The sequence below is a fragment of the Bidens hawaiensis genome, unplaced genomic scaffold (genome assembly GCF_021521415.1).
Source record: "Bidens hawaiensis isolate Kalapana, Puna unplaced genomic scaffold, B.hawaiensis_p1.1 tig00022287_1, whole genome shotgun sequence".
Lineage (NCBI taxonomy): Eukaryota > Viridiplantae > Streptophyta > Magnoliopsida > Asterales > Asteraceae > Bidens > Bidens hawaiensis.
Genome location: NW_027493456.1, coordinates 168,834 through 274,000, shown reverse-complemented (window position 1 = coordinate 274,000; position 105,167 = coordinate 168,834). Strand labels below are relative to the sequence as shown.

Below are 105,167 nucleotides of genomic sequence, written 5' to 3'. Positions count from 1 at the left end.
TGTTTTTCAAAATGGCTGGAATCAATTTGTGGAAGACAATGGTTTGATATTTGGAGATGTTTTGGTTTTTGCTCCCGTTAACGAAAATGAATGGACATTCGTTTACGTTAAAGATACTCCAGATATAAATGACATGGTTCTTCAGTTGTTGTTCTTTATCCCACTCTTAAATATCTTGTAAGTAACGGTGTTGTTTTTTTTAATAAATAGTGAACAATATGTTTTGTTAAATAAAATGTGGATAATAAAATTAGTTTAATCTATTTCGTTTTATTTATAATTTATTGTAGCCATTGAGAGATGATCAGATACAAAAACACTTTAGTTTAGAGCCTGGAAAGTATGACGAGATCATTGCTCAGTCTGCAGATGGAATGTTATGGAATTTAACTATCCAATGCGTCAAACTAACTACTCCGAGATTTGCTTTCGCTGGTATGTGAAAAGACATGTCCGCTCATTGTAAACTGGTTGTCAATGATTATTTGGTGTTTCAACGTCTTCAAGGTACGTGGACATTTAGAATGTATGTTTTTGATAGCCTTGGTATTGAACGTGTCAATTTCAATGATGAGTTTGTATACAACGGTCCGACGAATCATCCGGAGTACGGTTATGTTCCAATGGTGATAGACATTGAAAGTGATGATGAAAATGAACAACAACTACTACTGGAAGGTAGTTATTTACATTTTCTTTTATCTTATAATTTTTATTACAGTTTAAATTAGTAATACATTGATAACTTATATTTATAGGAGTTGATGTTGGTGTGGAAGATGATGATGAGCCGGTTTTGGATATTATTGTTCCTCATGTTCTAGAAGAAAACATTTTGGAGGTGGTTGTACGGAAAAGGCTTGTAAGTAAACTCATATTATACATGAATATTAATGTAATGTTATGGATTGTTTAGTAACATAACTTTGTAATTATATTTTTGTTTGTAGCGTTTGCCGGTTGAGTTTGCACGGAATAATAACTTGGATGTTGAAACGGATTTGATGTTAATAAATCCAAATGGTGTTGATGTCGAGACTGAAATTGCTATTGAACTCAATGGTTATAATGAGAGGTATCGCGTTAGACATTGGCTGGATTTTGTTCGCTCAAATGGTCTTCAGATTGGAAGTTTAGCTGTTTTCGAGTACAACGCCGCTACTCATTCGTTGATACTCACTCATGTTGGTTGTTAATTATGATGGGTTGTTTTTGATGTTTAAACTTGAACTCTTAGTCCGTCACTTTTCTACTAGGGTGTATATTTTATGTTTATCCGTATGCTTTTGTAACCAAATAACTTATTTAGGTTTGTTTATGTATGGTTTGTATTATGACTTTATGAAATCTTATTATTATTATTATTTTTTTATACAAATACTTATAACTTATATAATCACAAATAGTAACAAAATAATATCAAGAATATCAGAAAAGATTGTCACATATTAACATCATAAATTTGTTTATTTTGGTCCATATATATTTTTAATTATGATCATATTACCCTACTAAAATAAACTTTCCTTAATATCTAACTTACCTTATTGTTTCCTTGAGAATTAATATAAATTATATTATTTTTTATATATAAATCATTCTAATCTAGAACAATCAAACAAAGGCCAGCCATTTTCTTTTGGATTATTGTTATACCTTTCTTCCTCAAAAAAAAAAAGTTAAGTATCGGTTGTTCAAACAGTTTAGGTAAAATTTTTTTCATTGATTTTGAGTTCGATGATTGTTTGTCACAATGTATGTTTAACAAATATTTTCTGTAAATTTCTGGTTATTTCACAAATACATATTTTCCCGGTTTGGTTTTTACATTTTAATCTTGATTAAAACATTAATCAAAATCCGTATATATATATATATACTTTATTCCGGTATTTCTAAATGATAATGAGTTTCATTTAGAGTCATGTTATCTAATGGTGTTTGGAGTGTTTAATCTATAATACTCCATGTTTCTATCGTAGGGTTCGTTCAAGTCAGCTTACGTCACGTGTAAGGTTTGTCTGCTATATTTTTTTTCAACATGTCCACATCCAAAAATAAAAGAAAAAAGGAAGCGTCTTCATCTTCTCAAAATAAGCTAACTAACGTTGGTATGTTATAAAATATAAGTTTATTATACCCACTTAAATAATGTTATATTGTTTATATTTTGTTTAAATAACCAATAATGTGATTTTTGTAATTTATAATATCTTTATAATGTAGTACAAAGTCAACGATTACCATTGTCTTCCATTTCCAATAATGCAACTTTCATGGATTATCAACAAACACCCATTCTTAATCTACCGAATGTACAAAACAACGGTTAGTATATAAAAAAATTTTACACAAAAAATATACTATATACTTTGCTTAAATATTGATATTATTATCTTTCTAATTTCAAGACCCTCAAACATGTTCACCATTTGTGAATCATGCGGCTTCCAAAAGGAAATAAAGACGATTAATTTTAGATGCTAAAAGAACTGCTTCAGTTGACAGTAAGAAAAGTGGTGTATAGAAGAACTCCTATGGTATTTTGTGTTTTGGTTATTTGTTTCTTAAAATTAAGAACTTATATATGGTTTATATTTATTTTTAAGTAACCAATAATGGTAATTTATTAATTTTTATTATATATCAATTTAGACCAAAGTCAACATTCACCATTGTCTACCATTTCCAATAATACCAATTACATGTGTTATCAAGCAACACCGATTGTCACGCTACCATATCATTTAAACGGAAATCAGTTTTCAAATTACAACGCCAACCAAATCCCGAGCATGTAAAGTTTAATACATTATTATTTTATAGTAAAACATTTTTGAAAATGAAAACTAAATTTTACTGTATTTAATTCAGGTGGTTCTAATAGACCGATTTTATGTTCAGAAAACAATATTCACCGTTTATCTTCTCTTGCAAATTCTAATCCGCATACAACACATTCCTCCCTAAATTCTTGTGTCCATGGTATGTTAATAAATTTTTGTTCACTATATATTTTGGTTATCAATTATTCTTTCTCATGTTTATGTTTAATATGTAAAATGATACAGTTAATCGGATCTTCGACACTTTGCGAAATATTACCAAGTCAACACAAGTAACGCGTTTACAATCTAATAAGGAGAACGTGTCTCCATCAACAACTTCAAATGTAGTAAACAACGGTAAGTATTTAAATGTATTTCACATAACTACATATACTCTTTAAATTAATTCATCGGTTTTTAAACACTTGCTTAGTCTTAAATATTGATATTGTTACCTTTAATTTCAAGATCCTGAAACATGTACAACATTTGTGATCTCTGATGCTTCCAAAAGGAAAGAAAGAAGATCAATTTTAGATGTCAAAAGAACTGCTTCAATTCACATGAACAAAAGTGGTCTACAAAATACCTCTTCAGGTATATTCTTTTTTCGTTATAAATATTATTATCATTTTTTTTAGTTTTTTTTAAATAAATGAAAAACTTACATGTTAATGGTTGTCTAATTTTTTGAAATGTATATTTGTTGGAATAATTTTTACTACCTTTATAATTACTTTTATTGATTTAATTATTACCAGGTCGTATATTTGGAAGTAATGTTCACGAAGGATCAAACGCGTCTTGTGTTGTTGATGATATTCCTTAGTCATCTAGGACCGTTCGTAGAAGGTCAAGAAAAAGAACTCCTATAGTATCTATACCTATGGCTGATTTAAGTGAACATGCAACATTTGTTGGTTATCAAAATGTTTTAGATGTTTATAAAGGAATATCATCAGGTATAGTATATATTTCCTATTTTTATTTCAATCAATTATTATGTGTTTATCTACACGAAGTAACTACATATCATGATATATTATTGTGTAGAATATCTTGATCATGGAAATCAATCCGTTATGTGTCCAAGTTGCAATGCATTGTTGTGGAAAGCTGAAGTTAACAGACCAAGCAGTACTAATGAAGAAGGAGCTTTTTCCCTTTGATGTTATAATGGAAAAGTCGAACTTCCCGATCTTAAACAACCAGATGAAAGTTATCATCAATTATTTCGTGGTGAAACCGCCATCAGCAAGTACTTCTTGAAAAACATTAAGACGTTTCAATTCGATGTTTTCGTTTACGTCTATGGGAGGAAAGATTGACCATTCCATAAATAGAGGCAATGCGCCTTATACGTTTCGACTTAGCGGTGAAAACTATCATTGTTTAGGAAGTCTTTTACCGTTAGATGGACGTAAAGCACAGTTTTCTCAACTTTACATTTATGACACGGAAAACGAGATTTCAAATCGTCAACGTGTATTTGGGTAAATACCTTAACGATATTCTTCTACTTTATTTATCATAATTTTGTTTTAGTTTAATTTTTATTGTATTTAATCAAACTATAATTTTTTTTATTGGCAGTGAAAATAATTCAAAGGTCGATGACCAAGAAAAACATATTATTAATTATTTGAAGACAATGTTAGATTCAAATAATCATTTGGTTCAAGCTTATCGAATGGTACGAGATTGTTTTGAAGAAAACCCACAACTAGATTTGAAGTTGCGTATTATTGGAACAAGACAGCATGATGCCAGACAATATAACTTACCATCCAGTTCTGAAGTTGCTGCTTTAATCGTTTGCGATATTGGTGACGCTGTTGACAACCGAGATATAATTGTTACAAAGAAGTCTGGTTCGTTAAAGCGTATCAGTGAACTTCATCCATCTTATACACCTCTTCAATACCCGTTATTTCATCCTTTTGGTGAGGATGGTTATCAGGTAAATATACTTCATAAGAATGTTTCGTCTTCATCAACCGCAGCACGCAAGAAGGTTACAATGCGTGAGTTTTTTGCTTATCGTATTCAAGATAGGCCAAATACGTTTTCAACCATGTTAAATGGTAGGCGTTTGTTTCAGCAAATTTTAGTTGATAAATATACGATGATTGAGGCTCAAAGATTACATTTTATACGAGGTAAACAACATGAACTTAGGTGCGATACTTACCAAAGTTTACGAGGTATGCAAGCTGTTGGAAATACTAATGTTTCAACGGCTGGTCAACGTGTTATTCTACCATCTTCATTTACTAGCGGTGTAAGATATATGATGCAAAATTATCTAGACGCTATGTGTCTTTGTAGATGGTTCGGGTATCCCGATTTTTTCATAACCATAACATGTAATCCCAATTGGCCAGAAGTTAAAAGATTTCTTAAGGATACAAAGTTAAACTTGGAAGATAGACCTGATAGATTATGTTGGCTTTTCAATGTCAAGCTTGATGCAATGATTAAATTGATGAAGGATAAGTCTTTGTTTGGAATTGTTCAAGCAGGTAATTTTATTTAATTCTATGAATATACAATTATAATAGAAGACCTACTTGTATGTTATAAATGTTAATAATATTTATATGTTGTTGAATATTAACTTTTATTATCTTTATTGCAGTTGTTTACACGATAGAGTTTCAAAAAAGGGGTCTACTGCATGCCCATATTTGCATATTTTTGCATCCGGGTAGCAAGATTCATAATCCAAAAGATGTAGATAAATTTATTTCTGCTGAGATACCAAACAAAGACACTGATCCAGACCTATACAAGCTTGTATCTGATCATATGATTCACGGTCCATGTGGTGATGCTAACCCGAAGTGCACCTGCATGGTAAACAAAAGATGCTTCAAAAATTTTCCTAAAATTTTTAATGATGAAACAGTTGTTGATTCAAACGGTTTTTTGGTATACAAAAGAAGATATAACGGTCAATATGTTGTTAAGTCAGATATAATGATGGATAATAGAACTGTCGTTCCATACAACAAGACTCTATTAAAGAAATTTCAAGCACATGTTAACGTTGAGTGGTGCAATCAAGATGGATCTATAAAGTATTTGTTTAAATACATTAATAAGGGTCCAGACCGAGCAACAATTTCGCTTGTACAAAATAAAAATGGTGATAACCAAGATCCTAATTTAGATGAAATCAAAGCGTTTTATGATTGCAGATATGTGTCTGCATGCGAGGCTGCATGGAGGATATTCGGATTTGACGTGCATTATAGGTTTCCGTCTGTTATGAGGCTTGCTTTTCATTTTGGTGAACAGCAGGTAATATATGGTGCTAACGAAGATATTGAAGATATTTTAAACAAAACAACCAATGCTTCTTCCATGTTTATCGGTTGGTTTGAGTGTAATAAGAAGTATGACCTTGCAAAGACTCTCACATATGCTGAGTTTCCAACAAAGTATGTTTGGAAAAAACAATGTCGTAAATGGGAACCTCGGCAGAGGGGTTTTGCAATCGGTAGAGTTCATGCTGTTCCAGCCGCATTCTACGAAGCTTACTATCTAAGAATATTATTAAATAAGGTTAAAGGGCCTAAATGTTTTGAAGATATTCGAACAGTTGATGGAGTTGTGTGTGAAACTTTTCGAGATGCATGTTACAAAAGAGGTCTTTTAGATGATGATAAGGAATACATAGAAGCAATTGAAGAAACAAGTCACACTTCTACCGGATATTATTTAAGGAATTTATTTGCTACAATGTTGATTACTTATAGTTTATCTAGACCTCATTTTGTTTGGGAAAGTACTTGGCAACTTTTAGTTGATGGTATTCTATACAAACAACAAAAAGATCAAAACAACCCTGGTAAGATTTATGTATATTTTAATCTTTTCAATTATTCCAGTAATCTAACATCAATTAATTTTTATATTATATTAAGTTTATTTGCTTATTAATTTTATTTCAGGTTTGATTCTTAAAGAAGAGCAGCTAAAAAACTTAGCACACCTGGAAATTGAAATTTTTTTAATTTGCAACAACTCAAGTCTTAGAAAACATCAACAAATGTCTTTTCCGGATACAGAAACAGTTTCAAGAGCAACTAATCCGTTGATGGTGGAAGAGCTTTCATATGATACAGAGACCATGAATAACGAATTTAATCATCTATTTGATTCGTTAACTGATGAACAGAGAGGGGTTTATAATGAAATAATGAACGCTTTGGTGGATAAAAAAGGTGGCGTGTTTTTTGTGTATGGTTACGGTGGTACTGGAAAAACTTATTTATGGAAGACATTATCTGCATCTATAAGGGCAAAGGGAGACGTTGTGTTGAATGTTGCTTCAAGCGGGATTGCTTCTTTGCTGTTGGAGGGTGGAAGAACAGCACATTCGAGATTTTTGATACCCATTAATTTGACCGAAGATTCCATCTGTCCGGTAATACTACAAAATACTTTTTGTTACTTTTAATATTATTAGTTTTTTTATATATCGTTGTATTTGTTATTCGAATATAAATTCACTTTAAAAAGGTTACGCCATGTATTTATTTTTTTCTTTTTTCTTATAATTAGGTTAAAGGAAATACCGACGTCTATGAGTTATTGAGACAGACAAGCTTGATAATTTGGGATGAAGCACCAATGATTCATAAGCATGATTTTGAAGCTTTAGACAGAACTTTAAACGATGTTATGAATGGTGATTCTGCAAATATTTCCGAAGCACTTTTTGGAGGTAAGGTTGTTGTTTTTGGTGGTGATTTTCGTCAAATTTTGCCTGTTGTAACTAACGGTACCAGAAGTGAATGTGTCAATGCTTGCATCAATTCTTCTTATATCTGGTCTAAGTGTAAGGTTCTTAAACTAACTAAGAACATGAGGCTTACAGTTGGATGTCGATCTTCAGACGTTGAAAACATCAAAGAGTTTGCGGACTGGCTTTTAGACATAGGTCAAGGAACACTCGGTGGTCGAAATGACGGAGAGTCGGTTATTGATATTCCAAATGATCTGTTGATATTGAAACTCAGTTGATCCCATTGGTGATTTAATAAGGTTTGTATATCCTGATATATTAGATAGATTCAACGGACTTACTTACTTTCAGGACCGCGCACTGCTTGCACCTTTGAATGAGGTGGTTCAAGAAATTAATGAACATATGTTAGCCCTCTTTCCTGGTGACGAAGTCCAGTATTTAAGTTCCGACAGTTTGGCTGAATCTGAAGACGTTTCCGACGCTGTTGATCCACAATTGTATTCCCCTGATTTGTTAAATGGTTTAAAGATGTCAGGAATGCCTAATCATAGGTTGGTTCTTAAAGTTGGTGTTCCCATCATGCTATTAAGGAATATTAATCATAAAAAGGGTCTATGCAATGGAACACGCCTTCAAGTTGTTAGTCTCGGTAGGCGTGTAATTGAAGCAAAAGTTGTCTCTGGTACGAATATCGGATATCGCACTCTAATTAGTCGAGTAAGTCTTACACCAACTGATAAGAAACTTCCGTTCAAATTAAAAAGAAGACAGTTTCCTATATCCGTATGTTTTGCCATGACAATCAACAAGAGTCAAGGTCAATCATTGTCAAGAGTTGGATTGTATCTTAAGGATCCAGTATTTTCTCACGATCAGCTTTATGTTGCTTTGTCACGAGTGAAGACTAGAGATGGTATTAAGTTAGTGATACTCGACAAATAATCAAAGCTTATAAATAAAACAACAAATATTGTTTACAAGGAGATTTTTGCAAACATAGAATGTTAATTGTTTAAATTTCATATGTAATTCAATTTGGAATCTCATAATAAATGTAATGGTTATAATGTAATTTATTTTGTTTTACACTTTACAACATTTGTACTTAACTTGTTTTGTTTAATATTTTTTTGGTATCCTATATTTAATTTTTTTACTTAATTATAAATAATTTTTTATTTTTAATATTATAAACAAATTTTCTGGATATAAACCTGTTTTTTTTAAATTCGTTTTATAAGTTACCTTTTTAATATTTACTTTTTAATGTAAAATATTTAAGATATTTATCATACTATTTAATTAAATATTATTAACTATAGGCTAACTATACATTATAATAACTAGATAGATTTCATCATTAATTTTCTTGGAACAATAAAACCGTCACTTCTTATATCAATTTTCTTTTTTTTTCCATTTTAATCCTCTTCATCTTCTTCTTCTTTAACAATACTAAGTTTCTCAACATACCTAAACTCCAATAATGGCAACGATTATGAACTGGAGGTTTTGTAAACTATTCTGTAAGTATCAATTTGTATTTAGCAATTTAGCAACGTTAGAAAAAGATAATATTGAATCAGTCATGTTGTTCGATAATCAGTTTAAACATCAGATACATCAGATCGGTCTTAGGAAGAATTTGCCATGTGAAGAAGAAACAAATTTGATAAATGTTTTACATAATTTCTTTCATGATCTTTATCAAGAGGTTTTACCTTATGAACATGTAAGGGAGTGGTTCTTTTACCCTTATCAAAACAAGGTTGTTATCTGGTTTGAGAATGAAGAGTATAAGAATTTTAAGCCGAAACAACTATTGTCGTGTGATGATTTGGTGATGTTGAGGGAGTTTGACGTGTTAAAGTTAGCAAATGCAAGAAAAGTACTTGCGCATCTTGAGCTGGAAGCTGAGGTTAGTTCGAAGGTCAAATGGTTAGAAGAATGTTCTAATTATGAGAGTGATTATGAAGATTTTCCCGACAATTTTGAGTCTGATGACGAACATTAAGGTAAAATATAACTCTTTACGTATTGTTGTTATATTTAATACAAGTAGTAGATGTTATAGACCTTTTTACACTATCAAAGTTATTATGATTGTTATTCCGAAAGTTTGTTGTCCGATTAGGAAGTAAAAGGTAATATATTAATACTTTACATTACATATTGTTCATAGATTTAATAAAAGAATGATATTGACAACAATTTTTTAGACTTAGTAACAATCCTTAGATGTTATTAATTATTAAACATGTTGTTATGTTAAATTAATTTTAATGAATTTTTGTATTGTTTTTGTAAATTTTCAGGTGTTTAGGAATTTGAAGTTTGTGTTGGTATAAGTTTTGAAAATGTTGCTGATGTTTTAATATCAAGAACCTGTTTAGTTGTTTTGTTAATGTCTTTTGTTGGTACGGTTTAATTTAAGTTATTGTAAATTTTAAGTTTGAATCTATAGATAATGTAATTTGATAATAGTTTTGTAACAAACCAGCAACAACTATTATCTTAATTTGACCGTATGTTTAAATTTATTATTTGTAGTGACATGTTCTTTCACGCGGGTCTATACCCTAGTTAGAACTATAAAAACTAAGGGGATGTTTGAGATTTCTTTTTTATTTTTTTTTCTTAACTTATTAAAAAATTAAAAAAAAATATAAGATTGCTTATGTATAAGTAAAAAAGTTTCATATAACGAATCTCAAATACCTTATCACCTGTTAGCATCAACTAAAAACCCCTAGTTGATAAAAACCAAAAAGGCTGCGTAGATTTGATTTGATTTGCGTCTGGTTGGTTAATCGATTCGAAGCCATGGGATTGATAAACAAAGCTGGAGATTTGACATTCAAAGCCTTCACGTTGGGTTTAGGCGTGGCCACTATATATCTCGGCGCCACGTTTTCCGTCAACGTTTACCGCGGTCTCGCCTGGCACAACGCTCAATCGGTAATATAATATTATATTAACCAAACCCTAACTCTTGCTGATTTACTTTCCGTCAATTCTGAATCTAGTTTGCTAGGGTTTAGCACATAAGTTGAAGAATTGAGACATATAGGATATTGATATTGCTAATATTTGGGTCTATGGTTCAGCTTGCTCAATAGATTAATACAAATTGCCCTTTTTCTTACGTTGAGTTCACAGCATGGTTTAGCTGAATATGTTAATTGATATAGGAACAGAGTTTTGCTGTCCAAAGTATTTGATTTCGTCTTAATGTCGAGTTCACAGAATGGTTTCGCTGAACTTGTTCTTTTTTGTTTATTTTTTGTTATTTTGACCCAAATAGCTACAATGAATCACGAGTACTCAAAGGCTTAATGCTATAATAGTAGGATTAGCTGCAACTTTTTATGTCTTTGCTACACCTTTTTATGGTTTATCGGGCTTATCGGTATGCGATCTGTCGACGTGACTCGTGCCGTGGTATAATATTTGTTAGAACAATAGGTGTTTGATTCTAGTCCAACCCGGTTTTTAAAAGGATATATAACTATAAAAGACACTTTTGAGGGAACGTTTCTCCCTTCGTTATTAACATGTGAGTGAAGTTCATAGGTTAGTAAGTTTTAATGAAGGCATAGAAGCTAGATAGTGCTAAGCAACATTCATATTCTGCTCAACATTTGCAATTAAATTCTCTATTTAGGTTATTCATCATGCCTCATTGAGTCATTGATACATGTGAGTCGTGTGCAAGAGACAGAGAGACTTTTAAACTTCTTTAGCTGTAAAATGCTTGATTATGATCTAGTTGAAAACCAATTTTCTGTATGCCTTTTCATACCAACAACATATGGTTCTCTAGCATACAGCTTGTGAAAGTTTAGAAATTATTTATCCCCAATCAGATGTATTTCAATTTATTCCATTTGTTAATGATGTTGTGTCTTCTTTTGTTGATTGGTGCTAGGGGTGTGGTGTACACATGATGGTTCGGTTTTAAGCCTCCACCGAAACCAAAATTTTTCGTTAATTTGTTATAGGTATATATGAAGTATAGATCGATTATTTTCGTTTAAATTGGTGTTTAGTCTTTACAGGAATTTAGTTTGAACCGGTCGGTTATGGATTCGTTTAAATTATGTGTGCACCGGGTGGCTCGGCTCTGCTTTGAGCCTCCACTCAAATCGAAATTTTCGGTTATGGGCATATATAACCAATAGTTTTTTTGTTTAGATCGGTTTTTATATGAATTTAGTTCGGTTATAGATTGGTGCCTAACATAGTTTAAATTTTTAAACTTCACAAAAACACTTAAAAGTAATGAATAGAGCTTAAAATTTTTGGAACTAAAACTCAAGTTTGTTCTTTATTTTGAAGTTTAGCAATTTAAGTTAGTTTCGGTAACTAATGCTTAACTGAACTGAATTTATACAAAAAACAATTACCCGAAACTGATCGTTTATATAAATCCATCAACGAAAATTTCAGTTTTTATGGAGGCTCAAGACCGAACCGAACCCCCTTGTACACGCCCCTAAGTCTATTTACGAGTCATCCGATGACTTTTATATATGCACTCACGTTAGAAAGTCTTTGAGATTATGTTACAGTAGCTTTACTGTTGGTTCCGTTATGGTCCTGTCCATGTTCAGTTCAGTGCATTAGCTTTCTTTGTTTTTTTTCCTTCTTTTTAAGTTATCCACGTGAATTATTTATACATAGTTCTTCAACTTCTATTTAGTTTATAAGTTTCACTTGTCTTTATTCTGCAGAAATCGGAGCATGATGGGGCTCCTGATCAGAAGTGATGCTTCAGTTATATTGTCTCTACGGTTAAGTCATTAAACTTGAAGCATCCCTCTTAAATTCTGCCTCATTCAGATTCAGAAACACCAAGTTTACACACTCATATGTTATTTTCTTGTTTATTGAGACTTGTTCTAGGTGTTGATCTATAATAGTTTGTGTTGTGTTGACATTTAGGTGTTTTGAACAGTACAAATATTAAAGCAGATGAAGTTTTAATAATAATTTGAATTTGAATTTGTTGTTCGTCATCTTGGGTGCTTTTTTGTCTAGTCAAACTGTCAAACCGGTGGTATATATGTTAACTTGTTCAGTACTAACTCAAAGCAGTGGTAACTCTCTAATGAAGTTTCCACTGATGCAGTTATAACGCATTACCCTTTGACGAAAGGTTGCGCTGTTTCAACTTAACGGTTATGATTGTTCCCTACCTATAAAAGGAGGGATATTTGATAGTTTGAAACACACGAACTAGAACTACGTTTTTCACTGAGAATTCATTTTTGTTCTTTACTTTAAATTTGTCTTATTCGATTACAAAATACTTCAAATCTGAAAGTAACTCACACACGATTTAAAAAACTATCCTGGAGACCTTGACGTTTTAAAAATACTATAATTACACTGAAGATGTGTTTGTAAACTATAAAGACTTCACAAGCGCAGCAACTGTAGATCAGAGTCTGCAGTTTTGTACCTTCTGCAATAGTGATAGGTTGTAACTTGAGGAGTTATTTGATCAAATGAATACAATCAAAAACTAATACAACATTCTCTTGTGCCACATGTGCAAAACATACAATGGTATAATGGTACTTAAAAATTCAAGATTCCTACTTCTAAAACAACTTTAAAAATCACCTTCTGAATCACTAGAACTATCAGGCTTAAAATACAACTGCATGTTTTGAACCATTAACGGGCCTCTCGTGGACGGTGACACGGGACCCACACTCTTCACATTCTTCTTCTGCGCCTTCCTACTAAGATCCACACACACTTGATCCACCATGTCAAGAAAATCTTTAACAACACCAAATATCTCAAGTTTGAAAGATCCAATCTGGTAAAAATCAGTAGTCTTTTTAACAAGCTGCATAACCCTTGTTTGTTCTTCCCTCACAACCTTTAGCTCATCTTCACATTCTTCTAAAAACTCCTTCATTTCCTTCACAAACCCGTCTCGTGACTCTCGTCCACCGGCCCCACATTGTGTAACGAGCTCCCGAATCTCATTAACACGCGCAGTCAGGTTCGGACTAATATTAATCAAACTATCGTAATCTAATACCGCGGATTTCTTCAGGTTTGAGAAGTCTCTACTTATTCCTCCAAGAACAGGTAAACCGAATATTAAATATTGTTTATCTTTCTCTTCTTTTGTTATCATTGTATCATAATCTTGATTATTAATATTATTCACACGACGTTTACCTTCAGCTCGAACCACTTGTTCCACAACAAAATGAAGTAAAGTCGTCTTTCCATCACTGCTTTTAACATAAGATAGTTTCCTAAGAGCACTAAGATTAAACCCTTTAGCGTCACCTCTTGCGGTTCCAGCGTTCATTCGATTACCCGCCTTTAGAATAGCTTCTAGAAGCTTCCGGAATATCCCGGGCGCTCTTAACTCTTTGCATCCTGATTCAATGGTTTGTAATGACTCTTTCAGATGCAGTATTTCCGGGTCATAGTTTGATCTAAACAACATTGCGTTGATCCGGGTGAATGCTGTCGGGATGGCTTTAAGTATGTGATACAGGAAAGATTCAGCGTCCGGGAGCTTGGTCGGGTTCCCGTTAAATTGGAGGATTCTAGAAGCTTCTTCTACAGTTGGTGATATTTTTGTTAGTTTTTCAAGAATGTCTCCATTTAATCCTCTACCTTCTGATATAGCTTCAATGATCTCTTTGCGGGACGTTGCTAGCGATTTCAGTACGATTGCTATGTTTTGTGATTTTCGTGGGTCAAAAAGTGAAATATGAACATTTGGAGTTGAAGTTGAGGCGGGTGATAAGTATTTTGCTTCTTTTGTTTTTGTCTTTGTGGCGTTGTAACCGAACAAGGTTTCTATAAGCTCATCATCAAACCTGGCATCATAAATTTAATAATAACAAAAATGAGAATTCAACGGCTGTTATGACCCCACGATCTATGAATGTAGTTTATAAGGCAATGTGTACTGGGCGATATTTCAAGGCGACAAGTGCCGATTTTGTGGTGGAGCACCCCCCCCCCCCCTCAAGGCGATAAATGGGGCTACCGGAGGGGAGTGTTTTTTGTCGCCTGATCAATGTGTGTGTATATTATTATTATTATTATAATAGTATGTGAGTGCGATATATATATATATATATATATATATATATATATATATATGTATGTATATATATATCGGGCTACAACACCACTACACCTCTAAAACAAAAACCCACTCTTTGCTGACTGGGCGCCACATGGCGCAAAACGCCACATTTTGTAGCCTCTCCGCTACACATAGCCTAAAAGGCTTAGTTTGCTACCAAAGCTCGGTTGCCTTCTGTTTCGATGTAAAAAGTTGTTACATTGAAAAAGAAGACGAACTGTTTGTTCAAAATATTAAAACTTTTATTACCTCAAAGAGCCATCTACAATTTCGTTCCACACGACGGAATGATCTGCATCAGTATTCACTTTATCCCAGTGAAATGGCTTCATCTTTTTCGGGATTTCATTATAACCTTTTGAGCGTTCCTCGTGTTCTTTGTTTTCATCAAGTGCCCTTAGTTTTGGCGCAGTAGGTGGTTTCATTGATGAACTAATGCTTCCTGAATGAAGCGGTGGAGGCGGCACTGCAGGGTTCCTTCTTGGGAACACTGGCGGTGGTGGTACTTTATCAGCTATCTTTTTAGGAAATGCTGGTGCCGGTGGTGGTGGTGGTGGTGGCGGTGGTGGAGTTGGAGTAGATGGCTTCTGCAACGATCGTGGTGGTGGCGGCGGTGGTGGTGATTGCACTTTTAATGTAACTACTGGTGGTGGTGGTGGTTGTGGTGGCGGCTCATGAATACTGCTATCAACTCTTTTTTCATGTTCTTCCATTGAGTTCCATACACAAGTTCTTATCTGTCCGCCTTCAAGCTTCCGCAAATAAAGAACTTCTAAACCATTTTCTTCAACCAAAACTCCTTTCAAAGTGCCGCCTCGTTGCCTCAGTTCTCGGGTATTCATGATCGAATCTTCTCGTCCAATCTTCAAGCCGAAATCAATCCGTCTCTTTTTTGCCATAACATACCTGTAGAAAAAATAAAAACATATTCCAGAAAGTATTAACATCGTTAAAGCGGTTATAACTATCACCTCAATCGTTGAGTGAGCCATTTAAGCTTTTGTGTTGTTGCAAACAAAAACGGATGATGTTTTTTTCTTGATCAAAGTGATGAACTGATAATAGGCCTGCACATGATTGTTTCTTGTAACTTATGACAAAATTGTTTTTATCTTCTAATTAAAAAATAATTAGTAAGCTGAATATTGACATATGCCAATGGTTGTATATGTTGTCTGTTATAATAATATTGTTTTAGTTGGCTGTTTGCATAAGCTTGGCCTGCAGCCTATTGGGTACATCACCGTTGTTGTCACCATTGTTGTCACCGAATTTATTATACAAACAATGTGTTTGTGTGTTTTTGTCATAGACGGTATGATCGATAATGTAAGATGATTACAATAAGCGTTGTAGATTAACTCGGTTCAAGCTTTGTGTAGCTAACAAGGAAGAATATTTATGTGGTAAGTTCAAAAACAAACACATTTCCTTTTTGAAACTCCCACTATCCAATGCTTACTATACGAAAACGAAACTACATCATCGCCGCTAATTATTAAATCACATATGGTCTGTCTCTTAGGGTATGTTTGGAATTGAGTTTGAAAACAATAAATGACTTGTTAGCTTTTTCAAAAAGACATTTTGAAAAACCAGAATTTGAGACTTTTCAAAAACAATTTTTTAACCATTTCAAAAAGCTAAAATACATTTTTAACTTATTGGCTTTTTAAAAAGCCAGTAAGTTAATAAGTTGTTTTCAAACTCAATCCCATACTGGGGCCTCCGGGCCTGGCGTCATCATTATGCTCATTATGCTTTAGTTTTCTTACTTTTCTTTGTAGTGTTTAAGGTTTTTACCATACCACCCTCAAGGGATAGTAAAGACGGATTTTCCACAAACATGTCATAATTTTTAAAATATATAACTTTTAATTCTTTAAAACTCTATATTTTATACACTAGTTATACAACTTATCAGTATTATATTATTACAAAAACAATTATAGTTGTACAAACTTTATGATATTCTCATTTTTATTAAATAAAAAAACTTCAAAACTTTGCTATAGAACTTACTCCTTTCACTAACCAATCAACATGTGCTACTTCAGTTCAACTTAAATACACTAAAAAAAAATCAACTAATGTTGTGATTTTCTATTTAACAACGTTGTACCCAGGCCCAACGTTTCGACTACATTCCCGTCATTTCACTTGCTTGGTCATTATAATTTGTTGATATTACCACATGGTAAACCGAGAAGTTTTATCAAACATGCCTCAACTCTCAAGCCTTTAAATTGTGATGAAGACTCATACAGTCCGGATAGTCCATACAACACTTCTTTCAGTGACGGGTCTAGAAATTTTAGACTGTGGATGTCAAAAAAGGTTGACCTTGAATGGGTCAAGTCAAACGAGAACGAATCAAACCAAAACTAGTCGGGTTAAAAATATCTATATTAAATAAACTACGTGTAGAATTGTAAGCAACAAATTTCATTAAACTTAATAATAAAATACATATTACTAATGACCTATGCGTGATTTCATCTTTTGAAAACGATTAGAGACACTTGCAAATGTTTCTTTTTCAACAACTACGAGTTACAAAATGTTCCATCTTTCATATTTTCATGCAGTATCAACATAGATACTTGAGATGTAAAACGAAGGCACTTGTTCGTATCTCACTCACTTATAAGTTGCAAATTGCTAATTCCAATTTATGAAGTGGTTAGACAATTAACCAATATGGGTTTAATTGTTATTTTATAAAACAAAAATAAACTTGGTTTGAAAAGTTGGGCTCAAAAAGTTGGTTTCGGGGCACTTGGGTCTTTAGGCTTAATATATTAGAAGTTAATAAAGGAAACTATAAATTTAAGAGGGTGCCTATATCCTCCGTAGCCAAAGTGCCAAACACTAGACCGTCCATGACTTCTTTGTATCTTCAAAAGCTTCCGACACCCTTTTCTTCTTCGTCTTATTACTATTATTCGTATATTTTGTTTTTGTAACATGTATATCATATATGGATGTTCTGTCAATGAGATGGTGGTTGTGTGTAAGGAGAGATTTGGTGTTCTATTTGATCCTGGTTTAATTCATGTTCCCATCATTTAGTTTGGCGACACCGAGTGATGATGGGAGACTAGGCAATTAGATTGTTTTCACTAGCTAGATCCTTAAACTTAGTGAGTTTAACCTCATTGCATTGTCGTGCGTTCGGCGCAAGCGTTCATGGGCGTTGACCTTAAGTGAGGGTTTTCTCCAGATCGAAAGACGAGTGTATCCGAATATAATCAGTAACTCATTCGAGGATCGTTGCCTTTAAAAAAATATATATATTATATATGAATTTTCCTACTTCCTATGTATGTATCATGTACGACTTAGTCAAAGTTAATTAATTTTCTGATTTGGTCAAGCCTGTTGTATGGTCTTGAAAATTATTAACAAGTCCCAGTGTGGATGTTTGTTGACTTTACAAAGATTTTGGACTTTTGACTACATGTTAAATAATCCCACCTTAATTTCTCTTAAACTTCCAAAAGAGCTGGCCCCTCAAGAAAGATTACGGTGGGTCCTTCTTGATTTCTTTTGTTTTTCCAAGCTTAGGATTCTGTCAAATCTTTATGACTATTAAATCAATTAATATTATTTTGTTCATAAAATATACTTTTTTGATTTGGTGTATGATTTCATTGAGTATTAAAAGAGAAAGTTAGGGAAGATAATGGGTATCATTAAAAATACTTTCAATTTATCAAATACAAATTGCAAATCCAAATCCAAATCCAAATTATACTATGTCAGGAAATGGCATCATTCAATAAAAATTATATTATCTTATCTTGATAAATTATAAGCAAAGTTATAAGTAAAGTGATATTTCATATTTTTGTTTAGGGTGCTGTTAAACGTACCTCCTTTATATCATTTTTACTAAATATACACCCCCTTAACTTATTATAGCTTTCATGAGTTGCTTCCTTAGCTATAAATATACTTAACAAGTTTGGAACTTACTCTTTATATATCAGTCAAACAAGTTAGTGATTAATATTATATGAACTATTATAAACATAAACAAATTTGATTTATACAACTACATCATTGACTAATACATTACACTACTTGTATCGGTGATTGATTTAATGAACACGCTATAAACAAATTTGATTTTATGCAACTACATCATTGAGTCATTGACTAATACATTACAACTTGTATTAGTGCTTGATATTATAAACCAACTCCAACTAGAATATAATTATTTATATAAAAATTGATTTTATGATATGATAGGTTTTTCAACCCATTAACCAAATATCTCATACAAGTTTAATAGTATGCTTTCTTAACACTCTTAAAATTGTTTTTAAGTAGGAATTATATTGTATATATACTCCCTTAATATTGTGATAGAATTATAGAAATTTGATTCTCTATGACACACAACATGATATTGTAGAACAAATAAAGTAAAATACACTTTACAAAAAGAAATTGTCACAAGATGTAATTTCATTAAACAACGTTTGGTATATTCATCAACAACATGAGAGTTATGTGTGACAATCACACAAAACATACAACACCCCATATTGTTTCCTAGTCTCAAAATTGTTGGGACAACATGTTACATGTACAATAATTAAACTACAAAAAAACCTAAATCTCAAATCCTTGCTAGTGTTAGTTAAAAAAGTACAATCTTCAACAATAATTTAGCAAAGCTTGGGTGGAGGTGAAGCAGGCGGAGACACGGCCACATTTTTATGACACGAAAGTGACGATGGCAACACTGGCACTCGATCATCGTTCCTCTTCCTCTTCCTTAACTCGGATTGTTTTTCTGTGTTTTCGGTTTTCAAAATCGTATCTTTCAATCGTCTAACATCCGATAGCTTTACTGGCTTCAATAGATAATCTTCAGCTCCTTCTTCCAAACATCTATCATCAACAAATTCAAAACAAAATCAATTCAATATTTTTTTTAGCTTGTTTTGTGACTATATGTCTATATGATGTATGAATATTAATCGTACCGGTCGATACGTTTTAGGATGTTCTCAGAAGACATGATAACTACTGGAATCTCCTTCAATGTTGAAGAATTCTGTCAAATTATTAACATTTTGATAGACTTAAACCTTTCCGAGGACATGGTTGAGGATAGGAATTCATGGAGAAGTAGAATTAGAGTTAAGGATTTTTAGGGAGAAAGGAATTCCTTAGGGCTTCTATTTACCTTTTATGGTCACATATATAGTATTAGTATTAGTATTATTATTAGTATTATTCTTCCCATATATATAATATTAGTATATTCTTTCCATATATTATTATTATTATTATTATTGTTATTATTATTATTATTTTCATTACTATTATTATTACTATTACTGTTGAACTTTGACTTCCTTTATACTGCTTCATACATATGTACTTTAGAGCTGAGGGTCTCTCTGGAAGCCACCTCTTTATCCCTTTGGATAGAGGTACGGTGTGCCTACATCCCACCCTCCCCAGACCCTACCTATAGCTTTGCTGTTGGTGGGACTTCACTGGGTATGATTGATTGATTGATTGATCATATATAAAATGAAAGGATCCAATTACAATAAAGAGGTGGATAAGCGGGCAACAAGCTGCGCCACCCCCCCCCCCCCCTTCGTCAGGTAGTGGATTGCATAATCCACACATGAGGTTAACAATAATACAAACGATCTAAGTAATGCAACCTTCATTCGATCTAAAAGAATTGCAAAAACACTATAACACACACGACACAATAGGGGTGCAAGCGAGCCGAGTCAAGCCCATTTAAATTACACAGAGCTCGAGCTCGGCTCGTTTCGATCTCTATTTCTAAAGCTTGATCTCGGGTCGTGAATGGCTTTTCAAGCTCGAGCATGGCTCTATTGAGCCTTTTCACGAGCGGCTCGGTCGTTTTCACCCCTACGGCACACACATAGCAAGATGACAGACTTGAAGAGCTATATAGTTACAAGATAAACCTTACATACGCCTCAAACCGATGCTTCTGCATTCTATGAAACAAGAAAATAAAAAAGTGTTCGGACATGCTTCAAACTAATTATGCAAAATTGATTCTAATACTATTATCTAACTTTTATGCTCAAAATAAGCTCCGGATGATCTAATCCAGAGTTGCTGCAAGCAAGCAAGCTGGTCCACTACACTAGATGCTAAATTAAACAAAACAATCATACAATTTTCACAACAATCTACCTTCAAAATCACTTAAAAATTCATAAACAGAAGAGTAAAGTAACCAAATTAGCATCGATCCAGTGTTATCAGTCCGTCATGAAGATAATTAACAAATACAGATCTTATACAAATGATCTTCGAATACAGACCTAATTATCAACTTAACATAACAAATTGAATCTCTCACATTAAAGTCGGTTAATCATCGGTTAGTCACAACTGATGATGCAAAATTGTTTCTAATGTCATTATCTAACTTTTACACTCAAAATAAGCTCTGGATGATCTAATCCAGAATTCCAGACTGACTGACCGACCGCAAAAAAAAACGATTCATTACAATAGATGTCAGATTACAATCATTACATAATACAATTATCTGATTTTCACAATAATCTACCTTCAAAATTCATAAACAGAAGAGTAAGCTACGCAAATTAACATCGATCCAGATAACAGTGTTATCGATAATAAACTAGAGACGTAATTAATATAATAATTATCAACAACTTAACCTAACAAACTGAATCTGTTACACAAAATATCAAAACTTAGGGGGTGGGGTGGGGTGGGGTGGGGTGGGGGGGTCTATGAAAAATTATCGTTTACCGTAATCACGAAGCAGACTAGCTTCCTCTTCCGTGTTATCAAACCACATTGTGATTTGAGTTCTTGCATTCCATTCATACTATTAATCATTCATATAAAGTTAAAAAAACATTTTTTTTAAACTATTTATTGAATATTAAATAAAAGACAGAATTACAGAAATTGTCCTTTATATTTATCCCAAATTTCACTGGTGGCCCTTTATCTTCTAAGTTGATGTTTATTGTCCTTTATGTTTCAAGATCTTACAACGTTTGTCCTTTAGGCCTAATCCCGTTAAAAATCTTCGTTAAGTTGTGTCACGTGGGGGTATAACCGTAATTTTTTTTTTGTTATATAAGTTATTGAACCATCGGGGTTAGATTGGGTTTAAAATGGGGGAAATGTGAAGGGGGTCTGAAATTACGGTTATACCCCCATGTGAGCAGCACGTGACACAACTTAACGAAGATTTTTAACGAGGTTAGGCCTAAAGGACAAACGCTGTAAGATTCTGAAAGGTAAAGGACCACGAGTGACATTTGAGGTAAACATAAATGACAATTCCCGTAATTCTGTCTAAATAAAATGCTAATTAAAAAACCAACTTACTTGTTTCTGTTGTTCTTTGTTAACAGCAAGTTGTTTCGAACTCTCTAACCACTGTCCTAATAAGAACCCTTCATGGGAAGCTAACAATGTGTCCATGTCATCCACAAGGTCAAGAAATTTCTCGCTAAGGCGAGCCACACCATAACTATCACGCGACTCGTATGCTTCAACGATATCTACAAACAGATCATTTGCATACTTTGCTAATGCTTGTCTTGTTAAGTCAACAAGGTCATACCGAGAGGTGTTGCTACTAGATAACTCTTTACCGCCTTCGATAAAAAGTTGTAATGCGCGTATAACTTCTGATGTTGAGTACCATAAATGTGGTTTATCAAAAGATTCTTCTTCGTCATTTAAGGATTTACTCTTTGAAACGGTATTTGTAATATAAACGGTTGGATCAACGTCTGGAAATGCAACTATTACATCCCTGTTTTTGTCCTGCAAAGTTTTATAAAAATTAAAAAATGCAACTCTATATTATAATTAAAAATTAAAGATTACTTACATAGGCGCCATCAGTGCAGTTATAAACCGTGTGATATATAATATGTTCCAGGCCTCTCGCAGTGACGGAACAAATTTTCCATATCGTCTGGTTGGATACGAATCAACCCATTTCTGAAATATATATATAATATAATTAATAACGAGCAGTAGAATTATATATATATATATATATCAATGTTGTAAAAGTAGGATTACAAGGCCGAGTACTCCCCGAGTACTCGCTACAAGGTATGTCACCGAGGCGAGTTTCTGTAAATCCGCCTAGTTACTAAGAATCGGTCAAATGTGGTCAACCTCAGCCAGAATCACATCTTATCGGTGAACTTGGACCGATTTTGACTCAAAAAAAATTAAAACATAATTGTTATTTCAATAATATTAAAGAACAAATATCATTTTATTAATTAATGATTAGTATTTTTTAGAATATTTTATATTTAAAAATGTATTTCTTTTATTTATATTGATATTCACCTATTTTGTTATTAATATTAGTAAACTTATGATATTTGACATATATATAATAACCAAATATTAATTTTCTTTATATTTACCATGTCCGAGTACTCTCGGATTACTCACCGAGTACTCCGAGTACTCCCTCCAAGGGGGTCGGCCGCCTAGGGACCGCCTAGCGACTTTTGCAACATTGATATATATATATATATATATATATATATATATATATAAGGATCCTAAGAGAACCCTTTGGAAATTGAGAACTTTGAGAACCATTTTGAGCCACAAAAAAAACCTCTAAAAAAATATTTTAAAAAGTTATAAAACAAAAAAAAAACAAACATTTTAAAAAAGTAAAAAAACCAAAATTCTTATATTTCATTCTGGTTTCATAAAAAAAATCGTATTATACACATGTGTATAATTTCATTTAATCTCTAGTTACGTAACATACACATATGTACATTATCATTTACCTTAAAAGTACATATGTGTATAAAACAACACGTATGTACATAATATACATAAGTGTATAATTTAGCTAAACCGAGACATTTTTTTATGAAACCGGGATGATAAATAAAAATTTTGATTTATTTACTTTTTTCATTTTTGCGTTTTTTATGTTTTATGATTTTTTTTTTAATTTTTGGGTTTTTTGTGGTCTAAAATGGTTCTCAAAGTTCTCATTTCAAAATAGTTCTCACATGATCCTGATCCTATATATATATATATATATAATTACGTTTATGATTTATGGTACCATGACATCGATTTTGTTGTGCTGAAATGCCATTTCTGACATGAGATCGTAGACCACAGGATTCTGTTCGATACCTTCCATTGACATTCCAACACCAACCTACAAGAAAACAGCATTAAAGTAAAAACATGTTTTAAATTAATTACAGAAAATTATATATATTTTTTTACCATTGTTGAGTTGTTGCTAATACGGGCTTCAACGGGTCCAGATCCTACAGAATCTAAATAACCATACATCTCAACATTTCCTGCAAAATTATGCAGCATGCACCTGCGCAGACACAGCTAGTTAATTATTAGAATTAATACGGTTTCAATCCCTGCGGTTTGACCCAAATAATCCCTTTAGTTCATTAGTTCTAATTTGACTTTTTTAGTCCAATAGTTTCATTTTTGTATCAATAAAAATCCAGCCCACTAGCAGTACCCAAATTTTCTGTTAACTTTTTGTTAAAAGACAAAAATACCCTTGGATTACTGTTTGACTTAGTCAAAATAGTAAAATCACTGGGATCCACTTAAAAATTAAATAATTAGAATTAAATGTGGCTTCAGTTCCTGTGGTTTGACCCAAGTTATTAATATGCAAAGAATCTACATGCTGCTTATTTGTTAATAATAAAAAAGAAGAAAGTAACTTTCCAGATGTAAGGGACACCGTAGAACTGATTTGAAGTAGTCCAAATAGGGTTGACTTCAGCAAAAAGGTCAAGAACAATCATTTTGCCAATAGGAACAGCATGTAGAAGTGCCTGAAATAAGTTATTTCACATCAGATATTTGATAATTTTAATGATCCCCCTTAAACTAAATTAATCATTAAAATCTTCTTCAGTGTTAGTACCTGCATCTGCGTAGGCCTCCAGTATGGATCATATGCAAATAGCCATCCCTGCACACACAATATTAATAAATAAATAAAAAATGGGAAATTCATTTAACAAGTAAAAAGATATTCCACCTGACGAATAATTCATTTTTTTTGTTTACCTGCATTAACCAAGCAGCATCATTATCACCACTTTGAATTGCATTAAAAATTGCAGCAGCCAGCGAAGAAATGTACTCAGGATCATCTGTTGGTGGCGTGTTCTCATCAAATGTATCACTATAAAAAGTTAAAAATTGTAAAACACCATCTAAAATTGGTAAGGAATAATAAATAGTAAATAAGTGTTTAGAAGTTTTACCAGTTGTAAATGTGGCTACTCCGTCCATACTCTGAATAACAATAAGTATATCCATTATTACAATTTACAAAACCGAGCACAAGCATTAAAAGACTATTATTTTATTTTATTAGTTTATACAAAGATTGTAAGAGACCATACCTTTCACTTGTTCCTGTATAAATGATTTCCCAATCTCAATGAATAAAGGATCGGTTGCATCAAGAAGATATGTACAACACCATCTAGGGTTGCTGTCAACTGTAAACCTATGAGGAATATCATAATAACAATTTCCTTAGTAAATATTTAAAGATATACATTTAACATTTTATCGACCACAAACGCGATTTAAAAAGCACTTACCAATTTCCTAAACGTGTTATCTTTGCTGATGGATATACATTTTTCAAAGCAGCAGGTACATTTCCTGAGAAAGCTGGTAGGACTGCAATAATACACAAACTTATTTATCTTTGTTATTCCATTAAATAATGTGCTATTAAAAATGTATGATATAATCATACAAACGATATAGTACCTGGAGTCATTCCGAGCTCATACATTCTAGCAAGAATTTTCTTCTGCATTGCAAGTTGTTGATCAAGCCAACTTTGTGGCAGTGGGCCACCCCATCTGCAACCTTTATATAATACTTAGTTACTTACATACCAAATTAAACTAAACCAATCAAACGTGATAATCATGAAGCGCAAAGCTCACCCGTGCAAGTTGGCCATGCGAGACCACGCAAGAAACGCAGGACCGCCAAAGAAATCATTCAAGTCTGTACTGCTTATATTAAATTTCTGCAAAAATATAAGATGATAATAATAATAATAATAATAATAATAATAATAATAATAATAAAAGTGGGAATAATAAGAGTGAAAAACATAATTACCTGAAATACTTTTTGCCAAATAGCTTCTTGACCAGTAAATGCTAAAGGCATATTAATACCTTGAAGAGCCATCCAGTCAATCTCCTTTTCCCATCTTTCCCAGTCCCACCAGGCAAATGTATCTTTAACAAATATAACCATATAAAAAAAATATTTTAAATATTTAGGTGAAAAAAGATATATGAGCTTACAACTAGATGTAACAGCATTCTGGTAGTAATTCCAAGGAACGGGCCTTCGTATTAGAAGCCCGTCATCTTTCATACGAGGAAGAGACCCTGCTTTAGGCACCGAAGACAGTTGTGAACCACCGGTTTTATCCCATGATATATGGGCCCCGCATAAGTTTTTCAAGTACCAATGAAGACCGGACAATAATTCCACTCCCGTCACACCACTTATTCTGTTTAGGATTGCACATTAAGGAGCAGTTTAAAATAAAAATCATAACGAGTTTTATAAAATAAATTGACAAAACTTTGAAGTTTATTATCAAAGTTGCTAATGGTAAAATGAAACGTTAGTGATGAAAGAAGAATCATACATAATTTCAGGGCCACCTGGCAAGTTTGAAGAAGGATGGTTGCTTATTATAAAACAGGATACTCCACCGCATTGCTCCTACAAACAAGAACGCAACAGTGTGTAAGTTTGAATGACATCAGATACAATTATACAAAAATAGGCAGTTCTACAGGCGCTAAAGTAATTAATTTGATCAGATGAATGAGTGCAACAAGTGCTAGTTTGTGCATAATGTATATGATGATATGAGACATATGATAATTCTAAAGGCACTAAAGGAATTACTTTAGGCAAACAGTTAGTATGTTAACATATTTCAACCGAAACATTCTGTTAGAAATAGCAATTTATCTAAGTATCAGAAACTCATGACTGAATCAACCACCTCAAATCATGTTCTTTATAATGAATAGGTTCAAATCATTATAAGTATTAAACTTGTAATTACATTAGTTAAGATAAACGAGAAAAACCAACAGTAATAGAATACGTGTTACTAGAAGTAGTATATTCTTAGCTAGTCTATAAGAAGTTTTTACTTTTTAGCATCAAGGACCAATGCACTTAGCTCTGTTTTCAAACAACCAAGATACTTGTGAATAGCCAATATACATGTACAGATTGTTCGAAACATAGATTTAAATAAATGTAGCCCCTATATTTATCAACTTAAATGTGAAAGAGGTATTATGTAATCATTTGTTAGCACATGTTGACTTACTTAGACTAGTGGAAAGTTATAAGTCTGTGTTATTCGCATTGTAAACAAGCTGAGCCCGAACTTGACTAAGCTAGAGCCTGACTTGTTTATATATAATTTTAATTATTTTTGTATACTTTGAGAAAACCCTTAAACGAGCCTAAGCTCGGCTTGACCTCATGTAGTACCTACCTTAAACGAGCCAAAGCTTGGCTCAAGCTCGCGTCTTCCCCAATGCTCGGCTATGCAGCGTGAAATTCAGTGGCGAAGCTTGGACTAAGACACCGGGGGGGGGGGGGGGGGGGGGGGCCGGACTCAAAATGTACTTAAAAAAATTATAAGCGCTGGGTCCGGGCTCAAATTTTCGGCCGAAAACGGCTTAATTTACACCAAGTATAACAAATTTCGGGTGAAAAACGGGTAAATTTACACTACCGCGCAAAAAAAGGGGGTACAGGCTTAGATTTTCGGTCAAAAACGACTTAATTTACACTACGTATAACAAATTTCGGATGAAAAACGGGTAAATTTACACTACCGCGCAAAAAAATGGGGTCCGGGCCTAAATTTTCGGTCGAAAACGGCTTAATTTACACTAAGTATAACAAATTTCGGATGAAAAGCAGGTAAATTTACACTAATACGCGAAAAAACAGGCCCGGGCCCCTCCGGGCCCTCACTATACTTCGCCGGTGGTGAAATTAATACATAGAAGTCCAAAAGAGGTCCAACTTAAAAATATACAAGACTAAGGCTCGAGCTCAATAACTAAACAAGCATTATTTTGAGGCTCGGCTCATTTGCTACTACTAGTTATTCGAAGTTTAAATTATTTAAAATTTTAAATATAAGCAATTAAAATATAAAGTCCACAAAAGATATAGGGAAAATCAAATATCATAATAATCCTAATTCAGTAAAAAATAAAAAAAATAAAATTACAAATACAGAGAGTCAACGAAATTGAAATTAAATTAATTTGTTACTTACCTTAGTGATGATGTTAAATTCGAAACTAGACGAATGCGAAGGCATAAACCGATCAAGCACACCTTTAGCAGCGGAAACTTGTACGGACGACGGAGCTCGTTCTCGATCCTGAACCTCAATAAGACTAGACACGTACTCAACTCCAACGGTCAACGAGTGAGTCACCGTACTACAGAGTACGATAATAACGATGGTAAATACACGTGCATAGTGAACAGTAGCAGTCATAACAGACGCCATTGAATTGAATTGAAGCTTTGTTTAAGTGCGTGTGTATATTAAAACTAGTAAAAGAAGCCATAATCGATTCCAAAGGTTGTGCGAGTGAAGACAAAATATGCAGGCCGGTAAGTGATAAATGATAGTAACGTTTAACTAACAAGATGCTCTTTTTTAATATGCCTTCAGTTTTTTTATTTTGAGGTTCGGGTTTCTATGTTAAACCAGAGGTGAGCAGAAAACTGAATCAATTGAACCGAAACCGAATTAATCGAAAATGTCAAATCGAACCGAAGCACTAACCGACGGTTAATTTTGTTTTTTTGAAAAACCGAATTTTCGGTTTCGGTTCGGTTTTTCATTTTTAAAAAACCGAAAAAAACCGAACCGATTAATGGTGATGAAGATTATGAAGACTGGGATTAAACTTTGAAGATGAACAAGATGATGAATGAATATTAGAACTAAACTTTTTAGTGTTTTTTGGTTAAGAATTTTGTTAAATTTTAAACTCTATTATTCTAGCAACTTTGTATACGTATGGTTCCATGTGACATGCGTCTAATTTGTTTTTTGTGTTCAATATATTTGTGGTAACTCTAATACACTCTTACAAGCTTAAAATTATCATCTTCATTTTTTTAAATTTTTTTGCAATGTCTACACATAATTGAAATAAACCGACTAACCGAACCGAAAATAACCAAAAACCGAAACCGAACGGTTTGTATATTCAAAAACCGATGACTTCTGTTTCGGTTTTGCCTAAAAACCGAACCGAACCGTGTACAAACCTATGTTAAACTGTGAGCTAAATCCTTAGTGACGTTATTTTATTATTGAAAATGAAAACTGAATCATCACTAACAGGCTGATTTCACGGTTTATACGTATCTAATTATTTGATGTATTTATGTTAAGTAATCCGACATTCGAATAATCGAGTATAAGTAAATCAAATTAGATAAATAATTGAAAATAAACCCTTGTACAACTAATTTGTTAAGTGCTCAATTATTTGGAGTTTAGACATGTACATCTCATTTAATATATTAGAGTGGCCTGCTGTTTTAAAAGAACACAAACCATAAAAGTATTAGAAACATTATTATAGTATCAATAAGACGATAACTCTAAAAACACCTATTTTGGTAAACAATTCATGCACACCTTTTCAAACATAAGCAACTTTCGAAATGTTGACCGGTAAATGATATTGAAAATCAAGGTCAAAACATTAATATATAATATAAATAATCACAATAAAATATTTATAAATAAAATAAAATATGTTCAAACTATATGGTTTAAGACATTTGAAGCCGTAGACCAAACTGTTCGTCACGGTTTGAAACTTTAAAAGTTGACTGTCCAAAAGTTAATGAAATAATAACAAAAAAGCTAGGGGTGGCAATTGTGACCCATGGGTTGAATCAAAATGTATATGATGGGTCAGAACGGGTCAAATTTAAAAAAAATGATTGAACAGGTCAATACGAGTTGACATTTCTCTCTTTTTTTATGGAACGAGAAAAACAGAGAAAACTTTTTAGTATTTTTACTTTTTAAGTTTTTTATTTATATTTTAAGTTATAATTTTTTAATTTTTTGGTGAGGGGTTTTTAACCCATTTCAAAACCCCTAACCAAAAAAATCAAATAAAATAATTAAAAAATTATAACTCGAAATATAAATAAAAAACTTAAAAAGTAAAAATACTAAAAAGTTCCCTCCGCTTTTCTCGTTCCATAAAAAACCCCCCCGATAAATGTCAACCCATTTTGACATGTTTCAATCATTTTCTTTTTTTAGTTTGACCCATCATATACATACATTTCATACAACACATTCAACCCATGGGTCACAATTGCCACCCCTAAAAAAAGCCAACCGTGAAACTAAACCGATTCAGAAGGCCCACTAAAATGATCAAACCGAGCACTATATATAGGCAAAGGAAGCGTTGCTGACGTGCTACTGGGCTAGCAGCAACACTTAAGAGTGTCGCAAATAATCTGGGCGACACTAGAAGTGTTGCAGCAACAACAATATTCTTCATTAGTTTGGGACACTAGGAAGTGTCGCAATTCTTCTAGCGTCGCTGGGTGTCAGCACCAAAACTACCACAGCTGCAATTAAGTCTTATTCAGATGTAAGGTTATGAGCTGATAAACTAGAGCTTTTATTATATATGTGTCTATTAGATGTTTGATAAAAGTAGTTGAAAGTGAATGTAGTAAGGCTTGCAATAGTGCAAGCTTGATTGCAAATCAGTTTAAATCGTTGTAATATCAATTGGTTCGATAAACAAGATCTAAAGGTGAGAATATGAAGAAAAACAAACATGATTCGATGAAGATATTTAAACCCAAAGATACAATCGGTTTAGTCCCTACTGATTTATTACAACACGAAAATCAATTGAACGCAACCCTAACAATCAGAATTCAAAGGCCCACTAAAATGATCAAACGGGGCACTATAAACAGAGAAAGCAAGTGTCGAAAATAATCCGGGCGGCACAAGAAGTATTGTAGCAACAACCAAAATTCTTCATTAGTCTGGGACACTAAGAAGTGTCGCTGGGAGTGTCCCTATCAACACCAAAAATGGCCCGACCTTTGTTACTACTGATTACAACAACCTATATGATCGTACGTTAGGTTTTCTCAAAATCTTGTAATCTTCAATGGCGTTGATCATGTACACATAGAATTCCCACAAACCAACAATTCTCAAACTTCGGAAATGAAGCGCCAATGGTATGAGAATGTTTTGAAACATGCCTTGCTAGTGTAGCGCGTATGTGTTTTTAAGGTAGTCAAGTTGGTGACTTGGTGCATGATCATGACTTTACCAGGCAGGGGTGGCTCGTGAGACAGCGAAAACAAGTTAGGGCTTTAGGCCCACACTCAGTTAAGGCCTCCAAATCCAAAAATAAAAAAAACATTATATATAGATATATTATAATGAGTATACTAAACTCGAATTAATGTATTGGTGTGGTGGTATTCTTAGTTGTTACTCCATACTAAATATAGGTTATGTATTCAAAACTTGTATTAATCAATTTTTTTTTCTTAACAATTGTTATGAAAATGCCTCAAAATCTTGTTTCAATTTAGGCCTCACATTCGTTGAGCCGGCCCTGTTACCAGGTGACCTTAAAGTATGTATTCGGATGAAACAGGGGCTGCCAATACTACGCGTGATTTCAAATTGAAACATAGTCCTAATCCACGGAAACTGTTTTTTCTAGGCATTCTGCAGATATAGGATTCTTTATGTGGGTCAAACATATATAGTCCAGTTCTGATGTTATTTTACTTTCTATTAGCAATCTTAATATTTTCTGTTTATTGTTATTGCTGGTGTTAGTTTAATTCATGTGGATACTGATTTATAATATCATTATATTTCTAGCACCATAATAAACTCTTTATAACCCATGCAAGGAATCTAGAAACAAAATAATGTCACTAAATCTATTAACAAACCAAAATAAACAAGAAGGCCTTGGAGTATATTTTTATATGGGTACCTTCTTCCGCATGCATACATCAAGTTTTCGATCACTGTGAGAGTTTCAGAATCCGCCTCTGATTTCACTTGTTCTGCTCTCTTTTTAATTTCCTAATATCTAATTTCGTCACATGAAACCCCGGTATCTAACAGTTCAAGGCTTTCGTCACACGTACACATGCTAGCTAAGCTAGTTGAATGATAACTAATATCCACAACTCTGGATAGCTCATTTGTCCCAAGATTATACGTTAAGATCCCGTTAGAGTGAGCAATGTATAGTAACTCATCAACCGGGGACATTTGTAAGACTGCTATTGATGTTTCAAATGGATTTATAACCGGCTTATACGCAAGAGACCAAGAAGTAGCAGTCCTCACCCAAATCCAACTCTGACCGTCATGGTCAGAAGATATCACAGCTAGACAACCTTTGATGATTGTCACTGATTGGTTTCCCAAGTTGGTTCTGGTAACTCAATCTTTGAAAAAACCTCAGAGCTCAAATCGAATGCCATTATATAATAACGGCATACATCAAGTGCTTCAGCAACAGGTACACCGCTTACAGCCCAATGCAACAATCCGTTAAAAAGACACGGTGGTAACTTCTCCTTATCATCATCAAACTTATAAAGAGTAGGAGGGGGAGCAATGTCACGCCAAGTGCGTGTCTTCACAGTGTAAACAGACGCCATTAAGTTCACCGCCCTCAAAACCTTGTAATCTTCCGAGGTTGGGTCGAAACCAAACCCTGTTACAGATGTATACAAATGCGCAAAACGATTACCCCCCTCTTCATGTCTAGGTATCCTTACTTGGCGCTCGATTGAAGGGTTCCATAGATAAATACCATCATATCCAATATCATAAACACACAGAATTCCATTGCATGATCCGACAATGTGGGACCGTCTGAATGGAAACTCGATTGGTATGCCGATATTTGGAAACTGGCGTTGTGAATATACCGTACAGGTATTTGTTTTAAAGCGTCCAAGTTGGTGTATCATCATGACTTGTTTAGGTGATTGAAGAGTATGGAGTTTGATGAAACTGGAGCTACCGACACGAGCAAATAAAGACACAGAAACTGACCGAAATCGAACAAGTGATTTTGATGGTAGCCTTGAGAAGATTTCAAGGATCAGTTCTTCTCACACATCGGTCGACATTCTCTAGTTCTGCAATTTTAAACCTAAATGGCTAAACAACATAGAGAAATGATAGTAATTTAAAGATCGTCTGCACAATCATCAAGCGTCCCACTTGAAACACCTAATTGTGCCCCAGAACTAAAGAGCAGCAAAATTAAACATCTTTTTATTCGATTTTGCGGGCGGCAACCCAAGTTGAATGACACCAAAGTTTCATTGGTGAATGATGATCAATCTATAAAAACAACCATAGGCCGCCCTAAAATTAAGTTCAAATATTTCCTTGTTCCAGAAAATTATAAATGAAACAATTTGTCTATAAACAGATAATTGACTACTGAATACTGATAGTGTCCCCCAAAATAGAAAAGACTTTGTATTATATTATTTGGGTTGTTTTAATGTTTCCTTGGTGGCACATTACAAGATCGTCTGCACAAGCACTAAGGTAGCGTTTAATATGCATGAATAAGAGGCGGAATAGAATTGACCATTATGAGATAATGAAAAAAAGGTGTTTGGTTGGTCAATAGAATGGAATCATTAGTTACCATATCCATTTCATTTCAGTGAAAACAGGAGCAAAGACATTCTGAACATACCATTCCCTAATATCCAAATACGATTATGATTTGGAATAACATACAGTTTTAACTTCAATAAATGGTAAATTAGTAACCTGAACATGTAAATCAACCAAATAATTAACTTTATATAAGTTAGTTTCAATGTTAAACATTAAAAAAAATACAAATTTGATTATAATAACACCGATCAACAGTTACTTGGCAGGCGTGATCATGATGCTTGGCATATCAGTAACCTTTCCTTTGTCTCTGATCATCATGATAGGTCTCTCAAAATTGAAACCTGCATATTTTCAAGATTATCAACATCAAAATAAACAAAAATTGTGAACAAAACTCATATGTAACTCACTAAATGATCAAATCAGCCATATCAATAAGCAAAAAAGTAACCAATTTTCTAGAATCCTATTTCAAACACAATTTTTAGCATAATTTAAAAAATAAACAAAAATCACGCATGCATACCTGTCGTTTATTTTGCTCAACCCACGCTATTCGGTCTCGAAATGCTAATTGTTGGTGATTTAAGAAATATAACGCCATAGAGAAAACTGATCATTGATTGCAAAGTATTGATTGCAATTGAAGGTTAACAAACAATCGTCCCTAGGGCTTAAATTGAAAAAACTGCTAATTAATTGCACATATTTATTATTGAACGCCGACAGTGAATGACTACCGAAGCAATAAACGATCAAAGGGATGGGGTCGCCGGCTTGTGAAGGCACAATAAATGTTTCGAGGTCTTATATGGGATTTGAAAGGTTGCCTATATGTATTATGGATAGAGATACTGTACGCTAATGCCTTAACGTACGCTAGATACGCGAGACGCTCAAAGGCAAAAAAAAAAGGCAAAAGTACTAAACGCTCAACCAAACCCTAAAACGCTCAAAAACGGTTTTCGTAAAAAAAAGTGAAAATTTTGATCGATTAACCATCCAAAACTGTTTTTTCGGTGAACCAATGATTACTTGGATATGTATTGACGATTCTGAGATGTTTGGATTTGATTTCATGGATCGATTTCGTGAAAAAATGGATTCGCGTACCTATTGTACGTTAAGGTATTATTGTATTGGATCTTTTCCCTATGTATTATAATGTAATATTGATATAGATATAACGAATTAAAGTATTAAACAATAAATAAAAAGTCTATAATATATATAAACAAAAACTCAAAAATCCTACGTGTCGCGATGTGGTCGTTCCCCCCTTTTTTGGAAGCCATCAGATTGCTTGATTTTTAAATGGGGGTTTCTCATGCATTTGACCCGAATTCACGAGTATAGATCTTACCAAATCCAGATATTCCCTAAACGGGTTATAACATCCCATTAAATTATAAACCAATCTCACCAAATTATTGATGTGAATATCCTATAAAATAGGGATATACTAAAAATTATTATATGTTTTTTTAATAGATATTATTTATAATTAAGAAACAATTTTATAGTAAAAAAAATAAGCGGGTCTTGGATCTCACCAAACCCATATAACTTTTAATCCGGGTTATAACATTTTAGTTATTTGTGAAACCCTTTTATCATCAAACTCTAAGTATATTATTAATTTTCTTATAATAAATAAAATTAAACTCCAAAAAAGTATATAAATATATTATAAACGAATAATGTAAAACAGCCCCTGTAATACGGGGGAAAAAACTAGTTATATAATATTATAAAAGTTATTCTTGATTATCGGGCATTCAATTGTGATTATAGATGTGTAAAAGAAAAACTTTAAAACAACTTAAACTAGATTTTAACTGTGCTTTTGAAAGTGGGCCTCCAAGTTTATCTTTAAAAGGCCCATACTAATTTATAAATATTACTAGGTCATTGTCTTTCTCCATCTTCAATTGTTGGGTCGAAACCGAACACTGATACCCCACAATGGCACTAATCATGTATGGTTACTTTGTGTCTACTTGAAGAGTTGCATAGATGAAGATCACTGATTCCATAAACACATAGAATTCCAATACAAGAACCAACAAATCTGAAACTTCGGAAATGAAGCTCCAATGGTATGACAATATTTGGAAACTGACCTTACTAATGTAACGCATATGTGTTATTTTAAAGGTATGCAAGTTGGTGTATGATCATGACTTTACCAGGTGACCGAAAAGTAAGGATTAAGATGAAACTGGGGCTGCCAATAAACACGATTTTAAATTTGAAACATAGTCCTAAACCACGAAAAATGTTTTCTTGGTAATCTATAGATATCTATCGATTCTTTATGTGGGTCTAACATAGTCTAATTCTGATCTTATTTTACTTTTCATTGGCAATCTTAATGTTTTTATTATTGTTATTGTTGGTGTTAGTTTAATTCATGTGGGTTGTATATTAACTAAATTATACGGCTATCAACAAAATCAATTTAGTCCTTAAACAATGATGAATTCTTAATAAATAATAATCAATGATAATTTCATACGTATGAGCAACCATGCAAGGAATCTAGAAACAAAATAATTAATGTCACACAATTATCTTTTAACAAACCATAATAGACAATAAGGCCTTAAGAGTTTTTTTTATAGGGATATTGGTTTTTAATACCCTCAACTTTCATCCGTTGGTTAATACCACTCCCAACTTTCGATTTTTTATCCACCACTCTCAACTTTCATCACATTTGTTTTTGTCACTTCCTCACTAACCGAAGACTAACGACGTTAGTTTTTTTTGCTTATGTGTCGTTTTTCAATGGCGTGGCACGACTATGTGGCGGATTTTAAAAAACTTGTGGGCCCATCCATAATCTCATCTTCCTTTTTCACACCTAACGAGCATCATCCACAAGCCATCTCTACCACTACCACCATACAATAACCAGCTACCTACAACTAATCAATTTCAAATCAAATAATTATAACATTGAGTGGAATTCTCACTTGAAGTTGAATTAGTTCTTCAAATTCGAGCACCCATCACCATTAACATCAAACCTCCTATCATTGTCATACAGCCGTTCATGGTGGTCGATCCGTCGTTGATTTCACAAAATACATCACAAACGCCCCTCTAAATTCCTTCTCCTCACCTTCCTTCGTCATCTTCTCAAAATACCCAACCCTAACACTCCATCTTCGTCTGCATCCGATGGCCTCAAACAACCATCTCTCCACCGTAAGGACGCATGAAACCTACCACCAACCACCGTCACCATTTTCTCCAATTAAGGATTTTTGCCGGAGAAGAAGCAGAACCAATTGGAAATCGTTAGAGTTTAGGGTTTCATAAATTGATGATGATTGTTATATGGTGAAGAAGAATGAGAGGATTTATTGCTTGATTTGGGGGATTTGTGATGGAGAGATTGGGTAATTTAGGGTTTACACCCTGCAAATGTTGCAAATGTTGCTCAACTGATGTTTGATTATGATAAAAACATAACCCTGCTAAAATAAGTGATTTCCAAGTAAGCATGCCATGTCAATTAAAAAAAGCCAAGTTAGCATCATCACTAACGTCGTTAGTCTTCAGTTAGTGAGAGAGTGACAAAAACAAATATGGTGAAAGTTCGGAGTGGTGAGTAACAAATCGAAAGTTGGGAGTGATATTAACCAACGGATGAAAGTTGAGAGTATTAAAATCCAATATCCCTTTTTTATATGGGTACTCTCTTCTTCATGCCTACATCCAGTATTTCCCATTAAATATTCGTTGTGCTCGTCCTAGCAAAAATTCCGGTATCCGCCTCTGATTTCATTTGTTCTGCTCACTTTATATGTCCCTAACATTCTCCGCCACATAAAATCCCCTGGAATTTTACAATTCAAGGCTTTCCTCACACGTACACATCCAAACTAATCTAGTTGAATATTCACTAAAGTCCACAACTCTGGATATCTCATTTGTCCCAAGATTATAAGCAAAAATCCCGTTATCTTGAGCGATGTATAGTAGTTCATCATTGGGTGTAACATGTAAGGCTGCGACTGGTGTTTCAAACACCGGCTTATACGCAAGAGACCAAGAAGTAGCAGTCCTCACCCAAATACACCTCTGGCCATGATGGTCATCTGAAGTAATCACAGCTAAACAACCTTTCATGATTGTCACTAGAAGTATTTCTGGTTCTAGTAACTCAATCTTTGAAAAAACTTCAGAGCTCAAATCGAATGTCAATATATAATAATGATAATTATCATCGCATTCATCTAGTTCATTCCTCCATACAGCCCAATGCAACACTCCGCTAAATAGACACGGTTGTAACTCCTCGTCAAACTCAAAAGGAGTAGCAGGAGGAGCAATCTCACGCCAAGTGTCTGTCTTCACCGTGTAAACAAATGAACTTGCTTTGGATATCCTCAAAATCTTGTAATCTTCCGAGATTGGGTTGAAACCAAACCCTGATACTCCCATAGACAACAATCGCTTACAATAACCATTCAGAATTTCAAGTATTGTTACATGGCGCCTTATTGAAGGGTTCCATAGATAAATTTTATCATATCCATTAATCATTATAAACACATAGCAGTCCATTGCATGAACCGACAATGCAGTAACCTCTGAATGGAAAGTCGATAGGTATGCTGATATTTGGAAACTGGCGTTGTGAATATAACGTACAGATTTCAAAGCGTCCTAGTTTGTATATCACCATGACTATTTTAGGAGATTGAAGAGTATGGAGTTTGATGAAACTGGAGCTACCTATACGAGCACATAATGACTTGGAAACTGACCGAAATCGGAGAACCGATTTTGATGGTAGCCTTGAGAAGATTTCAACGATCAGATCTTCACGCACATTCGTCGACATTAATTCTTTACTTCTGCCTGCAATTTAAAACCTAAACGACAGATAGTTTAAATTGTGGCTGTTCAAAAAGCTCGAGGCTCGAAGCTCGGGCTCGTGGCTCGCTCGATAAAAGCTCGAATAAAACTAGCTAAAAATTCTTCATTTGAAACATTCTGAGTTGAGTTGGCTCATTTTTGTAATCAAGCTCGGCTCGACCTAGGCTCGGCTCGATCATGGCTCGGCTCGTTGGCTCGATTTAAATCTCGTTTAGCTTCAAAATCAAGCTAGAGCCTTAACTGAGATGCCTCGTTTAATTTCAAGCCCGAGCTCGAAACCACCCTGGCTCGACTCGGGCTCGACTCGTGAACAGCCCTAGTTTAAATATTGATCCTTTCTGTGGGCCTAACATGCTAACATAGCCCAATTATAAGTTTATTTTAGTTTGAATAAGCTATAACTTTTGTTATGTTTGTATCAAAATTTCAAACGTGCGTTCTATGTCATTTACCTTTGAGGCTTTAATATTGACAAGATTTTCACTTCATGTTTTCAAATGTTACGCGTTTTGTCATTTGACCTTAACATACTTAATTAATCATGTTTAAAATGTTATTTTTCATATTAAATGATGCTCGAATATCACTTAACCCGACGTCGGAATTTTTGGTTTAGGTATGATCGCATAAGTAATACTAAGTTCTTGTTGTAACATGTATAACTAAGAGCTACTTAGGTGGTTAGTCGAATTAGATACTCATTTTCTTTAATATATCATACAACAATAACCTTACCCAGTAAATTTCACAAACAACAACGCTATAGACAAGGCTCGAGGATAGTGATACTACTTTCACGTGGACGCATGACTCCAAACAATAAACATACATGTAGCAACAAAAAGAAAAAAAAACAAATGGTGTAAGAGTGACATAGTCAAAATACAAACACATACAATATCATTGAACACATACATCACTTTAGGGCCAATATTCTATATTAGTTTTAGAACTGTGTATGTCTTTATATTTGCTTAGAGTCGGTGTAATACGTACCTTAGTACGTTTATTTTGTAAGGACAAATTGTAAGAGTTGGAGAAATGGGGACCATATATAAGATCACTTTACCCATTTCTCCAACCAACCTTTCACAATTCAAAACACTTCCAAGTAAATAAAGAGAGTTTCTCTCACCAATCACTCTCTCCAACTTCACCTATCTTTCTTTTTCCTACAAAACTAAGATCCGAGATCCAATTGTTGTTAGTGATTTCCGCTAGCTAACAACACGGATTGATCCTAGTAAAGTTGTTAGATCCATCCACAGAGGACCTACAAGTGGTATCAGAGCTTTCGGCTCAACTTTGTGGTTTTCGGATTGAACTTTTCGGGTTTTGATATTAGTTTTTGGTAGATTTGAGGTTGTTTTTGGTGTTGCTCGCTACTTTTGGAGCGCTATATACATCCTAGAAATACCCGAAAATCTTCATATATAAGTTTATGATGTTCTTGGTTTTTGTGTCCGGGTTCAGATCCGAACTAAAAACTCAGATCTAGGCCAATCTATTATTTTAATCAATTTCATTTAAAAAAGAAAATAAAAAAAAATTCAAAAGTAATCGATTACATTGTAATCGAATCAAAATTTTAAATATTATTTTAGTTTATTATTATTTTAGTCAATTTTATTTTAAAAAAAAATCAAAAGTAATCTATTACAAATTGTAATCGAATCAAAATTTTAAATATTATTTTATTTTAATATTATTTTAGTTTCAATGTTGATATTTTCTTATTTCGCCATTTAATGTTGTTAAATGACACTACTAGAAAACCGTAATGTTTCCTACGAAAATTTCTACACATTTCATACAAGCGTTATTTCCTACACACTTCCAACGAAATTCCTACGACAAAAGAGAACCCATAATTTGCAACATAATTGTGACAAGATAGCAACAAAAAGAATTGTGTTGGAAATGCGTAGCAAATGTTCCAACACATTTCCAACAAAAAGATAGTTAGACTCTTTTGTTTTAACATTTTCGTGAGAGATGTGTAACAAAAAACAAACCAAATCTATCTATTCTAATAAAGTAAAATAATTGTAGACACGTGTCAGTTTGTGGTTACTTCTCACAGTTTTTTCCCTCCAAAACTAATATATGACATAAATCAATAATTATTCACTTTTCTTTTACAAAACTTCATATATATTATATACAATTAAATTATTTACTATTCTTTAAACTCTATTTATATTATATCTATACACGTTTATACAAATAAATATTTACATATTATACTAATTTACATTGTTATAATATATTTCACAACATACTTTGGTGAAATCTAAAAATCAACAACAAATCATGTTTATTAAATATTAAAAACAATATAATTTTAAATGTTATTAACATATTATACTATGTATATTGTTGATGATTGTAAATTTAAAAAAAAAACACTTATATTCTTTCAGTTTACAAAGTAATTTTTCTAATCATTAAATTATAGATATATGCTTAAAAGTTGATTCATTTTTTAGAACTAACCCCATTTATTTATTGGTTTTTTTTTACATTGTCATATAAATTTATAAATTATAAATATATGATTTAAATCTATCTATTTATTTTTTCTTTTAATTTAGTAAACTAGACATATATGTATTAAATTGTAAGGAATAGTATATACAAATCACTTTCAAATATAATAAAGTTAATCATATTTAGTTTCTTGGACTTTTTTTTACCAAGTATTGCTTAAGGTTTTTTGTGAAACTTAAATTTGTTTTTTACATGTTAAAAGTTAATAAATAGATCTTTCGGTACAAATTAACTACATTTGACTCAAATTTGTTACGCGTAAAAAAGAGGTGATCTGAATATTTTTTAAATTTTGAGGTGCAAATAGATTTACGTCAAACTTGTTACGGGTTCAAAGTTTTGACTTGAAATGTAAAACAAATTAAAGTTAAAATTTTATATGTGACAAAGTTTCGACTTTATTTTTAATGGCATATTTGAAAATAGTCAAAAGATTTGGGATTTGCAACTTAAGTATTTTTCAAACTACTATTAAAATTTAAGAAAAAATGACAACTACTTCTGACATGCCGCCTCCATGCCTATAAATACTTATAACTTTTATCAAATTAGAAACATTTGTGTCAGCATTGACTTTTTCTTGAATAGTGATCAAAATATTGTATGTGGAGCATGTCGTAAAAAATTATGCTCAAGTAAAACAAAACATTCACAAAATTGAACGGGTTGACATGTTATTTTTTTTGTCAATTGGCAAAGTTGAGAAGCCTCTCAAATGTATCAAAAAAAAATTCATAATGTAGGTTAAAACTATTATTATATGAGAAGTATTCTCCGAAATTAATTCATAACCAAATTTTTTTCAATTATACATACATGATATTGAGAATAATTTTTCAATAGACGGAGTGTTTTTATGTATGTTTTTGCATGTGCGTAATTTTTTTATTAAGTTCAATTTTATTCTTTTAAAAAAAATATTTTATGATATAAATAAAATCAATTTATTTAGACATCCCATGGTATAATGATAAAAGCATAGATGTAATACATTTTTTTATATACATTATGTATTGTTTTTTTTTGTAACTTGATTATTTAGACATCTCGTGTGTTACACGGGCTCTAAAACTAGTTAGTGTATAATAATTTCGTCACAAATGCGTACGAAATGTTCAAACGCAATTCTTATGATGTTTTTTTATATATGCATGTTTTAATTTTTTAAAGAAGTTATTGTAGAAAAACTCATGATTTTTTTTGTAAGTTTTTGTAATATTTTTCGTCATATATGTGTAGGAAAAATTAACAAAAAAAACAAATAATATTTTTTTTTGTTGGAACTGCGTTGGAAACTTGAAAAAATAATTAAATATATGTTTATAATAATTATTAAATATGTCGAGCATGAGTTATGCAATGGTGGTGGAAGAAGATCAAATGGTCTTTGTACGTCGCGAGTATGGGATCGTGAGCGCTGCCATAGTCCATTGTAAGTGAAGCCCGCGTGTTTGTGTTAAAACTCTAAGGTGCGGTAGAGCCGTAACCAGTTTGAAGTCTCATAACTAGGGGAATGTCAGTGTCACCAAGTTATTCCTGACGAATATTAGACTCGTGTAATAAGTTTACATTTATGTCGTTTCGACGTACGTTTTTATCGTTTATTTTGTATTGGTCCAAGGCCAAGCCCATTGGACCATTATATGAAAAAGTAGAGCCTAGGGGTCACATCAACCCCTAACAACTCTTGGCACTCTCGAAGGTAATTTCCAATATTCTACTCGTTTTTGCTCGTTCTACCAAACCGACCCGATCGAGATTCGAGTGATGTCATTGCATTATGTGTTATTGTCTAATAATTTGATATTTATTTGCTAATTTGATCTTAAATTGTTAGTTTGATACTTCTACGAGCAGAATTTAATTATGGGCTTAAAAATTAAAGGTATCGTAGGGAAGACTGAGCCACCACAAAATCGTGGATACTTAGAATTAAGGTTAAGGATTATTAAGGGATGATACTTTTGGGTCATAGCTTTGTCTCAAAGACTAAGATTCCCCTACTTAGTAGGTGGACTTTGCACGTATGTTGTTTTCATGTAGTTACTTATATATATGTATAATGTATTCTATGATATTATGTCTTACACGATATTATATGTATCTGTATTTTTTACTATGTCACTTTTCCATCATTTTTTATTGGTACATCTATATATGTTTTTTGTTTGGAGTAGAGGTTCTCTTTGAAAGTAGTCTCTTTATCTCTATGTATAGAGCTAAGGTTTGTTTACATCTCATCCTCATTGAACCTTGTCAATAACTTTGGCAATTTGTTAGATTTACTATGTACGGTTGTTGTATAGAAAAGAAAAATGAGTAACTGAATCGACTAAGCACCTAAGTTATTATTTCTAAACAATCATTTAACAATGTTTTACCTTTACCCATTAGTTACCTCCAAAACCTTTTTGTAACTCCTAGTTATACATCTTGCATGCAACAAGAAGTTAGTATTGATCTTACCTGAATCAAAAATTAAGACATGGGTTAACAGATATTCGAGCACCATATAGTGTGGAAAATTAGTATGTCAAATATGATTAATTGGGATACAGCTAAAAGAGAAAACATGTAACATTTAAAAACAATAGGTACAAATCTCATCAAATGTAAAGGCCAATGACAAAATTTGATACAAAGATAAATGATTAAGTTGTAATTTATTCAAACTAGAATAAAATTATAATTGGCTATGTTACCATGTAAGGCCCACAGAAAGAATCTGTATTTAAACTAGAAAACCTAGGAAAACCAAACCCATTGTTGTCTGTCGTTTAGGTTTCAAATTGCTTAACTAAAGAATGTCGACCAATATGCATGAAGATCTGATCGTTGAAATCTTCTCCAGACTACCATCAAAATCACTTGTCCGATTTCGGTCAGTTTCCAAATCATTATGTGCTCGTATTGGTAACCCCAGTTTCATCAAACTTCATACTCTTCAATCTCCTAAAAAAGTCATGATGATACACGAACTTGGACGCTCTGATAAAAAAACCTGTACGTTATATTCACAACGGCAGTTTCCAAATATCGGCATACCAATCCAGTTTCCGATCGAACGTCGAGGTTGCCGCATTGTTGGTTCATGCAATGGACTTGTATGTATTTATGATTTCGGTGATATTTGTCTATGGAACCCTTCAATCAGGTGCCAAATAAAAATACGTGAATAGCGGGATGATGGTTGCCGTGCGCGTTTGTTGTCTGCACATGTATCGGGGTTTGGCTTCGATCCAATCTCGTAAGATTACAAGATTTTGAGGATATCCGAAGCAAGTTCATTTGTTTACACCGTGAAGACAGACACTTGGCGTCAGATTGCTCCCCCTCCTACTCATTTTATTTTTGTGAAGGAGTTACAACGGTCATACCGTATGTATCGTTATGATCAGGGGAATTTACCACGGTCTCCACCATGTCTTTTTAACGGAGCGTTGCATTGGGCTGTAAGTATGGGTATTGACCTTGATGAATGCAATGATGATGATTATTATTATTATTATTATTATTATTATCATTATTATATAATGACATTTGATCTGAGCTCTGAAGTGTTTTCAAAGATTGAGTTACCACAACCAACTTGGGAAACACATCTAGTGACAATCATCAAAGGTTGTTTGGCTGTGATAACTTCAGACGACCATCATGGCCAAAGATATTATGGCCAGAATCATCATGGCCAGAGTTGTATTTGGGTGAGGACTGCTACTTCTTGGACTCTTGCGTATAAGCAAGTATTTGAAACACCAATCGCGGCCTTACAAATTACACCCAATGATGAATTACTATACATCGCTCAAGCTAACGGGGTTTTTTCTTATAATCTTGGGACAAATGAGATATCCAGAGTTGTGGACTTTAGTGAATATTCAACTAGATTACGTTGGATGTGTACGTGTGAAGAAAGCCTTGAATTGTTAGATACTGGGATTTTATGTGGAGGAGAACATTAGGAACATAAAAGTGAGCAGAACAAATGAAATCGGATGCAGATACTGGAATTTTTGCGAGGATGGGCACAAAGAATTTTCACTGTGAAATTATAGGATGTAGGCATGAGGAAGAGAGTGCCCATATAAAAAAAACTCCAAGGCCTTCTTGTTTATTTTGGTTTGTTAAATAGATTTAAGTGTCATTATTTTGTTTCTAGATTTTCCTTGCAGGTTGCTCATAGTATGAAATTATTATATATTATAAAGAATTCATCATTGTTTAAGGACTATAATGATTTTATTGATCACTGTATAGTCTTGTCAAAATATAACCTACATGATTTAAACTAACACCGATATTAACAATAAAATAAAAATATTAAGATTGCTAATGAAAAGTAAAATGACATCAGAACTGGACTATGTTAGACCCACACAATGACACAAAGAATCTCTATCAATAGAATACCTTGAAAAACATTTTCCGTGGTTTAGGACTATGTTTCAATTTTAAAATCACGCGTATAGGTTTTTATGGTTTCATCCGAATCCATACTTTTCGGTCACCTGGTAAAGTCATGACCATACACCAACTTGCATACCTTAAATACACATATGTGTTACATTAGGAAGTCCAGTTTCCAAACACCATCGTACCATTTGAGCTTGCTTTATGAAATTTCAGAATTGTTGGTTCTTGTAAAGGAGTTCTATGTGTTTATGGAATCGGTGATCCTCATCTATGTAACTCTTCAACTAGGCGCAAAGTAACCATACATGATCAGTGTCATTGTGGTATATGAGGCCGGGTTCGGTTTCGACCCAATCATTGAAGATTACAAGATTTTGAGGATATCTAAATCAGCAAGCCACTCTAATGTATTAAATGAGATGTACATCAGTACATGTTTAAACTCTAAATAAATTGAGCATCTTAACAAATTAGTTAGAACAAGGGTTTATTTTGAATGATAAATCTGATTTGATGTATTTATACTCTAATCATTTGAATGCTGGGTTACTTTATACAACTCTTTTCATGTGTTATGCGCAACCTTTTCATTCTATAATAAAATGCAAACAAGCCTAAACCGTGAAATCAAACCGTTAGTGACAATTCGATTTTTATTTTCCACGGTTTGATTTAGCTTCCAATGATAAAAATAATTGTTACTAAGAGCATCTACAACAAAGGGGTTTCCCCCATCTACCTGGCAACATGACAGGCAAGCATACAGGGTGCGGCTCCGAGAAGACGCAAATTTTTTTTTGCCAAAAGTGAAATTTTTTTTGGGCCTTAAGTAAAATGAACATTTTGTTTGGTTTAAACAATTTAATTTTAAGTGGGCTTATTTGGTTATGATGTTATTTAAAAAATATTTGTATAAAAAAAAACTTGAAAATAACTTAAATAAGACTTGAAGCCACAACCTCTTAGTTAGATGTGATACCTCTTTACCACTAGACTAAACTAGTAGTTATGTAATTACATTGAAACATTGATTATAAGAGAAAATTTTCTTTTCCTTGACTTTCTTTTCTTAAATTAAATGAACTCGGGAACACAATTGTTTACTTCTGCCAGCAATTTAAAACCTAAACGACAGATAGTTTAAATATATATAGATTCTTTCTGTGGGCTTAACATGCTAACATAGCCCAATTATAATTTTATTTTAGTTTGAATAAGTTATAACTTTTGTTATGTTTGTATCAAAATTTCAAACGTATGTTCTATGTCATTTACCTTTGAGGCTTTGATATTACAAGATTTGCACTTCATGTTTTCAAATGTTACGCGTTTTGTCATTTGACCTTAACATACTTAATTAATCATGTTTAAAATGTTATTTTTCCATATTAAATGATGCTCAAATATCACTTAACCCGACGTCGGAATTTTCGGGTTTAGGTATGATCGCATAAGTAATACTAAGTTCTTGTTGTAACATGTATAACTAAGAGCTACATAGGTGGTTAGTCGAATTAGATACTCATTTTCTTTAATATATCATACGTACAACAATAACCTTACCTAGTAAATTCCACAAACAACAATAACCAACCGGCCATCGACCACCTTTGAATAATCTAATTACATCCCCACCACCACCATAACTTAGCCGCTACTTCTTTCATCGACGCCAGGTGATATATCCTTTCTAAACCAGTGGGTATCATGAGTCTAGACCATTAAGCTTATTTTGAAACTAAAGTCCATAGGGGAAAAGGATGATAAGGTTTAAAGATGATTAAAACCACCTGGATGATAAGGTTTAAAGATGACTAAAACCGCTTAAAACTTTATGAATACTGTCACAAACATTTTTCGTGTTGGGCCAACACTCAACACAACAATCAATCATCCTACTTGGACCACCTAATTGTGCTCCAAGGGCCAAGAAGTGTCATTAGTCGACGATGATCAATCTATAAAAACCATCATATGCTGCCCTAAAAGTAAATTGAAATTTTTCCTTTTTCCAGAAAATTATTAATGAAACAATCTGTCTATAAACAGGTAATTGGCTGCTGAATACTGATAGTGTTTCCCATAATAGAAAAGACTTTGTATTATATTATTTTGGGTTATTTTAATGTTTCCTTGGTGGCACGTTACAAGATCATATCTGTACAAGCACTAAAAGAATAAGTTATCATAACAGAGTTAGGTATAATTACCAAAGTTTAAGTTTATGGTGACACTTTTAATCTGGAAAACATATCAAATTTATATTCTTGAATGCTTTATATGGTTGTCATAAAGGCAAGGTTCCCATATTGTAAACGAACAATATAGTTTTTCACATAGTAGCAGTCATAGTTGGGTAACAGTCTGTTAAATATATATTAATATTAGAGTTTAAATATGCTTAGTCCACGGTCCCGAGTTAGGCTTTTCTAGGTTGGTTTCCTATATATTGAGGGTTCCCCTCCATTATAATTACAAGATTTAGTTAAAAATGTAGTCTATTAAAATAAGTCAAAATAGGGTCTGTTGAAAACGGATTGGATCGGATTGGGTAGTGTGATGTCCAAAGCTTTTCGAGTAATAATCTAATTTTATGAATAAATGCGAATTGTAGTGTCTTACATGTTACAGTTATGAAAAATTGTTGACCTGTTTGGCCCGTTTCCTTTTAAGCTATATATTGACTTAGCCCATTGACCAAGTCAGGGAAAATTTCGTATAGATCATGTAACTCCTAAGATAAAAGTGAAACAAATAAATGAATACCAGGTTGCGACTTTTTTATCTTTTAATATCCACAACTTTACTTTCTATAAACTAGGAGAGTAAACAAGCCAAGTCGCTCGTGAGCTACTCACTAAAAGCTCGCATCGAACCAAGCTTAAACGAGCTTGAGCCTATAGCTTAATTAGTAAACGAGCCCAGGCAAAATTGTAAACTGATTAGGTTGAGTTAAGACCGCCAGAAGAAAACATATCATCTAGTAAACCGAAATTGTAATCCCAGTAACGCATAACCTGCCTGCACAATCACCACCTCCACCAGGCAGAAGCTACTGTTGCCGCCACTAGGATATATGAACAAATGTCTGTGGGCATCATGTGTCTAAATCATCAAGGCTACTTTGAAATTAAAGTCGGTAGGGGAAAAGAGATTAATAAAGATTAAAGATTATCAGCAACGCCCTACAACTCCTGATAGACCCGTATTATGGTCATCAGTCATCACAAACCCTCTTCTTTGCTTTCTAGTGTCGGGTCAATACATTAATCAAGCATCCTACTTGGGCCACCTAAATCTTCCCCAACAAATGAAAAACACCACAAAATCATTAAAGGCTGTGATAGTGTTTCTTTATGAAAACAAAATCACCAAACACATAATGTGTGCATGTGCACTTAGTATAAGCCTGCAAATCTTTCAAAGTGCTTAACCTAAAAATGCACAAAAAGAAGACTACAAAGACTACAAATGCATGCACATGTGATCATATTATATAGAGCGTATAAAAGCACTAATTATTTTCCACTAGTTTATGAAAGAAACAATTAGTCTATAAATATGATTATAAATATTATTACTAAACACAGAATTATAAATATTATTACTATATACTGATAGTGCTGACCATAATTACAAAGTAATTGTATTTTATGGTTTATATTAGCGCTTCCTTGGTGGCGCATTTTAGGAACATTACAAAAGGGGTGTACAAGCATTAGGGTACAAGCCAGCAGAATAATAAAAAAAAAGGTAATGGGATATAATAAGAGAGTTAGGTATAAAGTATAAACACCAGGTTTTAAGCTATAGTGTTGCTTTTAATATGGAAAAAAATCTGATTTCAATTTTTGCATATCTTATAGGGTTGGCATAAAGTTTAGTTCCCATACTGTAAATTAGAAAGTTTTAAGTTGAATAAAAAGAAAAAGTATACCAGTAGGGCCAATGAATAACTCTAACAAAGCATGTATGGCAAGGTTCTTATCAGTACTTCATGTACGATCGGTGGTTTATAATAGAGTCAACCGTAAACAGGAACCTAAAGGGATATAAATTTAACCGGATAAACCTCCCACTAATCTTAAACTCCATAGTGACCCATTGATGTTACATATGTCAACAGTCAACACAATAATCAAACATCCTACTCAGACCACCGAGTTGTGTCCCAAAAAAAACAGCACAAAACAAGCATCCTTTTTCTTCGATTTTGCTCACCCCAGTTGAGCTGCGCCATAGTGTCATTGGTGAATGATGATCATTCTATGAATACCACCATAGGCTGCCCTAAAAGTAAATTGAAACCTGGCCCAGATCTTTTTTCTTCCAGAAAAATATAAATGAAACAATATGTGTGTAAACAGGTAATTGGCTGCTAAAGTACTGATGGCGCTTCCCATAATAGAAAAGACACTGTATTATATTATTTGGTTGATCTTAATGTTTTCTTGGTGGCACATTACAAGAACATCTTTGTACATGCACTATAAGAATCAAGAAAAGGTGATACGTTATCATAGCATAGTTAGGTATAAACACCAAAGTTTAGTTTTTGGTGATGCTTTTAATCTGGAAAACATATGAGATTTAAAATACTTAAATGTGTCTAAGGGTTGGCATAAAGACAAGGTTCCCCTAAGTAAACTTATTGAAAACACAGTAGCAGCCATAGTGGAATAACATGTCAAAGTAGAGTCGGTTGGAAAAGGGTTTGGTCGAACTGGGTGGTGCGATGTCCATTAGTCCATAACTTTTGAACTTTTTATAAGAAATAAGAAGTGTTATATATGAATTATTCAAATTCACTAATGGTCTAATTTTATGAATAAAAATATATTGTAGTGTCTTACGCCTTACAATTATGAAAACTTGTCGACCCATTTGGCCCGTGTCCTTTTAAGCCAATTGTTTTGATTTAACCTATTGACCTGGCGGGGAAATTTCATGATCGATCAAGTAGCTCGTATGATAATAATGAAAAAAATAAATGAACACGAGGTTGCAACTTTTTATCTTTTTTTATTCATACCTTCACTTTCTATAAACTAGGGTAGTTAACGATCCAAGTCGCTCGTGAGTCATGAGCCCCTTGTGGTCGGCTCGCTAAAAGCTCGGATCGAACCAAGCCTAAACAAGGTGCAGCCTATTAATAAGCTAACTTAAGAAGCGAGCCTGAACAAGCCAATTGATTACATAACTTTTATTTAATATATTAACAATATATTGACATAATATTAATTATTTATGTATAAAATTAATATAACAATACCTCAATAATATGCATTGTAGACATCAAAAATTATAATTATAAATATATACAAAAAACTTATATTAACTTATATAAATAAAAATAATAATAAGTGAGCCGAGCTCGATCTTGAAAAGTTGCTCACAAGCTCGAGCTCTAGATAAAAACCTTAATCAAACCAAAGTCGAGCACGCACTCTCGTATTTTAAACGAATAAACGATCATTAACACCCCTACTGTAAACCACGGGTATTACTATACTTCTACAGATGTTAAGTTCAACTCACTTATTGGTAAATTGAGTGAGTTGAGTTATACTGCCAGGAAAAAATATACCATCAGTAACCTGCCTGTACAACCACCACTACCATCACCTCCACCAGACGGCAGCTACTGTTGCTGTCACGTAGATGTATTCTGTCTAGACCAGTGGTCGTACATATCATGTGTCTAAAACACCAAGGCTACTTAGAAATAAAAGTCGATTCCCTACAACTACTGATAGGCCATATTATGGCCATCGCAAACTCTCTTCTTTGCTTTCTAGTGTCAGGTCTATACAATAATCAAGCATCCTACATGGACCACCTAAATCTTGCCCAACAAATGAAAAACACTACAAAATCATTAAAGGCCTATTAGTGTTTCTTTACAAAAAAGGAACCACAAAACACATAATATGGGCATGTGCACTTAGTGCAATATGCTAGATAGGCCGGCAAATACCCTAAGTACTTTACCCAAAACATGCACATGTAAGCATAATCGCATATTATATATAGCGTCTAAAAGCAATAAATATCTTCCACTAGTTTATGAAAGATACAATTAGTCTATAAATATGATTATGAAGGTCTAATCACAGAATTATTAAATATAATTACTAAATATTGATGGTGCTGACCATAATTAAAAAGTAATTGTACTTTTTGGCTTATTTTAGTGGTTCCTTGGTGGCGCATTTTGGGAACATTACAAAATGTGTGTACGAGCATAAGGGTTCAAGCCAGCAGATACAAAGTTGCATATAACATTGGTCCAACATAAAATAAAGAAAATTATAAGAGAGTTAGGTATAAAGTATAATAACCAGGTTTTAGGCTATAGTGTTGCTTTAATATGGAAACAAATCTGATTTCTACTCCTTGCATATCTTATAGGGTTGGCATAAAGGTAAAGTTCCAATATTGTAAACTAGATAACTTTAAGTTGAACAGAAAGAAAAAGTATCTCATTACGGCCAATGAATAAACTCAACAAAACATGTACGACAGGGTTCCTATCGGTACTTCATGTACCGTCATAGTTACAGACTTCCTTATAACTTAAATAATTGGAGAGAAAAAAATCATTAATGTTGCTTTAAGTGCAAACAGCAGTACAAATATCTGCCAGTTGCAAAAGAATAGGTCAAATTGGCAGTTTATAATAGGGTCAACCATAAACAGAAACCTAAAGGGATATAAATTTAAGTGGATAATCCTCCCACTAATCTTAAAGTCCATACTGGCCCATTGATGTCACATGTATTAAAAATTCAGGTTGATCTTTTTGCATTAAATAATTTTGAACCTGGAAACACTTTTTGCCAAATAAATACTTCATCTCCATAATCTCCTATAAACTCGCAAGGCACCAAACTCGTTTTCAAACTTCTTTCTACCGTTCACTTTACACTAAAAGAAAAAAGATGTCACGCCTTCAAATCTCTAACTCACAAGATGAATCACAATCTCAATATTCTCATCACTGCATCTTAACCATCAAACACAAGAACTCCTACATCTCATCTCTTGTCATTGGTGGAAAGTTGCTATACACAGGTTCTTCCAACAAAGAAATACAGATATTGAAGCGTGATAATTTAAGGTATGAATTTGATCATGAAGATGCGAATAATAATAATAACATGATGATCACAGGAAAGGGTGCAGTAAAGTCACTAGTAGTTTCTGCTGAAAAAATATACAGTGCCCATCAAGACCACAAAATCCGTGTTTGGAAGGTTGATGAAACCGATGAACAACAAAAGAAGTTAACACAATTAGCCACACTCCCAACATTTAGCGATCGGGCCCTTACGATGCTAGTAGCAAAGAATCATGTACAAGTGACGCGACACAAGAAGTCCACATGGGTTCATCATAATGATACTGTATCAGCACTAGCAGTGTCCAGGGACGGTTTGGTCCTATACTCGGTTTCATGGGACAGAACACTAAAGATTTGGAGTACAACCGACTTCAAATGCCTAGAGTCAGTAGCTAACGCACACGATGATGCAATAAATGCAGTAGCATTATCAAGTAAAGGTGATGTTTATACTGGATCGACCGACAAGAAAATCAAGATTTGGAGAAAATTAAAATCACCAAAAGGTGAGAAACACTCTTTAATTACTACATTACAGAAACACAAATCTGGGATTAATGCATTGGCACTAAGCACCGATGAGAATGTTTTGTACTCTGGTGCGAGTGATAGGCTGATTATGGTTTGGGAAAAATGTGATGATGATGATGATGACGACGACATGGTGGTTGTGTGTACTCTTAAGGGGCATGTTAAGTCTATATTGTGTTTGAGTGTTGTATCAGATTTGTTGTGTAGTGGTTCTGCTGATGAAACCATAAGAATTTGGAGAGGGGTTGAGAAATGCTACTTTTGCTGGGCAGTTTTGGAAGGTCACACAGGTCCGGTTAAGTGCTTGACTTCAGAAACAGATCACAGCCGTTTATCTGATACATCAGCTTCTTATCTTATCTACAGTGGTGGTCTGGATTCTGACATCAAGGTTTGGCAGATTTTGATCCCTCTATGATAAAGGGATTCATTATTTTGTGATTACTAGTGTATTGTATGACATTATATTGTGAGTCATTTGTTTGCTTGGTTTTCATTCACTTTATCATGTTTAAGGAATAAGGTTTACGATAACTGTTCTAGAAACACTTCATTACAATGGTAAAATGAATATAATAAAAACATATACCAATACTATTTAAAAACAATAACTAAAAAAAAGAGCAACTAGGATCAATGAGCATTTCGTTTATATCTACAGCGGTGACTTTGCTGGTGTACCTGGATCACGGGGATATTTCTTGGGGGTCGGGCCATCTTTCAAACATATGATTGCAGTTCTTTGTCCATATGGGCTGTGTGAATTTACTGGAAAAAAACAGTAGATGAATGGTTGTCACATAATACCAAATTACATTTATGCATAACAAATTTAGAACGGACCTTTCGGTAAAAGTTTGTCAGATTTTGAATTAAGAATTGCTACCTCAATTTGTTAAAAATAGTTACCAATAAATATTATGGAAAAAAGATTGAAGCTTTTAATATAATGAAATTAACTTAGAATGGGAATGCAGCTTTTTTTTATGATGAGACTGTAATTTATTTAGGTCACCATGAATCAGATTACTAAATTACTTCACAAAAGGAGGTATACTTTACTTAGCTCATCAACACCCTTTGTGATAAATGTAAAAGAAACACAGGTTTTTCAGATTAATGTTACATACACCTAGATAAGAATACAAAAGCTGGATTGGAATTGAGATGCAAATACCATAGCATGTTTGTAACAAGGAGGCCCCCATCACTCGAATTGCTTTATCAGCTCTTGTTACTTCTTCCTGTCATTATTAACCAACTAAAATATTAGAAACTATTTAGAACTTACAAGAGAACGAAACTTAAACAAATACAAAATGAAAAAAAATGACCATGTACTTCTTTATCACAACTAAACTGAGTAACTGACAACTATCATGCCAATAAAATATAGAACATATTTTAGAAGTTTAGCTTTCCATTAGCAGTATGCCTAATAAACACGATTAAAACAGCTTTTAGCTTTGTGAAGCCTTCCCTATGCTTACCAGCTAACCATTTACAAGGAACCATTATAATAAATCCATAAAATAAAAAAAAACTTTGGTGTGGGACACAAATACGTTATTACCCAAAACTTGTCACTTAGAGCTTTAACTCTACTTATGGTAAAGCGACATGCTACAACATGCACTGAACTTTCAACTGACTTAAAATAAAGCATTCTATTATAGAAAATCCAATCATCACCCTGATCCAGACTAAAGGTATCATTCTAACAAGTTACTAATCACTTTTAATCATAAATATAACATTAAACAGATATTGTGGAGGTTTGCATCATCCACCATAAAGCAAAAAAAAAGATTGTTTGCTGAAGTGTAACAGTCAATAACATATACGAGCAGAAATACATATACATTAGCTGCTCAAATAACTTGAATTTCAAATAAGATGTACCTCAGGAGAATGACCTTTCGCTGCAACAAACAAGCCACCAACACGAACAAGAGGAAGACAGTACTCAGCTGGTTTACAAGAACAAAATAATAGTTCAAACTGAGGCACAAAAACCAGATCATAGAACCACATGAAACATTTGTAGACCGTCTATTATGTGGTGCACTTGTACGTACCTAATATCCTCATTTCTGCAACAGCTCTCGCTACTGAAACATCAAACACTTCTCTGAATTCTAGATTTTGCCCCACGTCCTGCCCTAAAACAACACTTAGAATATTATGCATTTTTGTGTTTATCCTAGCATGTATATTTTCTAACCAAACATAAGACTAAAGTACTAACTCTTTGAAGATAGTACAAATACTTTAAATTAAACCAAAAAATGCTTGATTAATTTACAGAAGGCATACCTCAGCTCTTCCTCTAATAACCTTAACATTGGATAATCCAATCAAGCCAACCACATGCTCTAGGAAAACACATCGCTTATTTAACGACTCCAATAGTGTCAGATTCCAATCTACAGAAGCAATGTTGTAAGCCAAATTACTTTGCAGGTATCAAAGAAAAACAAGCCAAAACAACATCTCTGTGACTTAGACTGTAACCGAACCGAACGTTCAGTGAACTATTCATGAATTGTTCAATGGGTAGTTCGTTTATATCTGTTTGTTTAATAAATGAACGAACATAAACAAGAAATTTCGTTCGATTAACTAAATGAGCGAACACGAAAAGGTGCCATGTCTGTTCAATTCTGTTCATGAACATTCAATGATGTGTTCATTTACGTTCGTTTATGTTGTTTATATTTGTTCATTAAAAGCTTTTAATGGCTTTTCTAGACTTTATCATATAAATTTAAGCAAAAATATAAACTATAAAACATATATATATATATATATATATATCACAATTACATATGAACACGAATGTCAAAAACTATATACGCAAACTTGGTAGCCGGACCAAACAGTGACGCCGGCCATTCTCGGTTAACCAAATGAAATAAAACATATCTTGTGTTCATAAACCGTTCACGAACAAGTTCATATCCTTAATGAACAAACACAAACACAAAATTCCATTCGATCAGCCGTTCACGAACCGTTCACTCGTCCGATAAAAGCTTAACGAGCGAACACAAACAAGGCCTATTTATATTCTATAGCAACAGTTAGAATCAATCACACATTCAATAATATACAAAACATATTATCCACTTTACCAGGACAAGCAATGGCTAATACCAATCCAGGAAGTCCGGCGCCACTTCCGACGTCTACAACATTAAGTTTTTCAATCCGAGACTCACTAATCAGTACATACGAGCTTCGAATAGGCGGTATAATTGCTAGCGAGTCCTCAATATGCCTATCCATAACCTCATTCGCATCTCTAACCGCAGTGAGATTCATTTTCTACATATCATAACTCAAAACTAATCAAATCATTATAAAACCTAACCTAAACCTAAATCTAATTGCATAAGTTGAGCGTAAATAAGAATAATAATAAGAACAAGAAGAATATATACCTGATTCCAGTCAAGGAGAGTGTCAATGTATAGGTGGACTTGTTGCTTTTGAATAGGATTTAGGGTTTCGAAGTGAGAGGCATTGAGAATTGAAGCTTGTGTGGTTGTGGATCTTCTGGTTGGTTTAAGAGTTGTGGTGCACTCCAAGTGTTTGATGAAAGTCCCCAGAGAATATGAGACTGGCAAATTGAAGAGTCTGGTACGGTACAGAAGCATTTTGGCGCCGTGAGTTGGTTCTGTTTACCGGCTATTATCTATTTTGAGACATGCTTTTAAACGCAGCACGTTATTTTCTAGATGTTACAAGTGCAAAAACTGGTTTATGATCGGTTTCGGTTATGATTGAAACCGGTTTTTTATCATGTTACGATCAGTTTTGGTTCGGGTTTTGCTTGGTTAAATGGTTTGGAACCGGTTTTAAGTGGAGAGAATTATAAACTTGTTCTGAACCTATAGTTTCAATCGGTTCATTTTTCATATAATCGGTTTCAAACTAGTCTAGTTTTGATTCGATTTTCGGGTCAGTTCGGTTAACCAGTTCTTTTACCCCATCTTCCCGGCACTGTCCGTCGGCCCACCAATCACCAGCCACCTCCTCAGCTGTTGTCAAAACCCATAACTAACATATGGTATTGTTTATTTTATATCATCATCATTGTACTCAGTGAATCCTATCAATAGCAAAGCTATGGTAGGGTATGAGAAGGGTAGATGTAGGCAGTCTTACCTCTACCCCATAGGAATAGAGAGGCTGGTTCCAGTGAGACTCCCGGCTCGATAGTAGTTTTGCATCAAGCCTTGGACATAAGACACATAACACTCAACCATTGAGACATCGGCTGATTGGTGCATGTGCCCTTGTCTTTCGGCAATCAACACCACCACATGATATATGATTAACATTCCGCCACTTTTAACGTTATTTTTACTAAATTAGTAAAATAACGTCAAAATTAGTGCAATTTCTCTGTTGTCCACCCGATGGCCCACACATGTATACATTATATGCGTGCACCGCAAGTAGGGTATTATTGTTTTATTTTAGTAATGGGATATACACTAATTGGGCAACTTTTATTAAATAGTTTGGTTGTCTATATGATGATAAGTGGAAAAGGTTTAAGGCATCACAAAAGCGACAAAAAATGATGTGGAACATGCTTTTGTTGTCTTGAAGTTCGTTGGGTTGTAATATGAGTGTCTGTATGGGCATTGCATTCTTCAAAAGTTAGAAATATTATGTACACTTCATTATATACATGATGTGATTTTAAAAGACGAAGATGCATCAATGTCTCTATTACAAAATTGATCTTGCAACCGATGAAGAAGTAATGATAATATTTTTATGGAATTGTGTGTCCGCAACAATGGCATACATTGAACGAATTTAAATACGCTTGAGCATAGTTCAAATGGTATGGATGCATCATTATAATCGCATAAGTTATTATGTGTCAAACATAGACACAAAGTTATGATTTTAGATACATTGTTTTAATCAGTTTATATACATTTTTTTAGTCGTTTTGACTAACAATTTACTTGTTTAGAGTAACATTAATAGTCTCATATGTCATTCATATGGACCTAAGCACCTTGATCATTGTGATGTTATATGTATTATTGTTGTTCGTTAGAAGCATTTGTTTCTCACATAGTACAACAATATTTAATTAAACACAAGTGGTTTAAATAAGGGATGTGATCCTTATACACCACCCCTACATGTCTATACGGCTCGTATAGGCCAATACGGCCGTATAGGATACAAATGACTGATAATAGGACAAAAAGAACAGCTTTTTGCAGCCTATACGACCGTATAGGCATTAAATGTCTCGTATTGCTCTCTGACAAACCATTAAACCTATACGGTCGTATAGGGCAATACGACCGTATAGAAAACATTTTCAGAAACATTCAGACTGCCTTAATCGCTGCTGGAAAACGACTATACGAGCCGTATAGTGCTATACGACCCGTATAGACAGATTTTCAATTCTCTAAGCTTAATGTATGTGGATCAGATGTTAAAAAAACCTCATATTTTTATTATATGTAAGCTACAAATATGCCTAGAATATTAAAAAACCTTAAAAAAAATTTAGAAAATTTAATAATAAACAAGTTGGGCCAACCAGCCACCCCGTTAAGATAAACGAGCTAGATACGACCCGTATAAATAACATATTTTAGATATATGGTCATCATTTTTTATTTTTTTTTTTGAAAGTGTCTATACAACTGTATAGGCCTATACGACCCGTATAAGGCTATACGAGGCACTACAAACGATGGCCGGCAACATCAGACACAAACTGACACGATTCAGGTGCTATACGACCGTATAGCCCTATACGAGCCGTATAGGTAAAAAATGGTGTGAAAGGATCATTGGTGGTGTGGGAGAATCCCTTGCCTTAAAAAAAGAGTCTTTAAATAAAACCTGCAACATGGTTTAAGCCTTTTAAAAACGACTACATGAAGTTACCACTTCTAGCAAAGAAAGCAATTTTAAAACTTAAGTTTATTTTTATCTGGCAACAAATGCTAGGATAAATAATTTAAAATAACTATTTATTTGTAAGTCATAACTACAGAACTTAATTTATCATAATTAAATACCATGATTAGAAGGATTTTTAAGTTCACTGAGATTATTAAAAATAGAGATGTTACAATTTGCGTGTGATCTTTTATATCATTCCAATCATTTTTTACTTCCTATTATTAATTAAATTATATAAATACCATACTCTTTTAATAATTAAAAAAAAATTGAGTTATGGTGTATCAATGCTTTTAAATAAAGAGAATATTTGGGCCACCAATATAATGGCATAGCATATGAAAAAGATCGAAGAGAGGATGATGTTACCCCCCAATAAGACAAACGTGATGAAGTTTCATTTGATGTGTTCTTACTTTTTCTCACTTAATCTCACTTTTCCACTAGGCATTGGGATGTAGGATGGGTCATTGGTGAGATGTGTAAAGTCTTATGAAAAAACCGTTACATCATATTATATGGATTTCAACCACAATTACCCAATTCATAATTTCACAAATCATTGTAGTCTTAGATTTGTTTTCATTTGGTATTCAAGATTTTATGAAACCTTTTAACTAAATGTTGAAGTTGGTATAGCAATCGATCCCCTATGATCAAACTTATAAGTTACATTTACTTGTATCCAAGTCAGTCTTACGAATAACATATCAGATTCATATAAAACTATCAGTTTGGTCTTTTGAAATTTAAAACTATCAGCAGGGACGTCTCTACGTTCTTGAAGGTCTAAAGCGAACTAAAATGTTGGGTCATTTCTCAAAAACCAAATATAAATCCTCTTCCTTTACCCGGGCTTGAGACCGACACTAATAAACTAATAAGTTTATAGTTGGTGATGAGGGATCGATTAGTGGAAAGGAGGCTTTTTTTCTTTTCAATCTGGTGGCCCAATAGCTCCATAAAACCAAATACAAGCCGAACTGCTTGATTATGAAAGCTCATATTATATTAAACCTGTTTTGGCTGGGAGCCCTAACAAGTTGGGGGCCTAAAGCTCTTCTTTGTTTTTAATGGCCCATAGACCGCCCCCGACTATCAGTTTAGTCTTTTAAATTTAAATTTAAATTAAGGTGGATACTTGTATTCATTTTAGTCATTTATATATTGTTGAATTGTTTAAGTCGTTTATAATTTATACTACCCGGTTACATCATGTCAACCCATCTTTACTTGGAAACATGTTATAATCTTTTACATAAAAAGGTTTTATGCATCACATTCTAGTTATATGATTTTACGTATGTTTTAGGTTTGAAGTCCTTAACATAAATATGAGTCATGCATGTTTAAGTTTATCTTTTTATATTTCTACCAACACAATCGTAACATGAGCATAAAATTCCGTTCCTTTCGTATGATGCTGCCAAGTTGGCTACATCTTGTGGGCTGACACGATTTTCTAACAAACAAAAATTTTAAAAAGAATTACAAATTTGTTAAAATGAAGAGGTCAAAAAGAAATTTAAAAATGGCAAATGGCCAGGTATAAACTAAGAAGGACTATTAAAAAAGGAGACAATAGAATTGGAAAGGAAAAAATTGAATTGTACAAGTCCATGCTTGGTGGTGTAGCATGCAATGGCACATTGGCACTAAGTGTGACATAAAGTGAAAAGAACCCCCGAACATTTGTTTTTGTTTTTTAAGCTTTGGGTCTTGTTTCATTTACCCAAAACATGTCTTTGAATCTCTCAAAAGACTTACTTTGAATTACAATGAAAGTTGCAACACCATCTCAAAAGGCCATTTCAATCCAAGAGAATATGAAACAAAAGTGTCAAATTACTTTGATATAAAAAAGTATCCTTATTATCAAACACATTGTAAACACGCTCATATCTATGAATGTTAAATATAATTAGTGTTTGAACAAAAAGTATCCTTATAATATACATGTACTTACCACTTACAATATTTATTTTATGAAACCTCAACAAAAAGTGAGTAAACTAAGACGAGGAATATTTTGTTGCATGTTTACTAATATTTGCCACTTTTCATTTAATTTTCAGTCTAAAGCGTTTTCCTTTCAAAAACGTCAACAGTCACCTGACACATAAGGTACACAATTTAAGTGTTTGGTTGATAGATGTGAAGATGAAGAAGTGTATAATACATTCTAAGAAGTAATTTTGAGATTTATGAATATACACTATAACAAGCATTATTATTTTTTTTGCCATTTAGCATGTAAGTCACGAGTTTCTAACCTTGTTAATACCTATATTAGTGTTTGATTGACGATTACAAGTTTTTAAAATGTTGTTTCCAACAATCGTCTCAGGAATGTTTGAGCGTAAGGGGAAGGTTGTAAACCATAAATCTTAAACCTAAAATAAAATATCTAAAATAATAAATGATTGTTTATGAATATGAAAGAATTTTTTGAAAGAGCAAACATGCTTGTAAGCTTTGCCTGTCTGTAAACTGACCAATGTTCTAAAGATTCCTTTGTGTGTTTGTTTTTAATTTATCAAATAAAGTGGGTGTTTGTTTATGTCTAAATAGGCAAATATTCTTTGATCTTCTTTAGCAAACCCCAATAAAGCTCACAACTTACAACCACAGATTAAACAAATTGTCTTCTCTACATATACAGTCCATAAACAGCCTTTTTTCTGTTACCTAAAATAGAATAATTATAATGCTTCTTTTTAATATAATAATTATTACACTATCATAACCATTTGGAAGTCCTAATTTTAATAGGAATCATTCAAAATGTACATTTAAGGTATCATTGTAATTCATCATTATGCATGTAAAACCTACAAACATTTTGTGCCTTTTTTTACATGATGTTCTGATTTTATGATTTCTTGAGTTTTTTGTTCAAAGATTTCGCTGAGTACCGGCTCAAAGCTATATATAAACGATGATTATTTTTCTTTTAACACGTTGCTGTAAACGATGAGTGTATTAGTGTGTTGATGTTGCTATCACATTTGTGTAATATGTTGTTAATAGTTAGATTCTTGTTGAATAATGTTTGCACTCGACCATAAAACTAAGTTCTAGTTTTGATCTTGTTAATGGTATTTAAATCTGCTTATTGTGATGAACTATTAAATATTTCCTTTGTTCAACCTACACGGGTTTATGACTAGTTTTTATAATAAATGAAAGTTTTATTAGGACTTCCGCGCACTATGGATAATAATGTGGTTCGGAATGTATATGTATTTATTTTTTTTTAAATTAACATCCAATAATTAATAAAACATCTTATAAACTTATTAAATTAGTCATTCACCTAATAATCTGAGCCTTTACTTACTTTGATGCATATGTTTGTTAATCAGAACGCACTTGATTAATTTTTACCCTACTTTAGGATGTTGTATTCCTTTAGTCATATACAAATATTATGTTACAAAAGTTGATATTTATCTACACATACAATTACAAATATATATATATATATATAGACATACAAGAGAGTATGAGCATCAAACATTAGATCTTCAGTCATGATTTCAAACAACAATCTTCATGACTTCCTCCTCCACCCCTCTTCTCCATCTTCCGTCACGAATACAATCAATCTCCACCACCACCATCACCACCGTAATCATTACCCCTTCGATCTAACTTTCCTTATCACCACCAAGAAACAAATGAACATCATCCTCAAACATGAAGCTCAACGTCTTCAAAGCTAACACGAGTACACGACGTATGTTTTCTTTATGGAGGAAATAAGCCGCTCGGTCCGATTCATGTTTGTTAGATCAAGCATCAAGCTTTTATAAGCTTTAAGCTTCATTTCATTCATGATTTATAGGTTTTAGTTCTAGGGTTTTTATGTGTTTGTGATGTATGTGTGTGTGTGTATGTGTGTTGTTAATTTCTTCATGATGAACCTTAAAGTTCTTTATGTTTTGCTTCTTAATCTTGTGTTCCAAGTGTGTTAACATGTAAACGAAGAAGAACATGTTGTTAAGACTGTTGTGTTTCTATATATATTAAAGTTACATTATCGTCTCATGAGTGCTAGTTTTGTACTTTTGTTGTCAAGAATGTTTGTTAGTACTTGTTCTTGGATATTAATTTTTTAATTCTATGAATAATTGAATTGGTCGTTTCTAGTTTCTAGTGTAGTATAACATTCTTTGCATCGTCTTGTTAATTGTCCCAGACAAACAAATAAACATTATATCATTAGATAATATATTGAATAAACAATTTTTTGTTAGATTTTCCTTTTCATATGTTTGTAAGAACTAAGAATCCAACAGCATTTAGTTCATTCTATAAATTATATTAGTGCCCTTGTGTTTATTATTATATTTATTTTATAATATGAATAAAGTTAAATGAGCTAAACTAAATTAAATAAAAACCAACCAGATTTACATTAAAATATAAATAAATTAACTATCATACATCAGCTATGAGAAAATACATATTTTTAGGGGGACAAGAGTTCAAATCTCATATAATGTAACATTTAGCCGTTGAAAAAATGGTTTAGTGGGCCAAGGAAACATCGGTAGTTTTGTGAAACCAAATTTAGAAAGAGTTTTAGACTTTTAGTAATCACATCTAAATATCCACCAACGAAGAAGATGGCCCAATTTCTACTTTAAAATGGCCTATTGGGTTCTCGTGTCGGACTATCGGCTTAATATATGGCTTGAGTATTTGAAACATTTCTTTATTAAAAATCGAATAGGTAACTTTTAACAATGATATCTTATATATCATTTACCTTCCCATAGAACTTCTATATATGCTGATCACCTTTGGCTTCGATAACACCAACACTGGTTAAAACCACACACCCTTATGTGACTATAGGAGATTGCAACTAACATGAGTACGAAAGTATTTACAGATTAGTAAAGATAATTGTGTTGTCTCCAACAAGTCTATTGATCATAAAATCATTAATAGAATTCATCTATGAGTTCAACAATTGCTATGTAGTTTCTTGACATAAGCGGAGTTAAAGACGTTTTAGATTATCGCTTATAGAACAATTGACAATAACGGTGTTAATATGATGAGAAATCATGTTAGAGGTTTTTTCATCTCTCGTACTAGATTGCTAAATAACCGTATTATGAATTCGAACAATCTTTTCCTAAACTAGTCTCAATAAAATCTATGTTTAACACACACAAGTTTGTTTTAGCGTAAAAACATGATGCTTTAGTTTGTAGTGACTAGTGAGTACCATTGTATCAATGATGCATGTCGGGTTTGGCAATGAACCAACTTGTCTTTCTTCAGCTGCATGTACACATTCTTTGCTTCAGAGTTATTTTCCATATCCACATTTAAGAATCCTTAATAGCCTCGGTTCTTTAATAGCACTTCTTTGATTGTAAACTTGATCGATATTAGTAAACGAGGAATGGACTTTTGAGATGTCATGAAACGTAGTATTCAAGTTGTAAAGTAATACAACTTTTTTTTTTGAACGACCAACAAAATTAATTTTATAAAATGAGAATAACCGGAACTAGCAAGCCACCAGACCCGGAAAAAACCCAACACACCAAAAATACAAACCACCAAAGAAACCCCAACTCTAATTCTCACAGAAATACGATGTCACTCCTAAAAATCAAATCTAGTCCAATCATTCCATGAGAGGCTTGGCTTCTTAGTCCTATTCTGAACCCACAGGAAGATAAGTCCTTTGATTTCGCCGAATACACTTTCCAACCGAACCGTCTTTCCTTCAAACATCGCTTCATTCCTCGCCCTCCATATACACCACAAGGTAGTAAGGCATATCGCATGAAATACTTTTGCCTTGTCTTTAGGTAACAGTGCATACTTATAAGCTTCCAAAAGGTCCCGAATTGAAAAGACAAAAAAATCCGGCACCCGGCACCAATTAGGAACCTTACCCCAAATTTCTTGTGCGAACCTGCAAGAGTTAAACAAATGTTCCGTTGTCTCCTCCTCCATGCCACAAATCAGGCATAAGACCGAATCAACCGCAACATTCCGTCTAGCCAACGAAACTAACGATGGGACCCTTTCCATTTCCGCTCTCCAAGCAAGAATCTCAACTTTTCTTGGTACAAAATGACTCCATGTGAACACAAACTCACTGACCGGTTCCCGCCCAAATTCCAAAATCTTTTTAACACTTTTAACAGAGTATCCACTTCTTTCATCTAAACACCATTCCAAACTATCATCTCCATGTTGTAACTGAATAGGTTGGCACACAACCAACAAGTTTATGAGCTGGTCGATCTCGGCGGCTGTAGATGGGGATCTTGTCCACCCCCACGTACCACATACTTCCCCAGAATACATCACAAGTAGATCCGATACCGTACACCATTTATTTCTTTCTAACGCGAACAACAGCGGGAACCGAACCTGAAACGAGCTTACACCACACCAAATATCTATCCAATAAAGTGGACCTCTACCATCCTTCACAACATGTCGAATCAAATTTCTGAGTTCAATCCCAAATTGGTCCAGATCACGTGAAATATTGACAATGCTCCTCCATTGCCCCGGCATGGAGACCTTCAAAGGAATGTTAGACCATGATCTATCCGAGTGGTGTATAGCCCATATGCAATTCCGCCACAAACCGCTGTTCTCTTTCTTAAACCTCCACCACCATTTGGATAGCATTGCTAGATTAGCATCATTTAAAGATCCGACCCCGAGCCCCCCTTTCTTTAATGGTGCCTTCACTTTATTCCAAGCCACCCAATTAATTTTCATCTCTTCGTCCGATCCTCCCCAAAATAAAACACGACGAATCCGATCTAGCTTCTCTAGCACCCCATCTGGAGCTTTGTACAATGAAAAATAATACGTCGGTAAGGCATTTAAAACCGATTTTATGATAGTTACTCTGCCTCCAATTGACAATCTCTTGGCTTTCCACAATGACAAACGCTTACGAAACAAATTCACAATCGGATCCCATGCCTCCAAACGATGCATATTCCCCCCCTCCCCCCCCCCCCCCCCCCACACTTGTAGTCCTAAGTACTTAAATGGAAATTCCCCAACTCGGCATTTCAATACAGTGGCCAACTCTAATTTATCATGTTCCCCCACCTTAACCCCATAAACCCAACTCATGTTCAAATTTATCTTTAAGCCCGAGACTAGGTAGAAACATCGAAGAATTCGGCGCAATACTAAAGCATTTTCCTTCTCAAATTTACCAACAAACACAACATCATCTGCATAAAGTAGATGAGTCAATACCGGCCCACCTACCCCACACGCGATACCCTCATATAAACCGGCACTTGTAATCTTTTTCATGAAACCGGTAAGCGCTTCCATAGCTAAAAGAACAAAAATGGGGAAAGCGGGTCGCCCTGCCGAAGACTCCTATTACAAATAAATTCCGGAGTCGGAGACCCATTGACTAGAACAGAAGAAAGCCCAGCCCTTAAAATTGCAAGTATCCAACCCCTTCATCGTGCATGAAACCCCATTTGGTCCAACATAGACAATAAAAAACCCCAACTTACGGAATCATATGCCTTTTCGATGTCGACTTTAAACAACAAGCCTCTCTTGTTATTCTTCTTTAACCAAGAAATTAATTCGTTCAAAATCAACGGCCCGTCCACTATATTTCTACCGGTCAAAAACGCCGATTGCTCGACCGAAACCAGTTTCCCAATTACCATTCTTAGCCGATTCGCCAACACCTTGGAGATTACTTTGTTAATACACCCGACTAAACTCTGATTGGTCTATAATCCCCGAGGCACGCCGGGTCTTTAACTTTAGGTATTAGCGCAATGAAAGCCACCATAACACCAATAGATAATTGCCCATTAGCATAGAAATCATCAAATACTTTGACAAAATCAGATTCAAAACATGACCAGCACCTCTTTAGAAATTTAAACATGTAACCGTCCGGGCCTGGTGATTGATCCCCTTCACAGCCCCACACCGCATCTTTTATCTCATTTAACGAGAACGGCCTAACTAGGTCTCCCGAATCGTCACTGTTCAGAACGCCAATATTTGGGCATATTATACATGGCCGTGAGACCACTGGTTCAACAAATTTCGAGGAAAAGAACTCAAATACTTCAGCTTTCACAGCGGTGTTATCGTCCCCATCTGTTGCCCACCGTACCCGACTTTTTTGCTTTAGATCTTTTAGTCTTTCAATATCTACTGCCTCAACCATGTTTATACACCTAGCTCTTGCTTCCACCTCCTGTTGATCAAGGGATCTTTGTTCCGCAGCCAACTCCAACTCGGCGATCAATTTCTTATTACTATCATAGTCACCATATAATTCTTTCCTTTTAACCTTCAACCACATTTATTTTAAATTTCAGCCACCTTAGTTTAGTTTCCAGACCAAGATCCGCCGACCCATCAAACCGAAATCGAGCACATTGTGCTTCCAAATAATTCATGAATCCCGGTAATTCTAATCACGAATTATAGAACCGAAACGGAATATGCCCATAGTCTATTGGAATCATACTAAGAAACAAAGGGCGATTCCTGCATAAGCGAATCCTGGACAAACTCCCCTTCCTCGAGTTCATCTTCCACATTTTTTACCCCCTCGTCTCCACACTTATCATTTTTTGAACGAGCTAGATGAACTTCAACACTCGGAATCCACGGATTAATTTCTTCCATCACCCAAACGTTATAGTTCTTTCCTTTCCACTTGACCTCTACCTCCTCTTCCACACGTTTAAATGACTCCGACACAACATATACAATACCTTCGGCGTTATCTACTTTCTCCCAAGAGAACTCCGACTTCCAAACAACTTTCCCAAACAAGACCCCAACTTTATTATACACCTCCTTCGATCTTAACTGGACAGGAAGCCCTTTGGATCCAAAGGCAGGCAACCCTGCCTGGGTGGAGCTCATTACCATCCCACACATGTGCAGAGTCAAGGGTTTTTTCCCAGTCTTCCTTCCTCGAAACGAATTCCCGCGCCCCCTTATTATCGCCAAAAATCAATAACACAGTCAACCCCCCCACGTAAGAGACACCGGACTCCTGATAACCCAATTCTATCAGCATCTCTCGTACCTTACACACCGTTTGTAAGCACCTAGCTGATCCCACAACCGATCTTCCTACCCAACACAGAGGAGGCCCCGTCACCTCCTCATCTATGGCAATCTGCTTCTTGACACTGTAAGTTAGCTAACGCCGCATCTTTATAAGACGAACCCACAGGAACATAGCTAGGCTGGATCACCTTTGGGCCCATCGTCTCCCTTGTAGGATTGGGTCTGGCCCTTCCACTATCATTCCTACCAGTAATCGGCGGAGCTTGTCTTTGATTCTTGCCATACTTCGCTAAAACCACCGCTAATATAGCCTCCCTAATTTTCATAGTGTTTAACTCCTTAACCAGATTCTTCTCATCTTTAACGCCTTTGAATCGGATAAACCCAAAAGAATTGCCAAAGAAATCTTTCTTTCTTGCCACATACGCATCAGACATGGATCCAAACTCCTTGAAAGCCGTCCACAGATCATTTTTTGTAGCTTCATCAGGCAAGTTTGAAACATAAAATGATGTTTCAGCCCGTGCCGCCGTCTCGCCTCCGTCTCTCATATTCTTCTCGCCTCTCATGCGCTCACGTGAAGGAGTTTACCCACACTTACTTTGAAATGTGAATTGAGCCAAAGTATGAGGACCATTAATGTAAGCAACTACCATATAGAGTAATACAACTAATAGCTCATTTAAGAGCAATACAAATAATAAGACAAATAAGAGTAGCAGAAGTGCTGACCATTATGCCTCTTATTTATTCATTTTACTTAAACCATTAGCTCACGAGTTACTCGGCTCATGTACACTCCTACGAATCACGGTTCATTATCCGAGAGGGTTGGTATAAGTCATGATGGCCAGCAGGTGATCATGAATACCAATAGCAACAAACAATTTGCTAAAAAGAACAAATTATACTTGTTTTACATATGTAAGGGAAAAAAGAAAAAAAAAACTCTTAAATTAAGACTCATAGCTATGCCTAGCAAGACTGGCAGGTCGGACCGGTAACATGTCATACCAAGATCAGGTCAAAACGAGCTAATTTAAAAAAAAGTTCAACTTCGTTGGGGTCACAAAATATGAAATGACAAAAAAAAATAATAAAAAATTGTGATATAAACTATCAAATTTCTGAAAAGTGTTACAAAAATCAATATAACATCATCAAAATTCATGAGTACCAAAACAAAACATCCAGCAGCAGCAAACTGATATGATCAAGTCAAACAAGATTCAAAAGTAGCTTTAAAAGAAATTAATATGGCAGCAGCCTAAGAAAACTGTAACCAAAAACAACCCATGAGACCATGACAATATTAAAAAATGTCCAAATTTAAACCATCGAGGCAGGTATACTCGTAGCAGCATAACGATTAGTCAAGGCATTCTTGGGCAACAATCTATACTATATAGATTTTCATGAAAATTATCCTCACATTAATTTTGTAAAGGTCCAGGTTATTCAAACAACATAGATGTATCTAATTGTGCTTTGGTCATCATCATCGTACTCAGTATATCCCACTAATAGAAAAGCTATGGTAGGGTCTGAGGAGGGGTAAGATTAGACAACCTTACCTCCACCCTTTAGGAATAGAGAGACTGCTTCCGGTGAGACCCCCGGCTCTATAGTAGTTTTGCATCAAGCCTTGGACATAAAGCACATAACACTCAACCATCGGGACACCGCCGATTGGTTCAAGTACTCTTGTCTTTCGGCTATCAACGTCACCACATGATGCCTGATTAACCTTCCGCCACTTTTAACGTTATTTTTTGTTAACAAAAATAATAATAATACTGCTTCCAAGACTGCATAAAAGAAACAGTGAACTATTATAGTATTAATAGAGTAAACATATCAGGAATGATAATAATAATAATATCATGTACTCCCATGAACAAAGATCATTTTGCTAAACCTTATCTTCAACACAAGACGGATCATAATTGCATCATATCACAAAAAAGATAAATAAATAAATAAATCTTGATACCAGAACATAACCGAAAACACCAAATAGTGGGTAGCTAAATCCATGATATTATATAAATTTTTCAATAAGGTTTAAAAACTGGAAAAGAGAGACACCCTGGCTCGTGTTAAAGAGCGTATACCTTGCTTGTATGGTTCAAAAGCCTTCTGTCTTAGGTCTTCCCTTTGCAATGTAGCGTTCACCTTTGTCAAAAACCGCAAATTCTGGTTGATCAAGCAGAAGTAGTGTTTCCATGTAGAAATGCACAGAAAATAAATCGTGTGCACCTATTGCACTAATCCCAAGTTCACTAAAGCGCTTTGAATTGGGTTCATAAACAAAAAGCGACGATGATTTATAAATCCGATTTGGATCAATAGGATAATCTTCCATGATTTGAGCTATAGGTTCACCGCTCTTCCTAAATTCCCATACGCGTGAATAGTGTATAGCTTTGTAAACGAATTTGATACACCACCATCCATCATCCATGCAACAACATTAGTCATTTCATCATTATGTTCCAACAAAACAAGGGACTTCCTTAGACTAGAGAACCACAAATTATCCCAAGACTTGTGAACTAAACTATTCGGAAAATTTATTTCTCTAAATTCTTCACTCACCATATCAAATGAAACAATCAAATTATAATTATACCAAAATCTATCGTTCATAGTACTCCTATCAGTAGCAAGTCAGTAAAAAACCCCATCTATACCGTGCCCAGAACCAAACATAATTGATTCACGAGGGAGATTGCCACATGGACTTCTCCAAACTCCTGTGCTTAACGTGAAAACCTCAACTTGCCAAGGGATGCAACTTATACTTTCCGTACGGTTCCACGTAGCAATTTGTGTAACCATGACAATCTTAGGGTCTACAGTCTGAGGACAAACCCCAAAACCTAAATGAATATAATATATCCTTTTATCGGGATCGGGCACATTAGGCACAGCAATAGCAACAGCTTTTCTAATAGAAATATTCCAAAGAATAGCCGTGTCCGCTACACCAAAACCATTGCAAGTGTCACGATACCCGTAAAAACACACCAAGCCATGAGAGCTGCCGATTATGTTGTAACACTTGGGCATGATAACCAATGGGGGATGAATAATGGAAACTCTATGGAAGGAGAAGTCACCGTCATCAACTAGTGAGACATATGTTGGGTCTTCCGTATAGCAATAACTAGCCACGAGTAGATGGGTGTGTGGGGAGCTATAATGAGCAGTAAAATGAGAGCTATCGATAAGAGACTTCCATGCTTTGGAGACAGATCGGAACTGAATTAATGGTTTCATAGGAAGCCTTTTCATGATTTCTTCATGGACTTCCAAAGGCAAGTTGTCTGACATTTTGATTTTGATTAGTGCTGTGCTTCCTAGGGTTTTTGTACAAGGAACATTTTCTGCATAGTTGGTTAAACGACACCATATATATAGGTATCTAAATTTGTTTGTTGTTTATATGATACTATGGGCCGTGTTATTGGGCTACTTTATATTATTATATTGAGTAAAGTGTCATTTTCGTTCTTGTGGTTTGGTAAATAATGCGATTTTAGTTCAAAAAATTTATTTTCTGCATATGAATCCTCCACGTTTCTTAGTTTTTGCCAATTACATCCAAATCACTAACCCCGTTAAATTTAATCGTTAAGTCAGGGGTAGACATGTTTTTTCACTCTTTCTTTATTCTTTATTCTTTATTATAATACTTATATTTGTGAACTGCGGTTTTCGTCCTTGTAGTTGGTCCAAATCTGCGGTTTTAGTCCAATAGTTTCAAGTTTGCAATTTTCGTACTTGTAGTTTCATTTAACTTGCAATTAAACCAAAATTTATTAACCTCGTTAAGTTTGGTCGTTAACCCATTTGTGTGCCCCTCACGTGACGATCAGTTTTGTCGTTTTTCTCCCTAAATAAACCTCATTCCTAATTCGCAAGCCCCTTCATGTGAGACGTTGGGGTGTATTTGGAGAAAAAGGGGAAAAAAGGAACAAAACCGACCCTCACGTGAAGGGCACACTGATGGGTTTAACGACCATACTTAACGAGATTATGGAATTCGGGTTTAACTGCAAGTGAAATGAAACCATAGGGAAGAAAATTGCATATTTGAAACTACTGGACTAAAACTGCATATTTGGACAAACCAGATGGACGAAAACCGCAGTTCACTGAAATAAGTATTATAATAAAGAAATGGTGAAAAGACATGTCTACCCCTAACTTAACGATTAAATTTAACGAGGTTAGTGATTTGGATGCAATTGGCAATAACTGCGAAACGTGGAGGGCCCGTATGCAAAAAATAAACTTTTTGGACTAATTTCACATTATTTGTCAAACCACAAGGACGAAAATGGCACTTTACTCTAATATATTTTATTTTCTTTAACGACAAACTAGGGATGGCAACGGGTCGGGTATTGGTAATCCCATACTAGTACCAGTTTTTAAAATCGTGTCCTATAGCCGGTCCATTACTCGTCAGGTATCGGGTATATTCGTTGGGATTTTTAAATACATTTTTATATTATTATAATTCTTTTATAACTTTTATTCATACAACTATTACAAATTAAAATATATTACACTATATAATATATATATAAGCGTTACAATAAATAAATAATATCGTTATAATTTTTATATTTTTTTTCATATATATGCTTCACAATCTACAAAATACACAGTTTTTTTTTGCTATAAGGTTCCGGTAAACGGGTAGGCGCTTTCGAGTAATCGGGCCGGGTATCATCTAATCCCATACCCGGCTCATACCCATCGGGTTTCGGGTATGCCCGTCCCATTTGTTTCGGGTTTCGTGTAAACCTGTCGGGTTTGGGCTTTTTTGTCATCCCTACAACAAACGAAATAATTTCATTACATAAACCAAATTGATACAAGCAAGACACTAGCGACAATATAAACACCCAACTCCCAAACATTACCATCCTTCCGCACTGAAATTGAAGCCCCTCCAACTCTCCCACATTAAGCCCAAATTCTTTGATCTACTTACTATTACTCACCCACAAAAAACTTAACGTTTTGATCTCACCAATCACATTATTAATATTAACCAGCTTCCTTGCAATACCAAGGAATATCTTGTGCTCCGTAAACACCAAATTGTTGTGAGACACACCGCATGAAATGCATTTGCTTTCCAGGGAGATAACGATGACAACTTATGCAACTTCAACAAATCTCTAGTCAAAAAAGGATATATTGGGGTACCTTACACCATGTAGTAGTGACACTCCAAATTGATTGTGCAAATTGACATGACGCACCAACTCAACCTCTTTACAAAAATTGGACACACAACGGGATACTTCGCTTAGCCAATGACAATAGAACCAGTATCCGCTCCTTTTATTAATAAGAGTTATCACTGGTTTGTAAATGCTATTATTCGTAACTAAATTAAAACAAAAAAAACAATTTACTTAAAATGCATGTTCGGTGTTGTGTTTGAAAATTTTGGGATCGGATCATATTCAAATGCTTTAGGACCAGCTCCGAGAAAGCAAAAAAAATTTTGGGCCAAAGGCAAAAATTTTTTTTAGGCCTTAATTAAAATGGAGTATTTTTGTTGGTTTAAACAATTAAATTTTTATATGGGTTTAGTTGGTTATAATTTGGGTTGTGTAAAATTTTTTTGTATAAAAATAGAATTAAACATGTCTCAAATGAGACTTGAACCCATAACCTTTTGGTTAAGAGCAATACCCCTTTGCCCCTAGACCAAGTTAGTGATTATGTAATTAAGTTTAAATATTAAATATACATATTGTTTTTAATAAATATAAATATATTTTTTTAAAAAAAATCGGGCCTAACAGGGTGTCGGGCATGTGGTCGTCGACCACCCCTATGGGCCGGCCCTGAAATGCTTCATGACTTCATGGTATCATGTAGTGTACCACGATAAGGCCTACACGACGTCGTGTTGTTTTTTTCATTTTGTACTTGTTGTTGGCCCCTGCGTATATATTGTATATATGTGTGGGTCTTTAAGGGGTAAAAGTGAAATTGCACTAATTTTGATGTTATTTTACAAATTTCGTGAAAATAATGTTTAAAGTGACGGAATGTTAATCATGCATCATGTGGTGGCCTTGATAGCCGAAAGACAATGGGTACATGCACCAATCGCCCATTGTCCCATTAGTTGAGTGTTATGCGTCTTATGTCTAAGGCTTGATGTAAAACTGTTATCGGGTCAGTGGTCCCAAAACAAACATCTCTATTCCTATAAAGTAAATGTAAAGCTGTCTACATTTTAATCACTTCATAATTTTGATATTAGTGAGATTTGTTGTGTATAATGATGATGATTCGTTCTCGTCGTCGTGGAAAGTTGTGTGACTTTTATGTTCAACGTGTAATTAATAATTAGGAAATCAGTGATCAAACAAATAAAACAATAAAAAAAAACTAGTTTATTTTATTCACAAATAAAATAAAACTAAATCGTGACTAATATTTAAAACTAAACCTATAATAATTAATAAAACTACAATCGTACATCCTTTATATAGTAAAAACCATATCATACATCATACATGATGGTGGAATAAAACCCTGGGAAACAATAAAGTTTACGGTAACATGGATTAAACGTATAAAACAATAAAGAAAAAGCTAGTTTATTTTAATCAATGTTACCATAAACTTTCTTCTAAATTCATCACTAAATTCATGACAAAGCTTTTTCAGAGCCGAAATAGGGTCAAACTCACAATAGAGGCACTTGCCCTCCATAAAAATTTATTGTATTATTATTATACAATAAAAATCTCGATCGCCCTCATAAAATTTTGATAGTCAAAACATTCAAATCCAGAGCAACAAATATATTTTCTAAAGCCTCAAGTACATGTAACTAACTACATCTTTATAATTACTCCTCTAGAATTAACTATTTCCGTTGTAAAAGTCTACTTCTTTAACCTTATAATAAAAATATGTATACATGTACATATATATACCGTTAACATCTTCATCTCAAAAAGAACCAATTCACGACATCATCCGTCACTCGACGACAAGTAATCGCCACGCGCTCATCGGACACCAAAGACGACCTACACAAAGGACATTTAAACTTTAACTGATCAAGCCATCCATCAAAGCACTCCTTATGAAACACATGGTGACGTGCCAACTTTCTCACGTGTTCACCATCAACAAAACTATTCAAACACACTATACATCCAGAAGTACTCATTGTATCTGGACCGTGTGTGATCATACTGTACCTGTATGAAAACACACGGTTCAGATTTAGCTGATCAGCTAGGAGAATAAGTCCAGCTAAACCTGACCCGATGACATCATGATCAACCTCATCGGATCGGGAATTACTGGAGATGTGTAACGTGGGGAGGAAGGTGAACGCCAGTGAGCGAAGATAATATACGCCTTTGGCGATGGTTGCGAGTAGGAAAATGGGGAGAGAGTCGGATGAAACATCGGTGAGGTGATTTTGTAACCCCATGAATGAGTTTTGAGGGTGTATGATTTCTAATAAAGAGAGGTGTATGAATTAAGTTTGGTTATGATAATAGTAATAATAGGAAGTGTGCGATGGTTATATTATACAGGACTCGTTGTTTGAATAGAAAGGTTGAAAATAAACCTAACGAGTGGGAGGGTCTTCGCTTTCAGTTGTGGGGGCCACATACATGTGAGTGTCACATTCCATTTTTTTTGTTTATTATTATTTTGGCCTAACTTATTAATATAATCTATCTATTTCCTTAATAGTAATACTTATAATTCCGCCGTCTCAATAAAAGTGTAATAATTTGAGAAATAAAAAGTTTAAAATAGATTGAATTATTATTGTTTTAGCTTATCAAATGACAATAATGTCTTGAAAATTGGGTTCATCAATATTGTTTATCAATGTTTGTTATGTGTGTTTAATGGTAAACTTGAAAATTGGGTAATAAATTTTGAAAGTTGACATTTGTATCAAGACAACTAATAAAAGAATTATGGACATTTTTAGTAGGACGGATGAGGTATTTGGTTAGTTTCCCCTAAGTTTGTTTTATATATGAAAACTGAGTTTTTATTACTTCTTGTGATGTGAAACTTTTTAATAAAATGTTGAACTTCTTACTAAAGAAAAATTTTAATTGGTACATAACCAAGTTAATAAGTTTTCAACACATTTCTCTTTGTTTGAAAACTGGATGTATTGAGCTCATGGTCTACTCCAAGACATATATTTTGGGCGTTAAACACCATTACACATGGTGAGGAAGGAGGCGCCAAGGCGCCGTGCTGATGGGTGTGATGGTTTGAGGTGTGGGGTTACTTTTTTTCTTGAATTAATAATCATGTTTCTTTCTTATTTTTACATAAAGTAAAATATTTTAAAAAAATGTTTTTTAAGCAGCCATTACGCAAGGGAAAAGTTAGTTAAGAGTCCCTGTCTATATGATAGTGTCATGTTTTATACTTTTTATATGTAAACCGTTACACATAGTGATGCAAATACACTACCAAAGATACAAATTTCAAACAAAAGAAAAAAAGAATTATTGTTTAGCTAAGACTTTTATAATAGATGCTTGGGGTAAGACAATATGTGGTTAAGAAGTGGTCAATTAACCCAAGTTGGGATGAATGTGTTAGGGGTCCTTATCTTTTGTGGGCATACAAGCTTCTTGGTCATCATAATATCTGGATCCATGTCAAAATGTGTTAGGGATGAATGTGTTAGGGGTCCTTATCTTTTGTATCCATGTCAAAATTCAACATTTTGTGTCATTATAATATCTGAATCCAGATAGGGAATTAGTCAGGGAATTAAATGAAGAATAAATAAAAACAAATGTAGGTTTTTGTCACAACTAAGATATAGCTAGCAAAATATCACATTTATTAGCTTGTACTATTTATGATAGAAGTGGGGTTAATGCTAAAGAGTGGTCATGTTTGTGAGGAAAGATTTGAAGAGAATGCTTTAAGATAAATGGATACACAATTTGGATGGAGAAGATTTGACGGTTAGTGTTGCTCGAAAACACATCGATAATGATCAGGTGGGTTGTTTGCTACGAGAAAAACTTATTTCTCCCTAGAAAACATTTTGGCTTAAAGAACTATTCTAATGGCATAACTACGAGATTAAGTCTGGTTGATAAAGGAGTTGATTTTTGATTTAATTTTGTTAATTATGTTGAATCTACTAGTCATATTTTTGTTGATTATGAGGTGGTGTCCAAGTTGTGGCCGATGATAGATAGATGGACCGATGTGTACTTCATTTAAGTTGATTTCGTTTTCTTGGATGAGTATATGTGAAATGAAGAAAAATAGATGTCTTGTAAGTGAAATCAACTGAAAGTCGAGTGTGAATTTATGTTGGTGAGATTACCATTGGTTAAATTGATAACTAGTACTATTATCAACCAATAAGATATAATTTAGGTTCTTAATATCAAATTTAATCTATAAAAACACATATGCGGATGGGTATCTCTTACATTGCCGTTGCAACCTTTGAGATCATTGAATAATACTAGAGTAGCAAGTGTATATTCAAATACAAAACTCATCATTCAGTATGTTTTTGTTAACATTTAGTATCGTATTACCATTTTAAAACCAATCATACATACATGTATTATGTATATGTATGTAACACACTAATACATAAACTATTTACACAAGCATAATATTTGGGCTTTCTAGTCAATAAATGTAACCATTAACACACAAGCAAACTATTCTTAAATTTATCTAACCTGCTTATTACAGGATTTAAACCATTAACCTTTAAATAAAACGAGTACCCATTGCATACCCGGGTACCATTGAATTTGGCTTATACATTTTTACATGTCTTGGAAAATAATAAACAATATACAAAAGCTTTTGGTTTTTGTGGCTGGTTCATGCATTTAATATAAAATATAAAAATGAAAGGTTCATGTTGTATCTTACGATAGAATTATAGGTAGTGAAGAGGTAGGTCCCAGCAGAGCCCAGTTGGACCCGCAGGACTCACCTTGAAGAGAGACGTCTGCGCAGAAACCAACTGGATCCGCATGACCCACCATGCTCAGAGACGTGACGTCCTTACGCGCAGTACGCAAACTGTTCCCGCAGGAAATGCCTCCCAATGGTGAAGTACTCCGCCTGTTCCTGCAGCTGCGGATACAAGCCATCAGGGAAGGACACCCGCGCAGCAAGGCTACACGCACAAGGCACTTAGCTCTCAATAATTCAGTAGTCACCTGAAGGAATGAGCAAAGCCGGGAACAATCCCGCACAAAGGCGGGAGGGGGAATACTCCCGCCCAAATAAGCCAGTCCGTACGATACTGGAGGATCTTTTGTACTGTACCTGACGAGGTATGGGCAAAAGATCTGACCAGAGATACGACAGCTCATTGACAACAGTATGGCGAGCAGCATGCTCTTGTACTGTATGTCACTATTAGCCGCTGCCTACTCACCAACTCCTGTCATACCACGTGCATAGCCGGCAGTTGGTGGAAAAGGAATAGTACACAGCAGGCCTGGTCACTGTCAGCCGCTGCCTACCCACCAACTACCAGCATGGCACGTGCGTAGGCCACAGTTGGTAGAACATGAATACTATTCAGCCGGCTATACCTTCTTGGAAACCTACCTTCGGCTATAAATACCCCAAATGGTATGATCATCTCATCTTATCTTGTATCTTACATCTTATACCTGATATCTGCTCTAGCAATCTCTTAATATACACATATTCAAGAGCAATCTAGTCTGATTCTCACGCCGGAGGGTAGTCACAAGGAGGTACCCCCTTTTCTCAGTGACGAGCTCACGGTGTCTGTTTTGCAGGTTATCAGAAGAACCATCTTTGCTGGGTCTAACCCCTCGTTGGAAACATCTATTTAACCCCCAGATTATCCGTAATCTGCCCGGGGTCGATTAGTGTTTCTTCAGGTAGGCAGACGAATATCACAAAACATAATGGTCAAGTCGTGTTAATTTAATTAGTAGTTAATAATATATTAACTACTACTCCCTACTTTCTTCACTTAATAAATACCAAAATAGGGTTCCACATATGTAGATCTTGTTTTGATGTTTCCACAATTCCACTAGACTTTGGTCGGTGTACATTTCTTCGATTTGGATAGACTAGTCACACATAAACACGTCGGTTTTGAACGGGTCAAATAAAACCGGTAAAAGTTGGAAGTAAAATTGGTTTAAACAAGTGATTTTTATTTGTTTTACCATTCGACCTATTTAAGTACCATGACGACTTGTTGAACAATCACATCCCACTTACTCATTTTTTAGTGTAATAGTTGTTTGGTCATAAGTAAACCACGCTCGGTTTACTTAAAATACATTTTTCAATAGTTCATCTAGTATGCTAATAAGTAAATTTTAGAAACATGTTAACTGATTAAAAGGTAAATTGATCAGACATATTAATGGCTCAGCGCATCATCATAAGATGACATAAATGATATAAAAGATTAAATTTTATAAACTAAAATAATGATAGTTCATTCGATTTTTCGGTTCCTAGAGAAACAACCAAAAATAAATAGTACTTCACAAGAATCTTGGACACTGTCATAGTTGATTATCTAATTAATAAATCAGTGAAACCGATGGTTTTGGACGGTGGACAAATAAAGAGATTTTCCCTTGATTCTCTCCTAATTACACACAACTTGAAACAATTATTAAACATCAATAATTTATTTATTCATAGTTGTATTCGTTTATATTGGATGCTGATTTTTTAATGGAATTTAGATTTGATTCGAAATTTTCATGTCTAGTATTTTGATAACTAATAAGGATCTTAAAAAAAACACCAAAACATATCAAGTTGAATTGTGATTCTAACAGTTCACAAGTTCTAACTAGGGCCGGCTCGTGGACAAATGAAAACAAGTTAGGGCTTTAGGCCCACATTTAATTAAGGTTCTCAAGTCCAAAAAATATTATATATAGATATATTATAATGGGTGTGGTGGTAGGCTTGTTTGTTACAAAATTAATATAGGTCATGAGTTGAAAACTAGTAATAGTTAATTTTTTTCCTTAATAATTGTCATTAAAAAACCACAAAATCTTGTTTGGATTAAGGCCTCCACATTTGTTAAGCCGACCCTGGTTCTAACTTGTAACAATAACAACAAATCCAGTCTTAAGAAGTACAAGATTGATGGAGCGAGGAGGTAAGATCGATGGATTTCGTTGATTTGTTCAAAATCGACCGGTTCACTCGTGCCCGGTCCATTAATTAGTAAGCGAATGGACCACACGAGTGTTTTGGTTTGGTAAGTTCGATGAGAAATTTGTTGATACTTAAAATTGAAGTCAAATATACACAATTAAATTTCATTGTTTTTTCCACGGGATGACCATTTTGCAAAAGAAGTCGGCAGGTGTATTTTTAATTCATTATTTAAAAAAAAATATGATCTTAAGATTAAGACTGATTGATCCATATGAATAATGTATTATGATAACGATGCGCACTTAATATTGACTATCAAATGTGTGATATCAAATTACCCAATTCACTAATCAAGATATTTTCATTATTGATTTTGATTCTTGTTTTGTTTATGTAAATCAACTTTTTAAACTATGCTTGTTTTATTTCATATATGTTATAGACTTATACTTTATAATATATAGTAATTCACTATATAAATTATTATATACATAGTATGTGTTACATCACTAATGTTAGAAAATATCTTAAATAAAAAATATCTTAAGTGCAAAGTGTCAAATAAATGATCATTACATTTTAAAATGTGAACAAAAGTTTAACTATCCACGACGCAAGATGTTAACGTTTATTGTGTTTCAATAAGACGATAAGCGAAGGCATTTTTGATGAGAAATTAACCCTAAACTCAATCTTGTTTCCAAACATCTTATGCTCAAAATAGATATCAACCATTTTCAATTTTTGGGATGTATTGACACTCCACAAATCTTAGCAATCCAACTTCATACGACCCATAATTCATTTACCTAATCTTTGGTTGTCTCTGATGCTCAGGCATCCACCATAAATACAGTCGAACCACATAGTGACAACGTGGACGATCACCATCCTCTGATCCTCTCAGCTGAAGTCGTCTTGTAAAAATAAAAAAGATGAAAGTATTGTGTCCACATGCATTTAAATAATGCATAGTTGGGAGCATTCTTAAATAAGAGAGTCTTGACATACTACACGGAGAGAGGAACCATTATGGTGATTGGTGGCTTGGTGCATCAAGAAGAGCTAAAACGTTAATCTCACATTGATATATGCTATGATATAATGTTCATGGATTCAATGACACCATGCTCCAAGAGTTCAAGTAAAAGTCATGTGAAGTAGACCAGTAGAAGAAAAGCAATATGTTAATTATCTCTGAACTTTAAAAAAGAGCCAACATTTATGAGATCATAGTTATTAATATGTTTTTAAATTTTTTTTTCTAACTCGTGTGTCACATGGATCTATAGACAAGTCTACTTATCTAATAAAATAGTGGATTCTCAAACAACTTTTTTGTAATGAAAAGGAGCCTTCAAAGTGTCACATGGCAGCTCCTAAATTTATTTAATTAAATTTAATAATCCATTATAATCCAATGTTATACTTCAAATCAAATTATTGTTCAAATTTAAATTCACATCTGACGTAGAGCAGCAGTATATTTTGTGCTTCAATTATGCAATAATCAATCATTCAATCGATCTCTTCTGCATGGTATGTTAAATGATTTTGGTTGTATAAAGGTATGTAATGTGATTTTTCAATTGATTGATTACATTATTTGGATTGTTTATCAGTTTTTTAGTCTATACTTTCAAATCAAATCAATCTTTGCAAACCAATATCAGAATTAGTGTTATTTAATTTTTAAAGAACTTCGTTTCATTATGCAGAAAAAAGACTTATTATTAACAAAGTGGAAGCTGCAAATTATCAAACTATTCTTGACATAATGTCCAACTTATACGCAGCTGAAATATTTAATAATTTACGCGTGACGAATGTATTTTTTATATTTTTTGATAAATCAATCAAGTCAAACTTTTTTAAAATTACATGGTATGATCCTTTATTTTTATTTATTAAATTGATAGTTTTGCGATTGTGAATTTATGTATGTTTTTTGTTGTTTTTGATTCAGTTCGTGTTAGATTGGGTCGGAGTGTCTGGCTTGTAAAGATTCATGTGTTGATCGAGGTATTTGAAGAAAACCCAAATGAACTATTGAGGGTTTTGTTTTTAGTTTTGATTTTAATGGTTCTTGAATTGGTTTTGGTGTGGTTTGATTGTTGTCACAGAGTTTAGGTTTGTACCCTTTATGGAAGCCATTGTGATCATCTTTAGTAAATATGAAAGCTACTTCTAATGCAAGTTTTATTCATCATGTGTGTTGGGGTAAGAAAGATACTTCTTATATATAGTAGTTTATTATTGTGGTTTATTTTTGTATAGTTTGATTCACATGGCTGAAAGTTAACAAAATGCCACAACATCTGCTCTTTTGATAATGATTTCTCTTAAAAGTTTCATTCACATGTTTTAGATCAGTTGAATGATTTTAACGCTTTTTTGTGTTACGCTGGTCTTTCTGCTGAACCTAGATATTATGCTTGCAATGGTTTAAATAGTTCAAAGCACTTACCACAAGTACACTGATTTTTGGCATGCTTACAACTATTTTATCAGTTTTATAGTCAGCTCTCCGTGCCAGTTCTTCAACAACATTCTTATCGCCTCCATCTTCTCAAAAAGCATGTAAAATATGTACCATTTATCATATACATTACATAGTTTGTTCCAAATTGGATTCATGAATGAACTTTATGGGTGGGTTTGGGTGATTGGATCAGAATGGGTTCAAGTCAATAAATGTAAGCAAAATGAGTTCGTTCAAAATGGGCCATTTAGAAAAGGTATTAGTTTGTTCGGAATGGAACATGCTTTTTTTTATAAAAGTATTAATTTGGTTATTGTCAAAACGGGTTCTTTTTTAAAAAGGATTAAGTTGGTTTGGTTTGGGTCAAAACAATCTCTTCAAAGAAGTATCAGTTTGGTTTGGCCAAAACGGGCACGCATTAAAAAAGTATCACTTTGGTTCAGGGAAAAATGCACAATTTAAAAATGCATCAATTTGGATTGTGTTGTAACATGTTCTAGCTAGTGTCAATAACCTAGTGTACAATACTCCAATTTTTTTTATCTAAAAAAGGAAAGTAGCTTGGAAACGACGACGTAACGTATCAACTCAGCAGATGTATGACCATGTATCCTTCTACCAACAATGGATCGCGACAATGACATAATAATCAAAAGCGTGCTTCAAAGTTCAAATGCAAACTTAATAGTTATAATAATAATAATAATAATAATAATACTAATAATAATAATAGATCCAGTGCCATAAGACTAAAACTAAAACCCTAACGTTGACTACTTTGACTTCGATGGGCAAAGGCGGTGGCTGCGTCCCTAGCAAGAAACGGCCGCCGGCGGTTGACTCCGGCAACGCTCCGGTGTCCGTCATCGGCTCCCCTACCAATGCTGCCGTTGAATCTCAAACAATTGCGACAGTAACGAAGCTTAAGATACTAATTGTGTTCTACTCGATGTACGGCCACGTTGAAACCCTAGCGCGGAGGATGAAGAGAGGCGTCGACGGCGTTGACGGCGTGGAGGCGGTGCTGGTCCGTGTGCCGGAGGATATGTTGGCGCAAATGCGAGCGCCGGCGAAGGACGATGAGATTGTGGAGATGTCGTCAGTTGATGATCTGGAATCGGCGGATGGGTTTCTATTTGGTTTTCCGACGAGGTATGGATCTATGGCGGCGCAAATGAAGGCGTTCTTTGATTCCACTGGACAGTTGTGGAGAGACCAGAAGCTAGCTGGAAAACCTGCCGGGTTCTTTGTTAGTACCGGTACTCAGGGCGGCGGACAAGAGACTACCGCGTAAGTTTGTTAGGCTAGGTGTAGTGGATGAGCTACAAAATGGGTTAGTCAGCAAAGGGTGGGTTTTGTTTTTAGGGTAATGGTGTTGTAGCCCCATATATATACACATATATATATCTCACACACATATATATAATAATAATACACACACAACACCAGGCGAGAAATACCTCGCCCCTCCCCCCACACACATTTTGCCCCAAAAATCGCCCAGGGGCGGTGTTCGCGCCTCAATTCGCCACTTGTCGCCCGTTTTTGCCGCCCATTACATACAGCCTTTATTGTAATTGATAATACGATAGATTTTAGTATTTAGTTAGCATGATGATTAGACAATAGCACTAATTGTCACACACAGAAAACATATGTACTAAAACAATAATAGTTTGGGTTGAACAATTAAGTTAGCTTTATTATTAGAGCAACAACATAAGTCCGTGAATAAAATGATCCAAAGAGGTTGCATGCATTGAAAATATATTGTGGGTGATTTTTAAGGTTCAGCATGTTTGTTGGCCTTTCGCCCTGGTTGCGGTGCGCACATATAATGTATATATGTGGGCCCTCGGGTGAGCTAAAGTGAAATTGCACTAATTTTGACGTTATTTTACTAATCTCGTGAAAATAACGTTAAAAGTGGCGGAAGGTTAATCAGGCATCATGTGGTGCCGTTGATAGCCGAAAGGCAAGGGTACATGCACCAGTCGACGATGTCTCGATGGTTGAGTGTTATGTGTCTTATGTCCAAGGCTTAATGCAAAACTACTATCGAGCCGATGGTCTCACCGGAAGCAACCTCTCTATTCCTAACGGGTAGAGGTAAGGCTGCCTGCATCTTACCCTCCTCAGACCCTACCATAGCTTTGCTATTGGTGGGATATACTGAGTATGATGATGGTGATGATTTTGGTATCAGTTGACTCTTAGGGTGTTGGAATTTATTCAAATTGATGATTAGACAATAGCACTAATTGTCACACACGGAAAATATATGTACTAAAAACAATAATAGTTTGGGTTGAACAATTAAGTTAGCTTTATTATTAGAGCAATAATATAAGTTCGTGAATAAAACGATCCAAAGAGGTTGCATGCATTGAAAATAGATTTATGAGTGATTTTTAAGTTTCAGCATGTTTGGCCTGGTTCTCTTTTACTCGAAGTTTATGTATATATGATATACAATTATTCTAAAAGGAGAGAGGATGTTACCTATGTATAGGCCGCCTATAAACGAACCAAACGTTCAGCGTGCCGTTTGGCGGGAAGTTCGTTTATGTTCTTTTATTTAAAAAACCAACAAACATGAACACATTTTATTGTTCATTTAGTCACATATTTTTCTTGTTCATTTAGTTGTATAAACGAACATGAGCACATGCCTTGTTCGTGAACAATTGTTTACGTTTGTTTGTATACCAAATTCATTTTTCTGGCCCGTTATAAATTAGTATATCACCCATTACAATTTAGTGAAGTTTTATGGATCAGTTCAGTTATTTTCATTGGTTTACGTATTTAAACCGTTCGTTTATACTATTAACGGATGACACGAACATGTTCGTTTGCTTAACAAACGAACACGGACAAGAAAACCCTATTCGTTTGATTGTTCATGTTCGATCGTTTGTTGGTTAAAGTTAAATGAACGAACATGAAGATGCTTAGTTCGTGTTCGATGCCTGCGCTTTGTACATAATCCAGTATGACATAGGATATCTCAAAACGTGCATTTTAAATTTCATTTCATTTTTAAATAACTTAAATGTCTAGTCTAACCGTTTTACTTCATTTTTACCGGTTTGTGTATGCAGTTGGACAGCAATCACACAATTAGCTCACCACGGGATGCTATTTGTTCCAATCGGGTACACATTTGGTGCTAATATGTTTAAAATGGACTCGATTCGAGGGGGTACACCTTATGGTGCTGGTGTGTTTGCTGGTGATGGGACCCGCGAACCATCTGAAACCGAGTTAGCACTTGCTGAACACCAAGGCAAGTACATGGCTGGTGTGGTTAAGAAGTTGGCTCGGGTTTGACCATTTTCCGTTCTTGTTTTGAATTTGATTTGTGTTTTGTGATTACTTGTGTTCATTCTTCATTTGATTGCTTAAAGTGATGTACATTTGGCGAATATTATAAAAAGTTTGTTCATGACATGTGGTGTTTTTGTGGTACTTGTTGGCTGTTGCATGTAAACATTAGAATGATTTTAGAAATTTAGTTCTTTGCAGTTTATAAAACTTATCTTAAAAATAAGAAATCTATACGATAACTTGTGAACACACTCGAACACCAAAACTTGTGTGGTCATTTACAAAATGGCGAAACGTTGATACTTTTTACCAAGCCGGTTCTTTCAGTGTCAGAACGTTTCTTAGATGACAACCGGATTTTTTTTATTTATATTTTTTTCAGATAGGATTGCATAATCAATGACAACATATATTTACGGGTCAGGTAAATAATGATAACTCACAAATACCACCTATAAGTTATAATGAGGTTTGTTTAGGTAATTGTGACAGCGAAAAAAGTAATGCTCTCGGTTATGTTCGAGCTAATTTTGCGAGCCGATTATCAAGTAGCTCGTGAGCGGCTTCACTCTTTTACACCCTAGTGAGTAAGTGGTAAATAATACATTACGGTTTCCTAAACAAACGAGGGCGAGTAGAAAACCAAATTAACCGAACCGAAACTGCATTAACCGAAGGATTAACCTCCGGTTATTTTTTTGTATTCTTGAAAAACCGAAATTTGGGCGGTTACCCATTTTATAAAAACCAAAAAACCCAACCGAACCAAAAATGAAGATTGGGACTAGACTTTTAGTGTTTTTTTATTAAGAACTTTGTTAAATTTTGAACTCCACTTAACATGCACCTATTGTTTTTTTCAATTCAATATATATGTGATATTCTAATACGTTCTTACAAGCTCAAAATCCGCATTTTCACTCTTTGAAATACTTTCCAATTTCTACACATAATTGAGAAAAAAAAAACCCCGACTATGACCGAACCAAAACCAAAAAACCTAAAACAAAAAATCGAAAACCGATCGGTTAGTATATTAAAATAACTAGCGACTTCGGTTTCACCTAAAAACCAAACCGAAGCGTGCTCAGCCGTCACAAACATGGTAGTAATCAATTTATTTTAAACTCCCGCTTAACAAAATGTTGTTTGGCGCCTCCCCAAAAACTCAAATCTCTTTCACTTGTTATTATTATTATTATTATTATTATTATTATTATTATTATTTTCCAACAAATTCCGACTCACACTCTTCTTCACTTCACTTACATCTGCACAATCGGCAATAACTGTGATTCTGCCAAGGTATTGTTTTCGTGAACTCGTTCGCCCAAATTGATTATTAATTAGGGTTAGGGTTTCGATTTATCATTTATTCCGCATTATGATATATTGTTTTAGTCTAATACAATCGTCTCAGTAATTAGTATCATAGATCTGTTATATATCCCATATTGCCTCTTTTCGAGCTCGGATATTACTTATTAATTAATTAATTAATTTCTATACATTTTTAATTGTTTTATTATATGTTGAGAAAAAACTTCAACAAGCCTATGCTCGGTTGTGAAATGCGAAGTTAATACTTAAAAGTCCAGTAGAGTTTAAACTTAAATATACACAAGGCTCGTTAAGACTCGACAGGCCTAAACTGTCTTCTCGTACATGGCTCGAGCTCGGCTTGGGCTTGATAACTAAATGAGCTTTATTTGAGGCTTGAGCTCGGCTCAAGCTTGATAAGGCTTGGATATTTTTGAGCTTTTTAATGATATGATATCGAGTAGCTCGTTAGTGGCTCGGCTTGCTTGCACCCCTAGACACTGTAAACTGTAGGGTCGTCTTCAAGAATCGCGAATTTTTTTTGATGAAAAAAAAATTGGGCCTTAAATTAGTTGAGTAATTGGGTTTAAAGTTTAAACATTAAAAATACATTTTTTTTCAAAAAAATATATATAATTTTTTTAAAAAAAATCGGGCCTATCGGGTGTCTGGCCAAGGTTGGTCGACCAGCCGGCCTTGGTAAACTGTCATATTTGTATTGTGTTTCTGAAACTTGAATGCACAAGATCTGTTGATAAAGTATTAAGATTTGGAGTTAACGTATGAACACATAGAACTTTGACTCAAAATGTGCATTTGTGGACTCAATTAGGTTGTACAAAATTAGGTTTGCAAATTCATTTAGCTTACGTAAATGCGTATTTGAGTAGTTAACAATTAAGCTTTTGATTTGCAGTCTGGTCTGGTTCTTGATACTTACTCGGTTAGTGAGTTGCAGTGTCTTATAACAATAGACTCTTGCTTTAATCATGTCTCGGTATTATGATATTGATGACATTCTAGCAGAAGAAGAGGTTAAAACTTCTTTCTTTTATTTAATTATGTATTCAATTTACTTTTTGAAAAAAGTCCGTAAGTCTAAAACGGTGTTTGTTTTTTATAGCCTGTTCCAGCGGTGTTTTTAGAAGCGGTAAATGGAGTTGGTTTGTTTGAATCCAGTGACACCAACAGGGTAAACTTAATACTTAAAAGCCTTCAATTTAATATGTCAATAACAATAACAGTTTTTAAATGCTAACATTATTGTTAAAACAGGTAGAACCGAGGTCAAAGGTGGAATTACCATTCTGGCTTGCTAGTGAACTGCAACTTAGACAGGCGATATCTGTCAGCATTCCTCACTGTTTCAATAAGAAGTGATAAGCCCAAATTTTCCTGATTAATGTTTTTTTTAAATCAAAACAATATTAATTCCGTTCGTATTATCATCATCATGTATCTTGTTATAATGTCAGAACTCGAGAAGAGATTGGGGCGGATGGTGCACACGTGGACTTAAGATCTCGATGTTCATATTTTTATCAGTTAGGATGCAAGATAGTGCAACTGTAAGCGTCAACTCTTGCTATTGTCTAAAAATTTGTTTTTCTTTATATTATCGTTGCTGCAAGATTTCAATTTTATGATTTGTTTATTGCTAAACGGATCAGGATCGGTGACAAAACTATTGGATCTCTACTCTTGGTTGCTTTCCAGACAAGGTATAAGGAGGTTTTGATCAAGGCACATACATCAGCATCTGCAATGGCCCCTAAGTTTTTATCATTATTAACACAAGAAGAAACAAAATGTGAGATTTGAATGACTCGTTTTTTGCGTCTTATTTCTAAACATAATTCATATGAATGACTTGAAAGTTGAAATCTTTACACTTTTTTTATTTTGAAGTGTATGAAGCTGCAAAGTCATCAACTGCAGCATTCAAGACTTGGCGAATGGGTGGACCGAGGTTTAAAAAAGCTTCTGTTCTTGGTAGAAAGAGGAAATCGAACGGGGAGTAATTTCTCAGTAGGTGAACCTAGTGCTGCTGATTAGCCACTACTCGTGTTGTGTACGGCTTTACATCTGAATATATGAGACTTATACGTCATGTTTGTGTGGTAAGAAAGCTATCATGTTATGAGCTGGTTGACCTCTGGTCTTTTGTATCGTTAGTGTGTCAATAAAACGTTTATGGGACGAGTTTTGATCATTTTAATTCCATATCTGATAGTTTTATAAACTAGGTCTCATACCCATTACTTACTATTAACATTTATGCATGCTTTATTATTTTGACTAGTTTATTTCATAAATGAACATATATGCAAAAACTAAACTAGTTAATTACCACCTATTTTTGAGGCGTACGATAATTCGACACCTTGTATTTAAGTTCCATGCCAATTTTGCAAGTCACAAAATTTTATTTCTATATAGTTTTATAAACTGAAATAAACACCTTATATAAATCTATAGTAAAATTATACTAGTTGATACTTGTTTCTCCAAAACCATATAACATAATACAAGCATCAGGGGTGACAATGGAGCATAAATCTGTAATCTCAGTGGCTCAGTCTCATATAGCGTCTGATTGAATACCGCAGGGTATGTTCCAGGTAATTAGCCGCTGGGATCAATGTGCCCGTTAGGCTATGTGTAGTGGAGGCGCTACAAAATGAGGCGATTTGTGCCGTGTGGCGTCTAGCCGGCAAATGAGTGGTTCTTGTTTTAGTGGTGTAGTGATGTGGTAGCCCAATAAATTGCAATTTGTTGACCCAAATCCTTTACCACTACACACCATTAGTTTATTAAAAGTTATTCATTGGGATTAGATTGTTTCAGTTAGAGGTGCATAAAAACCCTGAACCTGGAACCGGATTTGAAAAAAAAACCCGGAACTGGTTTTTTTTATAATTGGTTTTTAATATCCGAACTCGTACCCTACCCTACCCGTAGGGTACGAATAGGGTATGCATTTTAGTACCAAAACCCGTACCCGAACCGGACCCGATTTGTACCCAGTAATACTCGAAAACCCAAACCAGTTCCATACCCAGAACCGGGTTTTACCAATACCCGAAACCGGGTTTTTCTAATACCGGATCTATACCTGAAAATAACTTGAAAATACCCGAAAAATACCCCTAAAAAGTGCAACCCCTAAAAATTTCAATCTATACTCGAAAATATGGTTTTTTCAATACCCCGAAATAGGGTATTAAAATACCTGGTTTTAGAATACCCGGTTCTATACCCGACCCGAACCCGATACATAGGGTATGGTTTTCAGAGGCAATACCCGGACCCGGACCTGACCTGACCCGGGTATTGCTAATATCCGATTTTCCAATATCCGATCATACCCGAACCTAGAGATGTTCAACGAAACCGGTTCCTGGAACCGAACCGGTGGACCCGAACCGGTTCCTACCCGTTTTTTGTAGGAACCGGACCCTATCTGATTCAACCCGATGATCCGTGACCGGTTCTTGCATTTCTGAGTGGGGGCGGGTAGGAACCGGAACCGAACCGGAACCGGTTCTGGAACCGAACCATCCGGAACCGGTTTATAACCGGTTCTAGCCGTTGGATCGAATATAGCCGTTGGAAATTGTTTTTTTGGTCGTTTTTTGACCGTTGGGGTCAAAAATAGCCGTTTTTTGGCTCCCCCAAGCACCCCACTACTAGTATAAATAGGTATTTGGTGTCATGGGTTCATCACAACACTCAAAACGCAAACCCGAACGCAAAAAAATACAAAAAAACGCTATTACAACGTTTTGAGTTCTCTAATCTCTTGTTTTCTCTTCTTCTATATTCATATTTGTTGTTATGGCTACCTCACAATCATCGGTTGGTCAAGGTTCCAACGCCGAACCAAGTTTCATTCGTATTGTACCTCATAATCGTAATCAAGAGATTTGGTGCAATTGGGATTTGGTTGAATTGAGTGACCATTCATTGAAGGCTCGGTGCAAGTTTTGTGGGATTTATTTAAACCCACTTTCGAATTCAAATTTGAATAAACACATCAAAAAACCGTATTGCAAGGCGTTGAAAAAGAACGTCGATTCGCAACAAACGCAAATGGATAGTGAAGGCGGAATATTTACATACCAAATTGATCGAGTTCAAGATCGTATGGCGAAGTTTGTGATTCAAGAAGCTTTGCCGTTTAGCCACTTCGACAACCCTCGCTTAACCGCCATGATTCGAGATACGCTTCAACCACAATACACTCACGTAAGTCGTCATACTCTTAAACGTTATTGTTTAAAATTGTGGAAGAAGGCCAAAGAGGTACTAATTGCATATTTTGAAAATATAAATACGGGAATAAACTTAACTAGTGATGTTTGGTCGGCTCCACATGGTCTACCCGAATCTTATCTTTGTGTCACCGCTCATTGGGTAGACCCGTCATCGTGGGAAATGATGAAACGCACCATTGCTTTCGAACTCTTTGAGTATCCACATACGGGAGATAATTTGTTTGAAATTTTAGATTATTTTATAAAAACTTATAAACTAGAAAATAAAATATTTTCAATGGCATTTGATAATGCGTCGAATAATACATCGGCGGTTGATAAATTAAAATTAAAATATACGCCGATTTGCAATGGTGTATTTTTTCACTCAAGGTGTGTTGCACATATCATTAATTTAATCGTGCAAGACGGACTTGCTTCGTATGAGGTTACATCGATTATAAACGATTTTAGACTAATGATACATGAAGTTTTTAAGAAAAGTAAAAAAAGACAAATGGAATATAGAAAATTTTGTAAAGATACGGGAAGAAAAGCTTTGGGAGCTAATTGGGATGTACCTCATCGATGGAATTCCACTTGCATAATGTTTCAAAGTGCTTTGAAACAAAGAGAAACTTTACAAATGTTTCATTCTAGTCTTGCCGAGAATGATTTGGCAATCCCCTTTTCAAATGAGAAATGAGAAATTATCAATGACTTATCGACTTTTCTTGAAGTTTTTAAAACATCAACTACGAAACTATCGGGAACGTATTATCCGACAAGTCCCTTGGTTCTTTCGGAGTTATTTTTAATCGTTAACAATCTTAAAGAATTTGAAAATAAAAGTCCAATGTTTTCAAACATCATATTACCAATGAAGTTTAAATTAAAAAAATACTTTCTTGAATTGCCACCGGTTTTTACTTGCGCCGCCGCTTTAAACCCAATGTTAAATGTTACGGGGGTTGAATGTGTGATAGACGAAATTTTTTCAGCCTTAGATATGCATGAAGTTGACCCAAACTTTTCAACAGAGGCAAAAAAAGATTTTAACTTGAATTTTAAATTTATGTATGACTTTTATTTAAATAAATATGGGTCAAACATACACATGCCTATGCCGGGGGGGTCTTCATCAAGTTCAAGTGCTACTAGAGTACGAGATCCCATGATTAGCCTTATGAACACCGTTCGCAACGTAACGGCTAAAAAACAAATGGGTAACACCCCTTCAAGCGAACTAGGAAGGTATAGTGCAAATGATTACTCTACCGGTTTATCCGAAGAGGAATATGGCACTTTTGATGTTTTGGCTTGGTGGAAGGTAAAGGAAACCGAGTTTCCGATTCTTGCCACCATGGCCCGTGATATACTAACCGTCCAAGCTTCTACGGTAGCTTCGGAATCCGCTTTTTCTCTTAGTAGCAGGGTAATATCGGTGAGAAGAACAAGACTAAATTCGGAGTCGGTGGAGATGTGCATTTGCTTAAAGGATCACTTGGATTCAATCGATCGTATTCAACACGTAACCACTCTCGAAGATGAAACACCACTTGATGTTCGAGTGCACGACGAACAAGAAGGCATTTCTACAAGTAATTCCGAGGAAGAAGTCGCCGCTCAATAATTACGACGAACAAGAAGGCTTTTCTAGAAATAATATGTCACAACTTTATATTTATAAGTTTAATGTTTTGTTAGTTTGTTTTTGAAGATTTTAAAACATGTAACCTTTTTTTTTTTAACTTCTTAAAGTAAATAAAATGAATTTTATGTTAATTATTTTGTTTATTTTTCATGCTATACAAATACGAATCGTAGTTTAGAATCCAAATCGCAAATGAAAAACGAAAAAAAAAAAACTAAATGCACTTGTATTGCAAATCCAATGAACAAGTTTACATTGTACAATGGTTACATATTTAACTGATGATGTTCCAACTGATGAAACTCTGCAACTGACGTGTCACTGATTCATATTTTGCATCAGTGACAACAAACTCTGCAACTGATGAATGTTCCCACTGATGAGTATTCCTCATCAGTGGCAACCTTCAGTAGTTGTCATCAGTGGCAACCTTCAGTAGTTGTCTTCAGTGGCAACCTTCAGTAGTTGTCTTCAGTGGCAAACATCTTCAGTAGTTGTCTTTTCTTCATCAGTTAATTGTTTATTTTTATGTTAATTGTTTTTTTTATTTTTCATGTTATACAAATACGAATCGTAGTTTAGAATCCAAATCGCAAACGAAAAACGAAAAAAAAAACAAATTTTACACTGTAACCGGTTGGAACCGGTTACGGTACAGGGACCGGGTTAGAAACCGGTAAGAACCGGTTAGATAGGTTAGGGGTCCGAGGGTGGGAGAACCGGTTCGGTTCCCTAACCGGTTCGAGCCTGGAACCGGTTTAATTGAGGGTTTTGAATATAGGAACCGGTTAGGAACCGGTTCCGGTTCCTAGTCCCAAACCGTTTTGAACATGCCTACCCGAACCCGGTTCCATACCCGAACCCAGGTTTTTCTACTACCCGATTTGCGCACCTCTAATTTCAATTACCAAGTGTAGAAATGTTTATAGGTATACTTCGGACAAACATATGTATTCAGGTCAACTTGCTTCATCACGTCACTTAATAATATACGTGTCTCATGCCCGTGAATATTTTTTTGACTAATTCAATATGTGATCTATGCCCGGATAGGCGTCCCATTAATCATCCTTAATATTTTGGATTTCAACATTTGCATATCTGATTTGGGTTTGTTTGTCATCGGTATCTATAGGGGCGTATGTAGCTTTAGGGTAACGGGTTCGACCGAACCCGTATAATATTTTGTTTTAGTGTTATATATTCGTGTATTTCGACAATACATTCATAGAAATTTCAACATCGAACCCATGAAAAACCCAAACTTAAGTGATAAATAATCGGTTGTCCGTCCCTTAAAATTTTCTAAACTTAGTAGAAAAAAGTTTTTAGCTACGCCGCTAGGCAGCTAACAACTTGCTTCAATTGTTGAGCATAATAATAATATTATTATATGTTCAAAATAGAAATCATTGAAGTTGTATACAACGACAGCAATCATTATTTTCTATGTTTATTCATTTGCGTTTAAGTGTTTAAATACTACGTGGCATCCTAAATTTACGACGTGTTATAAAATAAGTATATATAATCATAATTGTCATGCTAAGTCCAGAACATAAAACAAAACAGAGAAGCTAACGTTAAATTTGCATGTCACCTCCAAGAACTAAAGATGAAAACCAATATCAATAATGGATATTAATCATTTAATAGTTTTAAGTCACTACCAACTTATTTTCACTCAAATCATACAATCTTTTTTATGCATTTTCTTTCAATATTCATACTACGCCCAAATGTAATATAGGCTAATGTTCATCTTTTGGTTTAAAACTGTGAAACCAATTAAACAGTTCGTGAGTTTGGTTTCACGGTGGTTTTGATCCTTTAACATATTATCGTCCGGTTTTAAAATTCTCAAACCATTGAGAGCAATTTGGTTTACGGTTTATACTTCAAAGCGGCCGTATAAAACCATAGGAAACGAGAATACAATGAATATAATGAAGTAACTTATAAGTTTAATTATAATAGGTTTAGTGGAACCTTGTGTTGTTTCAAATAATCAGCGAGGAGAATAGTTGGCGGAATCTTGTATAGTTTTAAATAACTGGTGAAATCTTGTATCATGTTAAATAATTGATGGAATCTTGTATCGTGTCAAACAATGGCCCGACACGTACATCGAGGAGAATCTTGAATGGCACGCAAAACTATGCACTCATACGACTTGTATTAGAAAAAGAATCAAATAGCCTTAAACGACTCGTATAGCCACTTAGTCAACATTAGACCTGACGTCTTTGCAGACTTGTGTCGTGTACGAAAACTATCTACGAGTCAAATAGCTAATGGCCTCATACGACTTGTATAAGTGATTACAAAATGATGTCTGGGTTTGAGATTGTGTACGTCTTAACACATCCCTTTCCTAATTATTGATTTTCATAAGCTAGCTAAAAAAAAGAAACAAAAAAGCATAAGAAAAAATTAACACGGAATTACAGAATATCCTCATTGGCTTCAATGATTGATATTAGTTTAAAAATAAATAAATAAAATTCCCAAAGTTGGTAGCTAACTAGCTACACATAAATTTTTTGCTTTGTTTTGCTCTCTCATCATTTGACCACTGATTGGCTCGTGTCAGTATATTTTTTAAAATTACACTTTTCAGTTTTTTTATTGTTATAAACATAAATAGCTCAAAAAATAACACTCTATTTGCACCGAATTTGTTACGTTCCTGAAAAGAGTTCAACGGATCGTATTATCGACGATTAAGAACCATAGCTTTGTTTTCAGCAAGATCGATTTTGCCATTCGAAAATGATTACAACATAGTTTGTAGCCCGCTTACATACATCTCTATTGTAATGAAAAGTTGTATTAAAAAAGTTAGATAGATAACTCAAGAACCACATAACATATTTTTATATCTTCAACTGTACATTAAAACCGTTATTTTGCTTGGTATTATTTTTTTGAGATCACTGTCAAAAGAAAACGTTTTCAGATTTCATTACCAGTTAAAGTTTCAACACCGAATCTTTTATTATATGGAATCTTCTGTTTTAAAATGTTGTTACCTATTCTCGAACAATAAATATTGGCATGGGAAGCACTTCATGTTTTCTTTTCTAAGACAAAATTATTGTACTTCCCAAAACTCGAACCCATAATCTTTAGGCATTTAAAAGACCTTATCTCTACTACTAGACCACCAACTCGAGGATCCGCTAATCAAGGAATCTAGGTAAAAAAAATAGGTTTGCTTTAAAATTTTAATCATCACATCTTGCTGAATGCTGACAGCCCTTTCTTTTTCATCTTTTTGTTTCCTATATATACCCAACCACACTCTCCTTCACCCTTACCTAAAACCCTTCTTATTCCCAAAAACACACACATTAGAATCAAATCAAACATGGGATACTTGGATCATATCTCAGACTTGTTTTCTGTGACCAGTACAAGAAAAGGCAAACGAAAAACCATGCAGGTATCGTGACCGGTTTCGTCTTAGTTATATATATTGGTTTGTTAGATTAATTTCAAGATTTGTTAAAGTTGTGATTTTGGGTGTTGTAGACAGTTGAGATCAAGGTGAAGATGGACTGTGATGGCTGTGAAAGGAGGGTCAAGAATGCTGCTTCTTCTTTAAAAGGTCATCTTAAATGCTTAGTTAATTTATCTTTCAATATATAAGTGTTGTGACATGTTAATTTATGCACTAACTAGACGAGTGCCCGCGCGATGCAGCGGGAAATACATGTCTTAATAATCACGTAAGAGATTTTTGGGTGCTCATCGTTCCATTTAAAACCGTGGATTAAGAATTCTTATTTTAAACTCAATTTAGTAGCGAAGTACAAATGAAACCGAAATCTAACCATTGTTAATCGTATGTTTTTGTTGGGTTAGAATTTTCAACGGTTTGGTTTAGTTTTCGATGAAAAAAAAACGGCTTGGCTCACGGCTTAGTTTAAACCATCAAAACCGGATCACAAACGACTATACGTAAGATGTTATTTTTTTTAACTGAAAACACACTATGACAATATCATATTCAAATTAAGGAGGATTAAATGCTCGGTTTTATGGTGCAATTTTTTTAAAAAAATATTAACGTACGAAAAAGCTTTGACCGTTTAAAAATCGTGGGGGAATTTGGGTTAAAAGTGAAATTATAAATAATATATAGTTAAAAAATGGGGGATCAAAGTTGTAACTATTCTTTAAATTTCCAAATGTTGATTAAAGTTGAGGGGGCATTGTTGTACTCTACATAGACTACACATATGGTTTTTGGTTTATAAATGTTTTTTTTTCATAAAATATAATGTTTGGTTGTTGCTTTAATAATATTATATTAATATTATCATAGTTTCATAATATGCAATCCATAATCTGTATAAATGTGTCGTTTAAAATATAATTTGATCAAATGTTGTAATTGTTCAAAAATAGAAGGTTTTCTCCTGTTATCTTCGCTCAAATAAATAAATCGTGTTTTCAAAAACAATCTAAAAGCCTACAAAATAGCATTAACGGTTGTTGTTACCTATTGTGATTTAACTAAATAATAGCAGTTACATGTTTTTAAAAACACACTATGGACGATTTTGCCCCTCAAACACTACAACGGAACACCAAATCTAATACACTATGTGGTTTTTTGGTTAGTTTTAATCTCACCCCTTGGATGCCTTGATCTAATGGTCAATAATTATTCTTAGTATTCCTAGAAAATAATGTGTTTTTACAATAACTCATCCCTTTTATAAATTACAAAGCAAATTTAAATTTTAAATAAATTTAAAATGAATAAATAATTTACAAATTTAAAACTGGGTATTAATACCCGGTCGTACCCGATTCCAATACCCGAACCCGATTATACCCTACCCGGGTACATAGGGTTGAGTTTTTCTCCTTAATACCCTACCCGAACCCTACCCGATTTCTCTCAATTCCCGATTTTCCAATACCCGATCATACCCGAAACCGGTTCATACCCGAACCCAGGTATTAGAAAAAGCCCGATTTGTGCATCTCTAAACGAGAGTGCGATAGCATAAATACAAGAAAGTTGTTGGTCTAAAAATAAAATAGAATTGGTTTTCCCTCAAAAGAAAGCATCAACTTATGTGTGATAATAAAATTGTAATTCAAAGCTATCAAAAACCGATGCAAAATGATCAAACTGAACATGTAGAGGTGAATAGAAGCCTAATAATAGAATAACTAAAAGCAAGAGATATCGAATTACCGTTAATACGATCAAAAAACCATCTACCCAACATACTAATAAAAGCCATTACTGAAAGTATCTTCAACAATTATTTGGACAAGTTAAACTTTGATGATCCCACTATTTAACTTGAGAGAGAGTGACATAAATGAAACTCAAAACCGGAGTAAATCAAGGATAAAAAGTTCCTCATCATATCCTTTGACAAATATAGCTAATTGCGAACCATTTTATAGTTGTTTAACAACCCGAGCGTTAGCTTTGTTTCCTTTGTTTAATCGTTGTTAATCACTAAAATAGTCATGCATTGTACCAAATTATCAATACCATTCAATCAAATATAATGTTTTTTTGTCTCAGTAACTCTTTGATTACTGATTTCAATAGGTTTGTATACCATCGAATATGATGATAAAATGCTATGCTATAAGTAACTTTATATGATGGGGAAAAAAATTAAAAAAATAAATAAAAAAATAATAACAAGTGTTAGAACCTAAACGAATTAACAGAGATGTTAACTCTATGATATTGTTGGTGTTTATAGCAACTTTTTAATATCATAATAATTACATGTAAAGTTTATCTAACATGTCCCGTTGCCCGTTGGTATCGGTTTGGGTTAAACCGGTTTTTGTCTTAACGTGTCGGGCTAGGCTGCTAGCAACTGGTTTACCGGGCCCAAACCGGTTTCTCTTTTCCATCTATACGTAAATGAGTGCACAAAGCTTTTATATCACACTGGGCTCTCAATCTTCAACAAAGTTTAATCTTGGCCCAAGGCTATTAGCCTATTTCTTAGTCCAATAACCCATCAAGACTCCTTAGCCAAGCTACATAGATCTTTTACTTAATAGTTTTTATTATTACTTTGTCTTGTTTCAATATTTAAAGTGATGAAACAAAATTATTTGGTTTTTGAATCCGTTGTGCTACTCGTCTTCTCAAGGCCGGCTATGAGGTAGGGTTAAGTGGTCGACTGACCCCGGCCTAACATCTTAATAGACTTGAATTTCTTTTTCAAAAAAATTATATATATTTTATTGAAAAAAACTATGTATTCTATTCTTAATGTTCAAACCTAATTACTCAATTTTTTTTCTCCTTCGACCCAAACTTTTTCACGATTCTCGGCGACAACCATGCGTCTTCTTCGACGTCTTCTGAGATCCTCGTAGACGAGAGTCTGGCACCTTGCTCAACAATATCATGAGCCAATTTCGTACCAACTTTTTGAAGTTTTGGGATCGGTACGATTCCGGTATTTTACCGAAGTTTTGCCTTCGGTATCATAACGAACATTATCGGTAATAGTATCTATTTTTAGGGATTCTCGGTATCATTATCATTCTTGCAATGTGATTTTTGCTAGGGTGTTAGGAAATTGTAAAAAATATTTTTTTTGTAATAGTTAAGTTTATTAGTGACTGATCTGAAAATTGTATTTAATAGTTTAGATAAATTAGTAATGACCCCAAACCTTAAAACTGCATCTTGATCATACGATTTCGTTCTCTAATTCGATATTCTCTCACAATTATCATACTCAATTTCTTGCTCTCAATTCTGAGTTTTATCCTATCAATTGATTTGTGAACCACAAATAGTTTTGATATGAAAGTATGATCACGACTCTTAGAAATCCAAGATACCCATTTTTCTACATAATTCCCCAACAAGGCACACGTCTAGTGTTGATAACGTCTTTAACTATTTTTGATGGATCAAATTGATACAAAACACGGTTGTTAAATGCTTAATTGGATTAATTTATTAATCGAAAATAGCCTTATATCGACAACAAATACAACGGAAATAAAAGACTAAAACAAAACCCTCACAAACTTATCGCTAGGCTTGGTAAACATAAATGTGCTAAACAAATGCATAAGACCCCGACATATTATTTTAGTGAAAATCACGAAAAAGTACCCAACGTGTTTCCTTTGTGATGGATCGGAAATTTGGAATATCAATGCTAATTGGCATAACATTTAGATCTTGATCGTCGGATTTCGAGCATAGCGAAGGCGATCTTTGAGCAAATTTCTCTTTAATTACATTGTGACCTAACCGTGCAGCTTTAACCATCTAACCTACAAATTTGCTATATGTTAAAAAGACAACTAAAACTCTTAAATATTATATTAAAAGAAGTTACCCACTATATGACTATAAGCCTATAACATTTCTTCACACACTGAATATTGAATAACCATGTTTACTTTTTGGTCTAGTGGCTGGTACTTTTAAACTTGATGGACCTAGAGCTAGATAATTATACTCGTTTTTATTAACCAAAGTCTTTTAAAAATGGTTTAGTTCAACTTATACTTTAGAAAAAGGTATTTTACCTTTACTTATAATCTCTTTTGATAGTCTTTGTAATTTATTTGTTAACAATCAGCTTTTGGATTTAGTGACCAAATTCAACTCAAGAATATTCATATTTATATTCAAAACAATCAAAACAAAAGTTTGTAGCGATTATTTTTTTAGCATAAAAAAACACTATGCTAAAAGAAGGTTTGTTAAGTGTGAGGGTAGTCAGGTAAACATTTATATAGTCGTTTTTCTCTAAAACCGTTAACTCGTACACCCTCAAAATCTATTCTTAAATCTACACTTATGCTTATCACAGAACTGAACATATATAGTACTTACTATACATAGTTGCACTTGAGTCAACACTTTGTACCTATCGCCTTTACGTGGCAAGACATACTATTAGGCACATTAATGGTTTATTAAATGATGTTCTGATGTCTAACTAGAGGTGGTCAAAAAAACCGGTTCGGGAACCGGTTTGCCGGTTTAAACCGGAAACCGGTTTTTACAAAAACCGGTTTTTTAAAAACCGGTTTGACCGGTTTACAAACCGGCGGTTTGTACTTCGGTTACAACTTTTAGATCCAAAACCGGTTTTCAAACCGGTTAATGAAAAAACCGGTTTTTTTATAATAACCGGTTTTTATAAACCGGTTAACCGGTTTATAAAAAAACCGGTTTTTTACCGTTGGAAAAAAACCGGTTAACCGGTTTCTTTATAACCGGTTAACCGGTTAAAAACCGGTTTAGACCGTTGTATAACGGCTATATGGCCGTTTTTTTTTTTGACCGTTTTTTTTTTTTTACCATTTTACCCCCACAAACATCTATATATAGTTTAGGTTGGGTATTGGTTACATCACACTCGATTATACAACTCCAAACGCTCTAAACGTTTATTTCGTACGCGATTATTTTGTTATCTCACGCTCAATTATACCACATTACCACTCCATACGCTCTTATTTCGTAGTCGATTATCATGGCCTCCCAAAGTGCTGCTTCATCCGTCAACATGGGTGCCTCGAACACGGGAGAAACGGTCGTTCGGGTCATCCCCACGAAACGAAACCAAGATGTTTGGCAACATTTCGACCTATGCGAAATGTCTAACGGTAGCCAAAAAGCTCGATGCAAACATTGTTTGAAGTTTTATGGCAAAGATGCAAACTCCACTTTAAAAGCGCATGTACAAAGGCCCTTTTGCAAGGCCTTGAAGGACGAATCGGGAAGTAGTTCGCAGCCGGAGATGACGAATCAAGGAGCGGTGTTTACGTACGACCTTGAAGCGGTACGTCAAAAGTTTTCAAACTTTGTGATTCAACAAACACTTCCTTTCAACCACTTCGACAACCCTCAATTCACGGAGATGATGCAAAAGTATGTTCAACCACGCTACCAACACGTAAGTCGTTCGACCCTTAGAAGAGATTGTCTTAAAGCATGGAAAAACGCTAAATCCGAACTAATTTCATACTTTTCAAACTTACAAACTGGTGTAAACTTAACAACGGATGTGTGGTCGGTACCTAATGGTTCGCCCGACTCATACATTTGTGTGACGGCTCATTGGATTGACCCCGAGTCGTGGCAAATGATGAAACGAACCGTTGCGTTTCAATTGTTTGATTACCCGCACACGGGTAGAAATATTTTTAAACTCTTGGATAAATAATGAGTAAGAAACAGCAAGTTGTTCATGTAATCGTGTCTAAGCATTCTTTAATGTTTGTATTTTTGAGTTACGAATATGCGATAACGATTTAATGTTTGTATTTTTATTGTAAAAACTATAAATGAAAGTTATGTGTTTTTAATCTTCCAAGCAAAGAACCCTGACAACGAAAGCAAAGAATGGCTTCGGTCAGTCCGTTTTGCCTTGTAGTTACCGGTTTGCCTTGTAGTTACCGGTTTGTTTATACTGTGAAAAAATAATGGTTATTTAAAAAAAAAATAAATAAAATAAAATAAAAAAAACCGGTTAACCAAAAAACCGGTTATTAAAAAACCGGTTAATAAAAAAACCGGTTTATTAACCGGTTCTAACCGGTTAAACCGGTTAGGGTTTTGACATACAAAAACCGGTTATTAACCGGTCCGGTTATTAACCGAACCGGTTTTTTTCCGGACCAAACCGATTTGTGCACCTCTATGTCTAACACTAAAAATAAAAAAGTAATGACGAAATGGGTCTGGAAGCGTGGTGGAGTTTTTAAGAAATAATAAATGTATGAAAATTTTTAATTTTATAAATAAAAACAATATTAAGATATCAAAATATAAAAATAGTATATATAGTATTTAATGAAAAATCCAAGATCCACTAGCATTTTTTTTCTAATAATAATCATCATTACGATCTCTGCTAATTGTTTGTTGTATCCTTTATTATTAGGGAAAATCCTCAAAATGGCCCATTTATACAATGTAGTTTCAAGTTTGTCCCTCCAAATCAAGTTTTCAATTTTGTCCCTTTGGTATCTCATCGCCGGCGACATGTTAGCGAACACCGACGATGTGTTAACATAATATAGGGTTGACGATGTGTTATGTTGCTAACATAGGGTAGCAGCGATGCGTTAATGTTTAAAGCAGAGGTTCCACAATGCGTTAGTTGATAACGCATCGCTGCTACCCTATGTTAGCAACATAAACGCATCGTCAACCCTATGTTATGTCAACAAGTCGCCGGCGATGCGTTTATGTTGCTAACATAACATAGGGTTGGCGATGCGTTTACTTGCTAACATAGGGTAGCAGCGATGCGTTAATGTTTAAAGCATAGGGTTGACGATGCGTTATGTTGCTAACATAGGGTAGCAGCGATGCGTTAATGTTTAAAGCATGGGTTCCACAATGCGTTAGTTGATAACGCATCGCTGCTACCCTATGTTAGCAACATAACGCATCGTCAACCCTATGTTATGTTAACACATCGTCAGTGTTCGCTAACATGTCGCCGGCGACGAGATACCAAAGGGACAAAGTTGAAAACTTGAATTTGGGGAGACAAACTTGGAACCAATTCTATAAATGGGCTATTTTAGGAATTTTCCCTTATTATTATTGTTGTTGTGTCGGTAAAAAATTACCGAAGCAATTAAGTGATCAAACTTTAAGTATGAGATAGAATAATCTTCACAAAATTGGTAAGTAACTGTGGTAAAAATAATGGTTGACACACGATATAACGAGGAAAAACCTTATAATGTTTCATTGAAGATCCTTGAAAAAAAATACCTTGGAAGGAGAAAATTGTCCATTGACTCATATATATTAAGTAAAAAGATGATTACAGTTCGAGAACTTTATGAGAATGATTGGTAAATACAGATTTGTAAGTATTAAGTGCAGAAAATTGTGTTATACATCATTCTCATTAGTCTCCTTATATAGAAAAAAATGAATAACAAACTATGCTATTATCTTGGAAACCCTAGCTACATGACTGTTGCAGACTTATCCTTCTCTCCCATGTGCATATCAACTAGCCTATCGAAATATCGACAAGATTGAGTCTGCTAGCCGTTTTAGGTTGTTATCCAGTGAGTAACTTGCAAGCATATTAATTGTTATAAATAATTTAAGGTTCAAGATTTCGAACCTGTTAAGGATCCCGAGCAGCATGATATCACTCAAGATATTGGTCAGAATCCAAAACGAGAACTTGACCCACAACAATTGCTATTATAATTTTACGGATATTATCTATAAACACTTAAGATCCCCCACTTGTGACTTGGTGGTAGGAGGCTTGAGTTTCTAACGGAGACTCAAGTTCGATTCTCACTTGTGTCACTTTGGGTGGATATTGACAAAGAAGGATTTGAGTTAGGCCTTGTGCAAAGGTTGTCAGTTTGAACCCCGATCTCACCCGGCTTTTTGTCTCACCGTGTATTACTTCAAAGATTTATGTTATTGTGGTGGCACAACAACTGTCAAGTGACAATATGCTATATGGTTTCCTGGGGGAACGCCCAAGCCAAACTCTGAAGCCAACGTGAGTCTGATTAAGACAATATAGTCTGATTAGAATGGGGCAATGTGACTCTCCGAATTTAAAAAATGCAATAGACTAAATACAAGAAATTTATTGTTTTAAAAAATCTATACACATTTAAGACATATGATATTAACAGGGAATTTCATTTATGATACACTGGATTGAGTAATACTCACCAAGTGTAAGTAAAAGTTTCCTTGGAGGCAATTATGACATATAGTAAATATGAGGGACTATTTATGGATTCTAGCAAAGTTATGATTACTTAAAGAAAGCCATGCATGTGATAGTTGTCT

The 105,167-nt window shown here is 34.3% G+C and overlaps 8 protein-coding genes and 5 pseudogenes across 10 annotated transcripts; 5 read left to right on the top strand and 8 right to left on the bottom strand.

Annotated features, from left to right (window-relative positions):
* The first annotated feature begins 4,139 nt into the window (after positions 1-4,139).
* LOC143565126 (uncharacterized) lies at positions 4,140-8,526 on the top strand. The gene is made up of 6 exons (XM_077052197.1): positions 4,140-4,321; positions 4,422-5,350; positions 5,467-6,681; positions 6,785-7,260; positions 7,398-7,854; positions 7,904-8,526. Exons 1-6 carry the CDS (start codon positions 4,140-4,142, stop codon positions 8,524-8,526), a joined length of 3,882 nt encoding a protein of 1,293 aa, XP_076908312.1.
* A 4,448-nt stretch (positions 8,527-12,974) lies between these two features.
* LOC143565136 (formin-like protein 4) lies at positions 12,975-15,708 on the bottom strand. The gene is made up of 2 exons (XM_077052205.1): positions 14,966-15,708; positions 12,975-14,441 (listed from the first exon to the last, which is right to left on the bottom strand). The coding sequence occupies exons 1-2, from the start codon at positions 15,706-15,708 to the stop codon at positions 13,202-13,204; spliced, it is 1,983 nt and encodes a 660-aa protein (XP_076908320.1). The 3' UTR covers positions 12,975-13,201.
* Positions 15,709-21,503: 5,795 nt separating this feature from the next.
* On the bottom strand, positions 21,504-28,487 carry LOC143565137 (alpha-N-acetylglucosaminidase-like; annotated as a pseudogene). The gene is made up of 17 exons (XR_013141004.1): positions 28,131-28,487; positions 26,460-26,536; positions 26,107-26,318; positions 25,916-26,037; positions 25,735-25,820; positions 25,553-25,647; positions 25,378-25,459; positions 25,174-25,280; positions 25,033-25,063; positions 24,833-24,950; positions 24,687-24,734; positions 24,486-24,594; positions 24,011-24,114; positions 23,841-23,939; positions 22,617-22,729; positions 22,106-22,549; positions 21,504-21,593 (listed from the first exon to the last, which is right to left on the bottom strand). The product of XR_013141004.1 is annotated as an alpha-N-acetylglucosaminidase-like (transcript).
* A 3,827-nt stretch (positions 28,488-32,314) lies between these two features.
* LOC143565125 (F-box/kelch-repeat protein At3g06240-like) lies at positions 32,315-32,884 on the bottom strand. The gene has a single exon (XM_077052195.1). The coding sequence runs from the start codon at positions 32,882-32,884 to the stop codon at positions 32,315-32,317; it is 570 nt and encodes a 189-aa protein (XP_076908310.1).
* A 4,371-nt stretch (positions 32,885-37,255) lies between these two features.
* On the bottom strand, positions 37,256-38,415 carry LOC143565115 (F-box protein At2g23160-like; annotated as a pseudogene).
* A 5,282-nt stretch (positions 38,416-43,697) lies between these two features.
* Positions 43,698-45,037, top strand: LOC143565113 (F-box/kelch-repeat protein At3g06240-like; annotated as a pseudogene).
* Positions 45,038-52,150: 7,113 nt separating this feature from the next.
* On the top strand, positions 52,151-53,629 carry LOC143565112 (protein JINGUBANG-like). Its single transcript, XM_077052189.1, has one exon. It carries the CDS (start codon positions 52,355-52,357, stop codon positions 53,483-53,485), a length of 1,131 nt encoding a protein of 376 aa, XP_076908304.1. The 5' UTR covers positions 52,151-52,354; the 3' UTR covers positions 53,486-53,629.
* Positions 53,630-53,694: 65 nt separating this feature from the next.
* LOC143565111 (uncharacterized) lies at positions 53,695-56,755 on the bottom strand. The gene is made up of 7 exons (XM_077052188.1): positions 56,511-56,755; positions 56,202-56,394; positions 55,384-55,493; positions 55,146-55,224; positions 54,970-55,037; positions 54,245-54,311; positions 53,695-53,835 (listed from the first exon to the last, which is right to left on the bottom strand). The coding sequence occupies exons 1-7, from the start codon at positions 56,724-56,726 to the stop codon at positions 53,723-53,725; spliced, it is 846 nt and encodes a 281-aa protein (XP_076908303.1). The 5' UTR covers positions 56,727-56,755; the 3' UTR covers positions 53,695-53,722.
* Positions 56,756-66,118: 9,363 nt separating this feature from the next.
* LOC143565124 (uncharacterized) lies at positions 66,119-66,719 on the bottom strand. The gene is made up of 3 exons (XM_077052194.1): positions 66,558-66,719; positions 66,243-66,414; positions 66,119-66,132 (listed from the first exon to the last, which is right to left on the bottom strand). The coding sequence occupies exons 1-3, from the start codon at positions 66,717-66,719 to the stop codon at positions 66,119-66,121; spliced, it is 348 nt and encodes a 115-aa protein (XP_076908309.1).
* Positions 66,720-70,222: 3,503 nt separating this feature from the next.
* On the bottom strand, positions 70,223-71,514 carry LOC143565121 (F-box/kelch-repeat protein At3g23880-like; annotated as a pseudogene).
* A 3,555-nt stretch (positions 71,515-75,069) lies between these two features.
* LOC143565110 (E3 ubiquitin-protein ligase RHA2A pseudogene) lies at positions 75,070-75,792 on the bottom strand (annotated as a pseudogene).
* Positions 75,793-83,507: 7,715 nt separating this feature from the next.
* Positions 83,508-86,222, top strand: LOC143565109 (putative NAD(P)H dehydrogenase (quinone) FQR1-like 2). The gene is made up of 2 exons (XM_077052187.1): positions 83,508-84,073; positions 85,888-86,222. Exons 1-2 carry the CDS (start codon positions 83,571-83,573, stop codon positions 86,114-86,116), a joined length of 732 nt encoding a protein of 243 aa, XP_076908302.1. The 5' UTR covers positions 83,508-83,570; the 3' UTR covers positions 86,117-86,222.
* Positions 86,223-87,368: 1,146 nt separating this feature from the next.
* On the top strand, positions 87,369-89,563 carry LOC143565108 (DNA replication complex GINS protein PSF3-like). Of its 2 annotated transcripts, XM_077052185.1 has the most exons (7): positions 87,369-87,418; positions 88,350-88,467; positions 88,557-88,625; positions 88,709-88,809; positions 88,909-89,001; positions 89,104-89,243; positions 89,342-89,563. In XM_077052185.1, the coding sequence occupies exons 2-7, from the start codon at positions 88,423-88,425 to the stop codon at positions 89,452-89,454; spliced, it is 561 nt and encodes a 186-aa protein (XP_076908300.1). In that variant the 5' UTR covers positions 87,369-87,418; positions 88,350-88,422; the 3' UTR covers positions 89,455-89,563. The 2 variants fall into 2 exon arrangements, with proteins under 2 accessions (XP_076908300.1, XP_076908301.1); XM_077052186.1 differs by lacking the exon at positions 87,369-87,418 and having other exon boundaries at positions 88,128-88,467.
* Positions 89,564-105,167: the final 15,604 nt, after the last annotated feature.

Excerpts from the sequence above, each read along its gene's own strand:
- LOC143565126 (XM_077052197.1), top strand. The coding sequence starts at position 4,140 with ATGGGAGGAAAGATTGACCATTCCATAAATAGAGGCAATGCGCCTTAT. Across the intron at positions 7,261-7,397 it reads CCGAAGATTCCATCTGTCCG|GTTAAAGGAAATACCGACGT; the intron begins GTAATACTACAA and ends TCTTATAATTAG. Across the intron at positions 7,855-7,903 it reads TCTGTTGATATTGAAACTCA|ATAGATTCAACGGACTTACT; the intron begins GTTGATCCCATT and ends CTGATATATTAG.
- LOC143565136 (XM_077052205.1), bottom strand. The coding sequence starts at position 15,708 with ATGGCTCACTCAACGATTGAGGTGATAGTTATAACCGCTTTAACGATG. Across the intron at positions 14,442-14,965 it reads ATTGTAGATGGCTCTTTGAG|GTTTGATGATGAGCTTATAG; the intron begins GTAATAAAAGTT and ends TTATGATGCCAG.
- LOC143565125 (XM_077052195.1), bottom strand. The coding sequence starts at position 32,884 with ATGATACACCAACTTGGACGCTTTAAAACAAATACCTGTACGGTATAT.
- LOC143565112 (XM_077052189.1), top strand. The coding sequence starts at position 52,355 with ATGTCACGCCTTCAAATCTCTAACTCACAAGATGAATCACAATCTCAA.
- LOC143565111 (XM_077052188.1), bottom strand. The coding sequence starts at position 56,726 with ATGCTTCTGTACCGTACCAGACTCTTCAATTTGCCAGTCTCATATTCT. Across the intron at positions 56,395-56,510 it reads CTCTCCTTGACTGGAATCAG|AAAATGAATCTCACTGCGGT; the intron begins GTATATATTCTT and ends TATGATATGTAG. Across the intron at positions 53,836-54,244 it reads CTTGTTACAAACATGCTATG|TAAATTCACACAGCCCATAT; the intron begins GTATTTGCATCT and ends GTTTTTTTCCAG.
- LOC143565124 (XM_077052194.1), bottom strand. The coding sequence starts at position 66,719 with ATGGTAATTGGGAAACTGGTTTCGGTCGAGCAATCGGCGTTTTTGACC. Across the intron at positions 66,415-66,557 it reads TCGAAAAGGCATATGATTCC|GAGTCTTCGGCAGGGCGACC; the intron begins GTAAGTTGGGGT and ends TATTTGTAATAG.
- LOC143565109 (XM_077052187.1), top strand. The coding sequence starts at position 83,571 with ATGGGCAAAGGCGGTGGCTGCGTCCCTAGCAAGAAACGGCCGCCGGCG. Across the intron at positions 84,074-85,887 it reads GGCGGACAAGAGACTACCGC|TTGGACAGCAATCACACAAT; the intron begins GTAAGTTTGTTA and ends TTGTGTATGCAG.
- LOC143565108 (XM_077052185.1), top strand. The coding sequence starts at position 88,423 with ATGTCTCGGTATTATGATATTGATGACATTCTAGCAGAAGAAGAG. Across the intron at positions 88,468-88,556 it reads ACATTCTAGCAGAAGAAGAG|CCTGTTCCAGCGGTGTTTTT; the intron begins GTTAAAACTTCT and ends TGTTTTTTATAG. Across the intron at positions 88,810-88,908 it reads CCTCACTGTTTCAATAAGAA|AACTCGAGAAGAGATTGGGG; the intron begins GTGATAAGCCCA and ends TTATAATGTCAG.